The sequence below is a fragment of the Entelurus aequoreus genome, linkage group LG09, assembly GCF_033978785.1.
Source record: "Entelurus aequoreus isolate RoL-2023_Sb linkage group LG09, RoL_Eaeq_v1.1, whole genome shotgun sequence".
In the NCBI taxonomy this organism is placed as follows: domain Eukaryota; kingdom Metazoa; phylum Chordata; class Actinopteri; order Syngnathiformes; family Syngnathidae; genus Entelurus; species Entelurus aequoreus.
In genome coordinates, this window is record NC_084739.1 from 12,640,350 (window position 1) to 12,742,849 (window position 102,500).

The window sequence follows — 102,500 nt, forward strand, 5'->3', positions numbered from 1 at the left end:
TGATGGAGATCTTGAAGCTCTGAGGAAGAAGCTCTACAATGCCCCGAGGCCCCTGAAGAAGCGCAGCTCCATTACGGAGCCTGAGGGACCTGCTGGGCCAAACATCCAGAAGCTTCTCTACCAGAAAACCACCCTGGCAGCTATGGAGACCACAGTGAACACACCGGGCACTCCCATCTTCCCTGGTGAGGCGGAGAAGGAGGGAGAGATATCTGTGGGGCCTCACGTTCCAGGACCTCTGAGTGATGCGGAGAACCACCAGTCCGATGTTCTGGGGGAGGGACAACATGTCCACGTTCCATCCCCAGCAGAACAACCCAGACCACCATTAATAATCGTTGCTTTTGACAATGAAGACATCATCCCCCCTCCTCCTCCATCACACCCTGCTCCCAGGCCAGAGGACGCGCTCTTCCCACCGCTGCCATCTGCTGGTCTGGAGGACACCCTCCCCAACATACCCCCGCCACCTCCAGAGGGCTTTCTGGAAGAGTTCCCCCCTTACCCACCGCCTCCGTACCCCAGCGGAGGAGAGCAGGACACCTTAGGAGAGGACACCTTTAATATGAAAGCGCCAGAGGTCACCGGTCAAGTCGTTTTGCCCCCGGTAAGAATCTCTTTGCCCTTTCTAATACAGTCAAGGTTTGATTGGGAGGGCCGGGTGATTATTTGATTATCACAATTAATTACACAAGAGCTGGACGAAGTGGTCGGAGAGAGGGAAGTCTGGGCTTCCCTGCTTAGGCTGCTGCCCCCGCGACCCGACCTCGGATAAGCAGAAGAAGATGGATCGATGGATATTTTTATGATCGTGAGAAGCCATATTCGAAATCAAAATTTGATTGATTGTCCAGCCCTAGGACTGTACAACTTATGGATGTGTAGAAAAACCAATGAAGTGGCACTAATGGAAAAACACTGTTTTGAAATCCCTTCACATGTTGGTTCCACAGGAACAGGCCATGAATTGTCAACCTGGGTCCACGTTATATAATTGGATAAGCCCCATCAAACACTGCTACTGTTGTTTGCGGGAAATGGGCCTAATTCTACTTAGACTAAGTACATGTTCACCCCACTTTCCACACTCTGTCTTATTCACTAAGGCGGACTTTGCGTTTAAAAATAAACACCGGTAGTTTACACGTTCACCTAATCCGACCGTCAGAGGATTTCCAATAAGGCTTGTAGGTTTTACCCCAAAAAGGCGACCAATTAGAAATCAATGTTATGGCCCGTTTATCTGGGCAAACACCTCGAGCTCTGTACCTAATCAGGTTGCGTAATGGAGAGGTGAAATTGTTTCTTAAAGCTTTGGATTAACAATGCAAAAAAAAAAAAAAAATCACATCCCTCCTCCTCTCAGTCGAGAGGGAACGCAACGCGGAGTGGACGCTTTCTTTCTTGCTGCAGTACCCATGTTTTATGGTTGTGTCTTTAGGGGAAGAGGACAAACCTGCGCAAGCTCGGCTCGGAACGTATCAGCCACAGCATGAGAGTGAAGTTCAACCCCCTGGCTCTGCTGCTGGACTCCTCTCTGGAGGGAGAGTTTGACCTGGTCCAGAGAATCATCTACGAGGTGAATATTTCTCGACACTTTTTCTTACTTTGGGAAAAAAACTGCAACCTTTGTTTGGATTTATACTTTTGAATATGATTTTGTGTTGCTTATATTTATCATTAACATCTTTTGGGCAGTGTTAGTTTTGACAACAGTTTTGAATAAAATTTTAATCATAGTTTTTGACGAAAATGTCTTTTAGTCAAACTTAAGTCATTTAAATTGATTTAGGACAAGCGGTAGAAAAATGGATGGATAGTTTAATTTTATTTTAGTCGACTAAATTTTGCAACATTTTAGTCAGATTAAGTTTAGTTGAATAGTAAGATACAGTACAGGCCAAAAGTTTGGACACACCTTATTTCAATGCATTTTCTTTATTTTCATGACTATTTACACTACCGTTCAAAAGTTTGGGGTCACATTGAAATGTCCTTATTTTTGAAGGAAAAGCACTGTACTTTTCAATGAAGATCACTTTAAACTAGTCTTAACTTTAAAGAAATACACTCTATACATTGCTAATGTGGTAAATGACTATTCTAGCTGCAAATGTCTGGTTTTTGGTGCAATATCTACATAGGTGTATAGAGGCCCATTTCCAGAAACTATCACTCCAGTGTTCTAATGGTACAATGTGTTTGCTCATTGGCTCAGAAGGCTAATTGATGATTAGAAAACCCTTGTGCAATCATGTTCACACATCTGAAAACAGTTTAGCTCGTTAGAGAAGCTACAAAACTGACCTTCCTTTGAGCAGATTGAGTTTCTGGAGCATCACATTTGTGGGGTCAATTAAACGCTCAAAATGGCCAGAAAAAGAGAGCTTTCACTGAAACTCCACAGTCTATTCTTGACACCAGTGAAGTGCAAAAAAACATTTCAGGTGACTACCTCTTGAAGCTCATCGAGAGAATGCCAAGAGTGTGCGAAAAAGTAATCGGAGCAAAGGGTGGCTATTTTGAAGAAACTAGAATACAAAACATGTTTTCAGTTATTTCACCTTTTTTTGTTAAGTACATAACTCCACATGTGTTCATTCATAGTTGTGATGCCTTCAGTGACAATCTACAATGTAAATAGTCATGAAAATAAAGAAAACACATTGAATGAGGAGAAGTCACGTGTCGGAATACAAGCATTAGAACGATCCCTCTGTTTTAAGAGAGCATAGTTTGTAGGTTCAATGAGAACAAATGAATAGCTTACTTTATTAGACAGTAATGTGTTTATGTAAGTTTAGATTGGGGTATGTTGTTTTTGAATGGGGAAATACGTTAATGTCTATTGTTTTCATGCAAACATTTAAGCTGGCGAGCAAGTGCCAGTCAAAGAGCAGTCCACTCTCCCAACTGCGCCACACCGTCCCCAATTAGCACAGCAAATGTGTGTAAAGTTAGTAAAGCATACCAGCAGTCCATATAGTAACAGTAAGGTAGTAAGTATTAGCGTTGGCTAACTTACAATTGTGTTGACGTCCCGCTGACTCGCCTGCTGATTGCGTCATAGCATCGTAAGTGAAAAGTGTCCTCTTTTCTCTCCCAGGTGTACACATATTATGATATGGAACTTATTAAAATGCATAGTATTGCTTTGGTTGTGAAAAATCCCCAAAATTCCCCAAAGGTATCTTGCCTATTCCACACAAAAAAAAAAAATCTGATTGGATCTCCCTCGTAACTCACTCCCGGCCCCGCTCTCATGCACTGCTCAAAGTACCGTATTTTTCGGACTATAAGTCGCAGTTTTTTTCATGGTTTACTTATACTTATACTTATACTCAGGAGCGACTTATGTGTGAAAGTATTAACACATTACCCTAAAACAGGGGTGGGCAATTAATTTTTACCGGGGGCCGCATGAGCAACCCGAGCACTGCTGGAGGGCCACATCGACAATATTTCAATTAAATTTTGCTCAATATTATTTTTGATATATACCGTAAGATAAATAATAATAATAATAATAATAATAATTAATAATAATAGTAATACTTCAACATAGTGTGTTTAACAGCATTCCATGACTAATATAAATAAATTAACATTAATAATAAATGACAGTAAAATAAGCACACGTATGACTGAGGAGTCATAGTGTAACTTTGTGTGGTGTTTTGAGTTGTCCGACTTTTTGTGTGGCCATAAACGCACCAGTGGTTTAGTGCTATGCGTGTTGGTGACAGATGACAAGTTGGTTTTGGCCTGGTTTGTACGGCAGAAAATGACTAGTTTTTCCAGATAGAAGTGTTTTACTTATGTATAAGTATAATACATAATTCCTGTCCTCGAAGCATCTCGATAGACGTTACAATAATTGAACGGTGTTCAATTGAACGGTGTTGACGAACACCGTTAGGGCCGCTTGTTGTCACTGTCACTCAAAGTTGCATTGCAAAATTACATAGAATAAATATGTTTATTTTGTATAGAATTCAGATGGGATTTGATTTGGTGCGCGGCATATATTTGCTGCGCGCAGCAGACGCTAGCAGTGCGCAATTGCGCAGGTACGCACCTTAGAGGGAATGTTGCATGGCAGTCCATGTCTTGTTGGAAACACGCCATTCTTCATCAACTTTTCTCTTTTTAGCGTCTCGGGTGTAAACCGTGCATCACTTGTCGCTGCATGTGCACCTTCACTCGCAGGTTACACACGGACACACGCCCATAAAGAATAATTTTCAAAATAAAAGCAGCACAGTTGTATTGCGCGCACGACATAGACGTTTTTTCAACTTTATGTTGTAATTAATGATTGCAGCTGTTCACATTCACTCACAATCACGCACACGCATACGTCCACACGGAAGTAATACAAATAACGATTTTCAAAACAAAAGCAGCACCGTTGTATTGCACACTCGACATAGATACTTTTTTAAATTTATTTTGTAATTTATAATTGACCTCACGCGGGCCGGACAGGGACGCACAAAGGGCCGGATGCGGCTCGCGGGCCGCAGAATGCCCAGGTCTGCCCTAAAATATCAAATAATATTATTTAGCTCATTCACGTAAGAGACTAGACGTATAAGATTTCATGGGATTTAGCGATTAGGAGTGACAGATTGTTTGGTAAACGTATAGCATGTTCTATATGTTATAGTTATTTGAATGACTCTTACCATAATATGTTACGTTAACATACCAGGCACGTTCTCAGTTGGTTATTTATGCCTCATATAACGTACACTTATTCAGCCTGTTGTTAACTATTCTTTATTTATTTTAAATTGCCTTTCAAATGTCTATTCTTGGTGTTGGGTTTTATCAAATGCATTTCCCCAAAAAATGCGACTTATACTCCAGTGCGACTTATATGTTTTTTTCCTTCTTTATTATGCATTTTCGGCCGGTGCGACTTATACTCCGGTGCGATTTATACTCCGAAAAATACAGAACTCTGATTGGATACATTCCAAATTTGTCCAACCCATCTACAAGACAAAATGAGATATGTTTGAATTTCTTTTTTCTCAACATTTTCGTCTTGTTTATATTTGTTGACTAAACAGTCATTAGAGTTTGTAGTCTTTGTCAATGTGCAATTGTTTTGATTAGTTATCATCTCATTTTAGTCAGGGATAACTAAGATGGAAATTATTAGTCAACAAAATGAACATTGCTTTAAGGCGTCTATAAATGTGTTGTATAAATACAATGGATTATTAGATTACTGTATTTTCCGGACTATAAAGCGCACTTAAAACCCTTTTTTTCCCCTCAAAACTTGACAGTGCGCCTTATAACCCGGTGCGCCTAATGTACGGAATAATTCTGGTTTTGCTTACCGGCCTCGAAGCAATTTTATTTGGTACATGGTGTAATGATAAGTGTGACCAGTCTATGGCAGTCAAACATAAATGCAGAGAGTAATTCCGCCACACCTAGTGTGTGTGTGACAGTCATTGGTACTTTAACTTTAACTTTAATAAGAGACACGTGTAGACTGCAATATGATGACAGTATGACTCAAGTAAACACCACCAACATTTTATATGTTCCATTGAAAATATAGAACATTACACACGGCGCTCAAAAATCTATCAAAATGTTTTAGTACGACTTTGGTAAGCTATGAAGCCGCACCGCTTGATGGATTGTACTGTGCTTCAACATATGAGTATTATTATGGTGTGTGTGTATAAGGTAAGACATATTATCTGGCGTTTTGTTTTGCAATATTATACACAAGCAACTTTCTTACATTCTGGTACCTGCTGATCTGTATTTGGGATCTGCATAAATCCTGAAAAGTTGCGCGCGTCCGCCTTTGTAGTCTTTGCCGAAGCCGTAGTCGATAAGCTTCTTCTTTTTCTCTATCTTCTTGTTATGGGACATTCATCCTCCGCTGTTGCCATTTCTAATATAAAGTAGTGTAAAGTTCTTACTTATATCTGTCAGTAAACTCGCCATGAAAGCGCTAAAACATACCGGTGCAGTGAGTTTACGTTATTCACCCAAGGAACTTTAGTTATTAGAGAGTTCCGGTCGGACGGTTTTTCACGGGAACTTGTTGTTGTTTCCGGCGGATCCATTATTGATTGAAGTGAAGTCTGAATGTCATTAAAAGAGTTAGCTCCATCTTTTGACACTTCTTCCACTCCCGTCCTTGCACGCTACACCGCTACAACAAAGATGACGGGGAGAAGACGCTGTCGAAGGTGAGCCACGTAAATAAGACCGCCCACAAAACGCCTCATTCTGAAGAGACAGTCAGAAAGCGGCTTGAAGATGATCTGTAAAACATAATCTATGCAACATTTTGACCAAAGAACCACCATTACATGTTATGTAGACCACAAGGAAGTGTTTTACATTTAGAACAAAAATAGGTGCGCCTTATATATGAAAAAATGTCGATAATAGACCATTCATCGGCAGTGCGCCTTATGGTCTGGAAAATACGGTGTTTTATTTGTTTTCTAATTTAGTTGTGTTATTAAATTCCATTTGATTTCCTAAACCCAGGTGGAGGACCCCAGCCAGCCCAACGATGAAGGCATCACTGCACTACACAACGCGGTCTGCGCCGGACACACCGAGATCGTCAAGTTTCTCGTTCAGTTCGGCGTCAACGTCAACGCTGCAGACAGCGACGGATGGTGAGTCGAGGTTGCTTGTCATCCTGCACAATTAGCCACGGTAATCAAAAAGTACAAAAAAACTAAGACAACTAAAACAAAACAAATTCTTAGACATAGGTGTAGTATTTAAAAAGTCATTAATAATCAATGTACTTTTCTAATTGTGTCAAATTGCTTGCATTATAGCCAGTAATAGTAGATATTGGGATAGCATAATAATTTTATTATCATATAATTATTTGCATTGAGGGCAGAGGAAATGAATCACAACAACTGCAGTTTCAGCACATGAGTTTATTAATTTGTATGTGTTACAAAAATACTTTGTTTTTAAATGATCATCCTAACTGGTATGTACAGTACAGTACAGGCCAAAAGTTTGGACACACCTTCTCATTCAATGCCTTTTCTTTATTTTCATGACTATTTACATTGTAGATTGTCACTGAAGGCATCAAAACTATGAATGAACACATGTGGAGTTATGTACTTAACAAAAAAAAAGGTGAAATAACTGAAAACACGTTTTATATTCTAGTTTCTTCAAAATAGCCACCCTTTGCTCTGATTACTGCTTTGCACACTCTTGGCATTCTCTCGATGAGCTTCAAGAGGTAGTCACCTGAAATGGTTTTCACTTCACAGGTGTGCTTGAAGCTCATCGGGAGAATGCCAAGAGTGTGCAAAACAGTAATCAGAGCAAAGGGTGGCTATAATGGTTTTCACTTCACAGGTGTGCTTGAAGCTCATCGGGAGAATGCCAAGAGTGTGCAAAACAGTAATCAGAGCAAAGGGTGGCTATTTTGAAGAAACTAGAATACAAAACATATTTTCAGTTATTTCACCTTTTTATTTTAACCTCTTAAGGCCCAAGCTGTTTGTTCACATGCTTTTTTTATTTCTCTTTGTTATTTGGGCATATTGGACCCTAATTAGAATAAAAACTAAGAATCATCTTTTGATATGATGTACTTAGTCCATAAGTACACAAACGTGTACTTCATGTTTAGTGACATGCTAATTCTTATTTTTACACTTTTTTTCCTCCAAATTCCATTGTATGTTATACTCTTCTGACACCACCAGATGGCAATATACTTTTTTTTCTCCAAATTCCATTGTATGTTATACTCTTCTGACACCACCAGATGGCAGTATAAGTGTCCACATAAGCGGCCATAAGACCCCAATTCAGTAGTGTACACAATTTTGGAAATAAGAGCTAAAAGGTGCTGTCCACGCATGTGGCCACTAAGCCTTTAGAGGTCCATTTTACAGATTGTCCTTTATAATGTTGACAACATAATAGAATGAGAAATGACACAATATGTTACTGCATACGTCAGTAGACTAATTAGGAGCCTTTGTTTGTTTACTTACTACTAAAAGACAATTTGTCTAGTATGTTTACTATTTTATTTACGGACAGAATTGTTCTTGGATTGCAATAAGAAACATATGTTTAATGTACCGTACGTTTTCTTTGTTAGAATAAAGCCAATAATGCCATTTTTTGTGGTCCCTTTATTTAGAAAAAGTATCAAAATACATTTTGGTACCGGTACCAAAATATTGGTATCGGGACAACCCTAATTTTGCACAGTAACTAGAGATGTCTGATAATGTCGGACTGCCGATATTATCGGCCGATAAATGGTTTAAAATGTAATATCGGAAATTATCGGTATCGGTTTCAAAAAGTAAAATGTATGACTTTTTAAAAAACGCCGCTGTACGGAGTGGTACACGGACGTAGGGAGAAGTACAGAGTAGTTGCGTCTCCCAGTCATACTTGCCAACCCTCCGATTTTCCTGGGAGACTCCCGAATTTCAGTGCCCCTCCCGAAAATCTCCCGGGGCAACCATTCTCTCGAATTTTTCCCGATTTCCACCCAGACAACAATATTGGGGGTGTGCCTTAAAGGCACTGCCTTTGCGTGCCGGCCCAATCACATAATATGTACGGCTTTTCACACACACAAGTGAATGCAAGGCATACTTGGTCAACAGCCATACAGGTCACACTGAGGGTGACCGTATAAACAACTTTAACACTGTTACAAATATGCGCCACACTGTGAACCCACACCAAACAAGAATGACAAACACATTTCGGGAGAACATCCGCACCGTAACACAACATAAACACAATAGAACAAATACCCAGAACCCGTTGCAGCACTAACTCTTCTGGGACGCTACAATATACACCCCCCGCTACTCCCTACCCCCCCCAACTCTGTCCACCTCAACCTCCTCATGCTCTCTCAGGGAGAGCATGTCCCAAATTTCAAGCTGCTGTTTTGAGGCATGTTAAAAAAATAATGCACTTTGTGACTACAATAATAAAAATGGCAGTTATTTAATAATAATAATGATAGATTTTATTTGTAAAAAGCACTTTACGTTGAGCAAACAACCTCAAAGTGCCACAGTGTTAAAAAAAAAAAGAAGTAATAATAAAAGATAATAAAAATAAATAAAATATAAAACTAGAAACAGCCCAATAGCTAGAACCAGCATGCATATCTATAAAAATCTATAAAAAGGCTTTTTTTTTTTAAAAAGATGGGGTTTTAAGCCTTTTTTAAAAGCATCCACAGTCTGAGGTGCCCTCAGGTGGTCAGGGAGAGTGTTCCACATTTTTTTCCATAACTTGAGTTGATTTATTTTGGAAAACCTTGTTACATTGTTTAATGCATCCAGCGGGGCATCACAACAAAATTAGGCATAATAATGTGTTAATTCCACAACTGTATATATCGGTATCGGTTGATATCGGAATCTGTAATTAAGAGTTGGACAATATTGGATATCGGCAAAAAAGCCATTATCGAACATCTCTAATAGTAACACCAATTCAATGCATCAGTATATTCTAAGTTATTTGGGGGGGAAAACAACTTTGCTTTTGTATTACAGGTGACAAAGAAATAGTCTAATATACCTCAATAATTAATTTATATAATTTTCCGAACGTGTCGAGGGTCAATAAGAAAATAACTCTTGGCCAAAAAACTATTCTCTTCATAATTCAACCTCCGAGTTTAAGTGCTACTTAGGAAGCATATTTTGAAGGATTTTTCCAAATGTATTTTCTCTCCCTCTCACCTTTTTAATCATTTTTTTTGGACTCGTCAGGACGCCTCTTCACTGCGCCGCCTCCTGCAACAACGTGCAAGTCTGCAAGTTCTTGGTGGAATCCGCCGCGGCCGTCTTCAATACGACATACAGCGACATGCAGACGGCGGCCGATAAATGCGAGGAGATGGAGGAAGGCTACACCCAGTGCTCCCAGTTCCTCTACGGTCAGTGGGAATGTCCCATTCCTACTCTTTATCCTGCACGGGCGTGTCAACCTAAGCGTGGTTTTGTGTACGCGGCTAGGTGTTCAAGAGAAGATGGGCATCATGAACAGGGGGGTGGTCTACGCCCTGTGGGACTTCACGGGGGAAAACCCCGACGAGCTGTCGTTCCGCGAGGGCGACTGTATGACGGTCATCCGCAGGGAGGACGAGGACGAGATTGAGTGGTGGTGGGCACGCCTCGGAGACAACGAGGGCTACATTCCCCGCAACCTTCTTGGGGTAAGCATGTTGTTGTTATCTCAAGGGACAATATTGCAAAAGCATAACAATGTACAGGGTGGTATAGCTCGGTTGATAGAGTGGCCGTGCCAGGAACTTGAGGGTTCCAGGTTTGATCCCCGCTTCCGTTATCCTAGTCCAGGGGTGTCCAAACTTTTTCCACTGAGGGCCGCACACGGAAAAAATGAAAGCATGCGGGGGCCATTTTGATATTTTTCATTTTCAAACCATAACAAAATATATGGATTTTGTTTTTTTTACCTTTAGGGCTCCCGGGGACCATAAAGGGTGTAAGTCATTAAAATGTTAAAAAAACCAAGTCAAATTATTATATATATATATATATATATATATATATATATATATATATATATATATATATATATATATATATATATATATATATATATATATATGAAATACTCGAGTTGGTGAATTCTAGCTGTAAATAACCACTCTCCCCGCCCCCAACCCCCCACCTCCCGATATTGGAGGTCTCAAGGTTGGCAAGTATGTTTTAAAGTTAAATATTTGAAGTAATTGGAGCCTTGAATGGGTCAATAATTCATGATAACTTTGACTTCTTTTTTTCTTTTTTTTTAAAGAAATGGCAAAAAAAGAAAAAAAAACAGCCTGCATGGCAGCTTTGTGTCAACATTGCAACTTTTTCTAGTCAGATTTCACCTCATTCCACTTTTTTTTTATTTTTAAAAAATTTTTGCAATAGCATTTCCAGAACGTGTGGCGGGCCGGTAAACTATTAGCTGCGGGCCGCAAATGGCCCGCAGCTAATAGTGTCCGCACTTTGAACACCCGTGTCCTAGTCACTGCCGTTGTGTCCTTGGGTAACTTAGATATTAGGTTTCTCTATGTAAAAGCGCTTTGAGTCACTAGAGAAAAGCGCTATATAAATATCATTCACTTCACAATTCACTACTTAAAATCTTTTTTTTTTTTTACCTTAGCTCATGAACGCATTAAAATGTCTGTGAATCCCAACTCCGTCCAGTAGATGGCATCAAAACTGCTTAACACACTTCATACACACCTGGTCTGCCAGAGAATAAGAACACGTAGCAGGAAGGATCATCGTTGCCAAATAAGCAACTTTGTCACTATTTAGTAGGTGTGTCCCCATACAACAGGGCCATTCAACTGGCGGCTCGGCGGGCCCAATCTGGGCCAGGAATGACACCATACAGGCCCTCGAGTATGACCACATTTCCCCCCCTTTCACAATAAACGTAAATAAGACCGCCCACAAAACGGCGCATCCTGAAGCGTCTGTCAGAAAGCGACTTGAAGATGATCTGTAAAACATAATCTATGCAACATTTTCACCAAAGAACCACCATTACACGTTATGTAGACCACAAGGAAGTGTTTTACATTCAGAAAAAAATAAAAATAATAGGACTCCTTTAATGCGCCTTATAATCCGGTGCGCCTTATATATGAAAAAAGATCAAAAATAGAGCTTTCATCATCGGCAGTGCGCCTTATAATCCGGTGCGCCTTATGGTCCGGAAAATACGGTAGCTTATCGTGAGCAAAAAGACTGATTAAAATGAGTTTGTGCACTGCAAAAAGTCAGTGTTCAAAAACAAGGAAAAAAAATACAACAATGAGGGGTATTTTATTTGAACTAAGCAAAATTATCTGAAAATAGAACAAGAAAATTCGGCTTGTCAAGACTTTCCAAAACAAGTCAAATGAGCTAACCTCAATGAACCCAAAAATACCTTAAAATAAGTATATTCTCACTAATAACAAGTGCACTTTTCTTGGTAGGAAAAAATATATATATAAACCCTTTTTTTCTCAATATGTTGAAAAATATTCTTAAATGAAGTAAATGCTAGTGCCATTATCTTGACATAAAGAATTGCGCTCGGCATCATGATTTTTTTTTTTCATGCTTGAAGTAAGAAATTATTACTTTAAAAAAGTAGTTTTATACTTGTGAGTAGAGTTGTCCGATAACGTCACATTTAGCTCATTGAACATACGTGGTGGTCAAGCTTGCCATGTTTTCAGTGGGTACTAAGCACTAGAGATCTCCGATAATGGCTTTTTTGCCGGTATTCCGATATTGTCCAACTCTTAATTACCGATTCCGATATCAACCGATACCGATATATACAGTCGTGGAATTAACACATTATTATGCCTAATTTTGTTGTGATGCCCCGCTGGATGCATTAAACAATGTAACAAGGTTTTCCAAAATAAGTAAACTCAAGTTATGGAAAAAAAATGCCAACATGGCACTGCCATATTTATTATTGAAGTCACAAAGTGCATTCTTTTTTTTAACAGGCTTAAAAACAGCAGCTTGGAATTTGGGACATGCTCTCCCTGAGAGAGCATGAGGAGGTGGAGGTGGAGGTGGGCGGGGTTGAGGTAGGGGTAGGGGGTAGCAGGGGGTGTATATTGTAGCGTCCCGGAAGAGTTAGTGCTGCAAGGGGTTCTGGGTATTTGTTCTGTTGTGTTACGGTGCGGATGTTCTCCCGAAATGTGTTTGTCATTCTTGTTTGGTGTGGGTTGACGGTGTGGCACATATTTGTAACAGTGTTAAAGTTGTTTATATGGTCACCCTCATACAGGTGTCACCTGTATGGCTGTTGACCAAGTATGCCTTGTGTGTGTGTGAGGAAAGCTGTAAATATTATGTGACCGGGCCGGCACGCAAAGGGAGTGCCTTTAAGGTTTATTGGCGCTCTGTACTTCTCCCTACGTCCGTGTACACAGCGGCCTTTTAAAAAGTCATAAAGTTTACTTTTTGAAACCAATACAGATAATTTTGAAACCGATAATTTCCGATATTACATTTTAAAGCATTTATCGGCCGATAATATCAGCAGTTCGATATTATCGGACCTCTCTAATTATAACTGATCTTTCTTTTTTGTTACATGGTAAGTGAATAAGTGTACTTTTGCAGATATTTCCCCATATTTCTGCACAATAACTTCGATATCGTAACACTTGCGAACAGTAGAGGAATATGGAGGGATTTTTGGTCCAGAACACATTTTTGCTTTATTCATTATTGACATAATTCTTGCCACTTTGTTGTATATTTTAATGAGATTTCCAGTTCATTTTCTCATCTATTATTAGATCCAACATTTGGTTTCCTTGCATAATTTTAGTTTTACTGAGATTCAAAGATAATCTATTTTTGTAGGAGCCTAAATGCTGTTTAAGTTCATTTACATTTTATAGAAGGTGCTTTATGTTTATTCAGCCAAAATTTACTTTATTTGCATAACACGAAAATGTATATATTGCATGCTTAGAATAATTATAAAGGTACACTTTATTTGTAATTATTACATCTGTCTGAATAATTTGATGACGTACTATTTTATACTGCTTTAATATAGTGACGATTATGTAACTGTTTAATTGCATATATGGCGGAAGGATCCGTGTGGTAATATGGTTTGGACACAATGTTTTATGGGTAATGGCAGTCAGGTATGGTGGAATCGAGCCACATAGTTTTTTGACCTTACTCTTACTCTTTCTTACTGTTATACACTCGCTTTATTTTGCCATTAATTTTCTGCCACATCGTTATTGTTTGATGTTTTGAATGATTAAGTTGACAAGTATTATCGGACATCTCTACTGGTGAGTGTTGATGACACAGCTTTGCAACAGTTGATATTCTAGTTTCAAGTTTCATGTTTTACTCAATATAGGTCATCAAATCTCAGCAACAAGCTGTAATATCTTACTGAGATCATTTAGGACCAAAACCCTTAAAACAAGTAAAACACTCTAACATAAAATCGGCTTAGTGAGAAGAATTATCTTATCGGACAGAAAATAAGCAAATATCACCCTTATTTGAGATATTTAATCTCACTTAGATTTCAGTTTTTGCAGTGTGCGTGTGCAAGTTTTGTAATCTACACGGTCTTTCCCAGCTAATAACACTACCTACAAGGGTGTAGGTAGTGTTATTCTCACTTCAGACCGGCCTAAAGTAAAAAAATAGTGGGGTCATGATCTGTGGTCTTAGCGACCACTATCTAACCTTCTGCACCCGCAAAATAGCTAAACCCAAAGCCAATGGCCACATAACAGCCCAATCCAGATCCCTTAAAAAATACTCCAGTGATAATTTCAATTTAAAATTAGATGAGTGGGACTGGGTCCCCCGTGCTCGGGAGCAACCTGGTCGATGTTGCTTGGGATCGCTTCAAAACAGCGTTCCTAAAGATACTAAATGACATGGCTCCCGGGAAAACAGTCAGGATCTGAACCATGGATGAATCCGGACCTATTAGCTGCCATAAAAGACAGAGACAGAAAATACTGTATTATGATGTAAGTATATATCTGATAGTATATATCTGTATCATGAATCAATTTAAGTGGACCCCGACTTAAACAAGTTGAAAAACGTATGTGGGTGTTACCATTTAGTGGTCAATTGTACGGAATATGTACTTCACTGTGCAATCTACTAATAAAAGTCTCAATCAATCAATCAATCAATCAATATGTGTCACAAAGGATTTTGGGACCATATGAAGTGGTATCCATAATATTTAGCTTTAGGTCAAGTATTGTCTCTTATCTTTCACATAAAAAAAACAACAGAAAGCATCAGTAATAAAAGTTTTAGACGGTAAAGAGAGTAACTATGTACTCTACGTCCAAGTTTCATGTGTATGGTGTGGTCCCTTGAGAAGATATATGTACTGTTGTAAAAAAAAAAGAAAAAAAAAAAAGTAGTAAACACGTGACAAATGTGCTCACTTTTGTGAGACACTGTAACTCTTTTATTTTGATAGTCTGCTTTACAAGTGGTCTTGTGTCTTGCAGCTGTACCCCAGGATAAAGACCAGACAGAGAAGCCTCGCGTAGAAGAACGCTGCACATTTCAAAATGCGCATTAACACACACACACACACACACACACACACACACACACACACACACACACACACACACACACACACACACACACACACAGACAGACAGGCTTTAACAATCCGGCAAGAGAAGGAAACCGCTGCAATAACGAGACACTATGAAGGATCAACGATGAACTTTGTGGCCCAACTGGCACTTTTCTCCATCAACAGAGGGACTCCCTCCTTATTTTTGACACTATTTTGTCCCTCCTTTTTCTTTTTTTTTTTCTTTGTTTCCTAAAGTGATGGAAACTGTGGATATAAACGGAACAAGCAGTATTGTAATGTTGAGTCAATTAGTCAACCATGCTCAGTTACAGTGACAATCTCTCTCCCTCTCCTCTGTTTATGAACACTGGAGGTGTAACGACTCCAAAACGTGTCACTAATGGATCGCTGGGTGCAAAAATGGTGAGGATGCTTTGGGTTTGAGCCATTGCTGTTTTCAGTCTGTGGCCCATGACGTCCAAGACTTAACCACCGGGCTGAGACGCCACAGATTGTACTTCTACTAACATGTTTTTGTGGCGGGGAAACTGATCCCAGGGCAGTTTTATTTCCAGGCTGACGACCGTGAGAGACACATCACTCTGACTGTTTCTCAGTCACATCTAACATCGTTTCCTTTCAAGTTCCCCTAAAACATATCTCACCGTGCAGATATATTTATTTTTGTTACCGTTTGTTTTCTTTACGCCCTCTGTATGAACTATAACCTCAAATGTACTGTAGCATTTTAAACATTTATAATAAAAATACTTTGTACCAAGCATTTTGCTGTCATACTGTCATTTTTTTATTACTATGACGCCCCCTATGGGTTGCATAAATATAATACAGCGATCCTCCAGGACGTCACTAGCTTTTAAGGACAGGGGGGGCTTAGCCCCCAGGAGATGCACAGGATGCGAGCGAACGTAGCGCACGAGCACAAAACTTCACAAACGGCTAAATAAGAAAGACTTAGAGTAGATTCTGCTGATCTGAAAAAGAGTCAAAACTGTCAAAGAGCTGAGGGACCATCTTCAAAGTGCAATGCTGAAACAAATAATGCAAACAATAAAATGTAACTTCCAGGGCTTGAGATTAATGTAGTCCCGACGTCCCGGGGACGGTAAAAAAAATGCACGGGACGAAATGAAATGCTCCCCGGGACGATGGCTTTTAACCATTTGTTTTCTTTTTCTTTTTATGTATTTATTCATTTTACATTTTATATTGAATGTCTTGGTTTTTCCTCCCTCTGAAAATCCTATGAAATGTTTAACAAGCCATCCTATAATAATACAACAGCTATTAATGTAACAATACAATAAAACAAATATATTTAATGATGTTTTTTTCATTATTTTAACAAAAGGCTAATGTATATTACTTTATATAGATTCTACAAGAGACACAAAACTTAAAAACTAAATTATTTACAATTGCAGACACAAGGTTTCGTGCAGCTTCACTCATTGTAAAGGAAGACGGAAGTCCACGCAGGACAAAAATGACTACAAAGATGGTGTCTGGGTTTTTCTTATATATATATATATATATATATATATATATATATATATATATATATATATATATATATATATCAAATAAAACAAATGGCTTATCAATAAGCAATTTTGTATTTTTTTATTTATTACAATGCAAAAATAGGCCTAACAACGCCAATGGTTGTAATTCTGTAGCACTTTGAGATTTGGAATCAAATGTAAAGTAGATTATAAATACAATCTATTATATAAAGAAATTATATATATATATATATATATATATATATATATATATATATATATATATATATATATATATATATATATATATATATATATATATATGTCCTTACGTAACATCACCAGAATGATTGACAATTAGGATGACCAATAGTCAACATGATCCACCCAGAAATAAATAAAACAAGTGGCTTATCGATAAGCCATTTTTAATATTTATTTATATGTATCATTATTCTCCTACTCACCTTTCCAGTAGAGGCTTCTCCCCTCTCACTTTCTGTGCTCCTCTGCCCTGACTCCTACAGATCAATAGGGGTTGTGGAGTGATTATTATTATTATCTCCTGATGATAGTCATACGTGAATGAGCTCAGCTCCTGTTCTCCTCAATGTGTAACGTGAGAAACACAGCTGATGCTCCAGAAGGAAGTAACCCCAAAGATAGCAAATGGTAAAAAAGAGTGCTTTATACTTTATAAATAACCAGGACATTCATGATGCATTTCAGGCTAACTAGCTGACTAAGTAGCAGCATTGTTTTAGAGCGGGAATGTAACTTTTGCCTGCAAAACAACAAATGTACGACGTGCACAGAGGTTGTCTATAGTGTGCTAGACAGGTTTTTATTTGTCAAACACAGACCTGGTGTAAAGTGGAGCTAATACATTTTACTACAAGCAGTGATGAATACTTACTTTCTTGAAAAAGTTTCTTATGTCCATTTTGCATCCGTTCACGTTCTTGTTCTGCAGCGCTGTGTGCTTCAAAGCTGCACACCTGCAGGACCGCAAGCAAGGTCGCAGAGAAAATGTGGACTGGATTTTGAGTGATGTGGGCATTTTCTATATGAACAAGTGGAATGGATTGGATACCGACGCACTAAAGGGGCTCTCTACCTTACGCTATGAAGTGAGGGGAAACTGAGTGAATAATGACAGGTTATATGATTATTTAAACTCATATTCAGGCCACTTTATAATGAATATGTCGGCATGTATTTGTAAAAAAAATAAAAGACAAAAAAAAAGAAAAGAAAATATAACACCAAATTATTTAGGGGGGCTTAAGAATATTTTAGGGGGGCTAGAGCCCCCCTAAAATAGGCCTAACAACGCCAATGGTGACTACCTTTACACAAGTCGTTTTGTTTTTTTTATCAGACTTTTTTCTATGGGACAAGCGGTATAAAATGGATGTTTACACTGCAAGTAAAATGTGATTTTTATCAAAACTCCAATGTGGCCTCGACTTTACTCGCATGCACATTTCGATACAAGTGAAAACAAAGGAAGTTGACCGGGAGGAAGTCGCCACTACTACAAAATAAAATAAAAGTTGTTTTTTTTTTTATCCGACTTTTTTTCCCCAGGGGACAAGCGGTATAAAATGGATGGATGGATGTTTACACTGCAAGTCAAATGTGATTTTTATCAAAACTCCAATGTGGCCTCGACGTTACTCGCATGCGCATTTCGAGGTCTTAGGTCCGTGCCCCGCTCAGCGCAGTGGGGAAAAACAACGCAGCCAGAGAGCGAGAGTAAACAGTCGCTACACGAAGTCTGTGATTAGCAGCCGTGAACACCAGTTATTGCATCCCGCCGTCAAAATCGGGGGCTCCTGATTGGGTGGGCGCCCCGTGAATTAAGGCGTATCTCGAAAAGCCGAACAGAATAAAATGTTTGTGGTTGGCTTGAGGACAGATCCCCTTATCACGTGATCACGTGCGGATTGGCGAGATCTGGTAAAAGTCAGCCCTACATCGCTACTTGCAAAAATGTGCATCTGAACAGAAGTGGGGATGGAGGAGACGTTCCGTGGCGGCGCTGTTCAGCAGCCTTTACGCATCCAGTGGAAATCCGAGGTTAGACTGCAATATTGTTCAATAAAGGGCCAGTAATGCAAGCCGATATCATCCGCTACCTTTTTATGCTGATATCCAATCTCAATATCTGATAGTACGCCCCGTGTAAAGCTGCTCCAACAGTCCTTAGTACCGAATGAGAGGTTTGCTGCCCTCTGCTGGACAGAAGCTGAAGCATTCAATGCACCGTTAAACAGCGTCATCACATCAATAGAACCAAACACTATAAATAAGTAGGTTAGGTAAGGTCAAATATTGAACCGTGAGAAGGAAAGATTTGCAATTTGTGAAATAAACATAAATATTCTCCTTCCTCAGGACAGTCTGCCCGCACATGAAGCTCAGGTTCAAAATTAAATTAACGACGTGGAAGGCGAATCGATATTTCAGATGCTGTCGCTGCACTCGCGAGCAAAAGTCTGACTTTTAATCGTTATTCCTGCGCCCCGCACAATATCAAGCTCGTGGGAACCAAACAGCCCCAATTACCCGGGAAGGAGACGTGCCTCACATCAGCAGGAAAGAAACCCGAGGAGCCACAAGTGGAATGTGGACCCTGCAGGCACCTGACTCCGTGCAGCGTGTAAAGAAGGCTGAAGGATGTCTTTGTTATGATGTATGATATGTCTGGATCAATTACATTTTTCCTATGATTTTAGTTGTGGATTGGAGGCCTTGATTAAATCTCAATCAAGTCATTGCAGACGCTTAAGATATACTGTGGAGGGGGGCGTGGCCTGCGGGCCTGCCTCGGAACGGGGTGTGCCAGGACCGGCCTCGAAGACAGCGACAGGTGAGTAGATGGCCCAGGTAGGCCTTGTTATCTAATCGCGGACATAACCAGCCCACTAACTGACCTCACCCGAAAGGGTGCTCCAGATCTGGTCCAGTGGACGGAGCAGTGCCAGCAGGTGTTTGAGAGGGTCAAGAAGGCCCTCTGCGAGGAGCCGGTCCTGCACATGCCTGATTTTTGTCTCCCGTTCTGTCTGCAGGCTGACGCGTCGGGCAGAGGTTTTGTCCCAGCAGGTGGGGGGCGTCGACCGCCCCATTCTGTACATCAGCCGGAAGCTTTCCGATCGGGAGGCGAGGTACAGCACCGTGGAGAGGGAGTGCCTCGCCATCCGGTGGGCGGTCAGTGCCCTCGGGTACTACCTCCTGGGGCGCTCATTCAGCCTATGTTCGGACCACAAACCCCTCCAGTGGCTCCACCGCATGAAGGATGCCAACGCGCGGATCACCCGTTGGTATCTAGCTTTACAACCCTACAATTTCAGAGTGATCCACAGATCGGGGGCGCAGATGGCCGTGGCTGACTTCCTCTCCTGCTCCCTCACGGGGATGGGGAGTAGGCACGGCCGGACGGCTTCCCGGCCTGAGTCTGGCGGTAGAGGTATGTGGAGGGGGGCGTGGCCTGCGGGAACGGGGTGTGCCAGGACCGGCCTCCAAGACAGCGACAGGTGAGTAGATGGCCCAGGTGGGCCTTGTTATCTAGTAAACCTGTCGCCTTTATTAGCAGCAGCCGGAGCGAGACACGCGGTTGGAGTTGGAGTGGGAGCTAGAGGGAGAGAGAGAGAGACACGGACTGAGAAAAATACATTTTGCTGGAAAGCAAAAGGCTGGCACGATTTATGAAAATAAAACAGTGTTGTACCCTGCAATCCGGGCTCTTGTGGCAGTGTGTGGTGGTCCGAGGAACCCACTAGAGGGCAACCTCTACATATACCATCTAAAAAAGCATGATCATCCTTAGGGAAAACTATGTGTAATAATAATAATAATACTAATACTATAATTCATACCTGGGCAACTTAAGGCCCGGGGTCTGTATGCGGCCCGTTAAGCTTTTCAATCTGGCCCACCCGACATTCCCAAATAAGTTTTTTTTAGATCTTTAAGATGGAAAGTGTAGCTGCCATTATGATGTGCAGTGATGTTTTCAAATGACCCTAAGTCTTGAACTATACAAAGTATTTCAATGGTTGGAATCTGCATTTTTGCATGATATACTAGTTACTATGGTAATGTAATTAGTTACTATGGTAATCTAAGTCACAGCAGCTCAGACGAGGCACCAAGCAGTGTGGGTGGGGAGCGTTTCCACAGAGTGTTTCCAGAGCGGCCAGCTTGAAATGCGGGTGTTGGGGACAGACATGGAAGGAGATTTTTACAGCAAAATTCTAAAGCTTAGTGATGTATCAGATTGTAGGTGGTTGTTTTTTTTTATACCCTTCGCGTTCATATTTCGTTTTGTTTAATGCATTTTTGTTGCGTTTCGCTTGATTGTAAACCATGTCGATCGAGAGGCGGTGTGACGTTTATATGTTGTCAATATTCAGTGTTTTATCGTTCATAGTTAATATTGTAAATCCCACATTCTTTATTTTCATGTACATTCTGGGTGTCTCATTCAGTATAAAAAATTCAAAAAATTCCATTCCGTTTTTTTAGGCGGTCTGTCCATAACGTTTTTACCTTTCAATCAGACATTATTGTGAAGTTTTGTAGTAGTGTTCCTAAAAATAGGACCCAAGCACACATACTGTACAGCAGATTTTCACAGTATATATATATATATATATATATATATATATATATATATATATATATATATATATATATATATAAAAACATATATATAAACATATATTAAAAATAAATATATCCATCTATCCATTTTCTACCGCTTGTCCCTTTTGGGGTCGCAGGGGTGCTGGAACCCATCTCAGCTGCATTCGGGCGGAAGGCGGGGTACACCCTGGCTGGACAAGTCACCACCTCATCACAGGGCCAACACAGATAGACAGACAACATTCACACTCACATTCACACACTAGGGCCAATTTAGTGTTGCCAATCAACCTATCCCCAGGTGCATGTCTTTGGAGCTGGGAGGAAGCCGGAGTACCCGGAGGGAACCCACGCACTCACGGGGAGAACATGCAAACTCCACACAGAAAGATCCCGAGCCCGGGATTGAACTCAGGACTGCACATGCACTAACCCCTGTGCCACCGTGTATATATATATATATATATATATATATATATATATATATATATATGTATATATATATATATATATATATATATATATACATGGACGAAAAGAACCATCTGGATTGTTATAGGCGCAAAGTTGAAAAGCCAGCATGTGTGATGGTATGGGGGTGTATTAGTGCCCTAGACATGGGTAACTTACACATCTGTGAAGGCACCATTAATGCTGAAAGGTACATACAGGTTTTGGAACAACATATGTTGCCATCCAAGCAATGTTACCATGGACGCCCCTGCTTATTTCAGCAAGACAATGCCAAGCCACGTGTTACATCAACGTGGCTTCGTAGTAAAAGAGTGCGGGTACTAGACTGGCCTGCCTGTAGTCCAGACCTGTCTCCCATTGAAAATGTGTGGCGCATTATGAAGCCTAAAATACCACAACGGAGACTCCGGACTGTTGAACAACTTAAGCTGTACATCAAGCAAGAATGGGAAAGAATTCCCCCTGAAAAGCTTCAGAAATTGGTCTCCTCAGTTCCCAAACGTTTACTGAGTGTTGTTAAAAGGAAAGGCCATGTAACACAGTGGTAAAAAATGCCCCTGTACCAACTTTTTTGCAATGTGATGCTGCCATTAAATTCTAAGTTAATGATTATTTGCAAAAAAAAACAAGTTTCTCAGTTCAAACATTAAATATCTTGTCTTTGCAGTCTATTCAATTGAATATAAGTTGAAAAGGATTTGCAAATCATTGTATTCTGTTTTTATTTACCATTTACACAATGTTGAAATCGGCATGGCGTAGTGGGTAGAGCGGCCGTGCCAGAAACCTGAGGGTTGCAGGTTCGCTCCCCGCCTCTTGACTTCCTAATTGCTGCATTTGTGTCCTTGGGCAGGACACTTAAACCTCGCCCCCAGTGCCGCTCACACTGGTGAATAAATGATAGGTGGTGGTTGGAGGGGCCGTAGGCGCAAACTGGCAGCCACGCTTCCATCAGTCTACCCCAGGGCAGATGTGGCTACAAATGTAGCTTACCACCAGCAGGTGTGAATGAATGATGGGTTCTTTGAGTGTCTAGAAAAGCACTATATAAATCTAATCCATTATTATTATTATTATTATTAACTTCACTAGTTTTGAGTTTTGTATTTACCATTCTATCTGATAGATGGAGAGATAGATTTTATCTAGCATAGCACTGTAAAGCTGCAAATATATATATATATATATATATATATATATATATATATATATATATATATATATATATATATATATATATATATATATATATATATATATGTATATGTATATGTATATATATATATATATATATGTATATATGTATATATATATGTATATATGTATGTGTGGGAAAAAATCACAAGACTATTTCATCTCTACAGGCCTGTTTCATGAGGGGTTTCCTCAATCCTCAGGAGATTTTAATGGAAGCATTCACATACCATGGTTTATATAGGGCACAGAGCGGGTGGGTACAGGCAGGCGAGGGGGCGTGGTGTTTGACTCATGTGTTACCTAGGAGGTGTTTCCTTCTGTGACGGCATGCTGATACAATTTTGCTGCGCTTGTTGAGGGATGACAACTCTGGACGGTATATGATAAACAGCTGCAGCCAACAAGGAAGCCTTCATCACATTGAAGGACCACAAACCCAACTTCGCAAATAACCCATCATGCCGACTAATAAACCCAACTAAATCCGAAATAGGAAAAATCAGCAAAACAATCCTGGACAGAATCAACACAAAACTTACAGACAAAACACCACTCAACCAATGGAGAAATACAGCAGCAGTATTTAAATGGTTTAGCAACATCCAAGACAAACAACAGCACAACTTCATCTCCTTCGATGTCGAAGAATTTTACCCTTCCATCACGCAAGACCTACTGACCAAAGCACTAGACTTTGCCTCGGACTACGACCCAATCACAGGCAACGAAAGAAACATCATCATCCACGCAAAGAACTCCATACTCATCCGCAACGGTACACCATGGCAAAAAAATAACAATTCAACATTCGACGTCACTATGGGGAGTTTTGACGGAGCAGAAACGTGCGAACTTGTTGGGAGTTTCCTCCTCTCCCAGCTCGCTAGCCTCAACCTGAACCTTGGTATTTACCGTGATGACGGACTGGCAGTGTGTCGCGCCTCGCCAAGGAGCAGCGAGAATACCAAGAAGCGTATATGCCAAATCTTCAAAGAGAACGGTCTACGGATCACGATTGAAGCCAACAAGCAAACCGTCAACTTCCTCGACGTCACTTTCAACCTGAGGAATAACAGCTACCAACCATTCACGAAACCCAACACAACACTCCAATACGTGCACCATGACAGCAACCACCCACCCACCACCACGAAAAGAATACCTACCGGAATTAATAAAAGACTATCGATGCTGTCATCTAGCAAAGCTGAATTCGACAAAGCAACCCCCCCGTACCAAAAAGCACTTGATGAATGCGGATACAACTTCACCCTCACCTACGAACCCACGCCAGGAAACCAACCAAAAAGGAGCAGAAAACGAAACAACATTATCTGGTACAACCCCCCATACAGCAAAAACGTCTCAACTAATATTGGCCACAAATTCCTCACCCTGATCGACAAACACTTCCCCAAAGGCAACACCCTAAGAAAAGTATTCAACAAGAACAACATTAAATTGAGCTACAGCTGCATGAACAACATGCGACAAATCATTTCAAACCACAATAAAGCAATTGAAAAGGAGCCGCCCACCACCAGGCAGAACGACTCCAAAACCGACAAAGGCTGTAACTGCCGCAAGAAACCTGATTGCCCTCTCAACGGGGGGTGCTTACAATCATCAGTTGTTTACCAAGCAAAGGTAATACGCAAGGACATTAACACATCCGACACATACGTAGGATTAACTGAGGGAGAATTCAAAACCAGATGGAACAATCACAAGGCTTCTTTCAGATGCAAAAGACTCCGGAACACTACAGAACTCAGCAAACACATTTGGAATCTCAAAGACAATAATGTTGAATACTCAATAACATGGCAAATTCTTGCATCCAGCAAACCTTACAACAGTGGTAACAAAAGATGCAACCTATGCTTAAAAGAGAAACTGTTTATCATATACCGTCCAGACTTGTCATCCCTCAACAAGCGCAGCGAAATTGTATCAGCATGCCGTCACAGAAGGAAACACCTCCTAGGTAACACATGAGTCAAACACCACGCCCCTACGCCTGCCTGTACCCACCCGCTCTGTGCCCTATATAAACCATGGTATGTGAATGCTTCCATTAAAATCCCCTGAGGATTGAGGAAACCCCTCATGAAACAGGCCTGTAGAGATGAAATAGTCTTGTGATTTTTTCCCACACATACATATTACGCTCTACCACGGTATCGAGCACTATTTTTTGGATAATCTAATTAAGACATATACAGTATATATATATATATATATATATATATATATATATATATATATATATATATATATATATATATATATATATATATATATATATATATATATATATATATATATATATATACACATACATACAGTTGTGGTCAAAAGTTTACATACACTTGTAAATAACTTAATGTCATGGCTGTCTTGAGTTTCCAATAATTTCTACAACTCTTATTTTTTTTGCTTAATTTGTGTTTCATTTGACCACAGAACTTTCCTCCAGAAGGTCTTATCTTTGTGCATGTGGTGTCAGATAAAACAAAAATTGAGCTGTTTGGCCACAATACCCAGCAATATGTTTGGAAGAGAAAAGTGGGGCCTTTAATCCCAGTAACACCATGCCTACCGTCAAGCATGGTGGTGGTAGTATTATGCTCTGGGCCTGCTTTGCTGCCAATGGAACTGGTGCTTTAATAAAAAAGGAGGATTACCTCCAAATTCTTCAGGACAACCTAAAATCATCAGCCCGGAGGTTGGGTCTTGGGCACAGTTGGGTGTTCCAACAGGACAATGACCCCAACACACACATCAAAAGTGGTAAAGGAATGGCCAAATCAGGCTACAATTAAGGTTTTAGAATGGCCTTCCCAAAGTCCTGACTTAAACGTGTGGACAATGCCGAAGAAACAAGTCCATGTCAGAAAACCAACAAATTTAGCTGAACTGCACCAATTTTGTCAAGAGGAGTGGTCAAAAATTCAAGCAGAAGCTTGTGGATGGCTACCAAAAGCGCCTTATTGCAGTGAAACTTGCCAAGGGACATGTAAGCAAATATTAACATTGCTGTATGTATACTTTTGACCCAGCAGATTTTTGTCACATTATTAGTAGACCCATAATGAATTCATAAAAGAACCAAACTTCATGAATGTTTTTTTTTGTGACCAACAAGCATGTACTCTAATCACTCTATCACAAAAAAATAAGAGTTGTAGAAATTATTGGAAAGTCAAGACAGCCATGACATTATGTTCTTTACAAGTGTATGTCAACTTTTGACCACGACTGTATATTTAAATACCCCTGTTGTTCTATCTGTGTCCTACAGATGTCGCCGTTGCACCGACGATGGTCTTAAACGAGACAGTTCACTCACGTGCATTTTCCACCAGCTCGCCACTCTGCTGGCGACCGGCGACCCGCCAACGGCACCTTTCCCTCGGATTAACACAGGCATCTTTTATCGGGGCTGAACAAAGTGAAAAGAAGCGGAGAAAGGAGGTTGAAAGGTGGAATGTAACCGTGGCGGCAGGGCAGAATATAGAGTGTTCGTGTTTGAGTGTGTGTTTAGTGGCGTGGACGGTTTGCGACCAAAGTCCATGTTTGGATTAAGGAAGCACATTTCCTGCTTTTTCGACGATTCAGGTAAGACTTAGAAAAATGACACCACACATTTTGAAATAGCAACATTTCAAAAATACTTTAAAGTGAATTAGTCAATCATAATTCATATCAGCTGCTACCACTATAAAGCCTACAGGTGTGCTTTGACACTCATGTTCATTAACACATTATAGGAACCCCAGAATGTTGGCTAAACTGTCACTGGAATGTAATTTTTATGATTAAGAAGCTTGATAAAACCCTTTTTTAAGCGTTGGACCATCAATTTAAAAATATAAATGTGTTTGTGCCTGTGATTTAACCAGTTGAAGCTATTTATTATACTGACACGGATATAAGACTACATATACACTACCGTTCAAAAGCTTGGGGTCACCCAAACAATTTTGTGGAATAGACTTCATTTCTAAGAACAAGAATAGACTGTCGAGTTTCAGATGAAAGTTCTCTTTTTCTGGCCATTTTGAGCGTTTAATTGACCCCACAAATGTGATGCTCCAGAAACTCAATCTGCTCAAAGGAAGGTCTATTTTGTAGCTTCTGTAACGAGCTAAACTGTTTTCAGATGTGTGAACATGATTGCACAAGGGTTTCCTAATCATCAATTAGCCTTCTGAGCCAATGAGCAAACACATTGTACCATTAGAACACTGGAGTGATAGTTGCTGGAAATGGGCCTTTATACACCTATGTAGATATTGCACCCAAAACCAGACATTTGCAGCTAGAATAGTCATTTACCACATTAGCAATGTATAGAGTGTATTTCTTTAAAGTTAAGACTAGTTTAAAGTTATCTTCATTGAAAAACAAGGACATTTCAATGTGACCCCAAACTTTTGAACGGTAGTGTAAAATGACCCTTAACACTTTTAATGTTTTCAACAGGAAACAATACGTGAAGATAGGCGAACACACGTCTACAACGCTAAATATATCCTGTGGTGTACCTCAGGGATCAATACTAGGACCAACATTTTTCAATCTATACCAGTGGTTCTTAACCTGGGTTCAATCGAACCCTAAGGGTTCGGTGAATCGGCCTCAGGGGTTCGGCAGAGCCTCCGCCGCGGAGGTCAAGACACGCCCGACTCATCGTGTAAACAAAAACTTCTCCCTGTCTGCGTATTATGGATACCTCCCTCTAATTTTCCATATGTGTGAGCAAATGCAAAAACTCCTTCAGCATTCAGTGGAGCACATACACTGTGGTCACACCTGCAGCACACCTGTCCCAAACCTGACTAAATAACGAGTTCAATGTTTTATTATTATAATCAAATGACAGCGGCCATTTCCATGAGATTATTTTCTAATGTAAGTGTTTTGGCCCACTTACAATGACTATAACATATTGTTTTTCATGAGCTGTGTACTAGTATTATATGTCTGGGTGGGGGGTCCTGCTTTGGAAATAATGTGTACCCCTTTCAGATATCGCATTTAGTTCCCACTAAAACATTCACATGTTGCACAATGAGATGTAAACATGGAATCATGTGTCCCCTATTAGTATTTATATAATATATTAACAACATTTTATGATTACGGTTCGGGTTCGGTGAATGCGCATATGAAACTGGTGGGGTTCGTTACCTCCAACAAGGTTAAGAACCACTGCTCTTTAATTTTCCTGAGGGAATCAATAAAGTACTATCTATCTATCTATACAAACATTTGTAAAGTTACAAAAGGTTTAAAGTTAGTATTATTTGCGGATAATACAACAGCGTTTTGTTCCGGAGAGAACACACAGAAGCTAATACAAATAATAACAGAAGAAATGAACAAATGAAAAAGATGGTTTGACAAAAACAGATTGTCTTTGAATCTCAGTAAAACTAAAATAATGCTATTTGGTAAAAGTAGAAGGGAAAGTCCAACACAAATACAAATAGACGGAATAGAAACTGAAAGAGTAAATAAAACCAAATTTCTAGGTATAATGATTGATGATAAATTGAACTGGAAATCTCATGTAAAAAATAGACAACATAAAGTAGCAAGAAACACGTCAATAATGAATAAAGCAAAACATGTTCTAGACCAAAAATCACTCCATATTCTCTACTGCTCGCTAGTGTTACCATATCTGAGTTATTGTGCAGAAATAGGAGGAAACAACTACAAAAGTACACTTCATTCACTAACGGTGTTACAAAAAAGATCAGTTAGAATAATACATAATGTTGGATATAGAGAACATACAAACCCTTTATTCATTGAATCGAAAATACTGAAATTCCACGACATAGTGAATTTGCAAACAGCTAAAATTATACTCAAAGCAAACTACAATCTGCTACCCAAGAATGTACAACAATTCTTCTCAACAAAAGAGGAGAAATATAATCTTAAGAAAAATGTAATTTAAAACATTTGTATGCACGTACAACACTTAAGACCTTCAGTATATCAGTATGTAGAATTCAATTATGGAATGGATTAAGCAAATAAATCAAACAATGTACTAATATGATCCACTTCAAGAAACTCTTCAAAATTAAAGTGTTTACAAACTACAAAGAAAAAGAACCATGATAAACATTCTGAATTTATTTCATCCATCCATTCATTTTCAAGATAATCTTACTCATCTCACCATATGAAATATAACTTACTTCACCAATTATTATTTATTTATTTATTTTATTGTTAGTACTTATGGATTATATTAATAAATTGAGAACAGGAAGTGAACAGAAGTTTTAGCAACTGCTATGTAAAGGAAAAGGGGTAGGATTAAATAAACCCTGCTTCTTCCTACTCCTTTTCGAACATGTTGAATAGAGAAACTGGAAATTGTGGTGTATCATGTTGTATTCATGCATATTCGAAATAAACTCAAAGTCAAACTCGATTCCAGTTTAATCATATTTTAGTCATTATATTTGATAAATTATCTTTATTAGCAGCCAGACAGTTGATGACTGATTCATTCATCTTAAAATTAGCATAGTAGTATGTTGTTTACTAGATTGTGGGAACACCCCATTTACTGTAGAACACCATGGCAGCTTTCACAAAATAAAAGGTTGTCTGAAGGGTTGGATATGGTGGTTATTTTTATAATCCGCTATTTTTATGAGCTTAACTTCACAAAAAGCTTCTGAAAAATAAAGAGAAGCGACTTTGATGGCTCTCTCCCAAGTCACTGTAATGTGTAACATACTGGATAATAATACATCTTTAAGTTTTCTTGTAATTTTAGGTATATGTGCATGGTTAAAGTAAATGTACTGCTTTAAACCTATATAATGAATTCTAACATTGCAAACTCTGCCATAATAAAGCTAATTTGTATATTCTGAGCTCTGAACATTTGACTAAACAAGCTAGCCAATATGATACAATACACTTCTATCATACTGAAAACTAAGTATTATTGTCTTTTCTGAAAGCTTTTGATACAAATCTGAAATGATAGTACTCGTACTGTATTTACATGTTACCCAACGAGGTGGTTAAAGTTCACTGCCCTTTTGTAAACCACCTTCAACAGCAAATATCACCTCAGTCAAACAATATTGGTCAGTAAAGGAATTGGATTAGTGTGAAAGGTCAAGTTAAAGAGCCCAGTGTTACTAAGTGTACAGCGACAATAGAACCAATACAACAAAAACTACGGCAGCTTTGGCTTTGTAAAACAAGAAGGCTTATTAAAAGCGCTCTGTGTCCCACCGCTCAATGCCTTCGACTGTCATCTTTTGTACTGTTTGACTCTCATAGAATCCCAGTATAATGTATCCAAACCTAAAAGCAAAGAGTGCCGAGTTCCTTTTGGTACGGCTGTTTTATTGTGTTGATAGTACTATCTCGGCTCTCTCTTCTTTTATCCAGGCTGATTTGTAGTAGTAGTAGACACACTAGCACTCTTTATTCTAGGGTTGTCACGATACCAGACTTGCAGTTGGTAATACTAATACCTATTGTATGAATTTCCATGATTCTTGATACTTATACGATATACTGTTGGGAAAAAAAATGAACCTATGCACTTTTATATTCACTACTTCACTGACTGTTTCTATGCACTAAATTGGTCTGAAAAGAAGCATCCTATAACATGGAAACACCTAACCTCATCGTGTTTGACTTTTGAAAAGTCGGATTAACACACCTCGAGAATGCGATTGAAAACTAGATCTCTCTAGCGGGTATGTGCCGCCGCAGAGGACCTTTCGTGTCGTGCATGCGCCAATCTCAACACATGGGATATAACCCGGAAGCAGGTCCCGTTCAGTAAAAACATAGGCAATAACTGGAATAAAGAGAAGACTGATTATTTGCTTCACAAATTAAAAAAGCGGAACATTTTGAAGTGCATTGATTGGAGAAGAAAAGAAACAGAGATGTATTCAAAAAGGTAGCTTAGGAAATGGAGAATGCCGACTTAATTCAGCGCTTATAATAACAATATCACTAATACTTGGTTAATATTCAAGTCACAAAATGTAAAATAGAATATTGTTGACGCTTTTTGAATGTTTTTTTTTATTGGGTTTTATTAGGGGTGTAACGGTACACAAAAATGTCAGTTCGGTACGTACCTCGGTTTAGAGGTCATGGTTCGGTTCAGTAAGAAAACAACAAATTATACATTTTTGGGTTATTTATTTACCAAATTTGCAAAATCTTCCACCAAAAATATTTTTCTTAATGGAATATTTGATGTGAAGTAATCGGAACCTTGGATAGGTCAATAATTCATAATAACATTGATTTTGATTCAATATTATGTTTTGAGCAATGACAGTTTGAAAGAAAAAAAAACAACAACTTTGTTTTATTAGTCAAGATTGCAACTTTTTCTAAATTACATTTACCGGTAACCTTTAAGCTTTTTTATTTCACTTTTGTTATGTTTTTGTTTATTTTAATAGTATTTTTAGAATGTGCCGTGGGCCTTTAAAACATTAGCTGTGGGCCGCAAATGGCCTCCGGGGCACACTCTTGACACCCCTGCTATAGATAATAAAAAAATAAATCTGATAAATCTATGGATAAAAAGCAGAGCCTGGTGACGCATGCGCGTTTATCATAACTCTCTCGCTCTCTCTGTCTCTGCCCCTCTCTCACGAATACTGCTGCGCGCACAATATGTTTTGTTTTTAACCCCTTCTTAACCCTGAACGTACATTGAAAATACACACAACCCTAACTCAAAACGCCGGACATTTGAGGCATTTAAGAAACTCCTCCATGACAGCTGCGCAAAAGAGGACATGTCCTGTGAAAAGAAGACGTATGGTCAGTCTATCGTAGCCCGTTAGCTACTAGCATGCCGTGTGTTGTGCCTCGGTTTATACACAACGTGCGTTACGCTACTTAATATGTCCGTGTGGAAACTCGTTCGGTACACCTTCGAACTGAACCGGAACCCCCGTACCGAAACGGTTCAATACAAATACACGTACCGTTACACCCCTAGGTTTTATGGGCGGAATAGAGGACCTCCCATTGGCCCTGCTGTACACGGACTTATATTTACGTTAATTTACGAGTTAGAATGCATTAAAAATAAAAATACATCTGTCGTCTTGTCTTTTATAATGATTGTGAACGATAGGCAACATTCCCAAAAAAGTGCAGTTCCCCTTTAAAGGCAAAGAAGAAAGCATAGACAAACTTCTTCACGCTACATTTGCACACTGCAAACTGATTAGAAATACGTGTGTATTCTGCACAGCTGGCGAGCATGTCCAGGACAATAGCAACCCTCATTTGAAGCGGTATCGGGGCACGAACAAACGTCTTTTCCTTCATACTTAAAACTCCTTCCATCAATCCACAAAACATATTAAATGAACGTCGAGACATTTGAACGTTTTCTTTCCATTCTCCCAACAGTCTTTGTTTCGGACCCACATCCAATCCACCAATCCGAGACCTTCTTTGTAGTTATATCATGTTAGATGGGCAATCTAAGATCATGTTTTGATGCTGTCTGCTATTTAACATTAGCATAGCTAAAGATTTAATATTTATAATCTGTGCCAATAATACAGCAAACATCAGGTACAACAGGAACTGAAATACCCACCCCTGCCCTTGAAAATAATACTAAGTGTAAAAAAAGAAGAAGATGTACTTCAAATCAGACATGGACGATTATAAAATCGATTAGTAAACGTCAGTAGCCGATAATCGATTTTATTGTAAATAAAGTAATGCAGACAGTTCTAAAATTTGACTGACTGCAACGAGCCATCTCACTGAGAGATCTGACCAGCTCCTTTATCATAGGACACTTATGTTCCAGTTTTGCACACTTTTACATTAATTTCATAAATGTAATAGGAATTAATTTAACTGTTTATTATTGCAAATGCATTGTTTTTAAAAGTTGCAAGTGATAAACGCTTAATTGGCAAAACGAAAAGAAATGTAAAACTGTATCAATATACGTAAATGAAAGATGCATCAATAATCGATTTTTAATCAAATCGTAGCTCCTTAGTTGTAATCGTAATCAAATATCAAAAATCAGAAGAAACAGATATTGTTCTGGATTCTTAAGAGGCATATTTTTATTGGAGTGTTTAGATGTTTGTTTTCCATTTTAAATTGTAGAAGTTTTAGAATGTTTTTCTTGTTTGTTTTAATCGATAAAATCTAATTGAGTGTTTACTTTGCTCGACGTCCAGTTTATGTGACATCACTCGAGTTCACTCTCTGTTTTAGACCGCTTCGTCTACTACAGATAAAACCAAACTGTGTCATATTCCTCTTGAGTATAGATCGATCCCTCTGTTCTAAGAGAGCACCGCTTGTCGGTTCAATGTAAACAATTGAATATCTTAGTTGCTCAGACAGTAATGTGTTTATACTGGTTTAGATTCTGGTATGTCATTTCCTAATGGGGAAATACGTTAATGTGTATTGCAGAGCTGGGCAAATATTTTGACTCGAGGGCCACATTGAGAGAAAATAATGTGTCTGGAGTAGGGCTGCAACAACTAATCGATTAAATCGATTAAAATCGATTATAAAAATAGTTGCAGATTAATTTAGTCATCAATTCGTTGGATCTATGCTATGCGCATGCGCAGAGGCTTTTTTTTTTTTTAAATAAAATAAACCTTTATTTATAAACTGCAACATGTACAAACAGCTGAGAAACAATAATCAAAATAAGTATGGTGCCAGTATGCTGTTTTTTTTCCAATAAAATACTGGAAAGGACAGAAATGTAGTGTGTCTCCTTTATCCGATTATTAATCGAAGTAATAATCGGCAGATTAATCGATTATCAAATTAATCGTTAGTTGCAGCCCTAGTCTGGAGGGCCAAGGTGTATGTGTGTATAAATTATATGTACACATTTCGCTGTAAAAATCTGCTGTACAGTATGTGTGTTTGGGTCCCTTTTTTTCAGGAACACTAATACCAAAAGTCACAATGTCCGATAGAGTTCTAAAAACGTTTTGACAGACCACCTCAAAAAAACGGAGTGGAATTTTACAGTTTTTTACTGAATCTGACACCCAAAATGTACATTAAAATAAAGAAAGAGGGATTTACAATATTAACTATGAACAATAAAACACTGAAAATTAACAGCACATGAATGTTGCTCCTCTTTTACTTCTCAGACCAGCTCCTCGATAGTTGTGTATCTTTTACAATCAAGCAAAACGCAACAAAAATGTAAAAAACAGGAAAATACGAATACAAAGTGTAATAAACACCTACAGCATGATATATTATTACGTAAAAATTTGTTTCCGCATCTGTTTCCGACCCACGCGTTTTGGGCTGGTTGCTCTGAAAACACACCCCACCCACTCTGCTTTGTTCCTAGTCTTAGCTGCTGTGACGTAAATTACCGCAATAACTCCTATAACACCCTAAAGTGCAGATTTCGACCATTGAAATACTGTCCATTGTTCAAGACTTATGTTCATTTGAAAACAGCACTGCACATCATAATGGCGGTTACAGTTTTGATGTTAAAGATCTAAAAAAATTATGTAGAAAGTCCGGCAGGCCAGATAGAAAATAATAACGGGCTGCATGTGGCCCGCGGGCCGTATTTTGCCCAGGTATGACTGCGGTGTGGCCCTCCAATGAAAACAAGTTTGGCACCGCTGGTCTAGTGGGACAGGCCAAAGTTAAGTCGGAGAAAATGCAGTCCTTTTATCAAATATTTACTGTTATTCTACGGCCAGGTAGCAAATGCTTCACGGACCAATACCAGTCCTTCGACCGATGGTTGGGGACCACTGATGTAGACTACAAGGAAATGTTTTACATTTAGAAAAAAATCATAATATGACCCCTTTAATGCGCCTTATAATCCGGTGTGCCTTTTGTATGAAAATAGACCTGAATAGACCCGCTCATCGGCAGTGCGCCTTATAATCCGGTGCGCCCTAAGGTCCGGAAAATACGGTACTTATGGATTAATGTCAAGAGATCAAGAGGGAGGCTGATCAATCAATCAATCAATCAATCAATGTATACTTATATAGCCCTAAATCACAAGTGTCTCAAAGGGCTGCACAAGCCACAACGACATCCTCGGCTCAGATCCCACATCAGGGCACGGAAAAACTCAACCCAATGGGACAATGAGAAACCTTGGAGGGGACCGCAGATGTGGGGACCTCCCCCCTGGGCGACCAGTGCATTGGACGTCCAGTGGATCTAGCATAATATTATGTGAGTCCAGTCCATAGTGGATCTAACATAATATTGTGAGAGTCCAGTCCATAGTGGATCCAACATAATATTGTGAGAGTCCAGTCCATAGTGGATCTAACATAATAGTGTGAGAGTCCAGTCCATAGTGCAGGGGTCGGCAACCCGCGGCTCCGGAGCCGCATGCGGCTCCTTGACCACTCTGATGCGGCTCAGCTACATGCATGCCGACCCCCTCGATTTTCCCAGGAGACTTATGGATGTCAGTGCCTCTCATAGACTACTCCCAGGAAAAAATATTCCTATTAACACTCTAATTACTATATAAAGGGCGTGCCCTAATTGCACTGCAGTAATTGTCCTCTATAGCATTTACTTACAGCGTGCCAGGCCAGCCACATGTTGCAAGTTGTTATTACTTGCTCACACAGGAGCCAGCAAAGCATACTTACTCATCAGCCACACAGCTTACACTGACGGTAGCCGTATCAAACAACTTCAACATTGTTACGTTACAAATATGCGCCACACTGTGAACCCACACCAAAAAAGAATGAAAAACACATTTCTGGAGAACATCCCACTGTAACACAACATAAACACAACACAACCATTACCCAGAATCCCATGCAGTCCTAACTCTTCCGGTCTACATTAGACACCCCGCTACCACCAAATCCCCCCACACATCAACCCCCCCCCCCCCTCTTCGTGGTTGGTTGAGCGGAAGAGTTAGGGCTGCATGGGATTCTGGGTATTGGTACCGTCAGTGTAAGATGTGTGGCTGCTGAGTTAGTAGCCTTGCTGTCTCTTACATGAGCAAGCTAAAGCTGCATTCCACTTGTGGCCGAGCAGGTACACTGATTGGGCAGACTGTAGAGGGCGCAAAATGTAGTGTCATCACACTCTGATAATCGGGAGTCTCCCGGGAAAAATGAGAGGGTTGGCAAGTGTGACGCAAGCGACATTCATCCAAAACTCGCGGGCTGCACTAACATCAAATTCCCACATTAAAGTGCGTGCCGGTGCGTGTGTCTGAGACCCCTGGTTAACATAGCACAAAGCATGTAAGCTTTGTATGCGGTGTTTTTCATTTTAAATTTTAAAAACATTTTTGTGGCTCCCATTACTTTCTTTAATGTGTGAAACTTGCCAAAATGGCTCTTTGAGTGGTAAAGGTTGCCGACCCCTGCCATAGTGGATCTAACATAATGTGAGAGTCCAGTCCATAGTGGATCTAACATAATAGTGAGAGTCCAGTCCATAATGGATCTAACATAATATTGTGAGGGTTCAGTCTATAGTGGATCTAACATAATATTGTGAGAGTCCAGTCCATAGTGGATCTAACATAATAGTGTGAGAGTCCAGTCCATAGTGGATCTAACATAATAGTGTGAGAGTCCAGTCCATAGTGGATCTAACATAATATTGTGAGAGTCCCGTCTATAGTGGATCTAACATAATATTGTGAGAGTCCAGTCCATAGTGGATCTAACATAATAGTGTGAGAGTCCAGTCCATAGTGGATCTAACATAATAGTGAGAGTCCAGTCCATAATGGATCTAACATAATATTGTGAGGGTTCAGTCCATAGTGGATCTAACATAATATTGTGAGAGTCCAGTCCATAGTGGATCTAACATAATAGTGTGAGAGTCCAGGCCATAGTGGATCTAACATAATATTGTGAGAGTCCAGTCCATAGTGGATCAAACATAATAGTGAGAGTCCAGTCCATAGTTTATCTAACATAATAGTTTGAGAGTCCAGTCCATAGTGGATCTAACATAATATTGTGAGAGTCCAGTCCATAGTGGATCTAACATAATAGTGAGAGTCCAGTCCATAATGGATCTAACATAATAGTGTGAGAGTCCAGTCCATAGTGGATCTAACATAATAGTGTGAGAGTCCAGCCCACAGTGGATCTAACATAATATTGTGAGATTCCAGTCCATAGTGGATCTAACATAATATTGTGAGATTCCAGTCCATAGTGGATCTAACATAATATTGTGAGATTCCAGTCCATAGTGGGTCTAACATAATAGTGTGAGAGTCCAGTCCATAGTGGATCTAACACAATAGTGTGAGATTCCAGTCCATAGTGGATTTAACATAATATTGTGAGATTCCAGTCCATAGTGGATCTAACATAGTAGTGTGAGAGTCCAGTCCATAGTGGATCTAACATAATAGTGTGAGAGTCCAGCCCATAGTGGATTTAACATAATATTGTGAGATTCCAGTCCATAGTGGATCTAACATAATGGCAAATATTTGCCTAAATGCCTTTGTGCCTTATTTGTCATTTAGAAATAATTTGTCTCAGAAAAGTGAGGATTGAGAATGTCACAATTGGAGCCATAAACCAGATGCTGTTGGACTGTTGGACCGTATCAACTCACAGCTTCCGCTTTCTCTTTGTCATTCTGTCAACCAAGTTCCCTTTGAAAGACCACATCACGAGCTCTTTGGCAGGCTGACGGACTGACCGGCTGAAAGCCTCATGGCCTTGACAGCCCATTTTGAGTGTGCACGAGTCGGATAAATGACTCCTGAAGGGCTCCTCAGTGCGCCTCTTACACAACCTTTATATTAAAAAAAAAAAAAGCCTGCAAAAAAACTGGCAGCTTTTATTTAATTGTATTTGACAGCTCTCAGAGTGGGAGCTCGTCATAAAGGTGAGTGTACTAGTGCAGTAATGGGCGCTAACCCCGAAAAATATAATTGCCACACAGCAGGCAACACAAAGTGATAAAAGGACAAGAAAGAACAGTTGTTATAATGGCTGCAAAATGTAGTAGTTGCTGTAAACTCCAGTGTTTTCCCTTTTTTGACAGTCCTATTTTCGATGCAAGCTAATGGCTATTATTGTTGGGTCCATGGGTGGAACTGTCAAAAACCCCACTCGCTAGGAGAGCAGTTGGAAAATTGCCCAAGAAAGTTGTATAAAAAATGTATTTGCAATGCAATTTAAAAGAAAATATCAAAGAATATAACAGTGGAACTTCAAAAGTAAAACACAGTCTTGTGATTCTGCTTGAAGTCTTTCTACAGTAGTTCCACAACACATTTTCACATAACACAGTGGTTGGCAAATTTTTTATTTATTATTATTATTATTATTTTTTTTTACCAAGTACCACCTCAGAAAAAACTTGCCTCTCCACGTATCACCATAACGACCAACATTGTAACACAGTAGCATAGTAACAAGGCAGATGTTTTATTTAACAAGTTTATTTCATATTTTGGGCCACTGTAACATATCACACAGTTTGAACAGTAACACTGTTTGAATATAGGAAAATAAAACACAAGTGATTCTTTGTAATTCTCAAGTGATTCCTCAGTGTTTGTGCACTGAAAAGCTACAAGTGCCCATACCAGACTTAACATTGCATGATGACTATTATCTAAGGAGGTGTCCTTTCCGAACAATAGTGATGTCACCAAGTATTAAATTCGGAAGCAACTTGTAGACCGCAGTGACATGGGTTTGTACGCCACTCCATTGCCCTGTGCTTATTGAAATGTCAAAGGAGCACAATCAATATTTACACACGCACCATCTGCGTACTTGCCTGTGACATTATGCAACATGCAAGCTTGTTGTTGTCATGGTGTCAAGACTGGAGGACCTGGACGAATTTGTGCAACAAACGTTTGCTGCACATTTTTGTCCTTTACGCACATTCAGGGGCGAAGGATGCCAAAAGTGTGTTTTTGTTCAGTGTTATCATCATTATTACTATTATTATTATTATACCGGGTGTAAGCAACCCGCGTCTCTCAAGCCGCATGCGGCTCTTTAGTGCCGCCCTAGTGGCTCCATGGAGCATTTTTAAAAAAGGATTGAAAATAGTAAAAAGATGGGGGGGAAAATATTGTTTTTGTTTTAGTATGTTTTTTGTTTGAGGACAAACCTTCCCAATTGTTAAAAATCCCACTGTTTAATACAGGGGTGTCCAAACTACGGCCCGTGGGCCAAGTGCGACCCACCGACGTCTTCAATTTGGCCCGCGAGACAACATGAATTTAATAAGGAATCTCACCCACAAGGAGATTGCATTCATTTGAATTGTCTGACAATTCTGATGTTGCCATAATGTCACCATCTGGTAGACACCGTGAATAATACAAGTGAATTAACTTTATTTATGCTCTGTATGACTGTAAGTGTAGCATTTACTTGTATGGCCCAATGCAAAAAACCTTCCTTAGTCATGGTGGGGAAAAAAATTTCAACCAACACAAAAATGTCAACATACAACAGACATAAAAGCCAGTAATTTCCAGGAGTTATCTCACCTTCTGAGTAGCCTCTGATTTACTAATGGTTTCTAATGTTGTAAAAATGCGGAGAATAAATATTACATTTCAACATTTCTGTCAACGAAGATTTGCTTCAGCCTGCGACGTATAGTCATTTTGATAGTAGGCCATTATAGCTAATAGACACTTACGTCATGTGTTGTCTTCATTATAACACTTACTGTATATACGGCTTTTAATTTTTTGCGGCTCCAGACAGATTAGTTTTTTGTATTTTTAGTTTGTTTTTGGTTGCTGGCCCCTGTATTATACCATTACGGTGGATTCATTAGAACTGGGGTGCCCAAAGTAGGGCCCGTGGACCAAATTTGACTGGCTGAGTCATTTTGTTTGGCCCGCCAAAGAGTGGCATCTTTATTATTTATATATAGGTTATTTGTGTTTCACACTTAAAGGGGAACTCCACTTTTTGGGGAATTTTGCCTAATGTTCACAAGCATTATGAGAGACATGACGACCGTTGGATTTTTTAAATAATGCATTCTAACTCGTAATTAAACGTAATTAAAAGTGGGAGGTCCTCTATTCCGCCCATAAAACCCGATAAAAAAAAAACCAGCCAACAATACTCCATTTACATTTCGTGATTTCAAGAGCCAAGTATTAGTAAAGTATTCAGTGTTGGTGATAGGAATTTTCAAAATAGGGTCCTAGGGACCCCAGCAGATCATAAAAATGGGGTCCCACTGTAAATTTTTGGGGTCCCACTTTTTGTAACCGTTTTGAAAACAAATGATAAATGTATGCATTTTCCTGTTATATCTCACTTTCTATATTGTGTTTTGGAAAAAGGTTGTCATAAACGTTACTTAATTAATAAAACAAATGTTTATGTAAATGTATTCAGTTATAAACATTCATTCACTTTCTTCTTTCCTTCATGGATCTAAACTTTACTGCTGCCGGTATTTTTTTTCTATATTTGTTCTTAATAAGTTGTAGGTGTATTTATTTCAGTATAAAAGTGTAAAAAGTGTTTTGCTTCGGTCATTAAATTATGATAATTGTGTGATTGATTATTCTCACCTGTATGTAGATCATCAGTCGTTTAAAAACCGTCACATCTACACTTTGATGGCAAATAATTAAGTTAAAGTTAAAGTACCAATGATTGTCACACACACACTAGGTGTGGCGAAATTATTCTCTGCATTTGACCCATCACCCTTGATCACCCCCTGGGAGGTGAGGGGAAATAATGCCAACAAACTTAGATTTTGGCAAGTTTCAATGTCATTTAATTAGGGCTGCAACAATTAATCGATTAACTCGATTAAAATCGATTATTAAAATAGTGGCCGATTAATTTAGTCATCGATTCGTTGGATCTATGCTATGCGCAGAGTTTTTTTTTTTCATTTTTTAAATAATTTTTTATTTTTTAAATTTTTTTTTAAATAAACCTTTATTTATAAACTGCAACATCTGTCAATCTGTCACTCCTAATCGCTAAATCCCATGAAATCTTATACGTCTAGTCTCTTACGTGAATGAGCTAAATAATATTAGGGCTGCAACAATTAATCGATTAAAATCGATTATTAAAATAGTTGCCGATTAATTTAGTCATCGATTCGTTGGATCTATGCTATACGCAGTTTTTTTTGTTTTGTTTTTAATAAAAAAAAACACAATTATTTATTTGTTTATTTATTTTTTAAATTAACCTTTGTTTATAAACTGCAACATTTACAAACAGCTGAGAAACAATAATCAAAATAAGTATGGTGCCAGTAGGCTGTTTTTTTCCAATAAAATACTGGATAGGATAGAAATGTAGTTTGTCTCTTTTATCCGATTATTAATCGATTAATCGAATTAATAATCGACAGATTAATTGATTATCAAATTAATCGTTAGTTGCAGCCCTACATTTAATACAGTGGCACTCATGGCGTGCAAAACATCTTTCCATCTTCATAAGTGAGCCATTTGCTGAAAAGTGGCTCCTGAAATCTTTTTTCATTGAACATGGGAGTCCTAATACCGGAAATGCAGTATTTGTGATTCATAAAACTTTTGGCGAATCAAAATTTAGGAGATTGTACTGGAAAGTTCATTACTTTGAAGTCGACCAATAAAAATGCAATAAACGGAGACGGAATTTTGATCCGGCAAATAGAAACAAAACAAAACACCGACGGAAAGCGGTAATCGATTAAAAAAAACCAAGTAAACCAGAGTTTTGACCCAGAGAAGGCAGGGTCGGTAAAGAAAGTAAAAATAAAAAACGTGTCCCGAGGACACGCGGACTTCCAGAAATGCGCCTCCTTTCTGATTTCAATGCGTAAAAAGACACAAAAAGTGCGTTAATGCCAACAGTGGTATTGGTAATATTGTTTATGATAAGCGCTAACAAAGAATCACTTGTTTAAAGTACAGTGTTTTATTTTTCTATATTCAAACAGTGTTATTGTTCAAACTGTGTGAAATGTTACAGTGGCCAAAAATATGAAATAAACTTGTCAAATAAAACATCTGCCTTGTTACTATGCCACTGTATTATAATGTTGTTCGTTATGGTGATACTTGGAGAGACAAGTTTTTTTAAGTTGTTTATTATTCTAGTTTCTTCAAAATAGCCACCCTTAGCTCTAATTACTTTTTTGCACTCTCTTGGTATTCTCTCGATGAGCTTCAAGAGGTTAGTCACCTGAAGTGGTTTTCACTTCCCAGGTGTCATAGTTTTGATGTCCTCAGTGACAATCTACAAGGTAAATAGTCATGAAAATAAATAAAACACATTGAAATGAGAAGGTGAGTCCAAACCTTTGGCCTGTACTGTATATCAAAGTTTAAAACATATGAAATTTCATGTCATCATTTTCCTGTCAAAATGGAAACAATGAAAACATTTAGTAAGAAAGATGAAGTATCCACATTATTCCCAGGCTTTCGCGGGCCACATTAAATGACATGTCGGGCCCCCGGGCCTTGAGTTTGACACGTATGATCTTGACCCTGTTGTATCATGTTTGGATAGTATGTTGTTATGTTTTGCTCCTGATTACAACCTTCTGAGGTAAAGAGTGAGTGGTTCACATTTGTCACCGGTTTATATTTATGCCTTATGAAATGTCTGCACGCCAGAGTTCTTACCAGTGAATCCGACATTGCTGTGCTTCAACCGAGATCAAGTGTCACTGTTGATCTGCCATAATTCTAGTGACCGAAGCACTTTACGGACCATCTTTGTTGTCCGAAAAGAGACCTGCGACTGTTGACTGAATTAGTTTTTTTCTTTTTTTCCAGGTCTCTGCGGTGCTTGGATTGCACCAAGCCACTGTTTGTGTGCGACTATGTTTGTGTGAGCCGTCCCCCCCCCCTGGTGCATGCTCCCCGGTCAGGAGGAGAGCGTGTTGGCGGAGATGAAGGCGGGCCGCTCCTCATCGCTGCGGCTCCTGCTGCTCGCCTGCTGTGCGTGCGTAGCCGCCGGGTACCCGTTCAGACCGCCGCCGGACCTCGACGTGACTCCGCGCGTCACCGTGTTGAGCAGCAGTAAGCAGATTTTTGTTCTGTCACTATGCATGGCGCACCGGTGGTACTCTGGTAGACACAACATTAGGTACACTTGCACTGTCTAACTGCATCCAATAATCAACAATTGGGCCCTCACTGAATATTAATGCTCAGTTTCATGCATTATTTCATATTTCTTTAGTTTTTTTGTTATTTAGAGAGTTTTTAATATCAAAAGAAGCGTATTGGCTCTCCTTATGCTGCAGAACATTTGTGCACTGCTGAAAACTAATGGCTGAGTTTGTTATGCAGCTCTTGTATTGGACATCATTCAAAGCAGGCACAGGTATACAAGTGCAAATGTAGTTTTAAACGGAGTATTTAAGCCATTTCCCCTGTGGTGCCGCATCTTCTTCATGTTGTCAGTTGTGTTTATCTCCTTGAACTCACCGCCCTCGCTCGCCGTGTTTTTTTCTTATTTTTAGCGTTCTTGTGATGCAGTTTTTGTCCTTGTCAATCTTTCCACTGCTATCAACGTCGCTCCACTGACTTGCATATACGCACCTTCTCCGTCTTGTCTGTGGAGCTTTTCGTCTTCCTCAAAGTCCTCCCCGCAGAGCCACTGTGGAGACTGCTACTGCCTCAGCTAGTTGAGGGAGGCACCGTAACCATGACAACTGTCCTGGTACAGCGCTCGGTGGCCACAAAACTAGGCACATCCAATACGGTGGAACCTCGGGTTTTTTTGCGTTAATTTGTTCCAAAACCAAACCAAATGAAAACAAACAATGTAATAAGGATGAAACAATATTAAAATTTGATAGCAAGGTTGTTTGTTAAAAAAAAAAAAAAAAGAAAAAAAAAGAAGACAAAAAAATCACCGTTATCATTATTATTGCAATATTCTGGAATATGGAGAAAACGTAGACTACTTATACGCTAACTAAAAACCTTTAACCCCGTTTTATTTACAAAACCCAAAACCAGTGAAGTTGGCACATTGTGTAAATGGTAAATAAAAACAGAATACAATGATTTGCAAATCCTTTTCAACTTATATTCAATTGAATAGACTGCAAAGACAAGATATTTAATGTTCGAACTGAGAAACTAAATTTTTTTTTTTGCAAATAAACATTAACTTAGAATTTAATGGCAGCAACACATTGCAAAAAAGTTGGCACAGGGGCATTTTTACCGCTGTGTTACATGGCCTTTCCTTTTAACAACACTCAGTAAATGTTTGGGAACTGAGGAGACCAATTTTTGAAGCTTTTCAGGTGGAATTCTTTCCCATTCTTGCTTGATGTACAGCTTAAGTTGTTCAACAGTCCAGGATCTCTGTTGTGGTATTTTAGGCTTCATTGCGCCACACATATTGAATGGGAGACAGGTCTAGACTACAGACAGGCCAGTCTAGTACCCACACTCTTTTACTACGAAGCTACGCTGTTGTAATAAGCAGGGGCGTCCATGATAACGTTGCTTGGATGGCAACATATGTTGCTCCAAAACCTGTATGTACCTTTCAGCATGAATGGTGCCTTCACAGATGTGTAAGTTACCGGTACCCATGCCTTGGGCAGTAATACACCCCCATACCATCACAGATGCTGGCTTTTGAACTTTGTGCCTATAAAATTCCGGATGGTTCTTTTCCTCTTTGTTCCGGAGGACACGACGTCCACGGTTTCCAAAAACAATTTGAAATGTGGACTCGTCAGACCACAGAACACATTTCCACTTTACATCAGTCCATCTTAGATGAGCTCGGGCCCAGCGAAGCTGGCGGCGTTTCTGGGTGTTGTTGATAAATGGCTTTGGCTTTGCATAATATCGTTTTAACTTGCACTTACAGATGTAGCGACCAACTGTAGTTACTAACTGGTTTTCTGAAGTGTTCCTGGGCCCATGTGGTGATATCCTTTACACGCTGATGTCTCTTTTCGATGCAGTACCGCTTGAGGGATCGAAGGTCCGTAATATCATTGCTTACGTGCAGTGATTTCTCCAGATTCTCTGAACCTTTTGATGATATTACAGACCGTAGATGCTGAAATCCCTAAATTCCTTGCAATAGCGTGTTGAGAGCTGTTGTTCTTAAACTTTGACAATTTGCTCACGCATTTGTACACAAAGTGGTGACCCTCGCACCATCCTTGTTTGTGAATGACTGAGCATTTCATGGAAGCTGCCTTTATACCCAATCATGGCACCCACCTGTTCCCAATTAGCCAGTTCACCTGTGGGATGTTCCAAATAAGTGTTTAATGAGCATTCCTCAACTTTGTCAGTCTTTTTTGCCACTTGTGCCAGCTTTTTTGAAACCTGTTGCAGGCATCAAATTCCTATTGATCTAATATTTGCCAAAAAATAACAAAGGTTTCCAGTTCGAACGTTAAGTATCTTGTCTTTGCAGTCCATTCATTTGAATATAGGTTGAAAAGGATTTGCAAATCATTGTATTCTGTTTTTTTTTTTGACCATTTACACAACGTGCCAACTTCACTGGTTTTGGGTTTTGTAGAAACGCACCCAATTCCAGGAAATGTTGTCTTGATTTAAAAAAAACAACGTATTTCGGGGTTTGCGTTGGCAGCACTATGTGCCGATAGAAATGTTCCTTTTTTCCCCCTCAGTTTTCCTAATTTGTTTCTTAAAGGGTGATCACATTCCTGCTTATTAGATTGTGCAGGGGTACCTAATGAAGTGGCCGGTGCAGTTTAATTTCTCTGTCTTTGCACATCTCATCTGATCCCGGATTTGTTTTTGTTGATCCGCTGAAGTGCGAGAAGAAAGCCCCCCACTCAAGAAAATACACACTCCTGTCTACCTTTTCCCTCTACAAACACTTCATCAGCCATTAACTTTCTACTCGCCGCCTCCTCTCCCTTGAAGCATCTTGGCGTCTCCGCTCCTCCATCGGTGCTCAATGCCTTGCCCACGGGTCCTCCTACATGACTCACCTCCGCTCCGACAACACAGCAACAATGCATCAGTGCGCTTCGTCTGCGGTCCTCCCCGCGGTTAATCGACCTTGCTCCTCAGAGAGGGCTTTCATATGCAAATCTGCATTCCTGTCATCCCGTTTTGTTCCTTAGCAACCCGATAGACTTATTAAAACCCCCCTCCTGCCTAAATGACTTCTTTTGACTTATTTATTGCAATATTTTTCCTTTCAGAGCGGACATTCTCGGCGGATGTGCGTGAGTTGCATTCCTCTGCACTTGTCGAGTGCTAAAAGCTCCGCTATTATTAAAGAATGAGCCATAATTTGATGCATGAATGTAACTTTTATCGTCGAGCCTTGCCTTTTTCCCTTTCCTGCAGAGCTCGTGAAACGCTGCCCTTTCTCCTTCAGTGTGCATCGCCGACGTGCTGCGGCTTGTTGCTTCCTGACCATGTACCGTTGATATAACCTCCCTCAGATTAACTGGAGTGCGTACACTTTGTATGCGCCCTGGTGCTACAGTTCGAGGCAACTTCTCATTGTCTTCTTCCCACAACAAGCCACTCGTAGTGTGTTCACTCACATAGGCAGTCGGATATTGTCCTGCAAATCCCACGCAGAGTTCCGTTAATACTCCTCTTCCTCCTGCTGCGAACGACGCAGCACACAGTCGGAGGGGAAATCAGTAGATTGTGTGGTGCACGTCTTGGTACTGCGCAAAAGGCCACGATACATTTCTGGTTTTAATGACCTTTTTGTAACTGAGAGAGACTCGATGCATAGAACTGGAGCTAGCTAGACAAACAGCTGCTACTTAAAAAGCTCATATTATGATTTTTTTTTTTTTTTACATTTAAACGCTTCATTGTGTTCTACATAAACATTTTGCCTAGATTACCGTATTTTCCGGACTATAAGGCGCACTTAAAATCATTTTTTTTCTCAAAACTCGACAGTGCACCTTATAACCCGGTGCGCCTAATGTACGCAATAATTCTGGTTTTGCTTACCGACCTTGATGCTATTTTATTTGGTACATTGTGTAATAAGTGTGACCAGTAGATGGCAGTCACACAAGAGATACGTGTAGACTGCAATATGACTCAAGCAAACGACACCAGCATTTTATATGTTCCATTAACAATACATAGAACATTACACACGGCGCTCAAAAATCTATCAAAATGTTTTAGTACAACTTTGGTAAGCTATAAAGCCGCACCGCTTGATGGATTGTACTGTGCTTCAACATACGAGTGTTATTATGCTGTGTGTGTATAAGGTAAGACATATTATCTGGCATTTTGTTTCGCAATATTATGCAAGAGCAACTTTTCTTAACTTCTGGTACCTGCTGATCTGTATTTGGGATCTGCAAAAGTCCTGAATATTTGTGCGCGTCCGCCTTTATAGTCCGTGGAGACGCCGTAGTCAATAAGCTTCTTCTTTTTCTCTATCTTCTTGTTATGGGACATTCATCTTTCAATGTTGCCATTTCTAATATCAAATAGTGTAAAGTTCTTACTTATATATGTCCGAAACTCGCCATGAAAGCGCTAAAACATACCGGTATAGTGAGTTTACATTATTCACCCAAGGAACTTTAGTTAATAGAGAGTTCCGGTCGGACGGTTTTTCACGGGACACATTTCCAGCGTTGATATTGTTTTGTTTCGCAATATTATGCAAAAGCAACTTTTCTTACCTTCTGGTACCTGCTGATCTGTATTTAGGATCTGCATAAGTCCTGAAAAATTGCGTGCGTCCGCCTTTGTAGTACGTGACGACACCATAGTCGATAAGCTTCTTCTTTTTCTCTATCTTCTTGTTATGGGGCATTCATCCTCTCCTGTTGCCATTTCTAATACAAAGTAGTGTAAAGTTTTAACTTATATCTGCCACGAAAGCGCTAAAACATACCGGTGTAGTGAGTTTACATTAATCACCCAAGGAACTTTAGTTATTAGAGAGTTCCGGTCGGACGGTTTTTCAAGGGACACATTTCCGGCGGATGAGGAGATGCTGCTCCGTTATTGATTTAAGTAAAGTCTGAATGTCATTAAAAGAGTTAGCTCCATCTTTTGACACTTCTTCCACTCCCGTTCTTGCACGCTACACCGCTACAACAAAGATGACGGGGAGAAGACGCTGTCGAAGGTGAGCCACGTAAATAAGACCATCCACAAAACGGCGCATCTGGAAGCGACTGTCAGAAAGCGGCTTGAAGATAATCTGTAAAACATAATCTATGCAACATTTTGAGGAAAGAACCACCATTACATGTTATGTAGACCACAAGGAAGTGTTTTACATTTAGAAGAAAAAAAAATAATATGACAGTGCGCCTTTTGTGTAAAAAAAAGACCTGACTAGACCTGCTCATCGGCAGTGCCCCTTATAATCCGGTGCGCCCTATGGTCCGTAAAATACGGTTTGTTTTACAGACCATCTTCAAACCGCTTTATGACCATCAATTCAGGATGCACTTTTTTTGTGGGCGGTCCTATTTACGTGCCTCCACTTTGACCGCGTCTTCTCCCCCATCAGCCATGTTGTAGTTTTTAGCGCTTCCATACGGAGTCTACTGACAGAAATACAGTACAGGCCAAAAGTTTGGACACCCCTTCTCCTCATTCAATGAGTTTTCTTTATTTTTATGACTGTTTACATTGTAGATTGTCACTGAAGGAATCAAAACTATGAATGAACACGTGGAGTTATGTACTTACAAAAAAAGGTGAAATAACTGAAAACATGTTTTGTATTCTAGTTTCTTCAAAATAGCCACCCTTTGCTCTGATTACTGCTTTGCACACTCTTGGAATTCTCTCAATGAGCTTCAAGCACACCTGTGAAGTGAAAACCATTTGGGTCCATTTGTACACTCTCAGTCACATTAACATTGATATTATACATGTGGGCACATAGGTAGAAATGCCGTTAAATGTAGCTTTGATGTAGCAAACTACCTTTGCCGTGTAGCTTGTAGCGTGGCTTGCTACAATTCTCCGGGGATAGCTTCCCCTGTAGCTTAGCTACATTTAATCGAGAGTAACATGTAGCTTAGCTTATTACATTTTCCAATTAGCTTGTCCGGCACTGGTTTTAAAGCACCTTCAACGTTAGTTTTTAAGCCAAAATGCGTCCATTCTCCCTTTTCTGTCTACACACCGTGTCTGCTTATAAGTACTCCGTGCTTGTGCGTTGCCGAACGTACCGTATTTTTCGGAGTATAAGTCGCTCCGGCCGAAAATGCATAATAAAGAAGGGAAAAAACATATATAAGTCGCATTTTTTGGGGAAATGTATTTGATAAAACCCAACACCAAGAATAGACATTTGAAAGGCAATTTTAAAATAAATAAAGAATAGTGAACAACAGGCTGAATAAGTGTACGTTATATGACGCATAAATAACCAACTGAGAACGTGCCTGGTATGTTAACGTAACATATTATGGTAAGAGTCATTCAAATAACTATAACATATAGAACATGCTATACGTTTACCAAACAATCTGTCACTCCTAATCTCTAAATCCCATGAAATCTTATACGTCTAGTCCAGGGGTCGGCAACCCAAAATGTTGAAAGAGCCATATTGGAGCAAAAATACAAAAACAAATCTGTCTGGAGCCGCAACAAATTAGAAGCCATATTACATACAGATAGTGTGTCATGAGATATACATTGAATTGAGATGACTTAAAGGACACTAAATGAGCTCAAATATAGCTACAAATGAGGCATAATGCCCCAAATGTACATATAGCTAGCATGTTAGCATCGATTAGCTTGCAGTCATGCAGTGACCAAATATGTTTGATTAGCACTCCACACAAGTCAATAACACCAACAAAACTCACCTTTGTGTATTCACGCACAACGTTAAAAGTTTGGTGGACAAAATGAGACAGAAAAAGAAGTGGCATAAAACACGTCCTGGAAAGTCGGAGAAAGTTATACCTTGTAAACAAACTAAGGTGAGTTCAAGGACCGCCAAAATTAGTAGGACAAAACGGCGCTCGCCAAATACTCGAATCAGTGAAGCATGTTTAATACAAACAGTGTGCTTTATAACAATTAGGGAGGTTTGTGTCATGTTTGTCCTCCTACAGAAACCATATTAAAACAAAAAATTTATTTTTTTTCCCCTCATCTTTTTCCATTTTTCATACATTTTTGAAAAAGCTTCAGAGAGCCACTAGGGCGGCGCTAAAGAGCCGCATGCGGCTCTAGAGCCGCGGGTTGCCGACCCCTGGTCTAGTCTCTTACGTGAATGAGCTAAATGATATTATTTGATATTTTACGGTAATGTGTTGATAATTTCACACATCAATCAATCAATCAATCAATCAATCAATCAATCAATCAATCAATCAATCAATCAATCAATCAATCAATGTTTATTTATATAGCCCTAAATCACAAAAGTCTCAAAGGGCTGCACAAGCCACAACGACATCCTCGGCACAGAGCCCACACAAGGGACGTCGATGTGAATGACTATGAGAAACCGTGGGGAGGATCGCATATGTGGGTAACCCCCCCTCTAAGTACAGTCCCTAGTGGATCCAACAAAACAGTGAGAGTCCAGTCCATAGTGGGGACAGCAGAAGACCATCCCGAGCGGAGACAGGTCAGTAGCGCAGAGACGTCCCCAACCGATGCACAGGCGAGCGGTCCACCCCGGGTCTCAACTCTGGACAGCCAGCACCTCATCCATGGTCACCGGAACCGGAATAACCCAGCGAGGGGGCGGAGGAGAAAAGAAAACTGCAGATCAACTGGTCTAAAAAATGGGGGTCTATTTAAAGGCTAGAGTATACAAATGAGTTTTAAGATGGGACTTAAATGCTTCTACTGAGGTAGCATCTCTAACTGTTACCGGGAGGGCATTCCATAGTACCGGAGCCCGAACAGAAAACGCTCAGTAGCCCGCAGACTTTTTTTGGGCTCTGGGAATCACTAATAAGCCGGAGTTCTTTGAACGCAGATTTCTTGCCGGGTCATATGGTACAATACAGTCAGCAAGATAGGCTGGAGCTAGACCGTGTAGTATTTTATACGTAAGTAGTAAAACCTTAAAGTCACATCTTAAGTGCACAGGAAGCCAGTACAGGTGAGCCAATATAGGCGTAATATGATCAAACTTACTTGTTCTTGTCAAAAGTCTAGCGGCCGCATTTTGTACCAACTGTAATATTTTAATGCTAGACATAGGGAGACCCGAAAATAATACGTTACAGTAATCGAGACGAGACGTAACGAACGCATGAATAATGATCACATAAGTCGCTCCTGAGTATAAGTCGCATTTGAAAAAAACTATGAAAAAAAACTGCAACTTATAGTCCGAAAAATACGGTACTCTTCTGTTCGTAAAACCAGCAATGTCACGACATCATGCCCGTAAAAAAAAAAAAAAGGGGAACCAGTATTTTCATTAGTACCGCGGTACTTTATTAGTACCAGTATACCGTACAAAGCTAGTGTACAGTAAGTGCATTAGTAAACATTGGATAAAGTGAACAATAGTGCTTGTCTGAGTGAGGTATGGTCAAACACAGCTCATTAGCATTAAAGCTACAGACACACAATATTGCATATTCTCAGTAGGGCTTACTAAAAGCTATTTTAAATTTCAGCATCAAGGCCAGATGACAATACACTACTCTAAGACCTTTTACAGAAATGCATCTTTGTCCAGATCCTCACCATACCGCAACAGGCTCCTGTTTGGTCCATGCACCACCAGTCTACCAAGCATCATTTGAAAATTGCCTCTGTGTTGTTGTGTTGCAGTTCTAAAATGCACAGTGGCAGTGGTGCTGCTGCTGTCATGCTCACCCCAAGCCAAAGGGCTCCCTGATAGACGCCCGGTTCAGCGTGTGCAAACCTCGGGGCATCACCTGACTATACGGCGTGCACCTTTTTCACAATGTGACAAGCACATGTGCTGCACTGCACACCATATGCAGCAGCAGAGAGCAGTAGAGGAGGGCAGCCTGGCAGAAACCCCCAACAACATTATGTCACACTCTTTTCATTATCTTCCAATCCTCTGTGGAGCCGTGTGGTGTAAGAGGAACCATCCCTTAAAAAAAAATCCACTTATTTATTGAGGATTTTTTTTTATTGCAGGGTTGGTATGAGTCCAGTGAGTTGAACAGAGCGAGTGATATAATGCCAAAGGTTTTGTATCGACTTCCCAGGCTGAGATCCATCAGAGAGAGGGAACACTTGCAGTATCCAAAGGCATTCAATGAGATGTACGAAAGCGTGCGTGGATTTTAAAACACGTTCAACATGTGGATTCTGGACTTGTCTACTAATATGATTATGGAGATGTTGGAGATGCAGTGCTTTTCTAGTTTAGTCGGGATTTCATTGGGTATATTAGATGGCAGGCCAGTATTTGAGTAAATATGTTGAAAATATCACAGCTTCACACCATATACCGTATTTTCCGGACCATAGGGCGCACCGGATTATAAGGCTCACTGCCTATGAGTGGGTCTAATCAGGTCTATTTTCATACAAAAGGCGCACCGGATTATAGGGCGCATTAAAAGGGTCATTTATTTTTTTAATTTTTTTTTCTAAATGTAAAACACTTCCTTGTGGTCTATATAACATGTAATGGTGGTTCTTTGGTCAAAATGTTGCATAGATTATATTTTACAGATCATCTTCAAGCCGCTTTCTGACAGTCGCTTCAGGATGCACCGTTTTGTGGACGGTCTTATTTACGTGGCTCACCTTCGACAGCGTCTTCTCCCCGTCATCTTTGTTGTAGCGGTGTAGCGTACAAGGACGGGAGTTGAAGAAGTGTCAAAAGATGGAGCTAACGGTTTTAATAACATTCAGACTTTGCTTAAATCAACAACGGAGCAGCATCTTCTCATCCGTGGCTCACTAGTGCAATAACAACGCCGAAAATGTGTCCCGTGAAAAACCAACCAACCGGAACTCTCTAATACCCAAAGTTCCTTGGGTGATTAATGTAAACTCACTATACCGGTATGTTTTAGCGCAGGGGTGTCAAACTCATTTTAGATCGGGGGCCACATGGAGAAAAATCTACTCCCAAGTGGGCCGGACTGGTAAAATCACGGCATGATAACTTAAAAATAAAGACAACTTCACATTGTTTTTTTTGGTTTAAAAATAGAACAAGCACATTCTGAAATTGTACAAATAATAATGTTGTTGTTTTTTTTACACTTACATGTTGCGGTTAATAGTATTCTATCTTCATTTGTTGTTATTTATACTTTTTGAATAAATGTGATAATGAGAGTGATAACTCATTGGTGTTAAGTTTCAATCTATCAAGATAAAAAAATGATATTAAAATCAAATTACAGGATGTTATTTATGTAGTTTGCTCATTTTCCTCGACTGATGTGGTTTATTTTGTACATATGTAGCATCATCTACAAAGATTTAAAAAATTGCTATTGTGACATCTAGTGGACACATTTAGAACAGCAGTTTCTTTCATTCAAAAATTTCGGCTCATTTTTATACTTAGCAAACTCATCCCACGGGCCGGATAAAACCTGTTGGCGGGCCTGATCCGGCCCGCGGGCCGTACGTTTGACACTCCTGTTTTAGCGCTTTCATGGCGAGTTTACTGACAGATATAAGTAGGAACTTTACACTACTTTATATTAAAAATGGCAACAGTGGAGGATGAATGTCCCATAACAACAAGATAGCGAAAAATAAGAAACTTATCGACTATGGGGTCGTCACGGACTACAAAGGTGGATGTGCGCAAATATTCAGGAATTTTGTAGATCCCAAATACAGATCAGCAGGTACCAGAAGGTAAGAAAAGTTGCTTTTGCATAATATTGCGAAGCAAAACGCCAGATAATGTCTTACCTTATACACACACCATAATAATACTCGTATGTTGAAGCACAGTCCAATCCATCAAGCGGTGCGGCTTCATAGCTTACCAAAGTCGTACTAAAACATTTTGATAGATTTTTGAGCGCCGTGTGTAATGTTCTATATTTTTAATGGAACATATATAACATTTTGGTGTTGTTTACTTGAGTCATATTGCAGTCTACACGTATAGATTATGTGTGACTGCCATCTACTGGTCACAGTTGTCATTACACAATGTACCAAATAAAATAGCTTCGAGGTCGGTAAGCACAACCAAAATGATTCCGTACATTAGGCGCACCGGGTTATAAGGCGCACTGTCGAGTTTTTGAGAAAATGAATGCATTTTAAGCGAGCCTTATAGTCCTGAAAATACGGTAAACGTACCATAGCTCCTAGGGTTGCGCGATATAAACAATATGCAATATAATTTATATGAATTTTGCAGACGATAGAGCTTTTAATACTCCAGTTATATCGTGGTAATGCATGTTGATGACACATTTTAACCGTGTCCCACCCAATAAAACCCCCCTCCGCCCCAAAAACACAGTTTGAAAAAAGAAAATCTTGATTTTACTCAACAGAACAGCAACAATGCAAAAATATCCATTTTAAAAATAATTTTGACATCTCCTTTGCGACGGGCGTAGGCACGTCTGTGCGAGTGTAACAGGGGCCAGTCAAAGTCAAGAATAGTGTTGGCGATCTTGGAGCTTGCCTGTGCTTTTAGCTCGGTAGTCGGTCATCGGCGACCCGAGTTCAGGCCTCGTGTTTGCAGAGCGGCCAGCCTGAAATACGGATGTCAGGGACAGACGCGGAAGGAGATTTTTACAACAAAGTTCTAAAGCTTAGTGATGTATCAGATATATCAGATTGTACGTGGGGTTTTTTTTTACCCTTCGCGTTCATATTTCACTTTGTTTGTTGCATTTTTGTTGCGTTTCGCTTGATTGTAAAATATCAAGAGGGGGTGTGGCGTTCATATGTAGTCGATATTCAGTGTTTTATCGGTCATAGTTAATATTGTAAATCCCACCTTTTTTAAAGGCCTACTAAAACCCACTACTACCGACCACGCAGTCTGATAGTTTATATATCAATGATGAAATCTTAACATTGCAACACATTAGATTAGTAAAGTGCAATTTTAAATTTCCCGCGAAATATTCTGCTGAAAATGTCTCGGTATGATGACGTTTGCGCGTGACGTCACGGATTGTAGCGGACATATTGTGACACCATTGTGGCCAGCTATTAAGTCGTCTGTTTTCATCGCAAAATTCCACAGTATTCTGGACATCTGTGTTGGTGTATCTTTTGAAATGTGTTTAATGAACAATGAAAACAGCAAAGAAGAAAGCTGTAGGTGGGAAGTGGTGTATTAGCGGCCGGCTGCAGCAACACAACCAGGAGGACTTTGAGTTGGATAGCAGACGCGCTACCGTGAGTACGCAGCTTTGGCTTCCAAACATTTGATCGCTTGCCCGTACGTGCGTGCCGCTATGTGCATGTCACGTATGTAACTTTGGGGAAATATATGTGCTGTATGAACTTTACGGAGGTGAACGGTACTTTGGGCTGTGGGTTTGAGTGTGTTGTGCGGGTGTTTGAGTTGTATTGGTGGGTTATATGGACGGGATTGGTGAGGTGTTTGTTATGCGGATTAATTTGTGGCATATTAAATATAAGCCTGGTTGTGTTGTGGCTAACAGAGTATATATATGTCTTGTGTTTATTTACTGTTTTAGTCATTCCCAGCTGAATATCAGGTCCCACCCGCCTCTCACAGCATCTTCCCTATCTGAATCGCTTCCACTGCCCTCTAATCCTTCACTCTCACTTTCCTCATCCACAAATCTTTCATCCTCGCTCAAATTAATGGGGTAATCGTCGCTTTCTCGGTTCGAATCGTTCTCGCTGCTGGTGGCCATGATTGTAAACAATGTGCAGATGTGAGGAGCTCCACAACCTGTGACGTCACGCTACTTCCGGTACAAGCAAAGGCTTTTTTATCAGCGACCAAAAGTTGCAAACTTTATCGTTGATGCTCTCTACTAAATCCTTTCAGCAAAAATATGGCAATATCGCGAAATGATCAAGTATGACACATAGAAGGGACCTGCTATCCCCGTTTAGATAAGAAAATTTCATTTTAGTAGGCCTTTAATTTCATGTACATTGTGGATGTCTCATTCAGTAGAAAAACTTAAAATTCCATTCCGTTTTTTTAAGGCGGTCTGTCATAAAGTTTTTAGCATTCAATCAGACATTATTGGGAGGTTTTGTATTAGTGTTCCTAAAAATCAGATATACCGGCCCCCAGACACATTTTTTTTCTCTAAATTTGGCTCCCCGGGTCAACGATACCATGTTGGTATACTATCAGGTTGATAACACAGTTGTTAGATGGTTGATAGTTGTTGTTGTTATTGTTTCCGAACTCGGGAAATAAGTAGGATAATAGGACATAATTTGAAATGTTTATATTGTTACACCACCATTGAACCATGTCTGATTATAATTGTGATGAAAATTTTAATAAAGATTAAAAGCCCCTTTTTCTAACTACTCCATCCCATTTTTTACGAAAAAAGACCATTTGGAATTAAATCACAAAAAGTTAAATGGACTGCAAATTTGTAGTGTCTGTATTAGTATGACCAATACTGCCACTGTAACTACTTTGTGTTGGATTGATACCCAAATTTGCAGTATCACCCAAAACTATCCAAACAACAGAAGAATTAAGTGCTTATTACATTTTAACATATTAACAGAAGTGATGATAGAACCATGTTACAAAAAAAGTAAACAACTGTTTACGAGGAGAAAACACTGCACAACCGGAAATGATGTAATGTTACCGCATATGTCTGCAGCTAAATTAGAAGCCTTCGTAAACCTGTTTTGAAATGGTTCTATTATCATTTACATAGCAAATAATATACATTGATACAGCATATAATGTCATCGCAAGAGGCTGCTGTGTATATTGGCATATATATTGTAGGCTATATTGCCCATCCCTATTAGATAGATAGATAAATAGTACTTTATTTATCTATCTAATAGGGATGGGCAATATAAGCAACCACACAAAGTGTGGCATTGCAGTGTAGCTCCTTGGATGAATGTGAATAAGTGATGATTCTGCCCTCTCAGGTCTCCATGGCTGCAGGCGTTTCCGCTCTTCCATCGTCAACTACAGTGCCATGTTGCTGGAGGCTGAGGGTGAGCAGCGCCTCTACGTCGGGGCCCGCGGGGCCGTGTTCGCGCTCGACGCCTCTGACATCTCCGCCGCCTCTGCTCTCACCGTGAGTGTGTTTGTTTGCCCGTGTTGATGCACCTTCCGTTATGGGGAAAAAAAGTATTTTAACTCTACGTCGGGCTTCATTTGCATTCCACCGCGCGGGGTCTATTTTAGGTTTGACGCTGAAAATGATTAAGTCCTCGGGTCCATTTAGAATTCACAGAAAAAAAACACTTGAATATTGAAGAGGGTTGACACTTGCATCAATTAGCATGATGTGCCTCAAACAATCTTGCCAGTGTTTATTACAATCATACTTGACTCCAAATGGATACAGTACAGCACAGCTAACAAGAATAAGAAAGCAATGATTACAGTAGATATAAATCAAACCCGCAATGTGGATGGTGAATTAATGTTCATGATTAACAGCTGTAAATGACCTTAAAAGTCAGATTCTAGTTGATATTTGAGTAATATAATCCCCCCCAAAAATCAGTGATATATAAAACCCAAAACCAGTGAAGTTGGCATGTCGTGTAAATCCTAAATAAAAAAAATCATTTTCAACCTATGTTCAAGTGAATACACTGCAAAGACAAGATATTTAACGTTTGAACTGGTAAACTTTATTATTTTTTGCAAATATAAGCTCATTTGTAATTTGATGCCAGCAACATGTTTAAAAAAAGCTGGCACAAGTGGCAAAAAAGACTGAGAAAGTTGAGGAATGCTCATCAAACACTTATTTGGAACATCCCACAGGTGAACAGGCTAATTGGGAACAGGTAGGTGCCATGATTGGGTATAAAAGCAGCTTCCATGAAATGCTCAGTCATTCACAAACAAGGATGGGGCGAGGGTTATCACTTTGTGAACAAATGCGTGAGTAAATTGTCGAACAGTTTAAGAACAACATTTCTCAACGAGCTATTGCAAGGAATTTAGGGATTTCACCATCTACGGTCCGTAATATCATCAAAAGGTTCAGAGAATCTGGAGAAATCACTGCACGTAAGCGGCAAGGCCCGTGACCTTCGATCCTTAAGGCAATACTGCATCAAAAACCGACATCAATGTGTAAAGGATATTACCACATGGGCTCAGGAACACTTCAGAAAACCACTGTCAGCAATGGTAGTTCATTGCTACATCTGTAAGTGCAAGTTAAAACTCTACTATGCAAAGTGAAAGCCATTTATCAACAACACCCAGAAATGCCACAGGCTTCGCTGGGCCCAAGCTCATCTGAGATGGACTGTGAAAAGTGTTCAGTGGTCTGACGAGTCCACATTTCAAATTGTTTTTGGAAACTGTGGACGTTGTGTCCTCCGGACCAAAGAGGAAAAGAACCATCCAGACTGTTATAGGCGCAAACTTCAAAAGCCAGCATCTGTGATGGTATGTGGGTGTATTAGTACCCAAGGCATGGGTAACTTACACATCTGTGAAGGCACCATTAATGCTGAAAGGTACGTACAGGTTTTGGAGAAAAATATGTTGCCATTCAAGCAATGTCTTGTTAAAAGGAAAGGCCATGTTACACAGTGGTAAAAATGTGCCCTGTGCCAACTTTTTTGCAATGTGTTGCTGCAATTAAATTCAAAGTTAATGATTATTTGCAACAAAAATGTTTTTTTTTTCAGTTCGAACATTAAATATCTTGCTTGTCCTTGCAGTCTATTCAATTGAATGTAAGTTGTAAAGGATTTACAAATCGTTGTATTCTGTTTTGTATTTACGATTTACACAACGTGCCAACTTTACTGGTTTTGGGTTTTGTATGACTATATATACATTGTATTATGTCAGATTGAGTGGGAGGCCTCTCCGGAGCAGAAACGTCAGTGTCTTCTCAAGGGAAAAGACAACAAGGTGGGCTTTTAACGTTTCCATCTTTTACTCCCTAGGCTTTGATGTCCTCACTAAACATGTTTTTTTTTTCTTCTGCCCTCCAGACTGAGTGTTTTAATCACATCCGCTTCCTGCAGAGGTTCAACTCCACGCATCTCTACATGTGTGGGACTCACGCCTTCAGTCCTATGTGTGCATATATAGTAGGTTTGACCTTTTGTCACTCAAGCATTTTTACCAAGTGTATCTCCTTCACTGTTTATACTTTATTTAGACTTAGACTTAGACACACTTTATTGATCCACAAGGGAAATTGTTCCACACAGTAGCTCGGTTGCAAAGGATGGAAAGGGTAATGATGGAAAGGTTAATGCACAAAAAGAGGGCGAAAACAAAAGGTATAAAGTAGACTAAAAATGTACAATAGTAGCAATATAAAATATAACATATATGTAATATTTACATATATATACAGTATATACTAGAGATGTACGATAATATCGGCCTGCCGATATTATCGGCCGATATATGCGTTAAAATGTAATATCGGAAATTATCAGTATCGTTTTTTTTATTATTGGTATCGTTTTTTTTGTTTTTTTTTAAAATTAAATCAACATAAAAAACACAAGATACACTTACAATTAGTGCACCAACCCAAAAAACCTCCCTCCCCCATTTACACTCATTCACACAAAAGGGTTGTTTCTTTCTGTTATTAATATTCTGGTTCCTACATTATATATCAATATATATCAATACAGTCTGCAAGGGATACAGTCCGTAAGCACACAAGATTGTGCGTGCTGCTGGTCCACTAATAGTACTAACCTTTAACAGTTAATTTTACTAATTTTCATTCATTACTAGTTTCTATGTAACTGTTTTTATATTGTTTTACTTTCTTTTTTATTCAAGAAAATGTTTTTAATTAATTTATCTTATTTTATTTGATAAATTTTTTTAAAAAGTACCCTATCTTCACCATACCTGGTTGTCCAAATTAGGCATAATAATGTGTTAATTCCACGACTGTATATATCGGTTGATATCGGTATCGGTTGATATCGGTATCGGTAATTAAAGAGTTGGACAATATCGGCATATCGGATATCGGCAAAAAGCCATTATCGGACATCCCTAGTATATACTATATACTGATATATTATATTATTATATTATATTTTTATATAATATTTACAATATATAACAAATCCCAATTACCATGTACAATATTACAGTATATGTAACAGCTGCAGCAAAAAAAGGGCAGCATTATATAAAGTTAAGGTAAAGTTAAAGTACCAATGATTGTCACACACACACTAGGTGTGGTGAAATTTGACCTCTGCATTTGACCCATCCCCTTGATCACCCCCTGGGAGGTGAGGGGAGCAGTGGGCAGCAGCGGTGCCGCGCCCGGGAATCATTGAGAGTACATCCAGCAGAAAATATACATTATAATCAAAGAGAGGTAGCTAACATAGAAGCGTTCAGGTAATAGACAGATATCATCTAAATACATTTACATAAAGTGTCTGAATATAGTTATGTAGATATGTTTAAACCAATGCAAAAGCACTGTGCAGTTGTTGTTTCACCAATGTTATAATGACTTGACTTAAACGGGAACTGCATGTTTTTTTGGAATTTTGCCTATCGTTCACAATCATTATGAAAGACATAACGACGGATGGATTAAAAAAAAAAAAAGCATTCTAACTTGTAAATAAATGTCTTATTTCGCCCATAAAATCCAATATATAACCATTCAAAAACTGCCAATAATACTCCATTTACATTTCGTAATTCGAATATTAACCAAGTATTGGTGATATTGTTATTATAAGCTCTAACGCAGATTAACTATTTATAGCGGCGCCTTGATCACTTCCGTGTGTCCTTATGTTTACATCATGGAGTGGTCTGCTGCTTCCTCGCTTCCCTGCTCCCTATAAGTTTATTCTAGATCATAAATCATGCATCTCACCTAGACATAAGACGTCTGAGTAGGTATTCCGACAAGTTGGTACACTTTGACAGCCATTTAGGACTCGAAACTGGCGAGGACGACACAAAGAAATGCTTGTCCCCTTCGCCCCCCTCCCTTTTTCTTCATCTAAATGTGAATATATGAACATCTTAGCAATCGGCATCCTAATGACAACAGACCTTGCACAGTAAGTGATATTTTATTATGTTTGTTGGCTCTCATGAAGTGTACAGTGGGTAATAATCGGTGATGAAGAAAAATAAAGCAAACATTGTGATGCGTTTTTGAAATTAGTGCTTAAAATTATCAAAATACGTAAATATTAAATGTTATTATAAATGTGCATGTAACTACATTACACATACTTACATCATGTATATAAAACCTCAATGGAGGTGTTTGGATGTTTTTATAAGGGCTTTGTAGGCGGAATTGCACGGCTCCTATAGGCTCCATGCTAAGCAAACTTTTGATTGCATTTATTTAATATTTAGAATGCCAAAAAAAACAACTAATTTATCTGTTGTCATGTCTCTCATAAGGATTGTGAATGATAGGCAAAATTAAAAAAAAAAGTGTAGTTCCCCTTTCACATGTCTTTGAATTAAAAAATAAAAACAAACATTTCAGGAAATATTTAAAAAAAGAGCAACCAATAAATTAAAACTATTCTACTACATGTGGGGCTTTTTTGTCATTTTAGTAATTTTTTGCTCCTTTTTGGCCATCATTTTGGTGCTGTTACTCCCTACGATTTTTTTCATGTTGAATAATAAAAGTCCATTTTGAAATGTCTTTGTTGGTCAATCATATGCTGGGAATTAATTTAAACCCAACTTGTACCAGCAAGGATAAAAATGTCCCCACTTAGCCCCATTATAACCCTATTTTTAATCATACAGTATTTAATTTTGGAGAAAAATACTGTTTTATTATTATTATTATTATGTATAAATATACATAGTATTTCTAATCTTATGTGTATATTTATGAAGTATATTTATTCAACATGTATTATATGGAAATTGAAAAATGACTCATTTTATGTGTTTTCACAAAACAAAAAACTGTTCATTTCTTTAAAATAAATGGGCATTTAAAGGGTAAAAATGGTAAAAATAAACATTTCCCATGTTTTTTTGTTTTTTTTTTATTGTTTTTTAATAATGTCCTGCCCAGTTTCTCAGGCAAATCATATAGTAGATGTAGATGCCCATATCGGCTGTTCAGATTTACTTTACAAAAGAGAAGTGTAGGATACTTCCATGTTTTTATTTGTACTTAGGTTGATTTAAAAAAATAGTAAAAAACTAAAAAAAAGTTACACATTTTTAATAATTTTTCGTGGTATTTGCCTCGATCTGAATTAAATTGGTTCTGTGGCGCAGCTTGTACCTCGAAAAACTCGTATTGCGCAAAGGCGTCCCTCATTAAATTGAATTCAAGTCAATTTAATCCGTGCTTGGCCCCCAAACAGTGCAGTTTGTATTTATCAATGTGGTATTTTAAGGCTAACTCCTCACACGTTCTGTCATAGGATGCTGAGAGATTTGTGATGTCTTCACCTGAAGAGGGCAGAGACAAATGTCCTTACGGCCCAAAGACGGGCTACACTGGCATCATCGCAGGCAAGGACCATCAATCTTCCTCCACAGAAGTTCAGAGAAATATAAATGACTATTTCTCGTCTCCAGACCAGGAGATGTACACCGCTTCCCAGTACGAGTTTAGAAGCTTCCCAGACATCCGCCGCAACTCTCCGTCTCCCACGCTAAAGACGGAGGATGCGCCCACGCGATGGTTGAACGGTAGGTAAATGGAGAATATTAATATCAGCAAATTTATTTTTTAGTGAAAAGCTTATAGTGCTCTACACGCATTTTTGGGCATTGAAGCGCAGCATCTTTTTCTTCAAGCGTGATGAAGAATTTCTAAAAGCATTAATGAACATCCAATTCTAAACAAGGAATTATCTTCATTACAGAAGCCAGCTTTGTGGGCTCGGCGTTGGTGAGGGAGAGCTTGAGCAGCAGTACCAGCGCGGGCGATGACGACAAGATCTACTACTTCTTCACCGAGGGAAGCTTGGAACAGACGAGCACCTCCACCCACGGCAGGGTGGCGCGAGTGGCACGTATTTGCAAGGTGAGAGGGTGGAGAGACTGGATTAATGTTCGTTGAGGGGCCGTACCGTAAGAGATGATGGAAGGCAGTGGTTACAAAGCTGATTAGAGGAGCGTGTGTGGTGGATAAATGTCTTGTAGCTTGAAAGGATAGAGGGTGGATCCACGCTGACAGGCTGTTAACTTCTAACGCTGCCTTCACTGGCACTTATTTGCACTTGACGCTTACCGTATTTTCCAGACCAAAGGGCGCACCGGATTATAAGGCGCACTGCCAATGAATGCTCAATTTTTTTTATTATTATCTTTTTTCATATATAAGGCACACCAGATCATAGGGCGCATCATATTATTAATTTTTTTTTCTAAATTGAAAACACTTCATTGACGTCAACATAACATGTAATGGTGGATCTTTTGGTAAAATGTTGCATAGATTATGTTTTACAGATCATCTTCAAGCCGCTTTCTGACAGTCGCTTAAGGATGCGCCGTTTTGTCGGCGGTCTTATTTACGTGGCTCACCTTCGGCACCGTCTTCTTCCCGTCATCTTTGTAGTAGCGGTGTAGCGTGCAAGGACGGGAGTGGAAGAAGTGTCAAAAGATGGAGCGAACTGTTTTGATGACATTCAGACTTTACTTGAATCAATAACGGAGCAGCATCTCCTCATCCAGAAACAACCGTGAAAAAAACGTCTTACCGGAAGTCTCTAATAACTAAAGTTCTTTGGGTGAATAATGTTTACTCACTACACCGGTATGTTTTAGGGCTTTCATGGTGAGTTTACTGACAGATATAAGTAAGAACTTTACACTACTTTATATTAGAAATGGCAACAGCGGAGGATGAATGTCCCGTAACAAAAACATAGAGAAAAAGAAGAAGCTAATCGACTACGTTGTCGGCACAGATTACAAAGGCGGATGTGCGCAATTTTTCAGGATTTATGCAGATCCCAAATACAGATCAGCAGGTACCAGAAGGTACGAAAAGTTGCTTTTTGCATAATATTGCAAAACAAAACGCCAAATAATGTCTTACCTTATTCACACACACCATAATAATTCTCGTATGTTGAAGCACAGTACAATCCATCAAGCGGTGCTGCTTCATAGCTTACCAAAGTCGTACTAAAACATTGTTGGATTTTTGAGCGCCTTGTGTAATGTTCTATATTTTCAATGGAACATATACAATTTTGGTGTTGTTTACTTGAGTCATATTGCAGTCTAAACGTATCTCTTCTGTGTGACTGCCATCTACTAGTCACACTTATTATTACACCATGTACTAAATAAAATAGCTTTGAGGTGGGTAAGCACAACCAAACATATTCCTTACATTAGGCGCACCGGGTTATAAGGCGCACTGTCGGGTTTTGAGAAAAAAAAAGGATTTTAAGTGCGCCTTATAGTCCGAAAAATACGGTACTTTGTTTCAAAGAATAGGGACAGTGAATAATTCCGTACGCGATATGGACAAAAGTATTGGGACACCGGGCCATTGCTGAATAGTTGAATAGTTGGGATGTGCCGATCGATTGGCCACGATCTGTATCGCCCGGCTTCCATGAAAAAGTATATGATCGGCAAATGTCGATGATTTATGCCTTTTTCAATCAAATCACAAACACCGACCCCCTGTGGCTGACATTGTATTTTTTTTGGTCCCCAAGCTGGCAAGCGGTTAGAAATGCGGAGTCGGCCCCCTAACCCAGTGCTTCTCAGTTTTTTTTGTTACGGTCTCCCTAGGAAAAAGAAAACATTTTGTGCCCCCACCCCCACAGACACACACACACACACACACACACACACACACACTCTCCACCGCGACTACAAATAGTATTAGACTTAGACTTAGACTTCCTTTTTATTGTCATTCAAATTTGAACTTTACAGTACAGATAACAACAAAATTCCGTTGCATTAGCTCATGGTAGTGCAGGATAAAACAATCAATAAGGTGCAGATATAAATAAATAGATTACTGTACAGGTAAATATATTGCACTTTTGCATATGCATCCACGTTTATGGATGTATGTTATATTGTCTTTTATATTCCATAATTTGTCTATTAAATTGTCATAAGTACACCTCTGCATAACATTGTATCCTTATTAACATTGAAGAAAACAAAGATGAACGAAACATAGATTAACTTAAATCAAAAAATAACTTTATTATTTTTTTATTTTGTGGTCCAAAAGCAAAGCAGCCAGAAGAGCATTTGTAAGGTCAGGGGTCACTGATGTGAGACCTGAGAAAGGGCTTGCTGGCTCCCCATTTCTGTTCTATTTTATCATAAATGTCTTTAATGGTGTTGTGGTTGGGGATGCCTGGAAATTGGCGATACTGCAAATGTTGGTATCAATCCGATATCAAGTGAATACTGTACTGACTTATTTGTCAACAATAGGAATATACAATATATTTGAACAACACAACTAGGAACACACAGATATTTGTAAAAATAAACATAACTAGAATTTGCAGTTCCGGTAGGAATTGCGTGTGAATGCCCTGTAAGCCGCTGAACTGCCGGTACGCATGAGTGGAACTGAAATGCTGGTATGTCCAGGGTGAGTGGAGTGTGTGGATGTTTGAACGGTTAGAATCAGATGAGAAATATGGGATATGGAGAGGTTTGTATATTACCCATTCATTTTCAGTGGGGGGAAATTCCTGTTAATTTCGGGTAATCAGGACATTTTCGAAACCGGGAAATATGCTGGCTTGAATGTTCAGGGTGAGTGGAGTGTGTGGATGAGAGTTGTGGGATATGCAGACGATTGTATATTTCCCATTCATTGTCAATGGGGAAAAAAACAACCGGGAATTTAGGGAAAGGGAAAACATGTTTTGTGTTCGATATAAGGGGAAGACTAGTGTGTGTGGTTGGTTAAAAGATCGGAATCGGGTTTAAAAATGGCGCACATTTTTGAGAATTCAGGGCATTGTAAAGCTACGAATATGTCCATTCATTTGGAGGAATTTCGAGAAAACCGGGAATTTTTGCAAATATAATTACCAGCACAATTGTCCTAGATCAGGGGTGTCAAATTAATTTTAGCTCAGGGGCCGCATGGAGGAAAATCTGTGCACACGTGGGCCGGACTATTAAAATCACGGCATTAAAACTAAAAAATAAAGACAACTTCATAGTGTTTTCTTTGTCTTACTTTGGCCAAAAATAGAAGAAACACCCATCCATCCATCCATCCATTTTCTACCGCTTGCCCCTATCGCGGGGGGTGCAGGAGCCTATCCCAGCTGCATTCGGGTGGAAGATGGGGTACACCCTGGACAAGTTGCCACCTCATCGCAGTAGAACAAACACATTCTGAAAATATTACAATAAAAATATAGAAAAAAATACCGGCAGCAGTAAAGTTTAGATCCATGAAGGTAAGAAGAAAGTGAATGAATGTTTATAACTGAATACATTTACAAATGCATAAAAATGTGTTTTCTTTTGTATTAATTTTTTCAATGAATTAACGTTTCTGACAACCTTTTTCCAAAACACAATATAGAATGTGAGATATAACAGAATAATGCATACATTTATCATTTGTTTTCAAAACGGTTACAAAAAAAGTGGGACCCCAAAAATGTACTGTGGGACCCCATTTTTATGACTTGATGGGGTCACTGGGACCCCATTTTGAAAATTCCTAGCGCCAACACTGATGGAGTATTGGTGCGTGCAAAACACCAGCAGGCGGCTGTGGCCAGCGGGCCGGTTCTAATACTAATCAAATATCATCCCGTGGGGGCATAGATAATTCCTTGACTTTGACACGTAGGCCATAATAGTACACCAAAAAAAAAAAAAGATGACAGTACTCGCATAAGTGCGTTGTAAAATCTTATGGCTGTGGGCAGAAAGGACCAGCGGTAGTGCTCCTTCTTGCACTGTGGATGTTTTTGTTTTATTTTTATCCATACATACTGCAATCATTAGTGCGCAATATGTATTTAGTACTCATTTTTAGTTTTTCATTACATTTGACTTCTGCTGTATGTAAACACATGCACTGCAACCGTACAATTTCCCCATTTTGGGATGGGTAAAAGTCTATCTTTCTATTGTGTAGTTATTAAATCACCAAAATGATTCCCGGGCGCGGTCAATGCTGCTGCTCACTGCTCCCCTCTCCTCCCAGGTGGTGAACAAGGGGATGGGTCAAATGCAGAGGACAAATTTCACCACACCTAGTGTGTGTGACATTCATTGGTACTTTAACTTTAACTTCTACGTAAAATTATTATGGACGTTGCTTGGTGCACTGAGGCACAACCATGCTGGTGCAGGAACGTGTAAAACTGTCGGTCTTGGTCAAATGAATAATGAAGCATTAATTAACGGCCATTGTTCACTCTATTTTAATGAGGTGTGCGCCTCAGTAATTTATCTTATTTGAAATGCAAAAGTGTTCAAATTAGGACAGAATGGAACCTCTGACTGTCCTTTCAACCTTTCTGTGTCCACAGTAAGAAGCTGTAGATGAAGTTACAGTAAGAAGTCTTGTGCACAGGTGCTAATAACCAACACTGTTGCCTTTCCTTGCCATCTGCTGTTCTCTTTAGGGGGGTTCTTCTCATGTGCCACTTTTAAACCAAGCGTCTGTTATTTTTTTTGTCTCACTTTCTGTCTCCATTTTTTTTTCACTGTCAGAGGGACCGAGGGGGCCGCCTAACTCTCCAAAAGCGCTGGACATCCTTCCTCAAGGCCAGGCTGACGTGCTCCCTGCCCGAGTACGACTTCCACTTCAACGAGCTGCGCAGCGTGTTCGTCATGCCCGGAGACACGCCGCGGGACACGCTCTTCTACGGCGTCTTCGGCCTGGGCTGGTGAGTGCTGAGCGGGGTTTGTAAAAGGCCGCCAAGATGAAAGGCGGCGGTCGATGTGGTGAGACAGTCGTAGCAGACGGGGCGAGATGAAAGAGAGGACGAGACGGTGAGGGCAGAAGGTTGTGAAAGGAAAATCTGGCAAGGCGGGGAATAGATTAAAAATGCAGATTTCAATCTGCTTCAAAGTTAAAAGGCCATTTGTACCAAACTTTTCTCATCGTGTTCCTACTGGTGCTTGCTTCAGCTTCAATAGCTATGTGCACGTGGACACATTTAATCGGATTAAACGCCAAACGGAATAAAAATGCTTTATGTAAACACGGCATTCGGAATATTCTGACCCGATCTCACACGCTCGGATCAAAATTTCCTTCCGATCGAGACAGGTGGTTTATGCCGAAAGTCATTCGGATTGTGGCGCATAAAAACACATCATCCGAAATTCGGGTTGGAGTTATCCTTACCGCGCATGTCTTTGATTGTCAGCTATACTTTAGTGGTGGAGCGGGGACTAAATTTAATAGCGATTGTCTTGCTGCTGTCCCCCCCCCCAATTCAACATGTACAGACCTAGGTTATATACTGTTGACTTTATTGCTTTAAAACGAGACTAGCAAACACAAAAGTATGGTATGGACAGTGTTGGGTTAGTTACTGAAACCCAGTAACTAGTTACTTTATTACAAAAGTAACTCAGTTACTAACTCAGTTACTTACACCAAAAAGTAATGCGTTACTGTGAAAAGTAACTAGTTACTTTTTTTTTTCTTTTTTTTTTTTTAAAAGCTCCCATTAATGCCCTTTTAGCCTTCATTTCAGTACTGTTATTGCACTGGAGAATAATACAATCTGTTGATCAACTCGACATGCATTTGCATCACTGAACTCAAAAAGCAATGTGGTCTACATACAACACACAAAGACAAAGATATGTTTCAAAAGGCCAATTTATTTCAGGCCAGAACAAATTGACACAACTATTTTAAATAGCTGCAACATTACATACATAAGTAACAAACAGCATAATAACAACCAACGTTCCCTCTTAAGGTGCGCGCCTGCGCAATTGCGCACTGCTCACGCGTCCTCTGCGCACAGCAAATTAATGCCGCGCAGAAAATCAAAAATCCCATCTGAACTTTAAACAAAATAAACACATTACAATTTATTCTGTATGATTTTGCAATGCAACTCTTTGAGTGACAAGTGACAACAAGAGTGGCCCCAATGAATAAAACAATCTCTGTCAACACAGTTCAATTATCGTCGGTCGAGACACTTTACGGACATGAATTCCATCAATCACTTTATTTAGCAAAACTGTTTGTAACCACACCAAAAACATGAGTAAAAAAACTTTTATCTATAAAAACTGGTAATTTTCTGCCATACAAACCAGGCTTAAACCAACTTTGTCATCCGTCGTTTCAACAGAAGCCGCTCGCTCTGTCTCACCTGCACCAACACTCATGGCACTTGGCCAGTGTTGCGTTTATGGCCACACAAAAAGTCGGACAACCCCAACGCCACACAATGTGTAAATGCCAGGTTGTAACACTCTGACTCCTCAATCAGATGTGTGCTTATTTTACTGCCATTTATTAAGGATGTTAATCTAAGGATATTATTCATGAAATATTGTCACTAGATTTCATAAATGCTAATAAAAATGTAATCTCTGAAAGGGGTAACATTACTTTTAAAGGCAGGACCCGCAGCCAGACATACAATACTAGCACATAGGTCATGAAAAACATATTTTTTTGTTATTGTCATTGTAAGAGGGCAAAATCACTTATATCAGAAAATTATTTTTAATAAAACATTTAAATTGTTATGATGTCAGGTTTGGGACAGGTGTGACGCTGGTGTGGCCACAGTGTGCACGTCTGATGTTGCTCACATGTGCTCCACTGAATGCTCAGGGAGTTTGTGCGTTTGCTCACAAACATTAAAATTTAGAAGGAACATTGGTAACAACATAGCTGTAAACCTGGCTTCACCTAAGGAAGGCACACGTGACATACACAAAGCCTAACCAGGCAGATTTGAATTGTTGTTTTGGGCAGTAGACGGGATCTTTGATCCAAGACACAACTTACATTTAACTAAAATGTTCTTTTCTTTGTGCTCGACAAAAGAAAAGAAGTGAGAATATCTCATACTTGCCAACCATTCTCCCCAATTTCTCTCGATTTCCAGCCGGACTTAAGGCACGCCCCCTCCAGGTCCGTGCAGACCCGAGTGAGGACAGCCTGTCGTCACGTCCGCTTGACCAACCAAAAAGTAACCACAGAACACTACACGGTATAGTGTTCTGTGGTTACTTTTTGGTTGGCCAACTGTTTACGTTGTATAGCGCACCCCCCTCCCCTCCCTCCCCTCCCCACACCCAGACATACACACAGAGCGCGTCTCCGCTTGTGACAACAGATTCAGAAGGATGACACTGCACCGCAGATCTTCAGTTTCTAGCCGATACTACATAAAAAATAACGTAAAATAACGCAGTAACGCATCATGTAGTAACGGTAACTGAGTTACTGAATATAAAAAATAACGCGTTAGATTACTAGTTACCGCCAAAACTAACGGTGTTACAGTAACTTTGTAACGCGTTAGTCCCAACACTGGGTATGGAGTGTAATATGTCAATGTAGAAATAAAAGAAGGGATCCAGTTGCCGTCTTAACGAAGCGTTTTATTCACGAAATTACAGCTACTCCAAGTGCTAACTGCTATCCTCAAACACATACACAGAATGTTGACACATGAAGATGCGCGGCAACCCGTACATAATCACCACATAAAAAGCACAGAACAGCTACATTTAAAAAAAGAGAGGTAAAACAAAAGTAGTGAACAGAAGGAAAACATGATAGATAAATATTGTGATAATGTGCAGAAATGCACAAAGCCATGTTTGACAACAGTGGAAGTCTACTGCTTCTTCAGCACATGCAGTGAGCGAACTCATCCAAAAGATGGCACCATAGCACAAATAATAAAACACCTTTCTGTTTATGTTAGGGTCTGCGCATGTCAAAGTAAAGTATTCCGATTTAAGGTGTGATGCAAGAAAATGCACGTCATAAACCGATCATTTTTTCAGGGTCCATGTACACAATAACATTGTAATCCGAATGATGATCAAATTAAATGAATGTTGTCCTTGTGTTTCATGAGCTTTAAAAAGCTGTGCATTGCATTAAGTGCTTTAAATTCTATTAACTGTCTTTTAGGGATGGGCATATTAACTGATTCCTATTTCTGTTAATTGTGTGTAACTGAATACTGATTTGTGACTTAAAACTGTAGTATGTCACAAACAAGGATGCTAACTTTTGACTTTGTTGCAAGCATTTTAGTACATCATATTCCAACTTTTAGCAGGTAAACTACGCAGGGACCTAAAATCAGGGGAAGCAGGTGAGGTCCAGCCTCACTTGTTTTGATGAAAAATAAAGAAATTAATAACACCATCAAATATTTGTCCATTAAAATGTTTTCTAAATGTATTTTCTGTATGATTACAATCATTAATACATTTTAATTCTTAAGTAAAAATCACAAAATTTGCATATTTCATGCATACAGGGCTAAAACCTTACATTGACTTCGCGCCTCATCTAAGTGGACCCTATTTCCTCTCTGCTGTCACGCGCAAGCAAGCTAACGAGCATCTGAGTGCCCCCACCAGTCAGCACTCAACATCATATTTCTTAATAACCAGACTACAAAATAAAGAAAAATCATACAGAAAGGTACTCTGAAGGGACCATGAAGAGAGGGGCGTAAGTGAGCTAGCAGGTGCTTGCTAAAAAACAGTGTTTTTTTGTAAATATGTCAGTTTATCAGCAGCAAGTCTAATGCAAAAGTTATTCAATTTTAATGCTCTGCTGAATGAGTCAATCAAGATGTCAAGATGGAGAATTATATAGACGGTGATCATACTTTTACTACAATGTAAGTTTTCCGGAAAATGATAAACAACAAAGTTGAATGTACTTCAGATACAAATAAAAAGCAAGATTTGAATTTCATTTAAAAGTAGATAAATTGGAATAAAAAAGTATTTGATAAAATTTTTATGAAAGTGAATTATTTTCTTAATTTTCTTGTTAGCCTCTTAAACGTGTCAACATTTATTAGAGCGTAGGAATTTAAAGTTCATCATTAGGCATCAGTACCTCACCTGGCATGAACCTCACCTCACCTGGGAGGGTAGCGGGGGGTGTACATAGTAGCGTCCCGGAAGAGTTAGTGCTGCAAGGGGTTCTGGGTATTTGTTCTGTAGTGTTTATGTTGTGTTACAGTGCGGATGTTCTCCCGACATGTGTTTGTCATTCTTGTTTGGTGTGGGTTCACAGTGTAGCACATAATTGTAACAGTGTTAAAGTTGTTTATACGGTCACCCTCAGTGTGACCTGTATGGCTGTTGACCAAATATGTCTTGCATTCACTTGTGTGTGTGAAAAGCCGTAGGTATTATGTGATTGGGCCGGCACGCAAAGGCAGTGCCTTTAAGCTTTATTGGCGCTCTGTACTTCTCCCCACGTCCGTGTACCACTCCGTACAGCGGCGTTTCAAAAAGTCATACATTTTGAAAGCCAAATATTTTAAAATGTATTTCCGTGAGAGCCATATAATATGTTTTAACACTGAATATAACTAAATGCGTGCGCTTTTTAGTAAGACCAACATTTTTAGAGTATAATAGGTCTCTTATTATTTTTAATAACATTGTTAATCTGAAACTAACCAATAATAAATAAAACACTTCTTACCATTAATGCGACTTCTTGAACAGGTGCGGTAGAAAACGGATGGATGGATATAAATGCATGAGAATGATTTACATTTTGACACTGTAATTACCAGCGTAATTAGGTAGGTAGGTAGGTCTTTATTGTTATTGCACAAGTACAACAAAATGTTGTTTTCAGCACAAACCCGTGCTAGATTAGACAAACAAACAGTGTACAGGGTCACAGAACAGCTATGGGAAAAAAACTCCAGGGCAAAGCACATAAACGTATTACAACATACAACTCGAGACTTGCAACAGAGGGGGGGAGTGGGGGCTACGGTAGCGGGCTGCAGCTCTTCAGGCACTGCCCAGCCGTCCATCACCCCTAAGGGATTCGTGTCAAGGGCGTTGGATGATTTATTCATTACTTATCTTGTTAAGCAATATCAGCTAAGATTTATCTGAGAGCCAGATGCAATCATCAAAAGAGCCACATCTGGCTCGAGAGCCATAGGTTCCCTACCCCTGCCTTAGAGTCATATAACTTGGTATGTGACACAAGCTAACTATTATCATGCTCACGTTAGCTTGCTAGCATGCTAACATTAGCATGCTAACTTTTTGAGCTACTTTTGTTACCATTTAGCCCAGGTCATATAACTTGGTATGTTGCACTTGTTAACTCTTAGCATGCAAACGATAGCATGTTAGCAAGCTTACTTAAGCTTGCTAACTTGTTCATCTAATTTCACAATTTGTTTTCTAATTCCGCAGCCATACACCTTTGAGTCTCGTATAACTTGGTGTATGAAACATGCTGACTGTTATCATGCTATCGTTAGCACACATGCTAAGTGTTAGCATTTTTATGTAAACATGCTACTGTTTTAGGCTAGCTCTGTGGCTCGTTTGTGTACCTAAAACTCACGCATTCAGACACTCGACACCATCTAATAAGTACGCCGGCTTCCGGCGACCCCCCGGCCAGAAGTACACAGATAGCAGGCCCATCAAAATTTCCACCGGAATTTTCTAGTTTCTACCTACTCTGCTATCTCAGTGCAGGTTTTTCTTGATGTATTGCAGGCAGCTCACCATCACTTTTAAAAGTAGGCTTTGTCCGTCATTATAAAAATATTGAATATGAACTGTAAACAAGGTGGATGAATCATGTTTTGTAAAAAGCTTTTCAACTCCCACTGGTCACCTCTGACTTTATTTCCTGCTTCTTTCCACTCCTACTGTGTAGTCTGCTTCTTACAACACTCATCCTCTGCCCTCATTTCACTTCTTTCTTTCCTTTTGTCCTGTTTCCCCATTTTTTTAAACGACATGAATCTACTGTACTTCTACTGCCGTCGCCATGGTAACACTAGGTTTGTGGCTGACGTGGTGCGCTGCTGTGTGTTTCTTCTGCCTTTTAGGAAGAACATAAAGGCGTCTGCATTGTGTCGCTTCTCGCTGTCTGACGTCCAAGAGGCCTTCCAAGGACCTTACATGGAGAACCAGGACTCTAACTGGAAGGAGTACACTGGAAAGATCCCAGACCTGCGACCTGGAACGGTAAGCGTGCACTCACTCACTCACACACGCGTTTTTGCGTCATTTAAATATGTAAGTTATGAAAAACTATGTCATAAATGTTAATATAAAATGATTTTATCTGCAAAGCGTTGAAGACTAACTTTAAATTCCTGTCAAAAATACAAAATGGTTTGTTCTACTTGGATAGCATGCAATACGGATATTACAACGTCATCAAAGCTCACCTGTTTTCCCCCTAAGACACAACTTTTTGTATGAATTGTATTTTTTAATTTATTTTGGATATTTTGTCTCTTTGGGACCCGATGAGTATAAAATAAAAAAAAAGTTAAAAGTTGCTATCCGAACTTTTGGATATGTTGTCAGTAGAGATAATATCGGCAGGCCGATATTATCGGCCGATAAATGCTTTAAAATGTAATATCGGAAATTATCTGTTTCAAAAAGTAAAATTAATGACTTTTTTTAAAACGCCGCTGTACGGAGCGGTAAGTACAGAGCAGTTGCGTCTCCCAGTCAGCAGCCCCTCCCCTCTCCCACACACAACACAGGAGTTGCAGCACGACTGCAGCATGAGAGGTTTACTGGCGACGCTTGATGACCTCATCAAACCGCTGCGAGCGGAGCATAACAACAACAAGAGGGTGTTGCTGCCGGGGCTGTAGCCTGGCTAACAAGCGAGCTCGCTCGGTGACTAACGACACCATATATATGGTTTGGGATTATTTTAAAGTGTGTCTGAAAGATTAAAAACTGGCAATTTGCAATGACTGCAAAAAGTTGGTTATGCGAGGAGGAACCAAGACGTCTTCCTTTAATACGAGCAATTTGATCTCCCACCTCTTCAAGAATCATAAGGAGATACACGATGAATACAAGCGGAAGATGGATGAAACGTAAACACAGAAAAAAAGTAGTACCGCACAGTTGTCGCTTAATGGCTCCGCAGAGAAAAAACAAAAATACAACAAAAACCACCCCAAGGCGAAAGCCCGCGTTGTGGTCAGGGACAACGCACGCAATATGTCAAAAACTATGGTGGAGTTTGGGGTGGCTAGTCTGCCCTGCAAGGCGCACACTTTGCAGCTTGCAGTGAACGGAGGTGCCCTGTTTCAACGCAGCATTTCAGAAGCTCTGGCTGACTGGTAGGCCACTTCAAGCACTCACCACTAGCTTGCAGCACATTTGTGTTACTCATACAAATACGTTAGAGCAGGGCAGATTGAGCCCAGGTTATAATTCCCTGTTATACAGTATGCCAGGCAGTCTTGCACTAAAGGAGGACTATGTTATTGTTTACTGTATTACTCTGGACTGAAGCTGTGTGCCTTCATTGTTTTTGTAGCTGTTGTTTTGAGGCATGTTTAAAAAAAATTATGCACTTTGTGAAAGTCAAAGTATAGTATTTCCCATAGTTGTAGTGGGTATCAGGATTATCTCAGGGAGAGCATGTCCCAAATTCCAAGCTGCTGTTTTGAGGCATGTTAAAAAAAAATAATGCACTTTGGGACTTCAATAATAAATATGGCAGTGCCATGTTGGCACTTTTTTTTACATAACTTGAGTTGAAGTTGTTCTCTTATTTTGGAAAACCATGTTACATTGTTTAATGCATCCAGCGGGGCATCACAACAAAATTAGGCATAATGTGTTAATTCCACAACTGTATATATCGGTATCGGTTGATATCGGAATCGGTAATTAAGAGTTGGACAATATCGGAATATCGGATATCGGCAAAAAAGCCATTATCGGACATCTCTAACAAGAATAGAACTAATGTTTGCACAGTAGTAGGCCGTCAGGGCCAGCAAGGGCTTCTCTGCTTGACCTACTCAGTGTTCACCCTGAGATCGGTAGGTTGTGAGTTCAAACCCCGGCCGAGTCATACCAAAGACTATAAAAATGGGACCCATTACCTCCCTGCTTGGCACTCAGCATCAAGGTTTGGAATTGGGGGTTAAATCACCAAAAATGATTCCCAGGCGTGGCCACCGCTGCTGCCCACTGCTCCCCTCACCTCCCAGGGGGTGATCAAGGGTGATGGGTCAAATGCAGAAAATAATTTCGCCACACCTAGTGTGTGTGTGACAATCATTGGTACTTTAACTTTTTAACTAACATAAATCATGATCATTTTATTTTTAATTTACTTTATTATCGGACATCTGTAGTTGTCAGCCATCTTGACTCTAACCTGACGTGATATGCTTTTCCTCCACCACTAATTGACAGTATAAAATCCTTGTAGGTGGAAACCACCCAGCAGGCACAAGACGTTGATACAGCGTTGATTTTACATACATGTCCTCTAAAACTGACATTATTGACACAACGTTGCAAAATAGTTTTATTTGTAAATTGAGACAACGTTGATGTCGAACATTGATCCGCGTGTTGTTTCAACGTTGTATTTTTTGTGGAATGCACTCCCAACAGGTGTAAAAGAAAGTGCATCTCTATCCTCCTTCAAAACCGCACTAAAAGAACACCTCCAGGCAACTACAACCCTAGATTAACACCCTCCCCCCCACCACATCCCACCTCCCCGGATTGTAAATAATCAAATGTAAATAATCAAATGTATATACTTGTTCTTATGCTTTCTGAGCTCACTATGTTCACTGCTCGCTGTACATATCCTACCAAGTGAGACCTACACTGTTTCAATGTCCATTTCTCAGATTATATAATTGTTGAAGACTGAAGTATACCCGCCCCCCGTCCCAACCCCCTCCGCATCCCACCCCCCGGATTGTAAATAATGTAAATAATTCAATGTATATACTCTGATGATTAACTTGTGTGATGACTGTATTATGCTGATGGTATATATTTGTACCATTAATTGATTAACGTGGACCCCGACTTAAACAAGTTGAAAAACTTATTCGGGTGTTACCATTTAGTGGTCAATTGTACGGAATATGTACTGTACTGTGCAATCTACTATTAAAAGTTTCAATCAATCAGAATCAGAATCAGAATCAGAATCAGAATCAGAATAGTTTTATTGCCATTGTTTGAGAACGGGTTCACAAACTAGGAATTTTTCTTGGTGCAAACGTGCGACATAAAACACATATAACACATATTTGGTAATAAAAAGAGCTGTGACTGAGCTATCAGATAGACTTAGAAGGGATTCAAGGAATTCAAGGAGCTGCTGTTAGGAGTTATTGTTCATTTGCCTGATGGCCGAGGGGAAAAAAACTGTTCAGGTGGCGGGAGGTGTGGGTCTGGATGGAGCGTAGTCTCCTGCCTGAGGGGAGAGGGGAGAATAGTGTGTGTCCAGGGTGAGAAGAGTCAGCTGTGATACGACCCACACGCCTCCTGGTCCTGGAGGAGAACAAGTCCTGGAGGGATGGGAGCTTGCAGCCAATCACCTTGTCAGCAGCACGTACGATGCGCAGCAGTCTATTCTTATCCTGGACTGTGGCGCCGGGGAACCACACTGTGATGGAGGAGGTCAGGATGGACTCTATGATGGCTGAGTAAAACTGCACCAGCATCTCGGTCGGAAATATTCAGTAGCTCTTCACGGGTGTAAGAGCACCCGGAAACACAATTTATGTACAAAAACAAACAAAACAGAGCGCACGAGAGCACCGAGGCAGCCTTCATCGGCGCCATGATGATGACGTATGGCAATCAATCAATGTTGTAAAATATTGGTTGGAAAATGACCCAAATTCAAAGGTCAAATCAACGTTAGAACCCGACATTGATTAAACGTTGTCAAAAAGCATGTTGTTTCAACGTTGTATTTGTGTCGTAAAATATTGGTTGGAAAATTACCCAAATTCAAAGGTCAAATCAACGTTCTCTCTGCAATTAACTGCGGCCTCCAGCTTTGGCTTACTTAGTGTCCAGGCCATAGCGTGGTTAGCACTAGCAGACATTATCTACTTTAGTGCAGAACTTAGTTTAAAACTCCGCTGTCAAACGGCAACGGTCATGAGAGCGGGAAAAGGCGCTTAGACAAGTCGGCCTCACTCATTTGAAAAGGACAATGAAAAGAAGGTTCAGTCAGGTGTTAAGAGGGGATGCCGTCTCCCACAGACAGCTTGATTGAACCCTGACAACTCTCTTTACCCCAACTCACCCCTGATAAACCATCCCTGCGGATTTACTTCATGAGCCATAAAACTGCACACTCTGTTCTTCGTCTTCATGCCTGCTCTTATTTCTGCTTTGGGCATTTGGCAGTGTATCAGCGACGCTTTGAGGGCCAAGGGCATCAACATGTCCACCTCCCTGCCTGATGACGTGCTCAACTTTGTACGAAGACACCCGTTGATGTCCCGCCATGTCCAGGCTTTAGACCGCCGCCCTCTGTTGTTCAGGAGGACCACAGATTACACCCACCTGGCTGTGAATGCCGTCCAAGGCTTGGATGGACAAAAATACCACGTGTTGTACATGGGAACAGGTGTGTCTTCTTGATTGAGTTTGTATACATTTCTAACCCAGAAGCCCGTATTCAGCGAATTAGCCTGACCCCACGTGTCCCTCAGATGAAGGCTGGTTGCACAAGGCCGTACACGTGGAGGGTCAGCTGCACATTATCGAGGAGCTGCAGCTGTTTGAGGAACCGCAGCCAGTGGACAACGTGCTGATCTCTGCAAAACAGGTTGCGTGTCCTGCCCTTGTACACACACACACACACACACACACACACACACACACACACACACACACACACACACACACACACATTCTTGTATTTAAATGATAAATGATAAATGGGTTATACTTGTATAGCGCTTTTCTACCTTCAAGGTACTCAAAGCGCTTTGACAGTATTTCCACATTTACCCATTCACACACACATTCACACACTGATGGCGGGAGCTGCCATGCAAGGCGCTAACCAGCAGCCATCAGAGGCAAAGGGTGAAGTGTCTTGCCCAAGGACACAACGGACGTGACTGGGAAGGTAGAAGGTGGGAATTGAACCCCAGTAACCAGCAACACTCCGATTGCTGGCACAGCCACTCTACCAACTTCGCCACGCCGTATTTCTTACCTTCTTGAGACCTCTGAAAAATGCCTACCTCTTTAGGACCAGATTTCTATTTACAACATTAATAATATATACATACTATGCAAATATAAAAAAGGTAAGCTTTTATTTATTTTTTAATTTTGTGCTTGTAATTGGTTTTTAATCTTCATTATTTACTAAAAGTTATTACAGTATGTCTAAATACATATATATGTATATATTTTTAAATACATTTTGGCCAAAGGGGGCGCATTTCAATTTCTAACACACACTTGTTATTACATATGTTGGCCAGAGGGGGAGCACTTCAAATTTTTACACACTTGTTATTTCATATGTTAACCAGAGGGGGAGCACTTTTAAAACCGACACACAGTCAATTTGAAAAATCCCTCCTTTTTGGGCCCACCCTAATTTTGATAGATTTCACCACCATGGGTGCAAATGAGATCTCTACTTTTTGGTTTTTTTTTGTAATGTGCTTAAGGCCGATGACAAACGAGTCACAGACCACAGATGGCCCCTGTGCCGCACTTTGGGCAACCCAGCTGTAGAAACTAACTGTTAATGGTCACTATAATCTTAGTACCGTAGTGTATTTGTTCATCCTATGGTCACATATAGGACGCGGGTTGTCTTACGTCAGCACCGGAAGTCGTAAAATCAGTTGTTCACCTGGCGGGTTTTTTCCTGGATGAACAGGGAAGTCCTTCTTTAGCTGCCGTCTTGTTTTATCATACATTGCTGCCTCTGCACCTGCCAATGTTTACTTTTGTTTGCACATTAAATCAACAAAAAATCCTGACTTTGGAGCAATGTTCACAGACTCTAGTATTTGGCTCTCTATTAGATGCAATGGTTTTCCGTATCGGGACCATGATTTCGGTCCTAACTTGTTCACCGGTCCTCATATGGAAGGTACTTTTCCTTGTTGATGTCTCAAGAAGGGTTGAAATATAAGAACACACACACGTCACAGTATTTAGATTTACCCCCTTCTCTTCACAGAAGAGCGTTTACATCGGCTCTCCCTCCGGCGTGGTGCAGCTCCCCCTCTCCAATTGCCGGAGGTACGCTTCCTGCTACGACTGCATCTTTGCCAGGGACCCTCACTGCGCCTGGAGCGGAACCCAATGCGTGGACATCGTGGCGTACTCAGACAGGTATCAACCAATGCCATCCATCCATTTTCTACCGCTTGTCCCTTTCGGGTTCGCGGTGGGTGCTGGAGCTTATCTTTATAAAAAAAAGTTGGTATGGTATGGTATCTCAACTGCATTCGGGCGGAAGGCGGGGTACACCCTGGACAAGTCGCCACCTCATCGCAGGTCCAACACAGATAGACAGACAACATTCACACTTACATTCACACACTAGGGCCAATTTAGTGTTGCCAATCAACCTATCCCCAGGTGCATGTTTTTGGAGGTGGGAGGAAGCCGGAGTACCCGGAGGGAACCCACGCAGTCACGGAGAGAACATGCAAACTCCACACAGAAAGATCCCGAGCCCGGGATTAAACTCAGGACCTTCGTATTGTGAGGCACATGCACTAACACCTGTTCCACCGTGCTGCCCACCGCTTGCCTTAATTCAAACGACACTTTGCACTGTCACGGCCTCCATTTCTCAAAAGTGTTACGTAATCGCCCGATAGCTGATGTGACACATGGCAATAGCTGCTTGGCTACTTCAACAACATGACTTCATACCAGAGCAACACAAACTAGCCGCTTATTCAAGGCTGCAAAGAGCAGAGAACATATACGTACAGTAGACTCCCGCCATATTTAATGTAGCAGGTCTGCCCCGTGGACTGATAATAATGATAATAATAATAGATTAGATTTATATAGTGCTTTTCTAGACTCTAAAAACGCTTCACAGAGAAGTAAGAACCCATCATTCATTCACACGTTAATGTGGTAAGCTACATTTGTAGCCACAGCTGCCTTGGAGTAGACTGACAGAAGCACGGCTGCCAATTTGGGCCTACAGCTCTTCCAACCACCACCAAACATTCGTACGCTTTCAATTCAATGTTTTTTATTTGGTCATCAGTTCATGTAAACGGTACACTTCAAGTGCATAGCAGATATAAATAAATTAAGAGTATCGGTTTACATTTCCTGACCAAAAAGGTATAGGCTGAAGCTAAAAGCTTATTATGCCTACCCTTTCCACATTCACTTTGTACATGTCGAAATAGAGAGAAAAAAAACAAGAAATCGATCTTGAGATAAAGAAACACAAGAAAGGACTCTAGAGGCTCTGTCAAAATCATAGTACTTGATCACATGCATTGTTAAGCATGTAAATACATGCATTTGCCAGTGTGTGTGTGTGTGTGTATATATAATGTGTATATATATATATATATATATATATATATATATATATAATATCAAAGTTTCTGTGGTTTATCCGTTATAGAGTGCTCAATACCGGGGTAGAGAGGAATATATGTTAGGTCAGGAATAAACACAGAGGCTATTTCATCCCTACAAGCATGTTTCGCAGGCTTTGCTGCTCTTCAGGGGATTTTATCAAATCCCCTGAAGAGCAAGAAAATCTGCGTAAAACAGCAATTCTAAAATACTATTGCTAAAACTACACAGGGAAACGTGCGAAACAGGCTATAGATAAAACAGCAATTCTATAATACTATAGCTAAAACTACACAGATACATTTATTTTTTATATCGTTCACAATCCTTCATTCGACGTCACCTCCCATTTCACCTGTATTCCAACCCAGGACGCAGTAGAGGCAGTGAGGCAACGTCTTTTAGGTGATCACACCTTACAGGCTAGATCCACACTAAACCCAGAACAAATTTGCCTTTTATGAGAGACAAGAACACAAACGTTTTTTTTGGTTTTCGCATTCTAATTTGTAACAATCTGCTCGTTCTAGATGGGGCCATTTTGCTTTTAAACCACTTTAAAAATGCATTTAAAAACCGCCATCAATACTTCATTTATCTTCCGTAACCTGTATAATAACCAAACTGTAGTCACATTGTTATTGTAAGAGCGAACAGAGACAAACTATTTTTCTATTGTAGTAACTCATCGCCTTGCGACGGCATGCTAAGGCATTAGCCGTAAAATAGCTACGGCAAGAGGTAAGCTCGCTCCTACGTCAAGAGCTGAACGGCTTTTGAGTTTGTAAAACCCTATAATTGAATTTAAAAAAAAATCATATGCATTTTTACTGTTTATCCCCAGATGGCTGGTAGTGAATAAACAAGATGAGTATGCATTGCACTCATACGCTTCATGTTGTTTTGTCCCTTTTGTCCCAGGTCCACCTTAATCCAGGACATCCAGCAGGGCAACAGGGGGTGCAACAACACTCAAATCGGTATGTATAAGTATGCTTTCAAAGAGAGGAAAGATGAAAGTGAGATTAAAAAGAGGCGTTAGAAGAGAAAAGATGCGTGCTTGTCATCGGCTGGCATGAAGACCCCTTTGAAAGTTGATAAAGTAGATGAGCACAGTCCTCTGCCCAGGTTCTTTAATCCCGCCCGTTTGATATTCACGGCAGGCAAACTGCTGTCCTTCCCTTCACTATTTCAATTTGATAAAATGTGGCACCTCTTTGTTTTTAGCTGTGCAAGGGGATATGATGGCTGGCTTTATAACTTTGGACAGCTTTTTGATAATACAGTCATGGGGAAAAAATAGCTCTTCTACCCCTGCACTGTTACACACAAATGGGGGAATGTGTGTCCAAACAGGCTCCCCTACTTTGTAACCTGTAACTTCTATTTTTCTGAAAAATACTACCACATGCTGGCACTGTTGTTAATTGCCAAACGTTGACGCGGTTTGTGGGACTGACTTGAAATTTCTTTCTCAGCTCAACGTGGTCTATAAAACACTCACTGTAACTTTACGGTGCTAAACCACATCACTACAAAATTTGGCACGCATCTTTAGGAGACTGACAAGCACGTGTGTGTAGAATCTGAGCAAGTTTTAAAAACATGGCCGCCATCTGGTAAAATATCTTTGTTGAAGCACAAGTCGTTGATCATTTGTGTAATGATTATAAAACTTAAAGGATATCTGTTACTATGGATGGCCAAATGCGACAAAATATAAATACATCTTTAATTACCCACATGTTTTATTAATGTTTAAATTGGAATTGAATACATAAATGTGTACTGAAATGTCATTAATGTATTACATTTAAAATTACATGTAATTATTCAATTAGTTGTATCATTATTTCATGATTTAAATATTTTTTTTCACAATTGCTTTAATTATTTCGTGATTTAGTTAATTATTTCAAAGTTTAATTGATTTATTTCATGATTTATTTATTTTACAATTTAATTATTTTATTTTTCAATCAATTAATGACACATCTAGATAAGTATTAATAATATTTATTTATTTAATTTTGTCCCATTTGGCCCTTGTCAGCGCGTCATGAATTTATTCTATTCGCCAAAGTCAGTGGGCGGGTCCTACTTGGCACATTTACTTGCAATGATTAGACTAGATTCATGTGAGTCACCCCTTCCCCCACTGACTTTGAATAAATCATGGAAATAATGAAATTAATTATTAATTAAATAGTGGAATAATGAAATCATTAAATAATATAATCAATTAATTAGTTAATTATATGGTTAAATTATTACACTTAATTTCAATCAAAGTTGACTTATATAGTCCTTAATCACAAATATCTCAAAGGGCTGCACAAGCCACAACGACAGAGCCCACATTTAACATTAAATAAACTAATGAAATGTTTCACATGAATGCCTTTAATTCCAATTATGATTATTGAGACATTTAGGTAATTATTTAAAGATTTATTGAATTTTGGCAAGTTTCTTCCTCCAATATTGCATGTATGCTATCATGTCTTCCAAAGCATTTTGACAACAACCCATAGGGGGCGCCATAAGTGTGATTTACAGTCATGTTGGACTTTGTCCTTTTATTCCAGATGTCGTCATGCGCAGTCGGTTCGTGCGAGTCGGCGACGACGTGCTGCTGCAGTGCGAGCTCTGCTCCAACCTGGCCGCGCCCTTTTGGACCCTGGACGCCCACGAGCTGCGCGGCTACGGCCTCAGCTCCGGGTTCAGGACCGGCACGGACGGCCTGCTTATCATCGAGGCCCGGCAGGACCAGAGCGGCCTGTACGCCTGCTACTCTGTCGAGAATGAAGTGAAGGTCGCCGTGGTTACCTACAACGTCACCATTGGTCCGGACCCGCCGCTGCCCTCTCCGGTTGAGCCAAATGACGGCCTGCGCCGCCGACGACCTATCGGCGCACAATTTCCCACGGCACCGCCTTCATCCAGGGGGCCTTTAGATGGGCCCTTGGTCCCCCTTATCCCCCACTCGAAGCTGATCTCCTCCAAGAGCATGGAGGTCTTGTACTTGTCCCTCATCACCATCCTGGGCAGCCTGTGTGTGGTTCTGGCCGTGGTGCTGGTCTACATGGGCTTCTGCCTGCGAGTGGGCCAACGAGGGAAGTACTCTCTACGGGCCGCTGCCGCGACCTACCCGTGCAACAAGAGAAGCTGCAGGAGCAAGAAGCAGCAGCGAAACTCCGCCCTCATGGAGCTGAAGACCATTTCCAGCCACTGTAACGGACACGGCGGCCATAACGGCGTTTCCAGACGTCCTAACGGCGACGTCTACGACGGAGGCTCCCTCCAAATTGTCCCCGGTGAAGCTTACACGTCGCCCAACACCGAGCCCCTGCCCCCGGCCCCTCCCCTGCCACCCACCCCGCCGCTCCCCTCCCCCGAGTGCAGCTTCCCCAACGGGCTGTCGGCCACGCTGCCCAGCGTCCTGCGCAGGATGAACGGCAACAGCTACGTGCTGCTCAGGCAAATCGACTCGGAGAACACGTCGCCGCTCTGCTCCACCTTTGCCGACGAGCTCAACAGGATCTTGGAGCAACGCAAACAACTGGAGCCCAGGCCGGACGAGAGCTCCGTGTAGAGCTCCTGGCTCCCCCTGGTGGTGGGAGGACTGTGTGGCGTCGCAACATAACATTCGAGGGGGAGACCTTCTTTGCACTCAAACGTCCAAAAACATGTGAAAATAAGAAATGACAGTGAAAAGCTTTTCTACCTCACCTCATTTGTACCCCGACCGTCACGTGCGGCCTTGAGCGAGGAGAAAACATAAATACACGTGAAGACTTCCATATTTGGCTCGACTCACAGTGGAGGGCAGCTAGCCAAAGTTTGTTTGCACTAACTGAGTGCACAGATGGCCTATGCATTTTTAAAACCTGTCATTCACACTTTTCCTTACTATATACAAACACGGAACTGCATTGTTTTCACTAACTTAACACTGAATCCCTCTCTAAGATTTTTAATATTAACTCGCATAAAAACGGCTTGTTCCTTTACAACTCATTCATCCAGGATATGAAGTAATACAGTGTGCCATAACAATAAGAAAGCCTTAATTAACAATTTAAAGGGCACTTTTTGAATAAGGATACAGTTAGATCAGGGGTGTCAAACGTACGGCTCGGTTTTATCGGCCCGCGGGATAAGTTTGCTAAGTAAAAAAATTAGCCAATTTTTTTTTATGAAAGAAACTGCTGTTCTAAATTTGTCCACTAGATGTCGCAATAGCAAATCTTTGTATCTTTGTAGATTATGCTACATATGTAAAAAAAAAAAAAAAAAAACATGTTAGTGCACCAGTCGAGGAAAATGAGCAAACTACATAAATAACATCCTGTAATTTGATTTTGATATTATTTTTTTATCTTGATAGATTGAAAATGAACACCAATGAGTTGACTGATAAACATTATCACATAATTTATTCAGAAAGTATAAATAACGACAAATAAAGAGAGAATACTACTAACCGCAACATATAAGTGTAAAAAAACAACAACACTATGATTTGTACATTTTCAGAATGTGCTTGTTCCATTTTTAAATCTGAAATTGTCATTATTTTTAAGTTATCGTGCCGTGATTTTACCAGTCCGGCCCACTTGGGAGTAGATTTTTCTCCCATGTTGCCCCCGATCTAAAATGCGTTCGACACCCCTGAGTTAGATACTAATATTTTTACACTATCTGTAAAAGAATAAATAATGTGTGATGACTAAAGTCCCTAATAACTGCAATGCCAAAATGCATTTGGTGTATAGATTTGTTTTTTAGTAACAAGCGAAACAAAGAAGAAAAAAAATATTTTGTAATTATAGTGTTACCCTGTTTGAAATATGTCAGTATTATAATTGTTGCTAAATTAACAACCCCAGTTTTAAAGTCAGTGGATCCCACAAAGGACTTGGACACTGGATATTATAATGGATTTTTGGAACCAGAAGGACAACACGGAAATCCACAACCGACTGTCAGTATCACATACAGTATATTGATCAGGGATGGCTACTGAATTGGTTACTTTTATCGAGAATGACCAAATCTACGGAGTGCAGGTTCATGTCAATTTAAGGTACCGAATTTTGATAACAGGGTTGGGTGTGACGTCACGTCCGGTTACAGGCAGCACGAGATCAGGCACTTGGCGGGCGTATTCATGGCAGACTGCTTCTAGGTAATCTTACTATTTCCCATTCCAACAAAGCAAGTATGCCTGATAGAAAGTACTCGAAAGTAATTTTTAACAAAGCAAGTATGGCTGCCAGAAAACACTCAAACGTGTTCCACTGTAGACACGGCACAGGAGCCAAGCGTGCAGTTTTAACAAAGTTTTAATGTGGATATATTTTTGTCCAAGTCCTTCTCCAGTAGAGCGTGACTTTTCAGTCACGTCCGTATCCTCTCTCCCCTCCTGCTCCCGGCCGCTTACTGTTAAAGACAACAGATGATTAGATTAACACGTACCACCTGTGAAATCTAATCACCTGCCAGCTGTGTCTCGCCGTCCGCCCATGCCCCGCCCCTATCCGATGGTGCTCGTCCTCAGCACCACAGACAGAGGCGGTGACCTTTGCTCCTGCAGGCGCGCTGGCCACACCTCCCTCCACAACATGCTACTGGTTAGCATTAGCAATTTTTAAATGTTCAAATGCCTCCAAATTTGGTAACTTAAAACCATAGCTAAGATGCCCGTTAAGTACGATACTTAACGTATAAACATTTTGTAGGGTTTAACTTAAGACTAGCTCGTTCAACTTAATGCTAATGAACCAATGCTACTGGATAGCACAGTTATCAGTTCAATGTTAAATAATAAAACATGCAGTTTATTATTTAACAAATTTAAAACATTCTACCACACAAACACTAGGGGCGACTTTAGGATTGAATAGAATCTAGCTAGGGCTTGTTTTTTGTCAAATTTGAAATACACTTACAAATGATTAGGCTATGTTTTAATCAGGCACTACTATTATTATCCTAGCTTGTTTGTAACATTATCTTTACATTACGATGGGACGCTAACATTTGGCAAAGCAGCAACACTTTTTCAAACAAGATCCACACAAACCCGGATCATCACCCGTTTGCTCGTAATACTTTTTGTTTTAAAAAAAACATTTTTTCTGAGTGTTCATGTTTACACTTTTCCCATGGCTTCTTCTTCACAGGAGGCTCAGGCAGGCTACTTTATGCAACTGCTGCCTCTCTGTTGGACTCCGGTACTGCACGAGAGACTGATTCCCAGGTACCGGGAATTGGTACCGTATGGATTCAAAGGTGGAAGGTACCCATCCCTAACATTGACTTTCTTGTCATTGTAACTGTCTTATTCTGTTGTGACACTTTCGTCTTGGTTAAGTCTTACACATTACCAAAATAACGCCTTTAAGCCCACCATTATTTCTTCGACGGTTTGTTTAATTCCTGTCAAAGTGAAGCCACTTTCACGAGCGAGCCTAACGAGGGCGCGGTGTCAGGTTTGAAAAGGTGCGCTCTTGGCGAGGCCCGACGTTTGAAGCTCAAGAGCTCTCCCGTCAGTGGTCGTGATCAAAGCGATGGAAGATGGCGGACCGAGCTGCGCTCTTCACACATTAAACGCCTTCATTAAAGCGCTTCCGCCTCATTTGGAAGGCGGCCCGACACCACCGCTGAGCTGCTTTGGAGTTGTCGGCTTTTGCAGTGAATCCAAATTTGCTGCCAGACAGCTCCAAGGTCTTTGTATTTTCTCCAATTGTCTCCCTTAATCCTCCGAATGTAATCTCCTACAAGCTTCTGGTGGTACAACTCACTGCCCAGACGTAGTGTGCACGCCCCTTTCACACTGCCCATAAAACCCTGCATTTTACTGGTGTCATTGTTCTGTATGAAAGGCACCGGCACAAAATTGTCATATAAAAATTTCTGCCTTTTAATGTAGTTAAATGCTGCTCGCAGAAGCCGACATTTTTCTGCCTGTCATTGCTGTTCTGTATAAACTGCACCGACACAGAAGTTAACCCGGCAATTTTCCACCTTTTGGATGAGAGCTTTAAGACTTACTTGCCCTAAGCCCACTGTTGCTCTTCAACAAGTATCGTATGCGTGACGCCAAATGTTGACATCTAATTATGTGCTAGGTTCTGTACAAAAGGCAAAATTGAGTAAATGGGGTGTTTGTTGTATTGATTTTTCTTGAAAACACAGTAAACAATCAGATTTCGGGATGTTGCGCTGCTTTGTGACAGCGTACAAAGTTGCAACACTATCCTGTTTTTTGGTTCTGTGCGTGACGCCATATGTTGACTTCTAATTATGTGATAGGTTCTGTACAACAGGCACAATTGAGTAAATGGGGTGTTGTATTGATTTTTCTTGAAAACACAGTATATGATCAGATTACGGGACGTTGGGCTGCTGTGTGACAGCGTACAAAGTTTAAACACTATCCTGTTTTTTGGTTCTGTGCGTGACGCCATATGTTGACATCTAATTATGTGATAGGTTCTGTACAACAGGCACAATTGAGTAAATGGTGTGTTTGTTGTATTGATTTTTCTTGAAAACACAGTAAACGATCAGATTTCGGGATGTTGTCCTGCTTTGTGACAGCGTACAAAGTTGCAACACTATCCTGTTTTCTGGTTCTGTGTAAAAGGCCAAATTAATAAAGGAGGGTTGTATTATTTTAACAATTTTGCCGGATTTTTGTAGAAGAAGATTAATTATCCGTTTGCAGAAATTGTGTGAAAGTGCATCAGTAGCTCATTTTGTCGGATTATGTGTTAAACAGACGAATAAATGGCTTCAATGTGACACCTGTGTGAAAGGTGCTAAATTATGTGATTACGGGATGCCGTTCGTGACCGCGCGCAAAGTTGCAACACTATCTTTTTTTCGGTTCTGTGTAAAAGGCACAAACGAATAAATAAGAGTTGTATTGTTACTGCAATTTTGAAGCAATTCTGTAAAAGAGTTATCTGTTTGCAGGATGTTGTGTGAAAGTTCACATAGCTGCATCAGTATCTCATTTTGTTGCATAAAAGGCACAGGGGGATGAACATCGAATTATGGCTTTGATATGACCCTTCTGTGTGAAAGGTGCTAAATTATGTGATTACGGGATGCTGTTTGTGACTGCGCACAAAGTTGCTACACTATGTTTTTTTTCGGTTCTGTGTAAAAGGCACATACGATTAAATGAGAGTTGTATTGTTACTGCAATTTTGCGGAATTTCTGTAAAAGAGGTTTGATTATCTGTTTGCAGGATGCTGTGTGAAAGTTCACATAGCTGCATCAGTACCTCATTTTGTTGCATAAAAGGCACAGGGGAATAAACATCGAATTATGGCTTTCATATGACCCTTCTGTGTGAAAGGTGCTAAATTATTGGATTGCGGGATACGGTTTCGCTGTGTGAAATTACAATCACAGTCATTATTCCATTTTATCGTGTTCTGTGATAAAAGGCAAATCTTTTTTTTTTACTATTTTGTGTCATCTCTGTGAAAGAAGCCTAATTATTCTATTCCAGGATGCCGTGTTGCTGTGTGAAAGTTCTCTCATCTGCATCAGTAGCTCATTTTGTTGGGTTATGTTAAAAAAAGCACTGGTAAACCGAATAAATGTTGAACTATGGCTTTGATATGACAACTTTACGGGACTTCTGTATTAAGGTGTTGAATTATTAAATTGTGGGATGTTGTTTCTCTGTGTGCAAGTGCAAACACAGTCACAGCAATAGTCTATTTTGCTGGGTTCTGTGATAAAAGGCACATTGCAGCTGTGATATGGCAATTTTGTGTCATCTCTGCGTAAAAGAGGCTTAATTATCTGATTGCAAGATAGCGTGTTGCTGTGTGAAAGCGCTCACAGTTGCAGCAATATCCCATTTCGCTGATTTCTGTGTGACTGGCACTGGCAAACAAATGCCGGCTCTATTGTGCTGGCAATTTGGCGGAACCTCCTTACGAATAACGCTGGATCATTTGATTACAAAGTGGCGCACTGCTGTGTGAAAGCTCTCATGGTAGCAGTAACATAAAGAGGTTTAAACGGAACAAATAATGAATAATCATCTCTCAAACTGTGCCTGGAATTCCAACTAAAAGTGCGCACAAATAAATAAACCTGCGTTTATTCCAGTGAATAGCTTTTCTTTTTATAGACAGCTTTCTGTCTCTGTTGTGTGCGTCTGCAAGGTAAGACATCAGCTATTCTGTTCCTGCTCACAGTTGCGGCAATATTTGCCATTTTGCTGGATACCTGTGTTATAAAGTCTTAATAGTTGTTGTAAAATGTATTTATTTAGTACTTTTTGTGAGACAAGCGTTCACTGAGGGGTCCTAGTTGGCTTTATGTCAGTCAATGCACGAGACCACACACTTTAATGTTGATAAACTACTCACAGAAAGTTCATGTTTTCTCTTGTTGTGCATGTTACACCACTCTCACCTTTTTTTCACTGCAATCGGCTTTAAATAAACTTTGTACTTCTATCTTTTTCCTCCTAATTTCTTCTTGTCAATGAATTCTTATTCTACTGAAGCATTATTCCAAGTCTTTATTTTCAAACTACAAAACCCAAAACCAGTGAAGTTGGCACGTTATGTAAATGGTAAATAAAAACAGAATACAATGATTTGCAAATCCTTTTCAACCTATATTCAATTGAATAGACTGCAAAGACAAGATATTTAACGCTCGAACTGGAAAACTTAATTTCTTGCAAATATTAGCTCATTTGGAATTTGATCCCTGCAACATGTTTCAAAATAGCTGGCACAAGTGGCAAAAAAGACTGAGAAAGTTGAGGAATGCTCATCAAACACTTATTTGGAACATCCCACAGGTGAACAGGCTAATTGGGAACAAGTGGGTACCATGATTGGGTATAAAAGCAGCTACCATGAAATGCTCAGTCATTCACAAACAAGGATGGGGCGAGGGTCACCACTTTGTGAACAAATGCGTGAGCAAATTGTCAAACAGTTTAAGAACAACATTTCTCAACCAGCTATTGCAAGGAATTTAGGGATTTCACCATCCACGGTTCGTAATATCAAAAGGTTCAGAGAATCTGGAGAAATCACTGCACGTAAGCAATTGATATTACAGAGCTTCGATCCCTCAGGCGCTACTACATAAAAAAGCGACATCAATGTGTGAAGGATATCACCACATGGGCTCAGGAACACTTTAGAAAACCACTGTCAGTAACTACAGTTTGTCGCTACATCTGTAAGTGCAAGTTAAAACTCTACTATGCAAAGCGAAAGGCATTTATCAACAACACCCAGAAACGCTGCCGCCTTCGCTGGGCCCGAGCTCATCTAAGATGGACTGATGCAAAGAGGAAAAGTGTTCTGTGGTCTAACAAGTCCACATATCAAATTGTTTTAGGAAACCGTGGACGTCGTGTCTTCCGGAACAAAGAGGAAAAGAACCATCCGGATTGTTATAGGCACAAAGTTCAAAAGCCAGCATGTGTAATGGTATGGGGGTGTATTAGTGCCAAGGGCATGGGTAACTTACACATCTGTGAAGGCACCATTAATGTTGAAAGGTACATACAGGTTTTGGAGCAACATATGTTGCCATCCAAGCAATGTTATCATGGACGCCCCTGCTTATTTCAGCAAGACAATGCCAAGCCACGTGTTACAACAGCGTGGCTTCATAGTAAAAGAGTGCGGGTACTAGACTGGCCTGCCTGTAGTCCAGACCTGTCCCCCATTGAAAATGTGTGGCGCAATATGAAGCCTAAAATACCACAATGGAGACCCCGGACTGTTGAACAACTTAAGCTGTACATCAAGCAAGAATGGGAAAGAATTCCACCTGAAAAGCTTAAAAAATTAGGCCGCTTAGTTCCCAAACGTTTACTGAGTGAAAGGCCATGTAACACAGTGGTAAAAATGCCCCAGTGCCAACTTTTTTGCAATGTGTTGCTGCCATTAAATTCTAAGTTAATGATTATTTGCATAAAAAAATGTAGTTCCTCAGTTCGAACACTAAATATCTTGTCTTTGCAGTCTATTCAATTGAATATAAGTTGAAAAAGATTTGCAAATCATTGTATTCTTTTTTTTTTTTTTTTTACAAATTACACAACGTGCCAACTTCACTGGTTTTGGGTTTTGTATTTGAATGGCACAACGAGGGGGAAAACGTCACCGTCAACACACGACCGCCCCGCTTTGAAAACAAACTCCTTGTTGTACCTAGTTACCTGGCAAACAGACAACAGTGTAGTTGGCCACGTGTCGCTGTGCTGTTATTTATGTGCAGGTGTCTCCTCCTCGACAAGACAAACAGGACACGCCGGTTATAACTCTTGTTTTGTTTTTGATTGGATTTGTTCAACAATAACTGTAGAAACCTTTTTTGTTTGCACCGTAACGATCCAGTTTACGGCGTTTCTTTATGACAGCAGTTTATGTGACTGTGGAACTACCTGAATTCCAGATAAGGAAAAACTACAAACACAAAAAAAAAAACATCACTTTTTCCGCAGCCAATTTGCATTTAAGAGGATCATGGGATCATATTCCTGGATGTGAGTGTGAGTGGTTGGTGTTATAATGACAAAGAAAAGCGCATCTTAGGAGAGATGAGTGACAGATGAGGGCTAAAAAAAACACATTTCAGGTATCAAAATAGGCTTCAGAGTGAAAGTGCTGCTTAGTAGCTTGTTTTTAGTTTGATCAACAACAGGCATGTACTGCAACATTGACTCGCAGCATAGTTTCATACATTTCTTTTTGATTGATTGATTGTTTGAAACTTTTATTAGTATATTGCACATACTATTACATATTCCGTACAATTGACCACTAAATGGTAACACCCGAATAAGTTTTTCAACTTGTTTAAGTCGGGGGTCCACGTAAATCAATCCATGGTACAAATATATACTATCATCATAATACAGTCATCACACAAGTTAATCATCAGAGTATATACATTGAATTATTTACAATCCGGGGGGTGGGATGAGGAGGGTTTGGTTGATATCAGCACTTCAGTCATCAACAATTGCATCATCAGAGAAATGGGCATTGAAACAGGGTAGGTCTGACTTGGTAGGATATGTACAGCGAGCAGTGAACATAGTGAGTTCAGATAGCATAAGAACAAGTATATACATTAGAAATACATTTGATTATTTACATTTGGTTATTTACAATCCGGGGAGGTGGGATATGGAGAGGGGAGGGTGTTAGTCAAGGGTTGAAGTTACCTGGAGGTGTTGTTTTAGTGTGGTTTTGAAGGAGGATAGAGATGCACTTTATTTTACACCTGTTGGGAGTGCATTCCACATTGATGTGGCATAGAAGGAGAATGAGTTAAGATCTTTGTTAGATCATAATCTGGGTTTAACGTGGTTTGTGGAACTCCCCCTGGTGTTGTGGTTATGGCGGTCATTTACAAACCCCGTTTCCATATGAGTTGGGGAATTGTGTTAGATGTAAATATAAACGGAATACAATGATTTGCAAATCATTTTCAACCCATATTCAGTTGAATATGCTACAAAGACAACATATTTGGTGTTCAAACTGATAAACATTTTTTTGTGTGCAAATAATCATTAACTTTAGAATTTGATGCCAGCAACACGTGACAAAGAAGTTGGGAAAGGTGGCAATAAATACTGATAAAGTTGAGGAATGCTCATCAAACACTTATTTGGGACATCCCACAGGTGAACAGGCAAATTGGGAACAGGTGGGTGCCATGATTGGGTATAAAAGTAGATTCCATGAAATGCTCAGTCATTCACAAACAAGGATGGGGCGAGGGTCACCACTTTGTCAACAAATGCGTGAGCAAATTGTTGAACAGTTTAAGGAAAACCGTTCTCAACCAGCTATTGCAAGGAATTTAGGGATTTCCCCATCTACGGTCCGTAATATCATCAAAGGGTTCAGAGAATCTGGAGAAATCACTGCACCTTAAAGTCCGAAAAATACGTACTTAGGTTTTCGGTCTGGCTACTTAAGACTTAGACTCAAAAAAAAAAAACCCTGCCAATTGGAAAAGCCTAAGGAGATCGTAGTGTAGTCATTGTATTATCGTTAACAGGCCTTGCATAAAAGGTCCCCATAAGGTCGGTGAGTCAGTGTTTCTATTCATTGTGGACCAGCCTGTTTACTGAGTCCACAGAGGAAGCGTGTCACCATGTCACATTGGGATTATAAAACAAACGTACTGTCACCGCCTGCATGCTAATTAGCAGCTTCTCTGTGACCGGTTTGACGGCCTTGGAAGCCACGCGCCTCTGCTCACACACACACACACACACACACACACACACACACACACACACACACACACACACACACACACACACACACACACACACACACACACACACACACACACACACACACACACACAGACGTACATTCTTGTATTTGTTACCTTCTTGAGACCTACCTCTGTAGGACCAGCCTTTCTAGATATATAAAGATTTGTATTTACAACATTAATAATGTATACATACTATGCAAATATAAAAAAGCTTGTTGTGAAAAATGACTTGGAATTTCACAAGAAGGTCACAATTTTACAAGTAAAACTTAGAATCTTGTAATTTTTATCATAAAAGTTGTAATTTTACTCAACGCAAGTCAAAATTTTACAAGAAAAACTGAACATTTGTGCAATATTTTGATAAAAGTTGGAATTTTACTCAATAACCATTTTACAAAAAAATCTTATAACGTTGGCAATTTTATGAAAAGAGTCGTAATTTTACTCGACAAAAGTCCCAATTTTATTTAAAAAAATAACATTTTGGCAATTTTATAATAATAATCAGAATTTTACTTGGCAAAATTATGACAAAAGTCATAATTTTACTCAAATGTCATTATTTTACAAGAACTACAAAAAAATTGGCAATGTTGTGATAAAAGTCAGAATTTAATATGACAAATGTCACCATTTTGCATTAAAAAGTAATCATTTTACAAGAAAATATTGCAATATTACAGAAACAGAAGGAATATGAGAAATTGTTCCCAATATTATAAGAAAAAAGTCGACACATTGTGAGAAAAAGACTGCTTTTAGTTATTTATTTTTTCTTTTAATTTTTTGTTTGTAATTGGTTTTTAATCTTCATTATTTACTTCAAGTTATTACAGTATGTCTCTATAAAGATATTGATTTTATTTTTTTAATTAATTTTGGCCAAAGGGGGCGCATTTCAATTTCTTAGACACACTTGTTATTTCATATGTTGACCAGAGGGGGAGCACTTCACATTTTTACACACACTTGTTATTTCATATGTTGACTAGAGGGGGAGCACTTTTTTAAAACGGACACAAGGTCAATTTGAAAAATCCCTCCTTTTTGGGACCACCCTCATTTTGATAGATTTCACCACCACAAATTAGATCTCTATTTTTTTTTTTTTTTTTTTTTTGTAATGTGCTTAAGGTCGATGACAAACGAGTCACAGACCACAGATGGCCCCTGTGCCGCAATTTGGGCAACCCAGCTGTAGAAGCTAACTGTTAATGGCCACTAAAGTGAAGTAAAGTGAATTATATTTATATAGCGCTTTTCTCTAGTAACTCAAAGCGCTTTTACGTAGTGAAACCCAATATCTAAGTTAGATTTAAACCAGTGTGGGTGGCACTGGGAGCAGGTGGGTAAAGTGTCTTGCCCAAGGACACAACGGCAGTGACTAGCATGGCGGAAGCGGCGATCGAACCTGCAACCCTCAAGTTTACTCAACTTTAATATTTTGGCAATATTAAAATAATCAGAATTTTACTTGGCAAAATTATGACAAAAGTCATTATTTTACTCAAATGTCACTATTTTACAAGAACAACAAAAACATTGGCAATGTTGTGATAAAAGTCTGAATTTTATATGACGTATGTCACCATTTTGCATTAAAAACTAATAATTTTACATAAAATAATAATACTATGAGAAAATATTGCAATATTACAGAAACCGAAAGAATATGAGAAATTGTTCCCCATATTATAAGAAAAAAGTCGACACATTGTGAGAAAAAGACTGCTTATTTACTTCAAGTTATTACAGTATGTCTCTATATAGATATTTATTTAATTTTTTTAATTAATTTTGGCCAAAGGGGGCGCATTTCAATTTCTTACACACACTTGTTATTTCATATGTTGACCAGAGGGGGAGCACATTTTTAAAACGGACACAAAGTCAATTTGAAAAATCCCGTCTTTTTGGGACCACCCTAATTTTGATAGATTTCACCACCAGGGGTGCAAATGAGATCTCTATTTTTTTATTTTTTTTTTGTAATGTGCCTAAGGCCGATGACAAACGAGTCACGGACATACTTGCCAACCTTGAGACCTCCGATATCGGGAGGTGGGGCGTGGTTGGGGGCGTGGTTAAGAGGAGAGTATATTTACAGCTAGAATTCACCAACTCAAGTATTTCATATATATATATATATATATATATATATATATATATATATATATATATGTATGTATGTATGTATGTATGTATGTATGTATGTATGTATGTATGTATGTATGTATGTATGTATGTATGTATGTATGTATGTATGTATGTATGTATGTATGTATGTATATATATATATATATATATATATATATATATATATATATATATATATATATATATATATATATATATATATATATATATACATATATATATACATATATATATATATATATATATATATATATATATATATACATATATATATAGTTGAATTTCAGTGTTCCGGAGGCTATCCAGTAGATGGCAGCATTGTCCTGTTTAACTTCTCCATTCATGAATGAGCATATCATTTCGGCCACCGTGTTCAATGGAGAAATCTGTTCTACAAAATGTACAGGCAACATACATACCCCTTCCCCTTCGAACTGTCCTGGATGAACTGAAATTCTTGTTTCCATTCGTTTTGGAACTTGCAAGCGTATTTCTTCATCTTGCTCGTCGACGGCGTCGCCATGTCTGTAACTTCCTCGTTCTTCTGCTTCGTCTCCTTGTTGTGTGCGCAGTTGTGCACTCTACTCTCTAAAAGCCCTAGATGTTATGACGTCATTGGGCAGGCAAGCTGTTTATATTGTGGGAAAGCGGACGTGAGAACAGGCTGTCCCCACTCAGGTCCTCATTGAGCTGGAGGGGGCGTGGCCTCCAGCTCCGGCTGAATACCGAGAGTTTGTCGGGAGAAAATTTCTGCCGGGAGGTTATCGGGAGAGGCGCTGAATACCGGGAGTCTCCCGCTAAAAACGGGAGGGTTGGCAAGTATGGTCACGGACCACAGATGTCCCCTGTGCCGCACTTTGGCCAACACAGCTATTGAAGCTAACTGTTAATGGTCTTAGTACCGTAGTGTATTTGTTCATCCTATGATCACATATGGGACGTGGGTTTTCTTACGTCAGGACCGGAAGTCGTAAATTCAGCTGTTCACCTGGCGGGTTTTTTCGTGGATGAATAGGGAAGTCCTTCTTTAGCTGCCGTCTTGTTTTATCATATATTGCTGCCTTTGCACCTGTCAATGTTTACTTTTGTATGCACATTAAATCAACCAAAAAAAATCCTGACTTTGGAGCAATGTTCACGGACTCTAGTATTTGGCTCTCTATTAGATGCAATGGTTTTCCGTATCGGGACCATGATTTCGGTCCGAACTTGTTCACCGGTCCTCATATGGAAGGTGCTTTTCCTCGTTGACGTCTCAAGAAGGGTAGAAATACAAGAACACACACACACAAGCAATTATCCTTCATCCTTTGGCTTGTCAGAAGAAAGGCAAACAAGACTGTTGGATGGAATTAAACCAGGGTGCAACTCCAATTTGCCCTTTTAAAAAATACAATTGGATATATTCTGCAAGCAGCAGTCATTCATCCCCACAAAAAAAAAAGAGAGAAAACATTACAAAAACATGCTTAAAGAGGAAGTACTCAGAACACACCCGAGTGATGCGTCACACACACCAAATGTTACTACATGCAAATCCTTCTTCCCCTGAATTTTAATAATAAAATAGATGCATTGGCATCAGACAAATATCCTGCAAGCAGAAACAAAACGTTTAATGTTTGATCTTTTTTCAATATTGACCCAGTGTAAATAAGATCATGTGGCAATGTCACATATGTCATCTTTGAGCTGTGAAACACAGACATTTGGTTCTAAAATGTCAATTTAAAGTAGGCCTTAAGGAGTTTAGGTATTTAAAAAATGTATGTTTGTGTGTGTATGTTGGCCTGAGTTAAGTTCCAAAGTAAATTATAAGATAAATCACACTTTAAATGTTTTATGCTCTTTTAGTGCCACCTAGCGCTCTTTGCCATTATAGCCGCTGTACTTCCCCTCAATGGCCGCTAGAGGTCAGAAAAAGCTTGTGTTTTGGAAGTCATGTACAGTGAAGTCAGAAATATAGGTGTTTTTTTTTTTTTAGATGTGTGATAATAGCTGGTCTATTTTTTTCTTTCTGTCAAATTAACTTGCATGTTGTACTTGTCCCTTTTTTTTCCAAACTATATTTAATGACAAAAATTTTAATTGATTTCCAACAAACTGTCTAAAAGTCTAAAACTTCTGCCCGCCAGCCTTTTCAATTTGGCCCGCGAGACGTCATGAGTTTAACCGATCTTGAATACTCTGAATGCTTGATACATGTTTAATGCCATCCTGTGGACAGTGTGAGTAAATCAGATTAACGGTACTTGAAAGCATGTTGCGGCCTTAGCACAGCATTTACTTATGACACAATCCAAACAACCTTCCCTAGTCATGGTGCAAAAAGAAAATAACACAAAGGTCAAGACTAGAGATGTCCGATAATGGCTTTTTTGCCGATATTCCAATATTGTCCAACTCTTAATTACAGATTCCGATATCAACCGATACCGATATATACAGTCGTGGAATTAACACATTATTATGCCTAATTTTGTTGTGATGCCCCGCTGGATGCATTAAACAATGTAACTTTACCATGAATTGATTAACGTGGACCCCGACTTAAACAAGTTGAAAAACGTATTCGGGTGTTACCATTTAGTGGTCAATTGTACGGAATCTTTACTGTACTGTGCAATCTACTAATACAAGTTTCAATCAATCAATCAAAAACAAGGTTTTCCAAAATAAGAGAACAACTTCAACTCCAGTTATGGGAAGAAAGTGCCAACATGGCACTGCCATATTTATTATTGAAGTCACAAAGTGCATTATTTTTTTTTAACATGCCTCAAAACAGCAGCTTGGAATTTGGGACATGCTCTCCCTGAGATAATCCTGATACCCACTACAACTATGGGAAATACTATACTTTGACTTTCACAAAGTGCATTATTTTATTTATTTTATTTAAACATGCCTTAAAACAACAGCTACAAAAACAATGAAGGCACACAGCTTCAGTCCAGAGTATACTAGCCTAAGTCCGTGTTTTACCGGATATGTACCGCTCCGTACAGCGGCGTTTCAAAAATAATTAATTCTACTTTTTGAAACCGATACAGATAATTTCCGATATTACATTTTAAAGCATTTATCGGCCGATATCGGAAGGCTGATAATATCGGCAGGTCGATATTATCGGACATCTCTAGTCAAGACTCATAACACAACCTGCTCACTGAACATTGGATATTATGAAAAATGTCCAAACACCATAAAAAAACTATTCAAAATCACACTCATTTAAATCCATTGGCGGGCATGATGGGAAACATGTAAAACATTCTCCACACTTACCCATTTTTGGCGTATTTTAGCTATTTGATATATGTGATTGATTACAAAACTTTAAGAAGGTTGTCACGGAAGTAAACAAGGTAGGAGTCAAACTTTCACATACTCTTAATATCCCATTACAATAATTACCTATCCATTATATTAATTATATATCATCATATTCATGTAATGTGTACATGTATTTTGCCCCTCGCCAAATTATTTTTAGCCCAATGCGGCGCCCAAGTCAAAAAGTTTTGGACATCCCTGATTTTGAGGGTTAAAAGTTGTACAGTGCTTGTCATTAAAACATTTATTCTGAACTTTTGAAAATTGGATTTAATTGGATTTTTATTTTCTAGGCTATAATTTATTGCATACAAATACTTATAAGTAATTAAAAAAAAAAGTCCAGATCAAATACAATTGTATAACACAAAATAATCAATTTAATGGTAAAGTGAAACTAAATGAGGTAATTATCTACTTAAAGTAGTAATGTTCAATTGGCAAAATTGTCAAAACTACCTAACATATTAAGTAAAGTCCCAAAACAAAAACAGAATGTTATGCCCATTTGATTGTAGACTCTTACTGACACCTTGTGGCGATAGGAAAATACTACACCGCATTTGTTTGGGCACTTCCGGGTTGACGATGTCAGTTCAGTTCTTGAGACAATTGAGAAGTAGACAAGTTGTGTTAGCTCTTACAAGCCTTGGAAAAGATAAGTCTGTAAGTAAACTGTTTAACTTGTTTATGTAACTCAATATTAAGGTGGGAAGTGGTTAGATTTGATAGTAAGATGTTTATTGAAAAACGATTTTTGTGCACTGTTTTAATGGATGTTTTTGAGGACTTAAAATGGAAATAGCCAGCAGTATTTGTTTGATGATAGTACTGCATATTTGTGTAAAGCTAATATTTACATATTGTGTATTACATTTCAGTATGTTAATTGAATCACATAGCTTATACATTTGTCATTGTGTGTATTTCAGTTTTACAAAAATAAAAGACAAAAGTAAAGATAGGAAAAAGATAAAGCAAGATCAACAACAATAACGAGCCTAAATGGATTCATCTGCTTTGGAACTTTAGTAGAACGTCTTGGATTGTTAGTTAGCTGTCTGCCAAGATGTATAACCTCAACACATATAGTGAGGGCAGAACACAGAATAAGGGAAATAAAAGCAAAACAATTAAATACAAATGAAATGATGCCCGAGCAACAATAAATATGGTGAAAAATAAACAAAAATACAATTGTATGTACTGTATTTTTTGGACTATAAGTTGTAGTTTTTTTCATAGTTTGGCCGGGGGTGCGACTTATACTCAGGAGCGACTTATGTGTGAAATTATTAACACATTACCGTAAAATATCAAATAATATTAATTAGCTCATTCACGTAAGAGGCAACCCGCGGCTTTAGAGCCGCATGCGGCTCTTTAGCGCCGCCCTAGTGGCTCTCTGGAGCTTTTTTTAAAAATGTATGAAAAATGGAAAAAGATGAGGGGAAACAAATATTTTTTTTGTGTTTATATGGTTTCTGTAGGAGGACAAACATGACACAAACCTCCCTAATTGTTATAAATCACACTGTTTATATTAAACATGCTTCACTGATTCGAGTATTTGGCGAGCGCCGTTTTGTCCTACTAATTTTGGCAGTCTTTGAACTCACCGTAGGTTGTTCACAATGTATAACTTTCTCCGACTTTCTAGGACGTGTTTTATGCCACTTCTTTTTCTCTCTCATTTTGTCCACCAAACTTAACGTTGTGCATGAATGCACAAAGGTGAGTTTTGTTGATGTTATTGACTTGTGTGGAGTGCTAATCAGACATATTTGGTCACTGCATGACTGCAAGCTAATCGATGCTAACATGCTATTTAGGCTAGCTATATGTACATATTGCATCATTATGCCTCATTTGTAGCTATATTTGAGGTCATTTAGTTTCCCTTAAGTCCTCTTAATTCAATTTATATCTCATGACACACTATCTGTATGTAACATGGCTTTTAATTTTTTGCGGCTCCAGACAGATTTGTTTTTGTATTTTTGATCCAATATGGCTCTT

At 39.6% G+C, this 102,500-nt stretch overlaps 2 protein-coding genes across 2 annotated transcripts in view; both read left to right on the plus strand.

The window, feature by feature from the left end:
- Positions 1 to 15,958, plus strand: part of tp53bp2a (tumor protein p53 binding protein, 2a) — a 75,858-nt gene extending 59,900 nt beyond the window's left edge. Inside the window, exons 15-20 of the mRNA XM_062058074.1 lie at positions 1 to 607; positions 1,442 to 1,579; positions 6,535 to 6,668; positions 9,792 to 9,958; positions 10,038 to 10,237; positions 15,080 to 15,958. The exon at positions 1 to 607 is cut by the window's left edge and continues 223 nt beyond it. Of these exons, the coding sequence (XP_061914058.1) occupies positions 1 to 607; positions 1,442 to 1,579; positions 6,535 to 6,668; positions 9,792 to 9,958; positions 10,038 to 10,237; positions 15,080 to 15,121 (1,288 nt within the window). The 3' untranslated portion in view covers positions 15,122 to 15,958. The remainder of the gene's footprint in view (positions 608 to 1,441; positions 1,580 to 6,534; positions 6,669 to 9,791; positions 9,959 to 10,037; positions 10,238 to 15,079) is intronic.
- A 10,375-nt stretch (positions 15,959 to 26,333) lies between these two features.
- LOC133657127 (semaphorin-4G-like) lies at positions 26,334 to 91,170 on the plus strand. Its single transcript, XM_062058075.1, has 15 exons — positions 26,334 to 26,627; positions 42,844 to 43,089; positions 57,070 to 57,221; positions 58,970 to 59,032; positions 59,116 to 59,214; positions 62,542 to 62,632; positions 62,699 to 62,812; positions 62,989 to 63,149; positions 67,808 to 67,983; positions 74,158 to 74,296; positions 78,488 to 78,710; positions 78,796 to 78,911; positions 80,295 to 80,449; positions 82,595 to 82,653; positions 84,262 to 91,170. The coding sequence occupies exons 2-15, from the start codon at positions 42,924 to 42,926 to the stop codon at positions 85,266 to 85,268; spliced, it is 2,721 nt and encodes a 906-aa protein (XP_061914059.1). The 5' UTR covers positions 26,334 to 26,627; positions 42,844 to 42,923; the 3' UTR covers positions 85,269 to 91,170.
- Positions 91,171 to 102,500: the final 11,330 nt, after the last annotated feature.

Bases quoted from the DNA above. Each gene is read 5' to 3' on its own strand.
- LOC133657127 (XM_062058075.1), top strand. From the start codon at position 42,924: ATGCTCCCCGGTCAGGAGGAGAGCGTGTTGGCGGAGATGAAGGCGGGC. The intron at 57,222-58,969 runs GTGAGTGTGTTT...GTATTATGTCAG, and splicing joins CCGCCGCCTCTGCTCTCACC to ATTGAGTGGGAGGCCTCTCC. The intron at 62,633-62,698 runs GCAAGGACCATC...TCTCGTCTCCAG, and splicing joins CTACACTGGCATCATCGCAG to ACCAGGAGATGTACACCGCT.